This window comes from Meles meles, chromosome 16 (assembly GCF_922984935.1).
Source record: "Meles meles chromosome 16, mMelMel3.1 paternal haplotype, whole genome shotgun sequence".
NCBI classification, from domain to species: Eukaryota; Metazoa; Chordata; class Mammalia; order Carnivora; family Mustelidae; genus Meles; species Meles meles.
In genome coordinates this window covers 14,945,323-15,089,501 of record NC_060081.1, presented here as the reverse complement: position 1 = coordinate 15,089,501, position 144,179 = coordinate 14,945,323, and the positions used below count along the sequence as shown (strand labels likewise).

General features: G+C 46.5%; 2 protein-coding genes across 3 annotated transcripts; one reads left to right on the top strand and one right to left on the bottom strand.

The window, feature by feature from the left end:
• Positions 1-22,281: 22,281 nt before the first annotated feature.
• On the top strand, positions 22,282-32,012 carry ECRG4 (ECRG4 augurin precursor). The gene is made up of 4 exons (XM_045981173.1): positions 22,282-22,770; positions 26,616-26,663; positions 28,645-28,802; positions 31,091-32,012. The coding sequence occupies exons 1-4, from the start codon at positions 22,692-22,694 to the stop codon at positions 31,247-31,249; spliced, it is 444 nt and encodes a 147-aa protein (XP_045837129.1). The 5' UTR covers positions 22,282-22,691; the 3' UTR covers positions 31,250-32,012.
• Positions 32,013-46,476: 14,464 nt separating this feature from the next.
• On the bottom strand, positions 46,477-136,666 carry UXS1 (UDP-glucuronate decarboxylase 1). Of its 2 annotated transcripts, none has more exons than XM_045981367.1 (15): positions 136,443-136,666; positions 110,595-110,622; positions 109,286-109,349; positions 108,136-108,179; positions 101,229-101,289; positions 92,180-92,360; positions 78,600-78,704; positions 75,626-75,685; positions 72,856-72,977; positions 63,529-63,648; positions 56,998-57,041; positions 53,439-53,499; positions 51,081-51,138; positions 49,093-49,196; positions 46,477-46,983 (listed from the first exon to the last, which is right to left on the bottom strand). In XM_045981367.1, exons 1-15 carry the CDS (start codon positions 136,534-136,536, stop codon positions 46,852-46,854), a joined length of 1,278 nt encoding a protein of 425 aa, XP_045837323.1. In that variant the 5' UTR covers positions 136,537-136,666; the 3' UTR covers positions 46,477-46,851. The 2 variants fall into 2 exon arrangements, with proteins under 2 accessions (XP_045837323.1, XP_045837325.1); XM_045981369.1 differs by having other exon boundaries at positions 109,286-109,334; positions 136,443-136,665.
• Between the last annotated feature and the right edge of the window lie 7,513 nt (positions 136,667-144,179).

Genomic DNA, 144,179 nt, shown 5'->3' with positions numbered 1-144,179 from the left:
TGTCTTTCCGATACCTCCAACCATCTCAGGGGGACCATCTCTCCCCAGCCCCCTTTCCAGGGCAAGATGGCCTAAAGCCTCAGCCTTTGCCTTCTGACTTGGCTAGTGGATACTTCATTATCACCTTTTCCTTTATTTGTACCATTCCAGTTTTCCACTGTCCCAAAGTTCTTTCCTTTTATTACTTCCAAGATTAAGGGTATTTCTTCGATGATTGATGTTTTTATAAACCTGACCCTAGAAGATTTGAGAGTTCCTACAGTTATGTTTACTAGACTGAGTAGCAAACTTACTTATTGCTTGCTTTCTCTGGACACATCTACGAGTATCTGTAAGCCCCACTCCCATTTCTTTACCGAAATGATACAACTATGAACTTTAGCTTGGTTTCCATGTGGAGATAATTCTAGTAAAGCAATACCCCTGATCTCTTGTCCATCCTCCCTTCTCTGCAGGGAAGAAGACTTAACCAGAGCCAAGTGACGTAGGCCTGTGACATTCAGTGCTGCCTACGTGGGGCGGGTAGCTCAACTCAGGGGTTCAGTATTGGCAAGCACTTTGGCTGCCACCTCGACCTTCTTTCTCCAACCTAGCCTTTATCTGTAATGGGGGTGATATTTTAATCTCCATATGTCTGATTTCTGTGCCTCTCTCATTTGGTCTTACAACTAGACAGGGGAAGGTTTCCCTCCAATTCCAATAATTTTGGGGGCATTTGGGTGGCTTAGTCCATTAAGTGTCTGACTCTTGATTTAGGCTCAGGTCATGATCTCAGTGTTGTGAAATCGAGACCTGCATGGGGTTCTGGGCTCAGCAGGGAGTCTACTTAAGATTCTCTCTCCCTCTCTCTCTGCTCCTACCCCAGGCCCTCCAATAAATAAATAAATAGATAGATAGATAGATAATAAATCTTTTTGAAAAAAGATTTATTATTTATTATTTATTTGACAGAGACAGAGAAACAGCGAGAGAGGGAACACAAACAGGGGGAGTAGGAGAAGGAGAAGCAGGCTTCCCGTTGAGCCCAATGTGGGAGCCCAATGTGGGGCTCGACCCAGGACCCTGGGATCATGACCCAAGCTGAAGGCAGAGGCTTAAACGACTGAGCCACCCGGGTGACCCAACAAATAAATCTTTTTAAAATTTTTTCAAAAATTCCAATACTTAAAAAAAAAAGTTAAATCAAAAGCTTGAAAAAGCTTTAAAAATTAAGCCAGATCTCTGAATTAGCACACTCTGCATGATACACTTGGGAAACGTATCCTCTGGTATGGACCAGGATTGACCACTGATAAACAACTTTGGACAGCAGCTAGGGAACTAGTTTCATAGGAGTGATGGCAGTTGAAGGACAAGATGGATCTGGTGGGCGTAGACCATAAACATTGCGGTGGGAGTAGAGGAGCAGGGGGCAGGGGACAAGAGCTACCCCTGTCCGTCGAAGCAGGCCATGGGTCACATGTATGCACAGAAGTAGCCGTGAGGAGGCAGCTGACGCACAAGTTCTCTTTCGTATGAGAGCTCTACCTTTTTTACTCTGAAAGGCCATCTTCTTTCTTTTTAAACTACTTGACTCAAAAATTTCCAACCCTGACATAGTGTAAGGAATAACCTTACTCGCTCTTTTTTCCATTTTTAACCCTTGTGATTCTTGAGACTGTGGCTGCTGCAGAATCTTGTAATCTAATCTAAGCTTGATGCAAGATGCTGACCTTGAAATAGCCTGTCCCTTGGACACAGAGATAGAGCGCAGATTCACGCATAGCGTGCACTTTAAGAAGCGGGAGCAGTGAACTCAGGAGGTTATTGCTCGAGGTTAAAAAGGAAAGACAAAACAGAGAGTGATCAGGACAAGCCATGTTGTATAAAAATCAAGTGAGATGATGAGAGGTAATTCTGACACCAGTAATCACAATTAAGTATTAAAGAAGATAATAAACAGGAGTCTGACTCTATCCTGTGAATTCTGTTACTCACCTTTATCATTTGGGAGCCTCTGAGTCAGGGTGGGGGGAAGACTCTGTTAGTTACTTTCTGCAATTTATGCTCTGTCTCGTTTCTCACCGATTGCCCAGAAACCCTCGCTAAGGTTTTCTTCTTTCCTTCCTTCCTTCCTCCCCTCCCTCACCCACCCACCTACCTGCCTTCCTCCCTCCCTTCCTTCCTTCTTCCTTTCTGTAGGCTCCATTTCCAGCACGGAGCCCAAGGCAGGGGTTCAAACTCATGAGCCTGAGATCAAGACCTGAGCTGAGATCAAGAGTCAGAGGCTTAACAGACCCAGTAACCCAGGAAACCCCCTTGATGAGCTTTTCCGTCATTTGCTGTCTGATGTGAAAGAACGGGAATAGCTCTCACCGAGTTTCGTGCAAACGACTGGCGAAAGTTTTGTGGCTGTGGGAAAGGCACAAAGTGGCCCCCAGCCTTCCTGGGTGATCTCCCTACAACAACCTTGGTGAAGATTTACTGTTATGAGAAGGGCGTCTTGACATTTCCCTGACACCAGAAGGGCAGAGAGCCACGACAATCTTGACCTTTCGGAAGACAGCAGTTTGCCCGACGGAGGGGAGCCTGCTGGGTCTTCAGAGATTGGAATACGATTTAATAACCTCATTTATTAATGTCTCTCCATCCACATTCTCTTCCCTTCATACCATTTCTTTCCAGGCCTCAGGAAGGTCTCAGAAAGTCTTACTGTAATTCAGACTAAGTTCAAAAAAATTTTAAAGTTTGCATTGAACTATTTGAAAGCGCAATGATTTATGCAACAGTGGGAAGCCAGGCTGGGTGTTGGAAGATGGGATGGTAATCCACAGGCACGCACTACCTGTGTGGCTCGGTCAGCCTGGAGAATTACCATACTTCTGTGGTTACTGTAGAAACTAAATTACAGCATATATTTTAAATGACTTGTACAGGAACACCTGGGTGTTCAGTTGGTTCAGCATTCGACTCTTGATTTCAGCTCAGGTCCTGACCTCGGTGTCCTGGGATCGAGCCCCGAGTCTGACTGTGTGGAGCCTGCTTAGGATTCTCCATCTCCCTGTGCCCTCCCCTCTTTCTGATTGCACGCACTCTTTCATGAACAAGCGAACAAATAAGTGCCTTGTTTAGGCACATACAAGATTTTCAGTTCTCTCTTTTGTTCTGTCTCCTACCCTCCCTCCTTTCCTGATTCTTCTTTTCTAACCCCTCATCCTTTCTTGCTGGTGATCAAATGAATTCTAGAGCCAGACTAAGATGACCTTTAATGGAGTCTAATGGATGGTTGACTTAAAATACATTACTTCATATTAGAAATTTTGCCAAAATGAAACAAGCTGTATCTTAGTGCCATCATACGTCAAGCCCCATCCTGGGAACTCAGTTACCTAGAAAGAAGCTGTATTAGGAAAACCCTTTCACCTTTCAGAGGATGGAAGCCAAAGAATATTCCCTAACTCATCCAATAAGACCAGCACGACCCTACAATCAGTAATCAGGAAAAGCCAACACGAGAAAGGAGAATGACAGAGCAGTATCGCTCATCAGCATAGATACAAAAATCCTCAACAAAAGATTAGCCTATCGAATCCAACAGTGTGTGAAAAAAATTATGTACCACAACCAAATGGAATTTATCCAAGGCAGGCAAGACTGGTTAGACATTTGGAAATCAATTAATGTAATCTACCACATCTCGAGCTGACAAAAGGGAGTGGACCAGCCTGGCTCTTGGGACGGCAGTACCCCAATCCAACCTTCCTGGCCTCCTCCTGACTCTCACCGTCATCCTGGAGAACCACTAGTGTTCCCACATATTGCATTTTTATTTTCTTGTGTTTCCCTGTCCTAGGCAACTGGAACTGGTTAGTTCTCTCTACTCCAATCCCTTTTGTTCCTAACTTTAGAATTTTTTGAACATCTTAGTATCTTTCGAATAACAGAATTTTTTATTTTAGTGGAGTCGAATTTATCCTTTTTATAGTCAATATTTCTGCTCTCCTCTTTGTGAAATCTTTTCCTTATCCAAAGGTCCTCAAGATTATCTCCCATTTAATTTTTTCCTAAAAATTTCACAATTTTGCTCCTTACTTAGGATTGTTATCCAGTTTGAGGGAACTTTTGTATTGGTTTCTTTCCCTTATATCTGGCTGACTTTGAACAATTTGTCAAAAAAAAAAAAATTCCCCCATTGAATTATCTTGGCACCTCCATTGAAAATCAACACATAACATATACATGTTGATTTACTTTTATTCATGCAACCTATTCCATTGATCTATATGTTTATTCTTAACAACAATACCACATTGTCTTGTTTACACAGATTTGTTTTACCCCCCTGAACTCAGATACAATAGTCATCCAACTTTTTTCTTCTTTTTTCAAAAACGATTTGGTTATTCTGGATAATCTGTGTTACTTTATAAATTTTGGAATCAGCTTTGTCAATTTTTATGTAAAAGTCTTCTGAGATTTTGACCGGAGTGCCATTGACTCCATAGGTCACCACTTCGTAGAGTGTGAAATTTTCCACAAGGCACTTCCATTTTCCCCTCCCTCTGTTCCACTGTGGCTCTCAAACATTTTACCCCAGTATGCGATCAACTCCACAGTATTGTTACTTTCATATTAAACTGTCAATTTTCTTTTGAGGAAAAATTTTAAGAGAGGGAAAAATAATCTCACATTTATTTCCATATCTTACCATTTCTGTTGCCTTCCGTTGTTTTTTAATGATCTGAATTTCCATCTGGAATCATTTTGGTGTAAGTCTCAAGAACCTCTTTTTTTTTTTTTTTTAAAGATTTTATTTGTTTATTTGGCAGAGAGATAGAGAGCACAGTAGGCCGAGTGGCAGGCAGAAGGAGAGGGAGAAGCAGGTTCTCCACTGAGCAGGGACTGGATGTGGGACTTGATCCCAGGACTCTGGGATCATGACCTGAGCCAAAGACAGCCACTTAACCAACGTCTTTTAGTATTTCATTAAGTGTAGGTCTACTGGCAATTATCTTATATTTGTGTATTTTTTGGTTGGTTGCTTGTTTTGTTTTTTTGTCTGAAGAAGTCCAATTAGCCTTCATCTTTGAATGACTCTCTGAATTTTGGTTCTAGATTGACAGTGTTTTTCTTTCTGCATTTAAAAGATATCCTATTACTTTCTGACTTGCACTGTTTCTTACAAGAAGTCACTGATAATTCTTATCATTATTACCCTATAGCTGATATTTTTACCTTTGGCTGGCTGCTTTTAAGATTTCTGGTTTATTACTGTTTTTCAAAAATTTAATTATAATGTGCCTTTGTGTGGATTTCTTTGTGTCTGTCCTGCCCATTTAGGGATTTTGAGTTTATTGGATTTGTGGGTTGATACTATTTTCTTCAGATTTGGAAAATATATATGGCTACTTGGTATTATGCCTTTCTTCACTGATGTTTATTTTTCTTCAGTTTTTTTTTTTCTCTTTGTACACCTTTTGCACAAAGTTTGAGTAGTATTTATTGCTCTGATCTCTGGATCATTGATCTTTTCTTTTCTAGTGTCTATTTTGCTGTTAAGTATATCCAGCAATTTTTAAATTTTAGTTATTGTATTCTTGTCTCTTAAAGTTTCACTTGAATCTTTTTATATATACACTTCATCTCTCTCTTCTTTGTGGCCATGTTTTCCTTTCAATTACAGCTTTTTAAGATTCCTCATTTGCCAATTCCATCATCTTTTCTGACACTCCTGGGTTTATTTCTATTGGATGATTTTATTTACCATGGTTATAGGTCACATTTTCCCTGTATCTTTCCTTTCTCGGTGATTTTTATTTCATGCTATGTCATAGCATGCCTGGGATTTTGTTGTCTTCCTCTAAAGAGTGTTGAGTTCTATTGTGGCAAACAGTTAAGTTACTTGTGAATCATTTTAATAAAAGCACCTTCAAATCCAGGCTTGTTTTAGGGTTGTGACTGTGGGCTAACAGCAACAATTAGTGAGCTTTATACTAGGGTTTAATTTAGTCCTACTGACTGGCATGACCCAGCTGGGTTCACTACTGAGAGCCCCAGTACTCAATGGACTCTCTCCATTTTGGTTGTTCAGAACACAATGCCTTTAAGCTCTGTGCAAAATTTAGGTGGTTTTCAGCTTATCATTCCCTGATAGGTCCCTGTAACACCCCCTGGAGGTTCAGCTTCCATGTGTTTACTCAGTAGTCAGCAAAAGACTCAAGGGGACCCCTATACAGAGTCTTGAGCTCTTTCATTCTGTAGTTCCTTTTTCTCTAGCACTCTGCTCTGGAAATTCTAACCACTTCATTCTCGCTAAACCCCAATCCGTGTCCACATGTCATTGAGATTGCTGTCCTCTGTCTGGGTCCCCCTTTTCCATTCTACAGTCTAAAAAAATGCCTCCATGAAAAAAAACAAAGAGGGGCACCTGGATGGCTCAGTTAAAGCCTCTGCCTTCAGCTCAGGTCATGATCTCAGGGTCCTAGGATCAAGCCCCTCATTCGGCTCTCTGCTCAGCAGGGAGTCTGCTTCCTCCTCTCTCTCTGCCTGCTTCTCTGCCTATTTGTGATCTCTGTCTGTCAAATAAATAAATAAAATCTTAAAGAAAAAACAAACAGGATGATTGTAGAGCTCCCTCATTTCCTTGCTTTCTTTTGAGGAATCTCAGTCCAGTGCTGGTTGTTGCTCAGTGTCTGGAAACAATTGTCTCCCATATTGTGTTCAGTCCTCCAGTTACTCACAGCAAAGGAGTAAATCTGGTACCAGTTACTTTACTATATATACTTGGGGGTGGAGCTCCCTATAGCATTTTCTAATGTGAGGCCCATGGCTTGAGCAGTTTCTTGACAGTCGCATTCCAAAGAAAGAGAAACATTTAAAGTCCTACCCTCTGCAAAGGCCTGTGACAGTCCCATGGGACATTAAGTTCTTGTGGTTTTGTTGTGATGTATAAACACATGAATATGCAAAATAATTTCTTTGAGCATTGTCTTTGCTTTAAGCTCCTAGAACACTAACGGAATAAACATGTTTATGTAAAAAGTAGAGCCCACTTCCCCACACTGTCTATAGTTTTAATTTCCACATCAGAAAAGTTCGTTTATTAAGTTTCTTTTTTGTTTAGGGCATTTTTGTGTGTGTATATGTACATGTCTATTTGTAATGGAATTTTAATTGTGTGTCAGGGCATTGTAGTTTCTACATTAGTAGAATATAATATATATTATATTATAATTAGTAGAATATAATTATAATTAGTAGAATATAATATATATTATGTTATAATTAAATTATATAATATATAACATATTTATATATAAGTATATATTAATATAATAAATTATATTAAAATATAATATATAATATATATATAATAACAAGTATTTGGCCATGGCCTGCCTTTCCACACTCACCACATTTGGGCCCTTGCCCACAGCAGCAAAGCTTAAAACATTTGCAATACCGCTTTGGTTGACTCCATAACTGAGGGTTTGATGACATGCATCCCCGCCACCCAGTGCCTGTTTACTGATTATAATCCTGTAACACATTTCCTTCCTTTTGCGCTTCTGCTTCGGTTGTTGTTTTGCTTTTTTGGTCAGTTTTCTGGTTTTGTGTTTTGGCCCCTGATACTGCCTCCCATTGTGCTTTCTGTGGTTTCAAGCCAACGAGGTTTGGACAGGCTGTATTCATGGGCCTTTACAGGCGTCCAGTGGTTCCAGCATCACGTCACCAGAGAAAGGAGAAGAGCGTGGGGCGCCCTCCCACCCATGTGTTCAAGCCCCCGTCCCACGGCATTCGGATACCGGAATCAGCGCCCCAGTTCAACCAGGTAGCTTCCACCTACCCCTGGGCGTGTCCTTTCCCAGCCTTTCCCATCTCCTCTGCAGCGACACTCATCTATTCTCCGTGCCAGTTACTCCAAGACATGGCCTCCCCGTAGAAAGCCAGACTGATCTTAAACAGTAATGACTGAGAGTAGCTGTTAACGCGCGGCCCTCCTAGCTACTTAGGTCGGGGAAGGTCAGTGCTCCAGAAAACCAAGGCAATGGCCCCCAGTCAGCGTTTCAGGCATGGGGGTTGCGGGGGAGGGGGTCGCGCAAGCAGAGGAGTCATTTTGGAGACAGCTCCTCGCTGGAGGTTCTCTGTGCCCTTCTTCATCCCTGCCCCTTTCGTCCTGTTCCCGAATTAGGAAAACAATCAGAGCCACAGAGTTTACGAAAAGACAAATGACTTCTGCGCATGAGAGTAGTTAATGCCAATACCACGCTTGAAAGCTCCAAGGAGAGTTCTGGAAGCGACTGTCTTACGGTTCTAAAGATTGCGCCATCCTGTTTGATATGGAGTTGATTATATCAATTAATAAGCTTTAAATTCCCCATTTCTAGAGGCAGGAAGAGGGGGAGGGGCTTATCTATAAGCCTGGCCCGGAAAGCTTTAATAACTGCTGTTTAAATAATTCTCCAACTGTTTGAATGTCTAATGCTTTTGGAGACACTGAAAGGCTTTGTCTCCTTGGCAGGAATAATTGGGTGTACGGCAAGAGCGGATGAACGACTGAATCTCCGTTAGTGGGCTCTTCACATCTTTGCCATCATCAGCAATTGCGGTGAAAAAGCAAAAGCTGATCCAGAAAAAAATATTTGCATCTAAGCTTTGGATAAATGACTGGTTTCGTTCAAATCTACAGTCACTGGTACTTAATCAAAGTCCTTTTCATCACAATATTTGACAATTAATCTTGGGCCAACTAAACATTCGACCGATTTAGATACCAGACTTCCATGGCAATGCAGCAGATTCTTCCTTAAATACAGCACATTTTGGCCGATGTGTTTGTCTCTGAAAGTCTGCGAAAGATACATAAGTCTCTCCTAATACCACAGGCAGGAGTGACTAACCGAGCAGCTTGAGGTTATAAAGAAGCATCTATCGTCAGGAATTTTTCTTTTATTTTTTTCTAAATTCTTATAGCGTATATGGATGCTCGTGGCTTTTTTACACTGTGCAAAATATGATCTGCTTCTAATGTAAGAGGCCAAAATGCTTGTATAAGCCATACGAGTTTCTTACATGCGGGATCTTAGAGGCAGAACTGCTAATTGGATTCAAGTCGGATCTTGAGCTCAGCAACGCGGGTCTGCGTGGAAGTGAGGGGTGGAGGGCAGGGGCGGAAAGACACCCCCTGCCCCGAGGTGTAAAGAGTGCATTAATGCTAAAATTACACAGAGGTCCCAGCCATTCAACTAGGAGCATTGTCGCTTCTTATTAAAGGAAATGGATTAGCTTATGTTTCCTTGTCAGAAGGACAAGGCTGCATTGCAGTGCAGGCTGCCTGCTAGTCAAAGCATCTGCACCCTCCCAGAAGCCAGCCTCGGTGGGTGTAAGACAGGAAATGCAAAACGGTTTTGGCCCAAGTACAAAAATGTGAACCGGAACAGAGCACGCTCTGTGGGATGGTCTCTATTATTTTTATACTGTTTCAGACCAGGTGTTGAATCATGAGGAGCCTGTCTCTGTGGGAATTTGGTGTATCAGATCACTGTTGGTCTTAAGTGGCGAAGTCCTAGAGCAAGGTCAGGGACTTACTGGATAGAACGTGGGATATCTTGCAGGATCAAGGAAGGCCATGTCGGCAGAGTCTGCCCAACAAGGTCCCAGGTGTCCATCTCTCATGGGTCCTTCCTCCACAACTTCATCCTGCATCCTCCCTGCCGACTGCTTCCTCCACGTGACAGCTGACTCAGCCCCCGACAGTTCCTGAACTTTCCCAGGCACAGCTTCGGCCACCTTGAGTGATGCTGTCCACCACACAGATCCATGTGTACCAGGGAAGGGACTTGGATCAGCCATCCATTCCCTCTTGTGTTCCAGAACCGAGGAATGCATCTAGAATAGAGACAGGGAATGTTTGGTAGAAGGGCATAGAAGGGGGGAGACTAGTGAGCACATGAGACCACCCTTCAGTACATAGGGCAAGTTGGGCATTTGTCTTAGTCTGGGCTGTTAATCCAATTCTGGTTGGTCGCAGACCCAGTATCAGTCTGAAATGGTCATAATTTGCTGGGTTTAAAACAAAAAACAGCAGGCAATGTTTTAACCCACCTACAACTTTCTCCAGTCATGGAAAGAGAAACAGTATTTTGTGGCCTTGGTTGGGTGGTTTCCCACCATCTCCCAAAGCAAAGACCTAGTAAAACACATAATGAAACTAGACAGTACCTTGACATGCTCCGTTCATGGCGGATTCCCTACCTTGCGTTAGAGCAGTGACTTGCACCCATGGGCACTCTCTAAATGTTTACTAAAGTCGATTTTTGGAAAAGATGTTTTACCAATATCAAGCACGGGAAATCACAGGCAACTGCTACATACCAAGTGTCCACGGCGGAAATGTTAAACAGGAGGCTCCACACGGGACCGAAGACAGACTTAACAAACTATATTTAACTATAAAATAATGGCAGTCTTTAGTGAAGGCTGGGGACCAGCACACTCAGACAGGCAATGGCCTCGGAGCATCTCTTGGGGGACTAACTACTGAAGACTTTCCGGAGGAGTCTGGAAACCTCGAGAGCACCCCATGCCCTGGGCAGCACCAGGAGGCCGGGCCATGCTGGCGGTTCAACTTGCTGTGGGACTCTTGTATTTTCTTGCATTTCTTTGGTCCAGAGGTCTCATGGCTTTGCCCTAGACTATATGTTTTCAAAAAATACAATTTTAAAATATAGTAAGATCGCTACTAAGGTAACATGTGGCTCTTGGGCCAAAACTGATCACGTCCTGAAACCTACACGTGCCCGTGGTGTGTGTTGTGTAGTTCTACACACTTAAGCAGTACCTCTAATGTGTACTGAGACGTGGACTTCTGCCTTTGGCCAGAAGTGGTCACGTGAGGCCTCCCCCGATGCACCCCCTCCCACCCCACTCTGAGCCCCGCCACGGAACCCGTCCTTCCTTTGTGTGGTGGCACGTTGCCTCCTGCAGCTGCCCTGTCCTCCCACCTGAATTACACTCCTTTCTTTTTTTTTAAAGATTTTTTTAATTTATTCATTTGATAGAGATTACAAGTAGGCAGAGAGGCAGGCAGAGAGAGAGGAGGAAGCAGGCCCCCTGCTGAGCAGAGAGCCCGATGCAGGGCTCGATCCCAGGACCCTGGGATCATGACCTGAGCTGAAGGCAGAGGCTTTAACCCACTGAGCCACCCAGGCGCCCAGAATTACACTCCCTTTGTGCACAGGTCTTCTCAAGCCTCCCCTGGCCTCTCCTTCCTTCTGGTTGTCTGTGCATCCTTCCCACAGATGTCACTCAGGGGCCTGGAGCTGAGACATTGCTGAGCTCTGTGGCAGCCCTCGGATTATATTATTACTGCGTAACAAACCCGCCAAACTCAGTGGTAGTACCAATGACGACTGGCGGTCACTTCTCTTGATGGGCCTGAGCTGGGCGATTCTGTTGCTGGTCTTCCCTGGACACAGTGCAGGGCTCCATGCAGCAGGGTGCTTGGCAGGGGCAGAAACACCCACAGTGCCTCTATCCACGTGGGCTTCCTCAGGCAGGGCCCCAGACTCCTTCCATGGCAGCTGGCTTCCCAGAGAGAAGAAAAGGAAGTTGCTCACTCTTGGGAGGCCTGGGCTAGGAGGCCTCCCGGGGTCACTTTGCAGTGGGTCCTCCTGACAGGGGGTGGCAAGCTTTCTCTGTAATGGACCAGTGAGAGAGGATCTTAGCCTTGAGGGCCAGATGGTCTCTCTCCCAACAACTCAACCCTGTCCTTGTGGTGTGAAAGCAGCCAGAGACAACACAGAAATGAAGGAATGCTGCCGTGTTCCAATGAAACTTTATTTACAGAAAAGAGTAGCAGCCTGGATTTGACCCATGGGCTGGTCCCCGCTGTCTGTCACAACAGTGTGGAGGCCGCCCTGATTAAAGGGGAGGAATGGTGCTTGCCTACAGAAAGCAGCAGTTCATCCCAGAGATAGCAAGTACAGGGTGAGGCCCGGGGTCTCACCGGCCACTTGGTGAAAGGCAAGGATGTGGGCGGAGCCCGCCATGACCCTGAAGCATTCAGGCACATGCGCTCATGAAGTCAGTGTTGGAAGGACAGACAGCTAGCTTTCTGGCCTCCTCAGTAGCTTAGCTCCGATGGAAGGAAAGGGCACCACCGCAAAGCCAGCATCTACAGAAGCAGCTCCAACCAGTGGGGCAGGGTCTGTGGCCTTCCCCAGCAGGTCACGCTCAGAAAACCCACAGAAAATGATTTCACCTGCCCACAGCATTCTGCTGGCCACAGCGGTATCCCTTTCTTTCTAAAGCAATCAAAACCCAAACCGAAACTCATGTATTCCTTTTACGAGTTTATGTCAATATTGTTAATATCAGGACTAATCCTGTTGAAGGAGAAGATGGTGGAAAAGGAGCAGAAAATGAAGGAGGAGAAAGTGACCCGCCATGGCCACTCAGGGCAGGAGCAAGGGCGTGTGGGGAAGCTTCTAGTGAAGGGGCATGGAAGATGGGGAGTCCTTGAAATAGAGTATGTTATGCTTATCTTTCTGTCCAAGGCTTACAGTCAAGTAGACATCAGTGAAGGAACAAGGTTTGGCTCTATGAACCGTAGTTACCAACTAGCAAGCAAGCAAGGGTTAGTGGTTTGGAATGGAACTTTCATAGAGGGTGGGGACGGGCACCGCCCTAGAGACACAGGGACTCTGTGAACAGGGCTTTCAGCTCAGTCTGACAACAACTCCAAAGGGAAAGCAGTGACCTCCTGGAGGCAGTCCCCAATAATCTTCAGAGGAAAATCCCAGGAGGTAAGCTGGCAATGTCACAGAGAATGGGACACAAGGAAGTCATCCTGGACGACAGCCTAAAATGGCCTCGTGAGGGTCAGCAAGGCAAGAACACAGCAGAGGAAGTGAGTGTCTGATGTAAAAGACAGAGCTAAGAAGAGTCTGGTGGGTTCGTGGGTTGGGGGGGAGGAGTCCATAAGAGAGAATGGACAGCAGCCCAAGTAAGGATGAACTTCCCGACAATGAAAGTTTCTCTAGAATGGGAATGGCTTCTCCATGGAGTGGGGAGTCCCGACCATCCGAAGCATTCACGAAGAGGAATGTAGGGTGCCCTGCTCTCATGAACAGGCTTTATGACATGGCCTACCAGCGCCCATGAAGCCTAGTCAACTTCCTGCTAGAACTTGACATGCTTTTCTGAGGAACTTCCTCCCTCTAAACTGTAAGCCCCCTAAAGACAGGGACCGACTGGCTTTTCACTATTCCCTATGCCCATGTGATGGACAAACAGGATCACTATGGAGGTTAAAACATGGAGCTAAGCACACACTCCCATATGGCCCAGCCATTGCCAGCCAGGGATTTACCCAAGAGAAACTAAAATGTGTCCACACAAAGAAGTGTACGGGAATGTTCCTAACAGTTTTGTTTTAATGGCCCCAAAATGGGAACAACACAAGTAATTTATCTGCTGGTGAATGGGTAAATAACTAAATAGTGTCACAGCCATACAGTGGACTCTTTGCAAAGCTCATCAGTACAAAGGAACGCACTACACCTATGCACGCAGTAACCCGAATGAATGAAAGAACAGCATGCTAAGCGAGAGAAAGCAGACTTGAGAGTGAGCACCGCATGGTTCCCTTCATACGGAATTCTAGAAGAGGCAAATCCACCGTGGTACAAAGTGGATCAGTGGTTGCCAGAGGCCAGAGAGCGGGAGAATGGAATGCCTGCAAAGGGGCGCGAGAGAGCGTTGTTGGAGTGCTGGAATATTCTGTCATGATTAGATGGTGGTTACGCAACTGCATACATTTGTCAAAACTTTTTGAATCACACACTTTAAATATGTGCAGTTCGGTTTCCTATACCTCAGTGATAGCTCAATAAAGTCGTTTGAGAACGTAGATGTTCTTAGACTCGGTTTTCAGGGTTGGAGGCAGTTGGGAAGAGTTGGAAAGTTCTATTTGAGTAACTCAGCGGATTGCACGAGAGGACTGGGGCTCTGAGAAATTCGTTACTGTTTGGGCCCTGGGGCTGCATTTCTGGGGACTGGTGCCCAAGGCCCATCAGAGCAGAGAGAAAGACAACAGGGCTCACCCAGTGGTCCCAGTGGCCATCAGGGGATGTGGCCTGTGACTGTTGTCACTCCTGCTTGGGTGCAGGAGCTCCCCTACCTCCAGGACCCCCAAAGTAGAGACAGGACTAATGGAAAGGGCGGCTGGGAACCGCCTCCATGACAGCCCCCCCACCCCTCCCCCTGGAGCTGCTCCAGCAGCCTGGGCTCCCCACTCCTCCCTGCAGCACCAGGCGGCTCTCCAAGGATGAAGTTCACTGGTCAGGGAGTAAACAGTGAGTCAGGAGTGTATATCCAAAGCCTGGAGGGGTCTGACAAATGCAGTGTGAAAAATGACTCAAAAATACACAGCAACTCCCCCCACCCTCCCTGAAACACACATACTTAGGGGAGAAAACAGAGCAAAGACTAAAACTCATACCAATATGCTAAGAGGATATAAACATCAAAGGGAAAAGGAAATTTCCTGTGTAAATATCTTGGGTGAGACAAGGATCTTGAGCAGAATCTTAAGATAAAGAGTCATATTTGGGGGCACCTGGGTGGCTCAGTGGGTTAAGTCTCTGCCTTCGGCTCAGGTCATGACCTCAGGGTCCTGGGATTGAGTCCCGCATCGGGCTCTCTGCTCAGCGGGAAGCCTGCTTCCTCCTCTCTCTCTGCCTGCCTCTCTGCCTACTTGTGATCTCTCTGTCTGTCAAATAAATAAATAAAATCTTAAAAAAAAAAAAGAAGCATACTTGGCAGAGAGGAAGAACGTCACCCTTGAACCATGGGTTCGAAGTAATGAACTCCATGTGAAGGTGCTCTAGGGACTATCAATCACTTCTAGAAGGCTTTATCACTCTTGTTTCTAGTAAGATGAATCGCGATTATTTGGGGTCCTTAAAATGCCGGTTCCCGGATAGCTTTCAAACAGCTGGCAAAATCCAAGTGCCAGTTCTGGTGATCTCAGGTGTGCACCTGCTGCTTCCTGGACCAGACCACCAGCCCCTGAGGACCAGGACTGGCCTCACTCCTTCCGGCGCCCAGTATCCAGCACTGCGGGCGAGCCCGGAATGCAAATGGATCCAAGCAATGGAAGAGCATGGACTGAGTCAGCAAACTTTCAACCGCCTGTGGGCAGGTCACAACCACTGGCCCGTGGCTTCCTTACCGGGAAAAGAGAGGTTTGCTCCTGCCCACCCTGCAGGAGCTGGACAGGACCCGCTTGGCACTCATCAAGTGGCCTTTAAACCAGAGACTTTGCATTCCCTGGGCAGCTACTCATCCCCATAGAGGCCGATGGCGTCAAGGATGGGTAACAGGCTTGGAGGGGAGGTTGGCATTGCTGCTTTCTCCCCTCAGTGAATGGAGGAGTCTCTTTCACTCTTACTGCCGTATCACATTTTTTCTTTCGCAGAGCTCCTGGAGATACAGTGCCTTCGCAGAGGATACCAATCTCCGATGCTCACCTGGGACTAATTTGGATGACATCTTCTCTCTGGCTGTGCACGTTCAAGACTGTCTTAAAATTCTGTGCTCAGTCATTAACAACATACACAGGTAACAAAATGAAACACCACCAAAAAGAAAAGGAAATGAACGTTAAGGGCAGCAGTGATGAGGGCATTTCTGCAGATTGGATTGTGTGGGTGTTGCTTGTACTTCTCTGTTGGAGCTCTAACTATTTGGCCCCAAATAGAATTCCGTAGGGTTCTATCAGTGGTGCCCCAAGATCCACAGGATAAGCACCACAACACGATCCCTGTCCCTGATATTTGGGATTCCAGATGTTTGTTAAAAGCCAAGGGGACTGCTTTGAGTCATTTATAAAGCCAGAGATCACTTAGGTCCTGGAGATTCCTGTCGGTTCCTTTGGCATCTGCCTGTCCCACTAGCACCCAGTGGTGACTTGGCCTTGCTGATTCCCAGCTGCCGTGGGTCCCAGCTCGGGCAGCAGACCTGTGGCTTTGGTCCTGGTCCCCAGTGCTGCTGTCCATCACCTCCAGGACCACGACCTCCTCCTATAAAACCCATACTCTGTGTGCAGTGGTTGAGTGTCTGCCTGGGCTTTGTATGAATAACCCACCGGGGGCCTTTGGCCCACAAGTAAAAGGAATTTGGAGAATGCGTGCAGGGAGTTGTCCTAATGGGGGCATCTGTGGCTGCCCTCTCACTTTGCCAGTCTGCTCTGGGGTTCCGTGGTCTCCTCCAGCTTTCAGGATATTTTGGGTCAAGATGCTGCATATTCAAGGCATGAAGAGATTGGAAAACTGGCCTCATTCCACACGTTGATCTATTATGATCAACATCACCTCTCTCATGGAGGTCACTTGGGGATACAAATAACCATTTTTTTCCCCAAGACTCTTTGGCTGTCTCCAGGCTCCCGAGCGGAGGATTTACGCTCACCTACGCTAGGACCACATCTGCCCGTGGGGTGTCCCGGGCACCTCATCAGGAGGCCTGCTTACAAACTAAGGAGCCTTGCTTCTACAGAGCCTTTCAGGGAGCCAGAACTGTACATAATAAGGACTTTGTGTTTCTCAATATTTTTTTAGATTGAGAGTAAACTTTCCCACTTTCCTTGCCTTTGGCTTCAGTTATTTGAAATGGCAGAAGTTATTAAAATTCCATCATGGAAATATGCTTAATAAACAGGAAAGGAGTTTTGAAGACCTACCACTGAGCAGGAAGATTAACCCCCCGGTTGCCACTCTGTAGGTGTAGATAGTGTCTACGGCTGGCATTTGGCAGGGGTATCTATGCAATGGTCCTTCCTTATTACTATCAGCAAGTGGCTGCTATGAGCTTTTGTTATATGGAACGTCTATTTTTCTGATATCACACTTAAAATAAAAAACAGAAACATACAAGGTGATCTTGTTTATACACAACCTGTGTGACCACAGATTCACTTTTAGAAGGCAACATTTTTTCATTCGTCAAATATTTTTGAGTGTTCCATTTTATGGGGCCATAAAAAATGAGGGTAAACAGATTGAGTTGAGGAGCTCAAATCTTAAAATCCATTGGAGAAAAGAAAAAAGTACACAAATAAATCCAAGGTGGAATGGGGAAACATTAAGGGGACCCAAGAGTTACAGACATTTCAAAAGAAAACATACTACTGGCCCAAAAGGAAGAAGTATGAGAGACCTCTTTGCCTTAAAGGATGAGGTTATGGTGGGTTAGAGATGGTCACAAATTCTTTGACATTCTCCCATTGAGAAATGACATCTTTGACCCCCTCAACCCTGAAAACTGATGGGTCCTGTGATTGTTTCGATCCATAGAAGATGGTGGCACAGATTTATGTCACTTTATAGGCCAAGACCTTGAGATACTGACAGTTCTGTCTTTTTGTCATTTGGAACAACTGATCTTGGAATAGTGTGTCTGGAGCTCTGGGTCTCCCTTTAGGAACCATCCTGAGATCCTCACACTGGAGAGACCAGCACAGAAGCCACATGGAAGCCCTTCAGGTGACAATCTCAGCTGAATCTACCCCACTAAGCAGATAACCCCACTAAGGCGCCAGACGCGGGAGCACAGCCCTCCAGGACTGTCCAGGGAAACCCATCTGCCAACTGAGCACTGTTGCGTGAGCTCCATCAACACCATGTGGAACAGAAGAACCGCCCAGCTGATCCTTGCAGGGATAGATGACCAGCACGGTAGGCCTCATGGCATCCCAGAGAATGGGAATGTTGTGGGTGAAGCCATGAAAGTCTGAAGGTGAAAAGAATCTACTCAAGAAGTTGAGTTTTGGGGAACTCAGAAAACTTACAGGATGTATAAGGGATGAAAATTACTATTAGCCATATTTTAAGGCTAAATAGAGAGTCTGAAGGACATGTGTTGTGTTATATATTCTATAGTCAATGGGATGCCTCCAAGATTCTCTGTTTTTTTAAACTTGTGATTATGGAAATGTATAAATACACACAGAAACTAGTATCCTGATCCTCTGTAGACATAACCAGTGGGGTTCAAGCCATGTCTAAGTGGTTTCCTAGCAAAAGTATTATCAACGTTTGCCAGTCTTTTTTCCTGAAATACTTTTAGGCAAATCCCATACATCAGATCGCTTTACCCATAAATATTCCAGTAGGCAGTTCTAACACATAAGTGCTTTCAAAATTGACTGTAAAACCATTTTCATGCCTAAAAAAGCAACAATAGTAATAAGACACCCATTTCATAATCAAGTCTCTCATATCAAATTTCCCTATTGAGTTCTTACTCCTGGCTTGTTGGGACTCAGAGTCAAGTTGGGTCCCACACTGCATTCGGTTGATTTGTCTCTGAGGTCTCTTGTAATAAACAGCAGTGGCCTGTCAGGCGCTGCCCTCTTTCCCATGTTTTGCAGAATTCTATAGAATTCCCCACCCGGTGATATCATTCAACATGCTCTAGTAGAACCTTGTTTCTTGTGAACTAGGAGAAAGAGAGGGAGGAAGTTGGTTAGTGTTGCATTTTGAGGTGGAGGATGCCACAGCAGGGCTCTGATAATGTACGATAATGAGGTGTAGGGGAGATGGGGGCCCATCCCTAACAAAGGCTCCTCAGCCCCTGGCCCAGGCTGCAGGGTGAGCAGAGGACCCACAGAGGTCCTGAGCAGAGAGGTCACAGGGAAGTTCTGGTAAAGATAACCTTTCTAAACATTTCTTGGGTGCCTACTGAATACCAGGCTCTCTACATGTGACTTCTGGCATCAACATGCTAGATGGTATTTCTCAAATTCCGCAGAACCACAGAGAACATGCGATTTATGTGCATGGTTAGTACACAACAGGGAATGAACTGAAACAAGCTTGTGTTCTCCGCTGCTGTGCCAAATGGCAGAAATTAAGCCCCTGGGATTGGTCTGGTAAATGGGGTCAGAAAGTCTAGGGGCAGGGAGGCCAGGCACAGACTGAGGGGAGCAGGCAAGTTTTGTGGAGACTCCCATGAGCTGAGAGTCTCAGATGGTACTTGAGAGCACTGTGTTCATCAACACTCTCGAAGAGCCACTTCTTACCACACATGCAGACTCCTGGGCCCACCCGAGGTGGACCGGATTAGAATTCCCTGGAGTCTGACCCAGGAACGTGCAGTAACGGGCACCCCAGGATTTTTTGACCTAGTTTGAGAAACACTGAAATGAAGAGTGGGACCAGCTCGAGCAGAGGATGAAAGGAGAGGCATGCACTTGAGCGGGAGGTCAAATTTAAGTACACAGGAAGAAAAGGACTTTTCCCAGTGCCTCATACTTAATTAGTATTCATATATACTGCCAAATAAGCAAGTGAAAAGGAACTTTGGTATCAAGAACTGACATAGAGTCTCCAGCTGAAGCACCCGAGTTCATCAGTCCCAGAGGAAAGGAGAGTTGGCCACCAAACACGGTGCATGAAAGGAGCTTTTTACCTCATGGGGAACACAGAGACTTCCATCACACGTGGGAAGCTGCAGCAACCGCCACTGGGGCCCAATCCTTCCCAGCTCCCCCCCACCCATGACAGCTGGATTATCCCATGTTTGTGCAGGAGAGACACAGAAATCCCACCCAGCAAGACCCAAGTCATCCTGGACCAGGCAGGAATGAATGTGAACAAAGGACTCGGTGGGATGCATAGTTACGAGAGCTGTGGGCTGTTTTATCAGTGGTGGTAAGATGTTACTAGCAGCGCGCGGAAGCAGACAAGACTGGCGGAGCCAAAGACACGTCCCTCTGCAATATGGTCAAGGCTAAGGCTGCCCAGTGAGCATTTTGAGAAATACACAGAGACAGAAATACATTTGAGACAGAACTGAACAGAAATGAACTGGGTTCAATTGACACAGTCACAAATCTGATGATTTTAATGGCTCTTTCTAGTAATTAATATCTTCCTGTTGGTAACCGTAAGTCTTTATTTTGAGGGTTTTTTTTTGAAGGAAATGAAAATAAAGCATCAATGATTTTTTTTCTTAAGATTTTATTTATTTGACAGAGAGAGAGAGATCACAAGTAGGCAGAGAGGCAGGCAGAGAGAGGTGGGGGTCGGGGAAGCAGGCTCCCTGCTGAACCTGATGTGGGGCTCGATCCCAGGACCCTGAGATCATGACCTGAGCCGAAGGCAGAGGCTTAACCCACTGAGCCACCCAGGTGCCCAGAATTTTTTTTTTTTTTTTAAGGGAGATCATGAGTTGGAAGGAGTGGAGAGGGAAGAAGAGAATCCTCAAGCAGATTCCCCACTGAGTGTGTAGCCCGATGAGGGGCTGGATCCGGATACCATGACCCCACCGGAAATGGAAAGTCGGGCACCTAGCCAACTGAGCCACCGGACACCCCTAAAGTTTTTTTTAAAGGATGATTGCTTCAGACCATCAAGGTACATTGCCTATGGGGTGGGGTGATGGAGATGGGCCCCTGGAGGGTTGTTAAAGTTGTTTCCTGATTGTGATGTCATGTATCACATCTGCACACTTTCCTGGATTATGTTATATTTCAATAGACATTTTACCCAAAGAGGCTGTCTCCTTGATTGGCAGAGATGGAGAAATCAGTCATAATTTGGGATGTGTAATGTCCCGCCTATCCGGGAATCATAAAATTTTCTGGAAACCCCTTTTGTTTTCCAAGTTTTGCAAGTAAACATGATCTTGTGTATCTGCTTGGTTAGAAAGTGTCAACTGAGCTTCTGTCTACCATTCTGGCAATGTCTTCTCACCACCGCCCTCCCTGTGAAAGATGCTGCTTGTTCCCCAGTGCCCCAGGGTGTCGGCTGGATCGGTCTGGAGGTGGCACCTGAATGAGCTTCCTGGGGAAAGGAATCTGAGCCTTATCTCAGGAAATGTTCTTCCCGCCTACGGCAATCATTCTAAAATATTTTCTGTGGGGGCTTGATTTGTCTTTCCAATGTGACATCAGTGCTTATTTGTTTTAAATCAAAGTTCTTTTAAAAAATACAGACTCATAAAATATTAGGATTCAATATTCACTTTGTCTTCAAAAGCTACAACTGTATAAGCTGATTAAAGCAGACCTTTTTTCCCCCCTGGGAATCTTTGAATTAAGAGAAAAAAAAATCACTGCTCTGCATTTTCAGCTGAAAATAGGAAGGGATGGGTGAGGGGAGGAAATGGTTGTCTGCATCCGAAAGACAGAAAAAGGACACTGTCCAGGGAGGCGGCTACTGTCCTTACTATGGCTTCATGAACTCAGTTCTGACCAGACCCTAGTTATGAGAGAAGTTAAATGTTATATTCGAAGCAAATTCTGCTGGAGATTTGGAGCGTGGAGGGGATGATGCCTACAAGATGACAGATTACAGTTAACATCTTTAATGTATGTCCTACCGATGAAAACAGAGCACTGGCTTTATATTTGCTTTGGTTTTCTTCCTGCTAACAAATGTCTCATCCCTGGGCTAAAGGAAATCCACCACGTTTTGTTACTGTAGTTTTTCTCCCTCTCCCTGACTCCTCAGGTCCCCCAAGTGTTGGTGAGCATTTCCCTACAACCGTTAGGTGTGTGACCCTCCCTTTCAGGCTCTCTCTGGCTCAGGTCTTCGTGATTCTGTGACACACTTCACACTTTCTCTCCCCGGGCTACTGTCTGCCTCCCGCAGCTCAGAATAACGGTGCTCTTTTCTCCCTGCCTGCTCGGGACAGCCAGCTGCATCGCATGGACAGTGAACCCTATGGCAGGATGGTCATCACTGACCATGGGAAGATATAAAAAATGAGAAACCGGCTTCAGAAAAGCAATCTTGCTGAGTCCAAAGCAGATTTTAGGTGGGAAGGGTCCGTAAAGGGAATGTAGCCACATGGCCATTTTTGTAAATGCAGGTGACCAGCTCAAGGTCAGCTGGGACAACTGCCTGTTAGAGTCTCTGTATTTGGTTTGGGGGGGCACTTCTACAGTGTCGCTGGGCCTCCCTTTAATATCTTCTAAGTGTGCACAGATTATGGGGCCCACAGAAGGACCCATTTGTCCTGCGAACACCTAGGAGTTCACCAGATTCCTGGTTTCTGAAAGGCTTTTCTATTAGAGTAGTTTGGGGGTGGGGGGGGGGGGCGACGTCTTCCTGAACTGCAGCTCTGAACCCAGACTGTGGAGTCTTTCAAAGTCTCACAAAACACAGCACCGCCAAAAGCATCTTTAAGCGCCACTCCTGGAATGAAGGAAATTCCAAAGGCGACTTTAGAAGCCAAGGCAGGAGCAGGGCCCGAAGCCGGGAGGGAGCGAGATGGGGAGGAAGGCAAGCACTAACGCAAGGGGAAAGCGGGAGAGCGGGCCATCCAATAGGCAGCCGGCCGAGAGGGGAAGAGGGAGAGAAACCTGAGCTGGGACCTGGTGGTCCATCTCTCCATCCTTTCCCCTGACCCCCGCGGCCCTGGGTGGTCCCGGCATCACGCGCGTCCGTGGCCTTGGAGCCGAGCGGTGGCGCCCCCGTGGAGGGGCAGCCAGCGTGACCCGGGTGCGGGCGGTGCGGGACTCGGTGGGGTTCCGAGAGGCAGCTTGGCCCGCGGCCCGTTGGCTCAGCGCCCGGCCAGCAGGTCCCGCCCCGGCTGGAATGTAGGGAGCGCCCGCTTGCCTGCACCCCTGTCCCACCTAGCGCAGTCCTCTCGCGCAGCGGCTCCAAGTGCGCGCGTCTCCCTCCAGCCCTCCCGCTGCAGCCATGGCCGCCTCATCCGCGCGGCCCACCGTCCTAACTCTGATCGCGCTGGCGCTGCTCCTGCTGCTCTGCCTGGGTCCAGGTAAGTGGGGCGACGACAGGGCGCTGGGGAGGGTGATCGGTGATGGAGTGAGGGCGGAGAGACCCAACCCGAGCCCGGGCAAATACCAAAAGGGTGGCAGGGGTCTTGGGTTTTGCACTCCCGCAAGAGGGAGTGGCGCGCTTGGGCCCGCAGACGGAATACCAGGGTCAAGGGTAGGGTCTCAGACATGGCTTGGACACCTTGGGAAAGAATGAGGGCCAAGGTCCGAGGAGGGGCAGGAAGTGTTTGGGACCTAATGTAGGGGGTTTAACGGGAGCTCTCAGCGGCGGGAGCCTCTAGGATGGAGGGCAGTCCCAAAGGAGCATTAACGGAGCTGCCCATCCAGGCAGTTCCTTACCAGGCACTTCCCAAGGAGTCAGTTTCCAGGTCTGCCAGACTGTGCACAGGCCTCACATCCCAGACGGGGGAAATGCTCTTAAAGGATACATGCTTAACCTTCTGTGCTTCACGGAGCCTTCAGTGAATTGCTTGAAAATTCCAGGTTGGTTCCTTATAAAATGAGCATATTCATGCACATCCCTCAAATGGAGTAGTTTGGTGGGGGTGCAGGCATCTGAACCCTGGGTGTCCTGACCATGCGACCTTCCGCTTGTAGCCTCCTTTATGGTTCACTAGTGGCCTCATGCCTGCAGGAACACCTTTGAGTCTCACAACTCTGGGAGGCATATGGTGACCCCAGGTCTCCTGCTAAGGGTACGGGGGCCAGAAGGCATGAAAGGCTTGCCCAAGCCCAAGAGAGGGCTGCTCTTCCCCTACAGAGTAGCTGGCTAACGACAATGAAAGACACACTCAGTTGCTTTACTTCTGTACTTTGATTATTCAAAACAGGAATGGAAAAGCAAATTCCAGGTGGAAGGGTGGGAGTTAATCTGCCCTAAGGAGCCCTGAAGCCAGAGCTCCAGGTCTCCAGAGCAGTGGGGCACCTACCTGTTCAAGTGGGGAGAATTGCTCTCAGAATTCTAAGTTACAACACAGGGGAGGCTAGTCAATTACATGATTGATCTGCCTCTCCTACTTTGTCCCTCCCATTTTCAGAGGCACATCTGAATAAAAGGAGGGAGCACCTGCTGTAAGCCATTGCCTTTCAGATTTGTATTTTATTTTATTTATACCAAGAACGCAGCGAAGGTATCACTTAAAATATTATCATCGTTGAAGCTGGACTGTGAAAGTTCTTAGGCCATAAAATGAAAATCTTGATGTATCAAGTCCCACAGGTGGCTCCTTACAACACCCAAATATATTTAATGGAGAAAATGATCATCGCTCCTTCTTGAGTGGTTTATTAATAGCTAGCATATTCAGAGGGGGCATCCTGAAATTCTGTATTTGCTGAGAGATCGAATGTCAGGTTTAATAAATCCAGGAGTGTCTATACTCAGACTGGAAGTAGTGACTGATGATGTCAGGGTAAAAAACAAATCCATACTGTAGGAAAAAAGTCACAGCTATTCATTTTTTCACTTTTTTCTTCAAACAAATTTAGTTTGGTATCTGATCACAAGTATTAATATTTATTTATACTTCAGTGTGTAGCGATTGGCACCGTGGCAACATCAATAATTCCTAATTTTTCTGTGCCTTTCTGTTGTACAGCTGAGAGCTGGCGAGGCTTTCATTTCTAGAACAGTGGTGACACGTTTGCTGCTGGAAATTGCAACGAGATTACAAATGCCTACATCCGATGTCTATTTCAACATTAGGCCACATTGCATTCATTTATTGTTCAGTGCTTTTCCGGAAGGCAAGCAGGTGGAGGGACGACACTTAATTAATTCTGTGTGTGCCACGCTGCTGTTAGGGATGGACCAGGGTTAAGATATTAATGAATGCTAATATTTGTGCCAAGGAACGTATCTGTCTGCTTTGACACATGTGTTCATAGATTTCTTTATTGACTCTTAAGATTTGATGGGAAGTACAGTCTTTAATTAAATAATTAATTTAATTTAATTTATTTATTTAATTAAGTAATCCCTTCTATAGGAACCCCATCAAATGTCCATCTCTGCTTATTTACTCTTGATGGGAAACCTCTTGGGGGGACTCACACCATCCTTGGAGTGGCTGCCCAGGTACTGGACACCTTAGTTTATGCCCTAATCTATGGGCCAGGGGTGTTTCTGGAAACCATTTGCTGACTCGTCTTTTCCAGTTGTATCAGTTAACATAGTTTAAAATGTATGTATTATAAATATCTGTAATCAAATCATTTGAAGGCTTGGTAAATTTTTTTAGTATATGTGCTGCCAAAGAGAGCACTTGAAGGCTTGGTAAATTTTTAACAAAGTTTGTACATTTTTAGTGAAAGTTACTAGTAATGCTTTACTGAGAAGTGAGATGTAGTTTTATTTTTAATCTCTGTGCCCAGTTTTGGAGTTGAGAGGGTTGTTGGTGATAAATGTATGCTGTACCCCCCCGCCCAAATTCCTTGTTCCTAGAGACTCTTCCCAACCATGCTTCGTGGCTGGCATACCTACACTAAAGGCGGTTGGGTAGTGCTCAATTTCGATGCCTACAGAGAACCAATAGGTGAAATGGCTCTTTATGGACCATGCGGTGTGCTGAGGGGCTTGGGCCCAGAGCCATTCAAATTCAAACTTTGTAAACACTGGGTTCGCTCATTAAACACAGGTAAAGCTCAGCTGTGGGCAACCAATTTGTGACCTTTGGCCACAAGCGTGGTTCCCCCTCTGCCCCCCCCCCCCATTACATAATAAATTTTTTAAGCAGGGGGCGGTTCTTAATCTTATCTTGGTCCCAGACACTTTTGGTGAAAGTCTGGCCAGAACTATGGCTCCTGTTCCCAGAAAACTGTACCTCTTTGCAGATGCGAGCACAGGCCTTAGGGTCTGTCCAAGGTTGGGGAGGTTAAGGACCTGCCTGAAAAGGTGGACACCACCCCTTCCCTCTTGGGGCCAGACCAGCTCCTTACACTTGAACATGCTTACTTCTGAGACTTTTCTCCCTTCACGGGACAAGCCTTGTACCTTCACATTGAACTTAGGTCAGAGGTGTCTATAGGTCCTTACATCTACTCATCAGCAAGAGAAGAGTATCCTACCAGACCAGGCATGTTATTTCCTAGTCAGATGTGTAGGCTGCTTAGAAATACTGTCATAACCAAGTCAAAATCAGAGCAAATGGTACCAATATTGCCTGGCTGGAAGACGAGCCAGACAAGCTACAAAACTGGGCTGGATTTTTGAAGAGCTATGGTGCGTTCCTGGGTTTGTGGCAGCGTAATTTCTTGGTGTCTGCCCATCTTTGTCTTCCCATGGCGACCTTCTCTGTATCCTCTCTCTCTCCTCCAACAATGCCAGCCATCGGATTCAGAGCCCATCTCACATCCAGCGGGATACCACTCCTTCACAGTTAACCGAGATCTTTGATTACGTCTGCAAATGCCCTCTTGCCAAACAAGTTCACAATCAGAGTTCTGGATGGATATGAATTTGGGGGGAACACTATTCCGTTCACTATACCACGAAAAGGGAAAGTCTGCAGGTTTCTTACACGTGCTGGGTGCCCAGGCTTCATAATAAGACATAAGGGGCTCAAAGAACAATGTCATTTCTCCTGGGAATAGCTCAAATCATCATGGCCCTGGTCAGCCACGGTCATTGTCCTCGATCTGAGCCAGGAGCAGCCTGAATTACTCTTCCTGCATGACAGGGAATGAGTCCAACAGCAAAACTGTGAAACCACCAGGTAACCAGATCAAGACGGGGGCATGCAGGGACTTTTTCCAACTCTGATTCTTGCACTTGAGAAATTAAAGGGTACAGTGCGACTCTGACACGTTTCTATGTCCATTCCATTAGGTGGCATAAGTGGGAATAAACTCAAGCTGCTGCTTCAAAAGCGGGAAGGTAAGGACACCCTGCATGGAGAAAGGCAGCAATCTTAACGGGTCACGTCGAAAGGCAGTGTTGCATGTGCTCGCTGGGGTCTTGTGCTTGGAACACCAAAGTGTTTACTTCTTGAAAGGCTGGCAGATCTGAAGGGCTTACTCTGTGGGTGTGTGTGAGGCCTTTTATTAGGTAAATAATACTGCCGGTAAAAGTTTGCATAGGCTTTTGTGAAAGCTGTCCGTGCGGACCCCAAAGTTAAAGAAACAACGTTACTGTGTTCATTGCATGTTGTGCATTTTGGAAACATGAAACCCTTTGGAGCACATATCTAAATTTAGAGCATACCCTTTAGAGCACATGAGACGTCCTTTGGTGGACTAGACTTGGAAGAGTACTGCCGTGGTACTCTATCCAGTCAGCCCTTGGGGGCAAGGCGGAACAGAAACAACTGTTTTGTGACTAACACCTGTTGTGAGAAAATACTCCTATGATGAATGTGGCAGCCAGCGGCAAGACACTGTAGAAACGGAACAGGCTGGGAGCCACGCACGTTCTGGGCCCGCCATGATCCGGTAGATCAGTTGGACCGAGCGTGTGGTCTTGTGAAGGCCGTCTTCCCTTGAAACTGTCATCTCTGCCGTAAAATGAAGAAGTTTTCTGTCTTTTGGAAATTAGGAGTGTGGCAACATTTCTAATGTGAACCTTTGATCCTTTATGCTTCCCTTCCCCGGACGCCACCCAGTTGGAAGGGGGTTCTGGCAGGTTCAAGTCTGCTCCCTGACCGTGTGGGGCTCCCTAGCGCTATTCACATGCTTCCCAGTCAGCCCCGCAGAACCCCCACGGGCTGAGCACTTGGGGCCCCTCGCAGGGGTGGGGGGCTCCTGAGGAACCTCCCAGAATCTTTCTCAGCATTTCCAGCCGCCCACCAGGCTCTGGCCAATCCCTGATGTCTGTGCTGGGCAGCCTGCTCCTCCCAGGCACCTGGGGTGATGGACGTCCTCGAACAGCCAGTCTGTCAGAGGTGGGAGAGAGCAGACCGCCAAGATAATCACAAGTCCTGGTGTACACCCTCAGCCCTTATTCAAGTCAAGCCTAGAAATAGAGATTGAGCACCTACTATGTACAAAAGAGTAGTAACAGGCCCCGAGAGAGGGACGCAGATGAACAGGAAGTGAAGGAACACACCCATGGCTCCTTATCCATGTGACCCAAGGAACACCCCGGACACTTCACTCCCATCATCCCGTGCGGCCTTCACAACACCAAGACGGGGACTGCCAATGCAGCTGTATAGATGAGGGGGCCGAGAGCAGGGGCAGACGTGGGGACACAGCTGCTTCCCCTGAGCCCAGTCCGCACAATTGGTGCCTTTTAAACAGCTGAGACCACAGTGGGAAGACGTGGGGAGAAGCCAGGTGTTAAAGCAAGGGCCAGTACCTGTCAAGACTCGGTTGAATCCTTGGTGAGCTGTGAGGTCTGCAGAGCGTGTCCCAAGGTGGACGGGTCTCTACAAGGTGAGAGCTTGCTGTGCTGCCGGGCTGGGCCTGGGCTCATTGTTTCGTCTTCCCCATGATCTTCTAAGCAAGCACAGCGCTCTCCGGTTTGTCCATGCAAGGAACATACACTTATATGGTCTTAGGCATCCAGCTGTTTCCTAAATGCTTAAGGGATACGCCATCAGCCCCTGCCTGAGGCCTGGGGTCTAGGCCTGGTGAGTTCCTGCAGAGGACAAAACCTCTTGTCTCGCCCCTGTGCCCTAGAAGTTGGGGGCTAGTCTGTGCCCCTGGATATGGCTGCGCCCAAATGGAGAGCTTACGGCCCAGGGGCGTGGAGACTGATGACGGGCGGCTGTGTTTCATCACATATGGTGTACGAGTGAAAATCAAAGCCATCTTGGGCAGGGTGGGCTGGGGGGACGGGATATATATACTAGTGATTCACCCCCATCAGAACAGAACTCATTGTTTGTACTTTGGGGGTGGGGAATTGATCCCTGCAGCACCTGCTCCGTCTAAGACTGAAGTGGCAGTGGACGAGAGCAAGGCCAAGGAATTCTTGAACGGCCCGAGGCGCCCGAAGCGGCAGCTGTGGGACCGGACCCGGCCAGAGACCCAGCAGTGGTACCAGCAGTTCCTCTACAGGGGCTTTGATGAAGCGGTGGGTGCTTGGGCCCGGCTCCCCCCAGGGCGGCGTGCGGGGGGCAGACCGTGGCTCCGGGAAACAGGGCACAGAAAATTAGGCGTCGGCATTCCCTTCCAAAAGGGTAAGTCCCCATGATAGGCCCGGTGCCGCCCAGGCGTTGGGTAACATTTCCATCGGGATACAGGGACACGAGCTGGAATTTTTCATCATCAGACCACACGCACATGCGAATCTCTCCCACCGTGAGTGGGAAGTGGGATTCCAGAGAAGTCATTGCCCAAAAAGGCTGGGGCTTAACTTCATCCCAGAATCCCATGTAACTTTGCTGCACGATTTTGCCTGGGAGTCTTTAAAATAACTCACAACCAGGGCACCTGGGTGGCTCAGTCAATGAACTGGCTGCCTTTGGCTTAGGGTCATGATCCCGGGGTCCTGGGATCAAGCCCCACATCAGGCTCCCTGCTCAGCAGCAAGTCTGCTTCTCCCTTTGCCTGCCACTCCCCTTGCTTGTGCTCTCTCTGTCAAATAAATAAATAAATCTTTTAAAAAAATATTCACAGAAGAGACTGGAAGGAGATACATCAAAATGTCAGTTACAGTTGTCTTTGGCAGTGGAGTTATGATCCCCCTTTTCCTCTGTCCCACTCCCACGTATCGATCTGTAAAGTATGAGTCTGTGTCATTTCCATACCCGCAAAACATTTCTTTAATTTCTTGAAAACCTTGATGTTTCAAGGTCTGAGGTTTGCCAAAACTTCAAACACGATTATAAAATGCAAGAAACCAAGGGGAAAGATGATCTCACTATGGGAAAAGCTGCGGCATTGTGGGGAAAGCAAACATTCTGGCTTTCATGGCAGAGGTGGGGGTGGGGGTGGGGTGGGGAACTGAGCAGAAGCCAAAGCCCCCGGGGCTCAGCAAACGGAGGAGGGGCAGGGTGGTGCTCACTAGCGTGGCACAGGCTGACCTGTTCCTCACCCAAAGTGGCTGGCCACAGAGAACACCATCACGGGCAAGGCCAGGCCCTCCAGCTTCAGATTCCTGCGACCCAACCACCGGAAAATTCCATCCAGACAGTGTGGAAGGTGCCTGCGAACTCACTTTATAGCATCCTTAGAGTTTGAACACAGGGGTGCACTGGCTACGTTTCGAGAAAAATTGGACCCAAACTTTTAGGTACCCTGCAACCTCCCTAGGTCATCATTCTCTTGTCCCCGCCTTTTGGCCTCACACCAAACCTCTCGCCAAGTCGTCAACATCAAGCCATGCGAGCAGCCATATACGTTCGCCTTGCACTTTCACTACCGACAAAGAATTAGTCTTCCCTTTAGAAGAGGCATTGATAGCAAAGCTTCCTCAGCTGGAAACCTGCCAGTCCTTCTGTGCTTCTCACTTGCTTCAGTTCCTCCCCTTCCCTTCTATTCCTGCTCACTGCAACCATCTCTTTTCGTGTGTCTCTCAGCTGCTGTAGGCTTCGTGAAGGCAAGGGAATCTGTCCTGCTTGCTCTGCGTGGCCCTTCAGTGCCCAGCACAGCTCTGACACGCTGGGTCCACGTAATCAACGATTGTGGAATGAGTAAGTGCAGCCGTGCAGATTCTAACCAACACCACTACAAGGACGCATGGCTCTACCACGCCAGGCTGGTGGCCGATTTAATTATCAAGCTTTTACTCTGTGCAATGGAGTGGGCCAAGCCCAGGACAGGACAGGGAGAGAAGGCAATATCTCTAAGATGCGTGCAGCGCCTGGAGGTCAGGCCAAGCTATCACTATCCTTGGGAGTTGTCCATCTTATGTCCCAAAAAAGAGAAAAATGTTTGTTGAGGATATTTAGAACTCACAGAGTAGAAGTTTTCAAGGGCTTGGGTGTGCACTCCTTTGGAGACAATGGCTTTTAAAAAAAATTTTTAAATTAACATATAATGTATTATTAGCCCCAGGGGTACAGGTCTGTGAATCGCCAGGTTTACACACTTCACAGCACTCACCACAGCACATACCCTCCCCAATGCCCATAGCCCAAACCCCCTCTCCCTACCTCCCTACCCCCAGCAACCGTCAGCTTGTTTTGTGAGATTAAGAGTCTTATGGTTTGTCTCCCTCCTGATCATGGTTTTATACCCATACTCTTTAGCTGGCTTTGTTGGCCTCTGAGCTCAGAACACCATTATGACCAGTGATTCTTGGTAAGAGCTATTAATCACCGAAGAAAAGCCATCACAGAGAAAAGCCAGACATAAGATGTGTTTTAGGGGGAGTAGGTGTCCTAAAATCCATTATCTGTTTTTCCACTTTTTCCCCAGAAATTTGAAGATGATGTCACTTATTGGCTTAACAGAGGTCGGAATGGGCATGACTATTATGATTACTACCAACGGCACTATGACGAGGATGCAGCGATTGGTCCCCAGAGCCTTGACAGCTTCAGGCACGGAGCCAACGTCAACTACGATGACTACTGACTGTCATTCCACGCTCCATGCACCAGCGCCACAGGTGACCCCTTCACTGCCTCGCGCGTGGCTTCTGCTGGGCTTGACTTCAGCAGATCTCTTCTACCCCCTTTCTGCAGCCAGGAAGGAAGAGTTAAAGCAAACACTATCAATGCCTTTTGATAGTTCACACAAGAACCTAACAATGCATTCCATTAAAAAATAGAAATAAAAGCATTTTGTTAAAAAAAAAAAAAAACTCTCAGAATTTACTTGGATGGAAAGTAAGTTGGCCCCAGTTTTCATTCCCTGGATTTTCTCAAAGTTGAAGCCTCCTTTGAGAGGCAGCTCTCTGTCATGTGTACCTTGCCAGGAATCCTCACCACGACCCGGGGAAGACCAAGAGATTGAGCGGGGGTCTTTGGCTTGTGAAAATTCTGCCCACATGAAATGCAAGATAGGAAACCAGCAAGATAATCTGGCCAAAAATTATGTAAGGTTACAGAACACGGTTTGGAGTATTCTAATCACTGCATAGGTATTTAACACTTTCTGGGCCCCAGGCCCTGAGCTGGAGTGGAGCCTGTTCAATATGATCATGGAGGGAAAGAAGGGTAATAGGAAAAAAGAAAGTTTGGGTGAATTCAAGGTCTCACTTCCCTTAAAAAAAGTAAAGCTTCACCAATGAATTCAAGGAATATTTAAGAATATACTTCATGTGGGAATGCAAGTTGGTGCAGGTACTTTGGAAAACAGTATGGATGTTCCTCAAAAAGTTAAAAATAGAGCTGCCCTAAGACCCAGCAATTGCACTACTGGGAATTTACCCCAAAGATACAGATGTAGTGAAAAGAAGGGACATCTGTACCCCCAATGTTCATGGAAGCAATGACCACAATAGCCAGACTGTGGAAGGAGCTGAGATGCCCTTCAACAGATGAATGGATAAAGAAGATGTGGTCCTTATATACAATGGAATATTACTCAGCCATCCGAAAGGATAAATACCCACCATTTGCATCCACACAGTTGGAACTGGAGATTATGCTGAGTGAAATAAGTCAAGCAGAGAAACAAAATTATCATATGGTTTCACTTATTTGTGGAACATAAGGAATAGGTATAGCATGGAGGACATTAGGAGAAGGCAGGGGAAAATGAAGGGGGAGAAATCGGGATTGGGAGATGAACCATGAAAGACTGTGGACTCCAGGGAAACAAATGGAGGGTTTTAGAAGGGAGGGGGTGGGAGAAATGGGTGAGCCTGGTGATGGGTACGAAGGAGGGCATGGATTACATGGAGCACTGGGTGTCATACCCAAACAATGAATCACGGAACATTACATCAAAAACTACTGATGTACTATGTGGTGACTAACATAACATAATAAAAAAGAATATATTTCACCTAATATTTAAACAACCTAGGTGGATGAAATAGAAAAGTGGTGTGGGGGGTGGGGCGAGGGAGGGAGGGAGGGGTTGGGGGAAGGGAGGTGAAGTGGGATCCTAAGACATTACTGATGGAGGGAGTCTGGTCTCAGCCTGTGGGAAGCCCGCAGAGCTTGGGGGAAAGGCGGGGGGCACTCAAAATGATTCTTACACTTTTGTGGGTCACGAACCCCTCTGACAGTCTAATGGAAGCTTTTTCTTCTTTCTCAAAAAGACGATAATTTTGTATATAGTCCCTGAAACACATCTCCATTCACAAATCATGAGTGATTAAAAAAAAAAAATGCCGGCTTAGTAAGAACTACTGACTTCGGAAGACTGGTGTTTATGGACACTCATAACATTTGCATTTGATTGTAATTCTGATTCTTCCTTTGGAATCTTTACAATCTTTGAAAATTCTCATAAAATATTCATACCGTAAAATCTACCATTTTTGCCAGTTTTAGTTGTATAGTTCAGTGGCATTGAGTACTTTCATGTTATTGTGCAATAATCACCATCACCCATCTCCAGAACTTTCTCACCTTTCTTAACTGAAACTCTCTCCCCATGAAACGAGACCTCCCCATCTCCCTCCCCCAGCTCCTGATGGTCCCCTTTCTTCTTTCAGTCTCTTTGGCCAAAAATTATGTAAGGTTACAGAACACGGTTTGGAGTATTCTAATCACTGCATAGGTATTTGACACTTTCTGGGCCCCAGGCCCTGAACTGGAGTGGAGCCTGTTCAATATGATCATGGAGGGAAAGAAGGGTAATAGGAAAAAAGAAAGTTTGGGTGAATTCAAGGTCTCACTTCCCTTAAAAAAAGTAAAGCTTCACCAATGAATTCAAGGAATATTTAAGAATATACTTCATGTGGGAATGCAAGTTGGTGCAGGTACTTTGGAAAACAGTATGGATGTTCCTCAAAAAGTTAAAAATAGAACTACTCTGGTACCTCATTTAAGTCGAATCATACAGTGATTTTTCGTGTCTGGCTTGTTTCACTTAGCATGCTGTCCTCAAGTTTCATCCATGTTGTAGCCTGTGTCTGGATCTCCCTCCTACTTAAGGATGAATGGTTTTCCAATGTACGTTTCTACCCCCATTTTATTCATCCATTCATCTGTCAAGGGACACTTAGGGTGCTTCCCCCTTTTTTCTACTGTGTGTAACACTACAGTCATGGGTGTGCACCCTGCTTTCAATTCTTTTGGGTATATGGCCAGAAGTGGAATTATTGGATCATATGGTGATTGTTGAATTTTTTGAGGAACTGCCATACATGTTTTTCACAGTGGCTGTCCTATTTTACATTCTCACCCTTTAAATGTGTTTCTTTTTCTTGTCTACTATGAGGCTGGCTCAAACCCCAGCATAATTAAACAGGAGGGAGGGAGGGTGACAGAGAGGACATCTTAGCTTCTTTCCCAATCTTGCCATATAGTATGTTTGCTGGATGATTTTTGTGGATGTCTTTTATCAAATTAAGGAAATTTATCAAGTTAAGAAATGAATTTTTCTATTCATCGTGCTGGCTTTAAAAATATGCTAAGATAATTTTTGAATGTCATGTCTGGATGTCAAATTCTATTTTCCTAACCTGTTGAGATGGTACAACTTTTTCTTGTTAATCTGTTAATTAATATGAGTTCTATTAATAAAATTCTAATGTTAATGAATTGAATCCCTGGAGTGAAACCTAACCTGATCATGATTTCTTTTTATTTATTGTTGAATCTGGTTGGATGTGTGTTCTCAATTCTTGTATATATGTTTGTGAGAAAGTTGGCTTTAGTGTTTTTTTTTTTTTTTTCTGGTTATTTTTGTCAGTTTCGATATCAAGGTTATTCTGGCTTCTTAAAATGAGCTGTTTTATTTTTTTATTCTGTGTAGGAATGGAATGATCTGCTTCCTTAATGTTTCCTAGCATTCAGATAAGGCCATTTGAATGTGGTGTTTTCGTTGTGGTAAACTTGTTTCCTATCAGTTGCATTTCTTTTACAGATAAAGGATTGCTCTGACTTTGTGTTTTTCTTTAGAGCTGTTTTGCTAAATTCAGTCTTCCTAGGTAGTCATCCATGATATCAAAGTCTTAAAGCATTAAGAGTTGTTCTTAATATCCTCTTACTGCTTTTCTCTCTAGCATCTGTGATTTTATTTACTTTTTCATTCCATTCCACTTGTCCTTTTTTAAAAAAAATGAAATCATCTTTTTGAACATAAAGATTTTGCTTCGTTGATCTGTTCTCTTGTATGTTTCTCTATTTCGAGTTTCTTTTCTCTTGATTTCCTTCCTTCTATGTCTGTGGGTCTTTGATTTATATTAGCTCTTAGCTCTATTTTGAGCCTTAATATTTTTTTTGTAGGCATTTAGTATTGTTTCCTTCCAAGAACTGTATCCCATGAGTTTGATGTGAAAAGTTAAGGTGAAATGAAATCATCTCAATTATATTTTCTCCTCTGACCCTTAAGTTGATTACAAGTGTTATTAAATTTCCCAGTGAATGGATTTTTCTAATTATCTTATTGGCTTTGTTTTCTAACTTAATTGCATTGTGGTAAAAACATATTTTTTTAAATAAATAATTTTAAAAACCCAAAAAACTACTGTCAGACCCTGGTCCTTCGAACTACACTGAGGTCAGCTCTATGTGCCAGTGCATCAGGTCCACCGAATATTCCAAGTGTGCTCGAAAGGACCGTGTCTTCTCCAGATATCAGATGCTGTCAAGTCCATCAGTTCATTCAAGTTTGACCTTTCTAATTTCTTACTGGTTTTTTTTTGTCTGTTTGATCTACGAATTACTCCCAAATATGTTAAAACCTATGACGGTGATGGATTTGACAAATTTTTCCTTTGATTCTGTCAGTCTGGCTTCACGTGAGGCTATTCACAAGTTTACATGGTATACACAAATTTAGAATCAACGCATCTTCCTGGTGAAGGGAATCATTGATCATTATGCAGCAAATTTCTAATTTCTAATAATGTGTTTTGCCTGAATTCTCCTTTGATATTAATATAACTATATTTGCCCTCTCCCCTTGGTTACTAACTGCTGATATATCTTTTCCTTAGTTTGGCCTTTCTTTCTGTGTGTTTTAGTGTCTTTTGTAAAGAGTACATAGCTGAAACTTATTTTGTTTTTTAAACATGGTGTAACTATTAAGGCCTTAATGGAAGAATTTAGTCCACTTAAACACTTACTGTGATTAGGAATTTCATTTTAGTTCTAGCATCATATTGTGGAACTTTAAAAAAAAAGGTTTGCTTATTTATTTCTAGCACAAGCAGGGGGAGAGGCAGAGTGAAGAGAGAGAGAGAGAGAAAATCTCAAGCAGACTCCATGCTGAGTGCAGAGCCTGATGGGAGGCTCCATCTCATGTCCCTGAGATCCTGACCTAAGCCAAAATCAAGAGATGGAGTCTTAACTGACTGAGCCACCCAGCTGCCCCATATTTTGAACTTTTGGCTCATTCATTCCATTTCACCTGTTCCTGTCCATTTCTTCCTCTTTTCTTGCCTTCCTTTGGACTGCTTTGCTTTCCTTGGTTTATTTTTTCCCCTTTATTTCTTTTGAAGGTATACATTGGACCTATTCTATTAGTGTTTGCTCTTTTTAATGCCTATTTGACAACATGACAGGCACTCGGTAGCCATGGTCTTCTGGACAATACAAAGACCTTGCAAAACTTTATTCTCCAGTCTCCTCACCCAACTTCTTAGTGACTGTAACTTGGCATTTTAAATCTAGCCTGCTTTATTTTCCCCACAGATTATCTTTGTCTCATGTATAGTCGTGCGTTTGTTTAGATTGTCACATAGTTATCTTGGTTCACTGTTTCTCCTTGCAGCTCAGATCATACACCTGCATTCATTTTCCTTCAACTGGAATTATATCCCTCAGAATCCATTTAGTGAGGGTCATTTGGTGGTAAACAAATTTGTTTAGGGAAACAAAGTTTGGCACTTTCCCTTGTTTCACTTGGTACAGAATCTTATTTATTCAGCACTTTGATGATATGATTCTAGCTTATGGTTTCTACTGTTGACGTTAAGAATTTTCTATCACTTTTCTATTACTTCTCTGTGCATGACAATGTCCCTCCCACTGTCTTTTATAACCTACATGCCTGCTGTCTCCTACAGCTAGGTCTATGTGTTATTTGGGGTTTGTTGGGCTTTTTAATCTGAGAATCAGTGTCTTTCAACAAATCTGGAAAATTTTCCTCATTGCTTCTTTGAATGTTTCTTCCTCCCCATTCTATTATCTCTTCCCCAAATGTTATTCAAGTATATAAACTTCAGTTATATTTTCCCTTCTCCAAATAAAAGTTACATCTCCTCATATTTTCGATTTCCTCTTTTATTGCTTTAAATGTATGGCACTTCTTTTTTATTGGTTGTTGTCATTTTTTTTCCCCCTCCAGTATCTGAAGAAGTCTGTGTGGATCTGTTACCACCTGCTTTCCATTCATTGTTTTTCACTCATGATGTCGTCTCCTTGATTCCATGTAATGTCCAATTCCTGTTCATTTTCTTTAGAGCTTTATTTGGTTGAGAAATATTTGATGCCTAATTTAAGCTGAAGTCTTCTGGATGTCACTTGTATCTCCCTTTATCAGTGCCCTTGGGTGCAGGGGCAGGAGGAAGGGGAGTCTTACCAAACTGGGACCACTGTAGATTATATTCTCCACTTTTGGATTTGTAGACCACATAGGGACACCTTGCAGTTAAGATTCTCATGGGTGCTCACTCCAAGACCACCCATCCATCCCACCCAGCTGTTTGAAAGAAAGCATCCTCGTTGCCCTCTTCAGTGTGATGGGTTTATCTACTCCCTCCTCCTGGAAGGTTCTGTTTCCCTCTTTTGCCTAGGTAACTCCCAGACTTCCTCCAGTGTTCAGTGTGGTCATTCCCCCTCCCTGGTTCTTCCAGGTCAGCTTCCTCCCACAGGCTTTGCTACAGTGCTGGCGTGCAGCTCTTCCCTAGAGAGAATTATCACCTGAACCATTATCTGACAAACCTCTTTTCTCTCCTGGACTGTAAAGTCCAGGACAGAGAGCATGACTATCTCTTGTTCACCACTGAATCTAGTACACCTAGTGAACCTAGTTCACCCAGAACATAGTACAGAGCCCATTGGAGTAAATACTCTTCAGTGTGGGTTGAATGGAGCCTGACTGTGTTCAGGAAGGGAAAAGTTGATCCAGTCTCATTTTTGAGGAAAATGGCTGGAAGCATGGGATGACAGACACCTCCTAAGATACAAAGTGAGTTAGGAACAGAACAGGAACTATAACCCAGAACTGGTGGTCCTTCCCTTACCAGATGACCTCTCTCCTTCCCAGGACAAGTACCACCTACCTTAGCTTATTCATGTCCCCAGTCCTATTTCCCCCATGTGTGTCCACCTCCCCCTTACAAAGTGTGCCTCATGGGCCTATAGTTTCCTGAACCTGCACTCAGACTGGAAATATTGAATTTTTCCTCACCTAACTACTGCACTGACAGCCTTCTGAGTAGAAGCTCCTATGAACAAGGTTGAGGACTTAAGGCCAGTCTGGGTGGGAAGCTGTCCCAAGCTTGGTCAGAGGCCCATGGCCAAGTGCTTTTCACATCATCCCACCTAATTCTCTGAGCGTCTCTTTTAAATAAAGAAATACTGTTGGGTTTTTTTGTTTTTGTTTTTTTGTTTGTTTGTTTGTTTTTTTATGGATCAGAATTACTCTCCAGGACTTTATAAACCAACTATTTTCCTATAAAGCTTCAACAAAGTGCAAAAAATGCCATTGTAAAAAGATGAAAAGAATGGAAATGGAAGGAGGGGACATGCCTAGACATTGCCCTGGGCATCTTCCTCTGCCTCATCTTCTTAAAGACTAAGTGGACAGCATCTGGGGGGAGCAGGAATCTATGCTGGGGTGGGATGCCTGGAGGGACCAGACTGCTCATTTTCAAACATCTGAAGGGCTGTTAAGAGAAAAAAGTCTTTGTCTTGTTCTTGGAGAGCCCCAAGGGCACAACCAGAACCCAATTTTAGCTCAAACTTCCAAATATAGAATGGGTTGCTTCATAAAGTGTTTCCAGCAGGGTGAGTGAACATTTTGTGAAGGCTGTTTATTGAAAATTCTGCATTTGAAGATTAAAGTTTCTTAAAGTTTGAGATCATGAGCTACCCAGTGGTGGTTCTTGTACAACAGCGACTCAATTCTCCATTCCTGCTGAGCCCTTGTGAAGAGACGTAGCACCTGATTCCTCGGAAACTCTGACTAAACTTTTTTTCTCTCATAAAACGAATAGTATATATACAAAAGGAGCATAGACAAGACTAGATAATGGTGGAAATGTTAGAGCCAAAAGAAATACACCCTGTTCAGGCTACAGACCACTGAATAAATGTTCAAGCAGTCTTGTTACTACTTTCCTCATAGTTTGGGATCTATCCTGCTTCTACATCATATTGTAGCAATCAGGAGGAAAAAGGTAAATATATCCCAGAAATCTGGATTTATAAGAGCCGTGTCTTTTTCTTGAAAGTTCATTTCTTTGCTTGTAAGTAATTACCTAGTCTACCTGACATAAAACAGCCTGGGAAGAGAGCAGAGAAAAACACCAAGAGGTGCTACAGCTGTGACCATCAGCATTAAACAGATGCCAAGAAGCAGCAGAAAAAGCAGATGTAGTAGTTCTGAGCAAAATGTGTGGACTAGACTCCATTAACAAAGGAGGTGTGTGCGTTGGATGTAATTCACATCTGGTTGTTTGTTGTTTTTAATTGAGCTCTGTCATCCTATTCTTTTCTGATTTCCAGTTCCTTTTCTCTTTTTGCTGAGAAACAAATTTTGTGAAAATAAACCAGGAAATGGGAATGAGAACATGGTAAATAAGCATCTAATATCAAAGAAGCCCAAATGCTGATAGGAACACCGACAGAGGGTCCTTATTGCGCTGACAACACATGAATTTTGCCTCCTGCCATTTGATCTGTGACACTGGGAATGGTGATTTTGATTCATTGTCCACCCATGACCTTTCCAGCTGACCAGTTGACTCAGACACAGTTCTGTTGTTGGATGTTGAAACACAATTATCGTCATTTCTTCCTCACATCTGTGTATTGTATCACTGCAACCTAATTAACACCTTTAAAATAGGAAAAAATCAGGTGTTATCATGGGCACCTGTATCTTTTTTGTGTATCTTTAACAAGTCTTACTTCATTAATACTTGATTAATGAACTTCCATTTTTAGCTCCTGATTCTTATTTGATCCTTTTCAATGCCTACCAAATTTTCCTTTATTTAAAAGTAATCTTTTAAATTCAAGTTTTGTCAGAAAGATAGCATAGGGCATCAAGCACAACCATGATATAGCTGTAATACTTACATGACTGGCATCATGTGATCATGTGTGGTTTTTTTTTTCTCCTTTTATGGTGGAATATATTGATCAGGGTTTTCAAATACTGTATCATACTGGTATCCCTGAATAAGTTCCACTTGGTCATGGTACATAGTTCTTTTTGTATGTTGTTGTTAAATTCAATTTTCTAATATTTTATTTAAAAATTTTGCATCTAACAATTAAATAAAATTAAAAATTTGCACCTATATTCATGAGGTATATTATTCTGTATTTCTTTTTTTGTATGTGTTTGCCTACTTCTGATGTCAGGGTAATACTGCTTCATAAATTAGGAAGTGTTCTTTCCTCTTCTAGTTTCTGGAAGAGATTGTGTAGAATTGATGTGCAATCTTCTTTAAATATTCGGGAGAATTCTCCAGGGAATCCTTCTGGCCTTGGAGGTTTTTCAGGAGGCTACCAGGAATTCTATCTTATAAGACTATTCAAATTATGCATTTCATATTGGGAAAGTTGTGTTGTTTGTGTTTTTCCAGAAATTGGTCTATTTCATCTAAGTTGTCAAATTTATGTACAAAGTTGTACCTCCTATTCCCTTATATTCTCTTGATGTCTCCAAATTGATGTCATTGGCCACTTATATTTAATGTAATTATCATGTTAAGGCTTGAATCTGCCTTTTTACTTTTTGTTTTCTGCTTATTGTATACTTGTTTTCTTTCCCCACCTTCCTATGGGTCACACTTTTCTTTTTTACAATCCTATTGGCTCATTGGGATGTGTCTCTCTGTAAGTCTTTCAGTAATTGTTCTAGATAACCTATTACATTTACCCATGTTTTTGCTCTTTTCATGTCCTTTCTTCCTTCCTGATATCTCCAGGTTCCATCTTTTATCATTTCCTATTTGCTTAATTTTACTTCAGTCATGCTTTTAGGGTGGGTCTGCTGTGAAAACTTCTCATAGTTTTCCTCCGTATGGCGGAGGAAGGTTTTCCCCTCCATTTCTGAAGGATATTTTCACTGGGTATAGAATTCTGGGTTGACAGTTTTCTTCCAGCACTTGGAAAATGTGCCACTTACTTGTGGACTCCAAGCTTTTTGATGAGAAACTCATGGCCATTCTAATTGTTTTGTCCCTGGAGGCAATGTGTCATTTCCCTTTGATTGCCTTTGAGACTGCTTTCCTTTGGCTTTAGTTTTTGGTTTTACTATTATGGATCTTGGCATGGATTTCTTTGGCTTTATCTTATTTGGAGTTCACTTTGCATTTTGAATCTGTTGGTTTATGTCACTTTGGCAACTTGAGGAATTAGTCCATTCTTTTTCTTGGAATATTTTTTTCAGTCCCACTCACTCTCTTCTCCTGGTATTCCAATGACATGACTGATTTTTTCATTATAGTTCCACACATCTCTTTTTCAGTCCACTTGTTCAGCCTGGGGAATTTCTACTGTTCCATCTTTAAGTTCATCGAGTCTTCCCTTTGGCCTCCCCACTCTGCTGTTGAATTCACCCACAGAGCTTCTTATTCTCATTATGTTTCACTTCTAAAAATTCCATTTAATTCTTTATACTTCTTTTCTGAGATTTTCTATTTTTCATGTTTCAAGCACGTTTATAATTGCTCACTGAAGTATTTCTTTAAAATACTTTAATAAAATGCTTTAAAATATTTGTCAGGTGGGAATGAGAAATGTACAGCATCAGTAATATAGTCAATGGTATTGAAGTAGCATCTACTGAATGGTGACAGAGGGTAGTTACGCTTGTGAGCACAGTGTAATATACAGAATTGCCAGATCACTATGCTCTACACCTCAACCAATGTTAACACTCTTGTTTCAACTACAATCCAATACAAAAAATTAAAATAGGGGCGCCTGGGTGGCTCAGTGGGCTAAGCCGCTGCCTTCAGCTCAGGTCATGATCTCGGGGTTCTGGGATCGAGTCCCGCATCGGGCTCTCTGCTCAGCGGAGAGCCTGCTTCCCTTTCTCTCTCTCTGCCTGCCTCTCTTGTGATTTCTCTCTGTCAAATAAATTTAAAAAAAAATTAAAAATAAATAAAGTATTTGTCAGATAATTCTAACATCCCTTATTATCTCTTAATTCCATTTGAAATCTTCTTGGTTCTTGGTGTGATGTGATTTTTCATGTCTTGATGTGACATGAAACCTGGTTGAATGTTCTAAGATAAAAACTCTGGGCCGTGGCAGGCCTTCTCTGACCCCGCTCCTGTGAGAGGCAGCACTGCTCTGTATTGTCCGGTGGGGGTAGGAGTGCAGGCTCCTCACTGGTGACAATCAGGCTGTAAGGGAAAGAGGCACCCCATTACTGCCGCCCAAGTGGCCCTCACTGGCGTTTCTTTGTAACAACTGATCAAAGGGCTGAAAGTTCTGACTCTCCACTAGGGCTCCTTGGACACCACCCCCCATGGGAAGCAAAAGGGAGATGGGGTCATTACCATTCACTGGAGAGGCAAGTCCTGGATCTGGCCATCTAGTTCCTAGTTCCCACTAGGCCTTCCCTGATACTACCGGGAAGAGGGGTGGAGAGGAGATCGAGGCATCTTGTTCCAGCCAGGCAAGAGGAACTTCAGGCCCCACTTGGCCTTTGCTGGAGGAACAGGGGATGGGCTGCAATTTTCTCACATAGTATTTGGCTGGAGTAGACCCATTATGGTTTGAAAGTTAGTTCTGCCTTACCAGGCTTCCCTTTTCCTGGCACGTTTGCTACAGTGAATGGGTTTCAGGAGGTTTGACTGTGTGAACTGGCATTCTAGATTGCTGGCTTCTTAAATCTGGGATATAGGATGCAAAAAGAAAATCTAGGGAACTCACCACTTGTATTAGTTTCCTTGGCCGCCCTAACAAAATACTGGAGACTGGGAGGCTTAAACAACAAGAACTTATTTTCTCAGTCTCAGAGGCTGAAAGTCCAAGTTCAAAGTGTCAGCAGATCTGGTTTCTCATGAGGTCTCTCTCGGCTTTCGGAGGACTGCCTGCTCGCTGCGCCCTCACGCGATCTTTCCTGTGCACATGTGCACGTATATCATCTGGATTTCCTCCTTATAAGGACGCCAGTCAGAAAGGATTGCGGTCCATCCTAAAGACGACCTTTTAACTTAATAACCTCTTTAAAGACCTTATCTCCCAATATAGCCTACATTTTGAAGTCTGGGGGATTAGGAATTCAATATGTGAATTTTAGGTGGGACACAAGCCCACCCATTCTGACACTACTCTATCCCTCCTCAGGTCCTGAGAGACCTAGTTGTCTGCTTTATTCTATGCATTAACAAAATCCTCCTACATGTGTCTTACATATCGTGTCCACAATTTTAAATTGTACCTTAGTGGGAAGAAAAGGCAAAGTCTCCCTATTCCATCTTCTTGGAAACAGAAGTGTCCTCCTTACGTTTTTCTTTACGTTTGCTTCTTTAAGAACTGGCCTTCCACGGTTGGTAAGTGGTAGGGTCAGCTGTTCTCACGCCACATCCTGGGTCTTTATACCACGTCACATCAGTTTCACTTCAAATAAAATGTGTAAAAAAATACAGAAACACAAAATTCAAAACATACCCAAATAGCAAGACTTTTGACAAGCATTAAAGTTCTTGAACAAACCCTTTTACCAACATGGAAGGAGCTTACAAGTCATCTCTCTGTCCTAACTTCTAAAAACCAGTACTGCAAAAAAAAACCCAACATCCCTTTTAGAGACAACAGAGTAGTGAGGTCCCAGGGCAACCTGTTGTCCCCCAAACTGAAGACAGGCAAATGTACAGAATTGCAACTTACTGGAAGGGCAGGCTCTGAGTGAACGAGGGCTGAGGGAGGACCATCTGAATTGTAACTGACAAAATGCTGGAGGCAAGATGTGGACAAGTATGAGTTAAAAAAAATCCAGGTGGAGAGTGTCATAGGGGGATCATGCAATTTGTTGAGTTTTATCTCTAGGAACTCAACCTGGTGTTCAGAAGTAAAGAGCAGAATTTCGTGCTCAGGAGACAAAAAGGAACTGTTTTGAAGGACAGCAGAGGACGCTTTTCTCCCTAACAACACCTGCCCCTGGGAGGCCCTAGTTCCTCAGTCTAACCTGCTGGGGTTATATCAGAGCCTGACCTGAGGAAAGGGGAAATCATGCCAGCTCTGTTAGATGTTGTCCCACTTAAAGGAAGAAAAAAAAATTGAGATTTTTGATCATAAAATCCCTATTTTTCCTTCCCACAGCACAGCTGTAGATCACAATGACCCTTGTTCCCCAACGTACCTAGGGTACAAATAGGACACAGTCAAGAATTTTTAATACAGAGAAAACAGGTGGGTTCATCTTGGTAATTAGGACAAAGCCCTTCCGGAGTCTTTGAAGCAGTGTGTATCCTACCTCCGGATACCGTATGTAGTAAATGGTTCTCAAGGCAATGCAACTCTTCAATTCCCTATCAAATATAACAATCGACCACAGAGAAAGTCTAGGTAATACACACAAATCACTTTTACATGCAAATTGAAACATCAAAACTCCCAGCTCCTCTGCCCCAGGAAATCACAGAAGACTTTCCGGATTTCCCACAGTCTCTTATGAGGCCAAATCGTAACTCATTGTCGCACCCAGACCAGCCTTTCACATAATACAACTTCAAAACTGAGAACAAAGTCAAGCTCCCAGTCCTACTCAGAATTATCAGAGGGACAGCCCACCCAGTGCCAGCGCCAGGACCGAAGACACCACCACGGCTCATGGAGCAGCCGTGGAGCCAGGCTCACTACTGAAGAGCAGGCAGGTGAAATCCAGCAGCTTCTGACTCTGTAATGGGCACCTTGCTTGAGCTCACTCACTGTCATTGAAAGAAGAGGAGATGTACCCCAGCAGTGATGCCCAGGTCAGGAGCCAATCTTGAAATGCAGGGGCACTGTCATCTAACCAGCCACCTGTCCCTCCCCAGGCTCCCTCAGTAGCACTCTCATCTCTCCCTGGGATAGTCATGCACTCAATCCAAAGCTCACGTTATTCCCCTGGATGTATTATCCTTTTCCTTAGGGGGAATTAGACCTTACCCCCCTTCCCCGTCTTCCTTCTTCCCTGAAAACTTTTATGAAAATCATGGGGACAAAAGTCAAAAGGACTCCAGAATTCTAGACATGAGCAAATAACAAGATGAGAGAATTCTGAACCCCAGGGCTTTTGGGTACCCCCAAACTGCTCTGCCCAGCTTAAGATTAGAAAAGTTCCCTCCAGGTCTCTGCTCATTCTGTGATGTCTGGACGCTCCCAAACTTCTCAGCTCTGTTCACCTCTGCCCAGTAAATGGTGTATCACACAGTTGGGGCTACAATAATGACAATTAAAATAAGAAACCTTCTGTGAATCCTCTTTCACACAATGTCTGATTTAGCAACAATCCCAAGCTCCAGAATCTTCTGGGGAATCTGGCGTGACAAGTAAAACAAAACCACAGCTTCCTTGGCCTGGCCTCAGCAACTCTGATAGGAAAAACATGTCCAATTAAAAAAAAAAATCCCCAAGTGATTGCGAGGGGCAGGCGAGTCTGGCTTACCCTGGCTGGGTATGGAAACAGGCATTCTGTTTAACTGCTCAGGCTCTCCTGGTGCCAGGTCAGGCTCTGTTGCTGCCGTGCAGAGCCAGCTGGCTTGGAAAATGCAGTGGCTTGAACTCCCTGCATTGTTCTCCCATTTATTCCAAAATGAGTATGAAAATCCTAACGCTAGAGCTTGAAAGAATTCTTAATGAAAGCAAAAGCTCTCAAAGTTTTCTCTCAATGTGCCTCGTTTACAGATTTTACAACAAATGGCACTTCTTTTTCTCCATCTGCTCTGTGCTGCCAGGGAAGGACACGCAGTGATTCAAACCCTGGGTGGGACTCGAGAAGTCTCTCCACGCAGCAGTTAATGTGATATGCAGATTCGGCCTCAGGAGCAGAGCAGTGCTTTTAATACCCGCTCATCAAGTTACCTATACCAGCCTGGATGTTTTCGGAGTTTTCCTTTAAATTCTACAGTATTTTTTTCAGCAATCTGACAATACACTGTGCGAAGCAGAAAGCCAACCTTTAAAACTGCCAGTGTGTTCCAATATTTTATTAAAATAGCATATTTAACCACCTTTATCCAAGAATCCGTTAACTTTGTCCCCCCACCCCCACCCCAAATACGCAGCACAACACAGTAGTGATTTCAAATATCCTGGATCGTGATAACCAACGGAAGTATTTCCAAGTCAAGTTTGCAACTAAAAACTAGACCTTGGAAAAATTCTGAATTAAAAGAAACATAAAGCTCTCAAACAGAATTCTTTAATCTGCCTGAAGAATAAATGCCGGTGTGTCACCCACCTGACAATCCTGCTCAATTTTTTGTTTGTTTGTTTGTTTTTGTCCTTTATGCATAGTATAATGTCTCATTTATAAGTACCCACTTTTATAAATAAAATTGGCATTTTTCACCCCATTTAATGTTCCTTTTCAGCTTCACAAAGAAACCAGTAAATAAAACTGTCAATGACAGTCACGACATGTGCTCTCGTAGCAAGATAAAAAACGTGAAAATACGCAAAGATGCATCTACCCTATTTTACATAAAAAGACAGATTTTAAAAAGTGCAAGGCAAAATTTGCAGTTTTCTGAGGGGAGTTTTTAGGCACATCCATTTCTTTAAAGCAAGCTTCAGAATGAAATTCCAGTTTGTTCTTCATGACACCTGTTTAAGTCTTTCTTTTAAAAAAAAAAAAAAAAAAGAAAAGAAAAAGAAAAAAAAAAATACATCCCATCAAGTGTGAAACGGAATCTCCCGTCCCGAGAAGTGAGGTTTTCAGTTATGGCGTGTCCGTCCTTTTTTTATCCTTGCGGGCTTTGGTTTGGGGATGTATTGATTATTTGCCTGGTACTCGAGTTCTTTACGGAAGTAGTGGATGGCTTTGTTTAAACCTTCTTCCAGTGGGACCTGTTTAAAGAGAGGGGAGAAGGGGAGACAAGGTCACTGATGCAGGAAACGCCAGACATCCCCGGGGCTTCGCAGGAAGAAGTGCTGACGGGCGAGCGCTCTGCCCTCTGCAGAGGCACTCACAGAACTGCGGGAGGCTCACCAGGAGACGGTCCTGCCAAAGCTGCTTTCAGAATGCACTGCGCGATTTGACAAATTTCACCCCTGACGGACAGAAGACAGGCTCTAATCCCCAGAGACCATGAACCACCTCTTGCTGATTTGGGGTCTATCCGGTTTGAATCAACCACAAAGAACGCCTGAAAATAATGCCTGCGAGTGTGTGCCTTTCTTTTGGAAATATATGATGGAGGCAGGGTGCCTTGGGAAGCACCTGTGTGACCCACACACCTCACTCTCTCACAGGACATTCACTCCCAGTGACCTAACAGGCCGAGTCTGAGAAGAAGCTATGACGACACCATGGAAGCCCACAGGAAACCCAAACAGCTGCCCATGAGAACAAGGGGACAAGTCAGGAGCGGAGCACTGCCAAGGGGCACCCGGAAACTAATGGGGGAGAAGGCTCTGTTACCTTGATGGTGGTGATGGCTTCACGGGTAGAGAAATACATAAAAACTTATCAAGTTGTACATTTTAAATACAGGCAGTTTGCTCTACGGACTGGCCTCAACAGTGCTGTCAGAAAGACGCGTATGGAAGAATCAGGATGGACACACGACTAAGCGCTTCTTTGGACAAGATCCCTCAAAAATTACCACTGAGCTGGAGCTAGCAGGAAGAGAGACTATGGTAGAGGCCTCATCTAAATGTGCTGGAATGTTACACATCGAAACTCCAGAACAATAAAAAACCTACATACCTCACTAAAATAAAAGCAATAGTTACTACACAGCGAGTGCACATTTAGCTTTTCAAAAAATATTTTGTTTAAAACACAGGGGCTCTACTTACAAAACGACCCATGGCAAATGCCTTCTCAAAACGAACACGTGCACTTGCTGCTTTGTGCGGCGGGAGTTCTTGGGTATGGTCTGGGCGTGACCATATTTCTAGTGCACGCGACAAATCCCTGTGGCCTTCAGATCCCTCAGATCTGTGGTTCCCAGGATAAAAAAAGATCGGACTGGGACTCTCGAGTTCCTTTACGACCCAACACTGTAGATTCCATTCACTTAGCTCTCTGGAGGGCAGCAGAAGAGAACACCTCAAAACACGACTGTGGGAGCTTTTTGGTATATGGACCATGTGGGGCTCAGGGTCCTGAACAAGTGCAGGGCGAGGGTCTGTCTGCACTCCTCCGACCAGTCAGTCCAGAGACAGGCCATCCCAACAGCAACTCAGCTGTCCTGAGTCCCCCAGAAGGGTCAACGACCAGGGAGCACTGACTCTCGCAGCGGGGGAGGGCACTAGACACGGACACCAGGCAAACCGTCACTGGCTCTCTCACCTCCCATCTGTTCTTCTAAGGGCCCATTCACCATTCTTAAAAATCGTCTACTGTCCTCTAAGAGGACTACGTGCCTCTTACATGGTATTTAAGCCTAATTCTTACGCCACCTCTTGAGTAACTTATGCTTCCCTGGGTATCTCCCACATCTACCTGCGGGACGCACGCTACTCTCGCTGCATTTCCCCGCAGGCCACAAGGAATCTAACTTAGTCTAGGAGCAACAGAAAGGTATGGAGGGTCACCGCTCCCCGGCCTTTGGTGTCTCACCCTTCCAACCTGGTGTTCCGCCTTCCTGGGAACTGGGGTGACCCCGCTTGCCCCGGTTCACACAGCAACCTCGCCCAGGCCTGCATGTCCAAGGGCATCCTGGGCCGAGTGGAGACCAGCAGGTCAGTCAGGGCGACCCAGGCCCAGAGCGCACATGGCCATTGCCCGGGACACTTCTTTCACGGAGTAAGCTGTGTGTGTGTGCACGTTTACAAAAGCAGACTCCACAGTGGGCTCCCGTGTCCCCGTCACAGAATGAGACACACAAAAGGAGAAGCCACAGAACAGGCTGGAGAAAACCCTACATCCTGTCCGCCCAAGCACGCCAGCGCCTGCAAGGACCTGTCGTGGGCCTTTGTCGATGGGGCAGCACCGGGCCCTGCACTCACCACGGGCTCCCACGCCAGCATCATCTTGGCTTTTCTGATGTCTGGTTTTCTTTTCTGGGGGTCATCCTGGGCTTCCGAGAGAAACTGAATCTCACTTCCACTACCTGCATTAAGAAAAAAGAAAGGTAAGTGAAGCACAAACCACTCCAGGTGGGGACTTTCACTGTAATCCTCAAAGCGAAACCCCTCCACGCAGTGAACAAGGCTGCAGGCGACGGAACGCATTTCCCACGGAGCCACTGAGTCACATGGGGGGCCGGACCTCTGGCCCCAAGAGAACTGGGTGAGAGGCAGTCCCTCCCGAGGAAAAGGGCAGGGCTCCCTAGCTGTCGGCCCCCAGCCAGACCACTCACCATCAGCTAACACAGCAGGCACGCGCACAGAGCCAGACTCCAAAGTCAGCAAAAGTGGCAAATGTCGTGTGCGGTCACCTGTGATGACGATGGCCCCAGGGAGCCACACCTGAGGCCGTCATGCACTGCAGGAGCCCCTGGTCCGGAAGTGGCCTGTCTGTCATCTTGTTTAACCAAGTAGAAAGCAGGAGGAAATGACCGTGGGCCAGTTCCTGGCTTATGCCTTACGGAAGACCCAACCCTTTATGCACCTGCAGGTGGGAGCTCTGAGCCAACACGTAAGATGTCCAGCTACTCTGCTGAGCAGACCACGTGCAGCAGGACAGAGAGCCTGGCTTGTCCAGCATCCTAGTGGGGCCCAGACCCTGCTGTCCAGCAGAAGGAAGCCACGCGAGGGACCACCGGCAAAGTCCTGCAGGAGAAACCCCCAGCAGAGGCCAGCCCTGAGTACAGAACCACAGAAAACACAGCAGTTGCTATTGTAAGCCTCTGCAGTTCAGGGTGGCATGCTACTCAGCCTTTCATAGAAGCACCGTGATTATTAATGCCTGAGGATCTTATCAAGATGCAGGTTCTGATCTGGAAGACACAGATGGGGTGTGTGATTCTGCATTTCTAACAAGCATCTGGGTGACGCCAAAGATGCTGGCCCGGGTCCCCACTGGGGGTAGAGGTTTTGGATGGCCTAGATCCCGGACAAACTGTTATGTGAACACATCCCTTCCTTACCTGGGAAAGCTGGGGAAGCAAATCTTGGGGAGGCTGCTGAGGCAACACAATTCTGCAACTGATGACTGAGGAAGACCAGCCCCCTTCCTGTCCAAGTGTCCAGAGCTGATAAGAACATGCTGGTAGATGACAGCTCCAAATCAGGAAGGACAGCCCCGAAGAATCAACTCAGCTGAGCAGGGGTATGGGCAAGCAGAGCGTCCTCCATCAGGCTTAGCCCCGTCTAGTCTAGGGAGCCACACTCCAGTCTGGTTGTGTCTTGTATCAAATGTCTAGATCAACCATGGAAAACAAAGCACCCTCCCCAAGAGCCAGACTTTCCAGAGCTCTAGTAAGCCTGCTGACGTGACAAAGGGCTCACCCCGCGTGCATGTGCAACACGAGGGCTGTCTGAAACACACAAGCTTCTTACGACTTTCAGAGCCCGCCCCTGGGGTTACTCCCAGTGTCTACACCGCCGCCAATCTGTCACCGCCAGGTTGGCCGGCACTGCCAAGAACATGAAAGTCGTCAACAGATTCCATCAGAAACACACAAGCTGGTACTGGGTACCACTCCCGCTTGGCTCTTAGAAATCTCATTGTCATGGCTGCCCATGTTTGGAAATCAAACACTTGTCGCCTGTGTGGCCCGATCTACACAGTCCCACCTCAAGCACTGGGAACAAATGCACTCCTCCCACTCTGCCACCGGCTGATGTGCTCATGAACACATCCTACCCCCTGCATCGTTATCTTTCCATTACATAATTAAAGAATCAGAAGACAATTAAGTGTTCCTGATAAAGTTCTGCTTTTTATCCAATGCAATTAGCTTGTATTAATTACACATTTTCTAATCAGGTTGTTATTAGCTGATAGGGTGAGTGCTGCCAATTTCATTCAGCGACGTGTCGGTCTTACTTACCAACAAGGCTTTTAATTAACTGAGCAAACTCTAGGATTGTGTGCTCTTCCGGGTTCCCCTAAGGAAGAAACAGCTGCTGGTTATAAGTGTAGTCACAACAGCAGAGACCCCCACGCAAACCACATGCATGTCTTCCAAGCACCCACGGGCTGACTCCCGGCATCTTGGAAAATCATGAGACTTCCGCCCCTTTGTGTTTCCTCGGGTACTTCCTGATCGGGATGATGACTGATCCACCCAGTGAAGGGCTAAACTGTGTCTGGTCCTGCTTTTGTCCTCTAGACTAAGTGTCTGTTGACAAGAATGCCCCTCGGCTAGGTCAGGATCTTCTAATATGGACACATGGTATGTGGCCAAGAGACAGGACAATTTCTGTATCTAATGTTACTGTAACTGCACTGTCACTTTGCATAAAAGTTTGGGTCTGCAAAACGAGCTCTCCTAAGACAATATAATTCCCTCGGGGTACACTGTGTCAACAACTTGAGCAGTAACAGACTTGCAAACTTGCACATGGGAGCAGTAAAGGAACTGAAATGCACTCGGCAGATGAGGGCTCTGGATAGCCAGAGGGAAAGCCTCCATGTGGTTTATAGTGTGAGCATGCCCTTAGGGGACATCAAAAAAAGCCATTTTCTCCTTCCTTGCATCACACAAGACAGCGGCCACTGGCCCTCTTCCCTTCCTAATCCTGCTACTCTTACTTGCCACCCCCACCCCCATCGTAAGAGACCACCGTCAAGTGTGACAAACAGGTGTCCCACATACACTGCACTTCCAACTTCCTGGTCTGGCCTGAAGCTGGCAGGGACCAAGTCCTACATGTGAGCACCAAGAAAGAATTGACTCGCAAAGTGAAGTGATGGGAACTGGAGAGGGAGGGGCCCGTCTTTGCCAGGGCTATTCGCAGACACTCTTCAGACTTTGGAGAACAGGTTTCTACCAGGGATGGGAGCTCTCGAAGGGCCCTGTGTCAAGGCCCCCGTGGAAAGAAAGAAGGAACCCAGTATCTAAAGAAAAGACTGTGGCTCCTTGGGGAGTGGGGGACGTCACTGACAACACCCACATTTTAAAGGGCCTGGAGCAACACCCAGGGTGAAGGTGGCATGGCCTTGACAGTGTCAGGCAGGTAAATGCTCGGAAGCAAGTGAGGCTCCCAAGACATGTCTCATTCTATTTCTCATTTCATGTTTCTTGAGAAGTGCACGAAGAAGCGGTCAACAGCCCGGCAAGGGAGTTACGCCTCCACTTTCCTATTTTGTAAGAACTCCCTCCCAACTCAGAGAAAACAGATGCAACAGAGCCTGTTTCCAATTGCTGGTTACAGAGAGAGGTTTTTGAGTAAAGTGGTTTTGAGGAATCAGCAGGCATGGCCACCCCTGTGGACCTTAAAACGTTGTAGGAAGCCGGAGAGGTGGTTTTTGGGAGAAGCACCTGAAGCTGACTCCCAGGTTTGCCAAGAGGAGGGGAGGGCTCCCGATAAGCTAATGTCAGGGGCCACTGGCAGGAGCAGAACACCTAGAATGATGGGCAGTCTGCACCGGACACTTCACGTTTTCAATCAGATGGAGTGAAGTTCTTCACAGGACAGGGAGTGAGAGGGCAGGAAGACTCCAGACATGAACGTGAACTCTGGCTGAGAGCTGGGGAGGAGGGGACTCAGAGGCTATGACCCTGCCTTCCCAATCCTTGGAAAGTTACCCAACTGTGGCCGCATTGGACTAGCTTGAATGGCCCCCACCCTGAGAAGTAAGGCCAGTGGGTAGCTCACAGAGAACGAGATTTTAGTTCTAAATATAAGGAAACGCTTCCTGCCAGTGAGAACTGGCCAGAGACAGAATAAAGTCCTTTGAAGAGACACACGTTCACCAAGCAATACAAGTGCTTAGAACCACGGAGCAAAAGAACCTTACGATCCCTCCAACAGGGAGACTCTGGGGCCCTAGGAAGCCACAAAGCAGAAGCAACAAAGGAGCCCCGAGCAGGAGGCTGAACTACAGACATGATCAGAACCTGGGAAATGTTCGTAACCTCCTCGATCTAAAGCTCACTTAATTCTCCGGGAGATCAGATGACACCAAACAACGGAGAAAGGAACGCACACAAAAACCGTCTATGGACTGCCATCAAAGGCTTTCACAAATGGCTGGACCCAGGCCCTTCAGGATGACGGTGATAAACACTCACCCACGCCGTGCAGACGTGCTACTCCTTGGCGCACACAGATTTGGGGTTTCTCCCCCTCAGCAAGCAAACACACGCACAAAAATAAACCAAAGGCTGCGGCTCTTCATGGTTTCACAAAAGCATGAAACTCTGGCCTGTTCCGGGGGGCGTGGGAGGAGCGGCCGTACTCACCAGATTGACCGGGCTGCTGACGTTGCTGTTCATGAGAGCCACGAGGCCGTTCACCAGATCGCTGGAAGAGAACGGAAGGCCGGGTCAGGTGCCGCCCGCTGCAGGCCTGCGCCACCTCCCGGAAGAGAACCAAACCCCACATGGAAAGCCGATGCCAAAACAAAATCCTGCAAATAAGCGGCGTTGGGAATGCTCAGGTACTCATGGGTGATGATATGAGGTCTGGGATTCGCTCGCAGCGTGTGGGGTGTAGATGGCTAAACGGGAAACGGGAATGGAAGCGAAATGGGCAAGTTCTTTACTTCCGTCTACTTCTGAAACCCTTTAACGACTGAAGAATAGAAATAAAAGAGACAAACGCCCCCAAAAGATGGTGTTAATACAGCTTCTGATGTTTAAACGTGAGCCCACGTAGCTGGTCCATATGAAAAAGCAATGATTAAAAAAAAAAACAACAGTTCCGACCCACTGAAATGAGTGCGCTCCAGTATGTAATTCTCATACTGGTAAATCACAGATAAAGCCAAACAACACAGTGTTGAAATCAACCGGACCGCTGCTCCCTACGCCCTCACCTTCGATTCCCCCCTGAGCCCCCAGCCGCCCCCCCAGGACTCCTCGCACGGGACGGACGGCGATCTGGGTGTTTCAGATGGATCGTGACCGACGGGGCCATGGAGGTGAAGAGAAGTAAGCAAACGTTCGCTTACCAAGGTTTGGTTCTTATTTTCAGAGGCTTTTAAAGTGTGACTCTGTCAAAAAAAAGTTACTTCGTAAAAATGACACCTCACTGCTGCTCACAAGCTCATTCTCTATGTCTGCTTTTCGTCAGCCGTACTTCTCAGAAGGCTCTGAAAGCTCTGTTCTGCTGATCCAAACGCAGTCTGTGCTGAAACCTTCCCCTCCTCCTCCGACATTACCAGCAAGGAGCAGGTTGCTACGGTCAACTTCAAAACAGAACCCGTTTTTGCTTTCCTTTTCGTCCGAGAAAAAAAAATTGGGGGAGGGGGAGCGAGATATTTGGCAAACAAACTATTTTCTGAATTTTTGTTTCTGATGATTGGGTGTTTTAAGTGAATATCCCTAAAGTCCGATACAGTCTCATAGATCAAGCACAGATTTCAGTAACTGCTGACTTCAGAGGACTTTTCTAGAAACCCGCAAAAAAAAGTCACTTCATCACGATGGCAGTAATTAGTATTATATTCCATCACAACATGTCTCTCATGGCACAGGTCTCTGCATATTCGTCAGAAGACGTTAAAAGCTGCCATTCACCAGCATCCACAATCCATTTTACTACGGAAACGGGGGCGGGAGGCATCCACATGAAGCCAGAAGACAACAGATTCGCACAATCATCCTCACGGGGCGGGGCGGCATATCTTTTATATCATCAAAATGGCAACTCTTAAGGTCAAAATTGCATAGATCACACCCATTTAACCTGAAGCTCTTTAAAAGTGTCATTTTGACAAAGTGACTTTTTAACAACAACAACAAAAGGACAGCATGCCTTTGTTATGGGGATGAGGCTGTAACCTGCCCGGGAAAACATCAGACACAGTCATGCCAAGATGTGAATGCGGATGGTATGGTTACCCGGACCTCAGGAGCCGGGAAATGCCGCTTCAAGGCAACTGTGGATTCTGGACGCAGTTGACTTAGTGAGGGAACTAGAGATTCACACATTGTGCACTTTTAACTACATTAATTGTTTCTTTAAAAAACCCAGCTTCTTAAAACTAGCAAAACTGTACATTATCTCAGTGGAGTCCTGAGTAACAAAACCAGGAAGTGGGAGAGCTGTGCGAGCTTGGTACGTCCTAGAAGCACATGAGGGCAGGATGTGCCCTGCAGGCCCGTTCGCCCCTGAGCTGGGCTGGCGTGCAGCCTGTGCGTCACTGCATTCTTAACATCTTTTTATTACCAGCAGAGAAAGTCTGCTTTTAAATAAATTTTGCATGTGCTGCCTTTGAAGTCAGTGAGCACAGTTAAGGAGAGGGAGCTCTAACCGCTTTGCCGTTTACTGCCATCTCTCATGAGCTGTCCTGGCCAGAGAAGTCTGGGCACCACCAGTGAGGTGGAAATCACAGACGACCGCACAACTCCCTCATGATGTGCACAGACCGGGGGCGGGGGGTGGTTAGGTGGGAGAAAGTGTGTTCTTATGAGAAGATAGTACTCAATACACAAAGTCCGGTTAAGATGGTCCAGATACAGAAACGTGACTTGATGACTTGTCTCGGAGCACATGGTTCCCATGGTAGGTGCCTTGAAATGAAAACAGCCCTAGAGGGATCCTGGTATTTCCTGGTTAAGTCTCTTCTTGGGATATTTGGGCACCAAAGTGTGCCAGTTTTATTTTACCCCCAGGCTTTGCATCCTGCTTGGCAAGACACTCATGGCTAGGGAGGAAAAAACACTGACTGTGATATATGTTCATTCATAGCTTTCTTTCAGACAAAATGTGACAACTGACACTTTGGGGGGACAAAGTCCACAGTGGCTGCTTCAAATTTTAATTAATTAATTATTATTGTTATTATTTTTTGCTAGCAGTTCTTTTTCTCAAAGAGACTTCTCCCCAGGATTCTCGCATAATCCAACAAAAGTCTATGTGGCCACTGTGGCTGAGGCGGCCCAGACGTGCACCCCCACTGCACCACTTCCCGGTTACAGGACCCTGGGATGGCCTCAGGACACACCAGAAGCAGCATTTTCCAACTGACAGGCATTCCTGGGTATTTATGTTACAAGGTGAAAACATAAGTTACTAAAATATAGAACTGGATTTTACAATGAAACCTGTACAGAATTCATAGTAACAGTGTCATGGGGGGAAATATTTTGTTCTATGTGGGTGAATATGGGGTAAACTCTTTTCCCAGAATCAAACTGCATTTTAAAATGCCACCAACTGAACTGACCAACAAGCCCACGAGACTTAGGATTAACGAGAAAAGGATAATAACTACCACCGTGACTGTGAGACGAGGTTCTCAAATGTATTTTTATCCACATAAAATCTGACATAAGTACAGTCTACCTTATCTTTCCCTTAATGAGGACAATCTTCCCCATCTCAGAAAGCCGCGTTTAAAGTGGGTTGGATTTCAGCACCTGTAGATTTGCGGGTTTAGATTAAGGACAGCTGTCCAGCTGGTGTGATCTGAAATCAAGTCACCCTCAGGAACTGGGCAAGTTTCCCTAAGAAACACTAGGGGGCAGTAAAAGATCAGCACATGAGTCATAAATGGCACAGACTTACACGTACACCTTTTTTTTTTTTTTTTTTAAGATTTTAAGTAATCTCTACACCCAGCCTGGGGCTGGGACTCACAACCCAGGGTTGCATGTTCCAGCAGCTGAGCCAGGCAGGAGCCCCTAAAATTTTACCGTTTAAACAGAGAACCCCAAAGGCTTTCCCATCTGAAAATTAAAATGGACTTTTAACCATGCCATGGTAGAGATGTGAAAATAATGCACATATCCAAGAGATGCGGGCCGTCTGGTCTGCGCCACCTGCCGGAAGCAGTGTGGAGGCCAGCTGCCTTACCTGACGTACTGGAACGCCCTCGTCTGCGACCCGGACCCGTACACCTAGGAGGAGAGCAACAGTTAGGCCTCCCGAGAAAGCCACACCGTCATGGGAAAACGGGGTTCCTTTAAACTCCAGGGGCACAGACTGACCTCAGAACGGAGGCCGAAGGGCCAGCGATACCACAACTCACTCCATACTTCCGAGTTATGCCCCAAGAGTGGGACAGTGCGTGCATCCACGTACCGGACTGTCCTTCCACGTCAGCAGTGGAAGGAGTTGGCATCTGTTCCTGTCTTATGACATGGCAGGGACCACGTTAGCCCGGTAGGGTGACAGACGCACATGCAAGCAGGAGGCATACCCAGAACCGAGTCCTATACCCTGACGGCCCATCAGAACAGCCTGGGCGCTCAGTCAGACTAGCCCAGAATCTCCAGGGAGGAGGCGGCGCGGGCGCCTTGGTACTTGGACAGCCCCGGGTGAGTCTAACATGCAGCTGAGTCTCAGAACGACCCAGGAAACTCTGGACAGGAGACAGAGGTGGAGGAAGGAACGGGGAGGCCCACGCGCGCCATTTGTGTCCCCGTGTGCTGCCACGTCTCCACGCCTGTACTCCGGTCCTTTCCTCCACAGACCCTCTTGTCTACATGTTCTTTCCTGGTGGCACTTCTCTGGCTCATTCTGCCAGCCAGAATGAAGGGATCTGTCCTCTGTGCTCAGCCATCCTCCCCTCCTCCAGACTCTGCCACTCATACTTGCTTCCCACGGTGAGCTCCAGGGACAGGCGCGGTGTCTGATGCACCTGCGCCCCAGGCACCCCGCATAGCACCAGAGCTCCACAAACACACACTAAACAGCAACCTGGTGGGGTCTGTGGTGCATGCCACTTGCTTAGAATGGAGAGACTGAGGCAGAGGCTCTTCGAGGCACTCCCTCACCCTTACAGAGAAGGGGGACCCAGGGCATTGTTGTTTGCTTGCTTGCACTGGTGGAAAGGGAGCAGCTGGGAGGAGGGACCGCCTTCTGGAACAGCCTGAAACCCACCTAGAACAGAACGACACTGATGCCTCCTGTCACTGGCCACCTGACGCCAGAGAGGAGCCCGACGCCAACAGCTCTACGGCACGTACCAGCCCCCACTGGCTTTCCAAGAGGGCTCCTTAGGGCTCAGGCCACCAGATTGGAGAAGCAAATGGGAAGGAACAGGAAAGGGAAGAAAAAAATGCCTCATAGGTACCCGCTGTCTTTTTCATTTTTTTAAAAGCAGGTTTAGAAGGCGGCTTTTGTTATCTTTTTTTTTTTTTTTTAAGATTTTATTTATTTGACATAGGGGCAGGGGGTTGAGAGCAAGCACAAGCAGGGGGATGGCAGGCAGAGGGAGAAGCAGGCTCCCCGCTGAGCAGGGAGCCCAATGCGGGACTCGATCCCAGAAGCCTGGGATCATGACCTGAGCCGAAGGGGGACGCCCAACCGACTGAGCCACCCAGGAGTCCAGGCTGCTTTTGTTATCTTCAAAAGCGCTCACATATACACCTTTACCTACTTAGGCAGAGCCCCCCGCAAGAAGAGGCTGGGGAACTGACTTACAGAGGCTTCTGCCCACAAGGCACAGGTACAACAGCCAGACCCTGCCCAGGGACACTGAAGAAAGTGAGCAAGCCTCTCAGAAGCAGACTCACCCTTCCTTGGCGGGTCTGCCGGAACCCCACCGCCTGGTCTTGCTAACCCTTCTGATACCTTTGGGCAAGTCAGAAAGGAAACCATGGGCTGAGGAAGTAGGAAGGAGGATTGGGGTGGGGGAGGTCTGTCCACTACTGCATCATCCTGGAAATCCCCCTGCGCCCGAGGAGCCCTGCAGGTGGGACACTGTGTAATTTTTTGTACAACCTTGTTACGGATGAGGTCATGAGAGCTCTGAGCACTGTAGCACCCAGCGTCCAGGAGAGTAAAACCTACCGTGACTCCAAGTTCAGGAATCTCTTCCTCACCCCCTGCATCAATAATTTCAGAACCGCCTGTGGCTCCAGCTGTCAACTGTGGCCCACGGCAAGCTGGCTCTGAGCCATTCTCCCGTCTCATTATAAAGCATCAGATTTGGGCAACACCCATCAGCAGTCTGATGTACAGCATCCTTGATGCACAGGTGTGTGGGTGTGGAGCTATGCTTCTGGTTCCCTGCATGGACCTGCCGTTCCTGGGTGTGCTTAGGGTCCCTGAGGGTCCTGACACTCCTCTGTCTCCTTTCTTTGCACCTTCCCACCATGCCTGGCCAGGAGGTCTGCTGCTGTGGGCCGCCAACATTCACAGACAGCCCACTGCCTATGCAGAGCAACAATGAAAGCTTGGTGTTGGCTCCCATCAGGCCTCCAAGCTGTGATGCCCGGGAGCTGAGCCCGCAGACAAACACGCAGGGGCAGTGCTCCGACCCATCGGGGGTGTCAGAAGGAACACGACTCAGTGCTGTGTGCTGGCTGAGCCCACAGCCAGGGGGAAGTAAGAGGGCTGCCAGGGTTAGGACTCTGAAGAATCACCTTCTCAATGAAAGGAACAAGAGAGTCATGCTGGCGACATTCAGTGGCTTGAATGTCACAAACTGTCAGAGACCCAGAGGGTTAGAGTCTCATACTGGGAAGCCCCAAAAAGCTCTTGAAGACTGAATTAATCGGCGTCTGCAGAGGGTTTCACACGCCTTGTTCCGAGCGTCCTTCTGGGTGGGGGGTGGGAGGGGGAGTGATGCCCAGAGGGCCAGGCTGTGTTCAGGCACCCCTCACTACCTGACAACATCACCATAAGGCTTGAGGGGCCTAGAGCTGAGATGCAGGCACCCGTCATCAGGGGGAAGCTCAGGCTGCTCCCTTCAGGTCCAGGGTCTAAAGGCCCTTAGGAGCACTCTTTTGCAGATACCCTGAATAGGAGGCAGCAGGAGCACTGCAGGGGAGCACCACAGGGGAGCACAGAGAGCATCATAGGGAGCTTCCCCAGGAGCATAGGGAACGTGGAGGGAGGAGGGGGCGGGGAGGCATGGGGAGTACTATAGGTCAGCATGGGGAGCACTATGCCAACCCCAACCCCACAGCTGGGCCTCAAGTGGCTCCATGAATAAGGGCCCAAAGTTAGGGATCACTTCCAATACCGCAATGCAGATACAAAGGGTAAATAAGATGTAGACTTTGGTCTAAGACTTTGGTCTAAGAAGTATGGTTTCTCCAAAATTTCCCTCTAGAAAATACAGCAAGGCTTTTTTAAAAAGATACAGACCGTGACTCAAACCCCAATTCTGCCACATCTGGAAAAATCCACCTCAATCAAGTTGTTCTCTCTCATCTGCAAACTGGAATAAATCACGATAAGGTGATAAAACAGAATTAAACCATAATGCTCACATGGGTACGCATGCACGAGGGCTTTGACTGAATGGTGAACTCCAGTCTCTTCAAAATACACTTAATGAGCTAGCTCTCCCTGAACCATACCATTTATTTTCTAGACCTTGTAAACGAGAACACAGTATTTTCTGAGCTTCTGTGTGCTCAAGCTAGTACGTAGCTTCTGTGCTTGACTTGCAGAACTCAGCAAAATCCTCCCGGAGTGACCCTGACAGACCTCTGTGACCCAAGATGCGGGGACAGGCCCAAAGAATGAAATCTGCCCTGAGGTAAGATAACAAAGGGCTTCAGGAAAAAGCAGCTGGAAGGCAAGTGATGACAGTAACCCAGCTTGGAAAAGGGAAGGCGGGACACTGAGGGGCCATGACAGAGGTCTTCAGGCTTGGAAAGAACATGCTGGAAACAGAGCAGGAAAGGAAAGGATGAATGGACCTCCCTATTCTCCCTCCTTGCTAAACCAAGTGTACCCGAAGCGGGGCTGGACTAAGAGTCACGACCCATGGCCCACTCCTTCAGAACTTCTCCTCAGAGCCGTCTGACAGAAGCAAGAGATGCCATCTCAGCGGGACAGCAAAGGATGAAGGGTGAGCGGCGTCATCAAAACACTGAGGGGACACAGAATTCTGTGTGACAAGAGGGACCACACATTTCTGAAAGGCTTCCCTGAGGACTCCTGCCACCAGAGGCGCCTAGAGAAGACGAAACGCGGCCTGTTTTGGACTAGCTGCAGCCCTGCACAGTACCAGCCACCCGGCTCCTGGGTCCCCGGCAACGCGGCGACAACACATGAGTTATCACCCGCTGCCCACAATGGGTGCTTTCTTGGGCGGGCCCACCTGACCCGGGCCCTGGCTGCTGCCCAGGAGGCAGTCAGTCAAGAAGCCTCAGAAGGCTTTTAACAGTTTGCTCTGCAAACAAAGCAGCTCTGATCGCGAGTGTGAGGAGAGTTAGTGAGGGCAGGGGCTAAAAAAGCTCCGAGAGTGTCCCTGAGGGTGAGGAATTCTCCACCAAGCAGCTGGGCTGCAGGAACGCTTGGGACCCCAACAGCAGGCAGAAGGGGAGCATGGATGAAGCTTTGCCTTACAATCACACTACAACCACTGCTTCCAGAACAAGCCCCAGAGCACTTGCGTTCCTCAAAAAGGCCAGCGGACACTATAATCCCAATCCTCAGCTTGACCAGCATTTATCACACGCTGCCTGGATGCCAGGGACCCTCCTGGCAGCTGGGGACACAGTCATGAATGAAACCAGTTCCTGATTTCAAAGAGGGGGGTTGGGGGCTGGAAAAATAGTATTTCAGGCGCTGAGAAGTGGAAAACAGAAGGCATGGTTAGGAGGGGTAGAGTGGCGACTGGACGTCATCACATACAGAATGGGCCAGTGCTCCCCTAATGAGAGGATGACTGAACAGGGAGATCCCTGGAAGGAGCATGCTCCTCGGACAGTGGGAGCGGGGTGCTGGGCTTACAGGGTGCCAGGGGCGAGGCTGGGGTGCACAGGGAGGCCCGTGAATATGCTCCCTGCAGATGGGAAAGCCCCCCAGAGCTGGTGCTTTTCTTTAGAGGCTCCCCTGGCTGCTGGGTGGAGAGCCCCTGACAGGGAGAATGAGTGGCTAGGAGGCTGGGGCAATAAACTGGGGGCACATGGCAGTGAGGCCTGGGGGAAATGGGAGAAGAGGTGGACAGGGCCAGATCCTGGAACTTCTTAGGGCAAGACCACCAGGTATATACCACTGCAGCATTATGTGGTGTGAGAAGGAGAGAAGCCAGGGTGACCACGGCATGGCCATCTGCAGGCCCTGAGGCTAGCAGCTGGTGAGGGAGGGGAGAGCAGGAGCACGGCACTGGCACCGTGAGGTGGGGTTTGGATCCACCTCCCCCTGCAACGTGTTTGGCGAAAGTCACCTGGAGCGTGTGTCTTACCCTGGTGGGGGGGGGGGGGCAGAACATTTTGTAACAGGCTAAGCTTTTTGTTCTGAATTGGCCTCAAGGTAGCTAACCCACCCAAGAAGAAACGTGCACCACGGAGAACTGTGATCAAGAGAGGACACCGGCGGCCACTGTCTGGCCACGTGAGCTTGGGCGACTCCTCTAGCCTCTACGCTTCAGTCTCCCCATCAGGACAACAGGCTAATAACAGAAGCTGGGCCCCACACATCTGCTGTGAGCGCTGAGCGAAGTGAATTAATGGACATGAACATCATTGAACAGAAAACAGTAAACTTACTCTACCGGGAGACAGACAGGCGGATGCATATGGACGCAGAGCTGTAACTTTCGCCTTTGGAATCCACCCGGCTGATGAGCAAACCCCCTGTGGTTTTCAGAGTAACAAGATGGGAACAAGTATATGGATGCCAACCCAACACTAAGCCCGAGAGGACGCAGAGGGCAGAGGGCTGCAAGAGGATGCGGAGGCAGACGGGAGGAGGAAGAACGAGAAAAGCAAGAGAACAGAGGAGCTGGAAGAGGAGAGAAAGAGAACACCAAGAATTCAGCAAAACCAAAGAAAACCAACCAAACTGATTCAAACCAAATTTGAATCAGCAAATCCTTCGTAGAGCAGGAGAGAGCCACTCCTCCCCGAGGAGGGGACAGGGGGTGGTGGGGACGTGTGGAATGAGCTGCCCACCCCAATGTAACTGAACCACTGACCCTAGACTATCAAGGTCCAGAACCTGGGCTCCAGAAGGCTCCGAGGTTGACTGTGACCAGCAGAGGGCATGCTTCTGGGCATCACCAAGAAAACCACCAAACCCTGCCCCAGACACCTCACTTCTCAGCAACCTGAGGGGCACCGAGGATACATATGGCCCTGGCTACAGCTCATGGGCCAAGGGAACGTCTGGAAAGGTCTTTGCCAGCAGGCTGGCATGAGAAGACGCACTCTAAGGCCCAGTCTGCGTGTGCCAGGCTGCAGCCCACGCACTAGCAAGGCCACCTGGGCTCCGTGGCTCCTCTTCTGGATTCCAGCCCTGCGCCTTCCCTCCTTGTCACTAAGGGAAGCGGGATGGACCCAAGGCAAATGGGCGACTTCAGGAAAGCAGCTGCCCAAACCAAGAGGCACTGCTCCTTTGTTGCTTGCTGGCAGACTGCCAACTCTTTCTCTACCCCCCGACCCCGAACCCCTCTACCCGTACTCCGAGGCCGGCACCTACCGTAAGCGGCTCTCCCTGCAGCGCCTGCAGGATGAAGTTGCTGACGACCCGGCCGTCGTTCATGTGCATGCGTGGCCCAAAGGTGTTGAAGATCCTGGCCACGCGCACTTCAACGCCTTCCTGGAACAGGAGAGGAGGGTGTGGGGTGCAGTTATTTCACCTCGTCTTTCCGGCGCCTGGACCGTAAATAAGTCTGAAAACGCCCTGCTTTTCGCTCCCAGATGAAAGAGGCTTTCTGCCTGTGTCTACACAACACGTTCACTAACAAATCTGAGCACTGCACAGAGTTATACCAAACTCGAATGTGTCCCCGATTCCACCCCCATCGAGCCACGGGCAGAGAACCTGAGAGGCAGCAAACAGTACAAAGGAAAGAAACGTTTGCCGAACACTTTTTCCTCAGTAAGTAAATATCTATTTCCTAAATAGGACCATGTCGTGCATACTCTTTTATAACCTTCTTCACATGGTATTTTGCCCAAGTTTACTAGTCAACAGTAATTTTAAATGTCAATGAATGTTTAGTAGCTGATGCGAAGAAAAACAAACAAGGTCTTTATCCTGGAAAAGGAGGGACAAACACGCATTCTTAAAGAGGCACACTGCCCTACACCCCCAATCTGTTCCAATGGGAAACAGACTTGTTTTAGTGAAAAACTAAAGACAATGCAGCGCCCCCTACAGGCTACTGGCTACAAGGCCCGGAGAGATGGGTGCCAACATTGAGAGCAGCTGTCTCTACTTGGATTATAGGTGTTTATTTTCTTCTACGTGTTTTTTAAATGTTTTTGTTACAATAAATATGTATTACTTTCTTATCAGGAAAAGTATATTTCAAAATATGTAATAGTGAAAGTAAGCTTTTTAAACCCCCAAAAGACTTCTTGAAACTCTCTCATGCAATTGTTAATTTCACAGGCTGCTTCTTTATGAACCAAAAGTTTATACATGTTTTTATCACACTCCAAACTAGTGGACTTTCACAGCGTCCCTCTGTCTGATCTGTTTCACCCATCAGACTACAGACGTGCATTTTCCAGGTGTCCGAGGGCAGGCAGGATGGCAGGGTGAGGCTCAGGGGCTCGTGTGCCCTCCAGCCCCACTTCCCCTAGCTCAGCGCTACTGCACTTGGGAGAGGAGCGGTACTCCCCTCACAGGGGCTCACAAAAAGCCAGTCCCTGCATAACCCTTGGCACAGGCCTTGTAGTGAAAAGCAGTAGTTGCTACTGTTGTCTCTACTCATCCAGAAAATTTTCTTTTCTAATTTTACCGCTTCAGGTCTGGCACAGGCTGGGATCCGAACGACCCTCAATGAACAGGGCTGACTTAGCACAGACTTCTCCACCGGTGTAATGAGTGAGAAGTGACGAAGTGCAGTGTCTCAAGGACCCATGTGGCCTCCGTGTGGTTGGAGGCACCCGCTGGCCACCTCTGCCCCCAGAAGCCTCATCTCTGCCCAAGTTACTAGACAAACACAAGCAGTTTTTATGGGCACCAATATCTGAAACGGTCGGGAAACATGGATCCAGCACGCAGCTAGCTCACTTCTAGGAACCAGACGGCTGTATTTTTGCTGATTCCTCCCAGCAATGCATTATAATGCTCCTGTGAGCTATTCAGAGTTTTAGGATTAAGTTATGAACTATAATCCTAGGTCCAAGATTAAGTCAATTTGTTTCTCTGCTGGACTACCCAGAGAGTATTTATTTCCAAAATGGGGGGTGGAGGCAAAAGCAGAGATATTGATCCCAACAGAGAAGAACTCAAAAAGTATCCACTTGCGTTTAATTGTTAAGATGAAGAAAGAATTAGAAGTAGATGAATAGGGTGTTATTCCAGAAAAAGACTGGAAAAACCTCAACAGATTTACAAGAGTCAAACCAATATGCCCAGCAGGAGGAAGCCCGGTGAGCCCAGCAAGGTTTGCAACCAATCAAATGCTTTCCTCCCTCTGGACTTCTCTGTCCTCCAGAACCACCTTCCAGAACATGGCCTCATAGAAGCTGCATTCTGCAGACATGAACTGGCCAGTGTACATGGGCTTGTTTGTTCTGGTTTTCCCCTTTGAACTGTGAACTTAGGTGTTACAGGACAGCGTCTCAGGACCAGCACAGCTACTGGGATAGCCACCATGCGTTTCTGACCACTCCGGCTCTCAAACTCAAATGAAATAAACATAAACCCAAGGCTCCCTCAACTGAAGACCTGCTCTCCTCTCACACTCTGGCATCTCCTAGAGTTTGTGTACTACTTCATCAGGACACAAAGGCCACCCCCAATCAGCATGCACAGTTCAGCAGCCCTCATCCCCTGGGATCCTGCTGGGGCCCCAAGTAGGAGGGCAGACCCATCAGCAGGTACCGGCACGACTGGCACGTGGCAGCCCAGTGGGTGTTCACATCCACACTTGGAAGGAAAGTATAATGACTCCCTACCTCAGGCCTGAAGAAAGGGTCAATGTCTGAACCAAAGCCTGCTTCCCTGAATGAAAACCCAGTAGGTGCCCAACAGGCGGTGATGCCTCTTCAGCGAGACCCTCCTCTGCAGGACCAATGAGCAAACACATGCGCCAACTCTTTACCTCACAGTCAACGTTCCATCTGCTGGGGGCAGGGTCCTGCCGACTACCAGGCTGGTGCATATCTGAGTTTCCACCACAGCACAAGGCCGGGTCTCTGCACACTCACACACACAACACTGATTCAGGAAAGGAACTGCTGGTCATTAAGAAGGGTTGGGTTTCACCGTGTCCATGGTTTGGTCCCGGGTGGGGCTCGGGAGTCATTCACTTATGATTCCGAGCACCAAGAAGTTTTTATGAAGCGTCAGGACGACTCCTCCAAGTCTGAGGCACAGCGACATAGAACATACAACCAGAAGCAACTTCAGAGAAGACACCGCTCAGGTGCCACTCGAGTGAGTGTATGTCAGCACACACAGGGAAGGAGCACGTCGCTTGCCTGATAACTGGGCTTCAGAAACAGTGGCCAGGCTACAATGTCATACAACCCCAGCTGGGTGAGCTGCCATCAGACTGTCTCCTTTCCTATTTCTAGTGCCCAGGAAGGGGGAGCAGTTCGGTAGGCAGGCCTGACTGAGCAGCCAGCAGTAACCCAAGAGATACAGTGATGTTTGGAACAAAGACTCCCCCCTCCCCAGACATCTCCAGAGGACAGAAATGGTGCCAGCAGGGATTAAATGGGCTATCCCTCCAAAGCTCTCTTTCAAATGCAATCATTCCTTGGCCAGTACCATCTCACGCCATTGGACCACACAGTATGATCACAGTCCCTGTCTTCACTACGGCAGGTGCCAGAAAATGGAACACAGAGGCCTCGCGTCAGGAGGGAGCAAGTGCTGACTGTCTGTCACACCCTCCGTAGTGCAGGCAGCCTGCCCTGAAGGAGATATCTAAGGCAGGGATGGGGTCAGAGAAATAACAAAAAGGGCTCCCAGGTCCAATAGGCCTAACTTGGTGATGCTTCCATAATCTTCCCCATGCACTGGGAGAGGGGCACACATCACAAAAGCAACAGGACCATGAGGCCGTGAACACTGAACCATGTAATTCCCCCATGGCCTCTCCTAAACGCATCCTAATGGGGGGTCTGGCTCCCTCCCTGGGGGAAGGACGGAGGCCACTACAGAGCACAGAGCCATCTTGCTGAGCATGATTTTCCAAGGTGCTAAAAGCTGTAATCCACTCTTGGTGGTGGCATAGGGACAAGGCCGTACCGGGTCAGGGGACAGCAGTTATGTGTCCATCTGGCAATCTCCCTCAACAGCCCTGGTTTGGTCTTAACAATCAGTCCAGAGTGTTCGCCACGCAGCGGGCTAGGCCAACACTCACACCGGGGCCAGGAGGGGTCAAGTATTACTCTGCCAGTTTCTAGGTGTGGGGGGCAGGTGCTCAGTGAGCAATCAAGGCGACTCTGGGACGTCACCCCAACGGGTGAATACCACCTTCAAACATTTGACTGGGGAGCTGCTTGCTGAATATCTATTTTTTGAACTAAAATAAACATACCAACTATTTAATTTTTTTAAAGTATTCTGATGCCAGGGGCACCTGGGTAGCTCAGTAGGTTAAGCCACTGCCTTCGGCTCAGGTCATGATCTCAGGGTCCTGGGATTGAGCCCCACATCAGGCTCTCTGCTCAGCAAGGAGTCTACCCCCCCCCCCCCACCACCACCGCCTGCCTCTCTGCCCACTTGTGATCTCTCTGTCAAATAAATACATTTTTTAAAAAAAGTATTCTGATGCTGGAAGATAAAACAAAACCCTTGAGACCCCTGGACTACAAGATTTCTGAGTTTTCTGGCTTTCGGCTCTGCTAGTCTATGATTTTATGAAGGGTGGCTTGCTTTGCAGACCCAGCCCCGTGGGTGGGCCACAGACCCCAGACAGTCCTACTCACGCAGGGCCAGGAGCTCACCTGCACACCAGCCACTGACCACAGCATGCAGACAAGTCCCCACATTTATACAAGTGCTGCAGCCAAGGGCACAGAGAAAGTGCACTTTAACTGCTCCCTGGCAAGTTCGAAGGACAGGTTTCTCCTGGTATCCGAAAGTCGCACATTCCCATGGAACCCTTCAGAAGCAGGAATGACATATAAAGGAGCAATCACCATCAGCTTCCATGGAAAAAATTTTGAGCCTTCCCAGACCCCCAGAATAGCCTCTCTTAGGGCTTTTCTGATACTGCAGACACATCGTGGTAACATGAACAGCATCAGTCGAGATTAAGCTCAGATGCTCACAGACACACAGGTCAGAGCTCTGACACCTGGCACGATGCTGAGTGGGGCTCCCGGGGACGGGGCACAGGGTGTTACCACCTTGATAACAGCTCACTGCAAAACAAACTTTGAACACTAGCTTCGCTTTCTGCGTATTTTTGTAAAGGTGACAATCCTCTTTGGTTCCATCTCATTCCATTCCCTGGAAGACTCACGGGACCTTCTCTTTCTGTGAAGGACATGTTTGGAAACGTGTCTGTGGGACAGATTTTTCTGGGAAATCCAGTTCTATTTCAAATACGTTAGGGTATTTCCATACATGAAAATGAACTCAGAATTCCGAGAATCCTTTGGAAAAGGGAAAATCTTCCTTTAGATCTTCAGAAAAGTTCTTTAGAAACAGATCTTTAAAATCTTTAGAAAAAGATCATTCATACCTCTTTTCTTGACTATATTCTCAATCCTTATACACTGGATTTATTCAGAGTAAGATAAAAACCGCATACCATATGCAGTCTTCACAATGAAATGACAACTTATACTTAAGATGTGTCATGTATAAAAAAAAGAGTTAAAGTTATTAAAATAATTAATTAAAAGTATGCCAAAGGATGATGGTTTCCCATTCTCGCTGATCATTCTTTTTTTTTTTTTTCATTTGTTTCCAGACACACAGCCTAAATTGTACACCGAAAGCCTTGAATCTATCCTGCTGTCCTGAAAGGCTGAATATTCTAATTATGAACAGAGCACGTCATGTCACCGCTCCCTGCTGGCTACCCACACGGTTCTAAGGAGCAGCTGGCAATTTCCGAGTAAACCTGTGTGGACTACTGGCTCTGGGTGTCCTCACTGCCCATGGTCCCTCAGAGGAGCGCCAATGTCCTTGGACTTTCAGCTGCATTTTCTCTAGCTGAACCAAGCTTCCTCACCTGCCAGGGTGAGGGCCACTGGCAGCTGCGAGCCAGGTGTGGGTTCAAATTCCACTTACTAGCCGGGGAGCTCAACCTAAGTTTTGCAGCTACTTTCCCATCTGTAAAATGGGCGACCTACCCACTACCTTAAAGGGGTCATGAGAATGAGGGGAGGTTCAACAGATCTGCCCTATAGGCTGAGCCCTAACAGAGGCCAGCACCCCACAGGCACTCCTCGCCCACAGGGTCCGGGTCCTCTGCAGCACCCACTGCAGCCTGGCACCGCACAGCCTCCAGACTGCAGGGCACCCTGCTGAGCGCTCAGAGTCCAGATGGGCTATGTCCACTAAGAACGAGAGCAGCAAAGTTAGAGTTGTGAAAATCAGGCACTTTGGGGTGGGAACCCCAAAGAGGGTCTGATTTGCCCCAGACCAGGCCATTCCCACAGAGGCCAACCCTGACCACCCCCCAACCAGGCCACACCCAAAGGGCCGACACTGACTCCCTAAGACCAAGTCACACCAGAAGGGTCAACCCTGACCCCCCAAGGCCAGGCCACTCCCAGAGGGTCAACCCCATGTGGGCAGGAGGTGCTCAGACCCACTCTTTCTGGTAGCTAAGACAAAATCCTGAGTAAAAGATTTGTTTCGATGATGTGAATGTTTACATTCTCACAGTCTTCACAGGGTGGTGTTTATTTTCCTTTGTTTTGTCCTTATTTTCATCTCCAGATAGGATTGTGGGTAACAATTTCTCTTCCTTCCTACGCACGTGTGTTTTCTTACTGTCTGTTCCTGCCACAGAGCAGGAACACAAACACCTCTCAACCACAGGAAATGCAGCCATGTTTCTTTCCTCTTCCTCACCAAGGGTCCAGACTAAAGACAGAGAGAGAACCCCAGCGGGGCCCGGTCTTGGACCCAGGGCTTTCCCTCAAGGGAGCATAGTGTTTGTAAGTGTTTGTAAGACAAACACTAGGGGAGGGATGGTGGGAAGCCCGTGCTGTGCCTTCCTCACAGGCCTCTTTAGAGCTGTGATTCAGGCAAGGTCCCAGCGACCTCTGTCCCAGCCCACCACCCTTGACCACGCTGTCCCCACATGAAGAGACATAACCTCCACTTGTCCGCTGGGCCACCGCCAGAACTAGAAATGGTCTGGTCCCTCCCTGACGCAACGGCCAGGTCTAAGGAGCAGGAGCAGTGCTACTGCAGCACAGCGCGTCACAAGTACCAACTCACCACGAGGGGCAGGTGGCATTTCCGGACAGCAGTGACCAGAACACTCCTCAGGCAGACGCGAGTCCCTGGGCAGGTGTGCTGAGCAGTGTGATGAAACTGGAGGGATCTACAGATACCAGGTGCTATCCGCCTAGACCCCAAGCTCCTCAAAAAGCACAGAGCCTTGCTTCCCCAAGGCTTTCTCAGACCTAGCACCATCCATGCACTGCTCCCACACGCAGAGCCCTCAGCGTCCCAGAGAGAACCCAGTACTGACTTGACCACCGTGTGACTCTCCCATCCACGCAACAATCGTCTGTTCGGGCCTCCTGTACGTGAAGCACATGCCAGACATTCCACAGCAGAGGCAGTAGTCCGGGGAGTGACTGTCCTTCCCAAGGACGGCCCCTGCTATGCAGGGACACCCTTGTGTCGGCACTCTTATCAGGGACACGTGGGCAGAGACCAACTGTATACACAAGGAACTTTTTTTTTTTAAGATTTTATTTATTTGACAGAGAGAGATCACAGGTAGATAGAGAGGCAGGCAGAGAGAGAGAGAGGGAAGCAGGCTCCCTGCTGAGCAGACAGCCCGATGTGGGACTCGATCCCAGGACCCCGAGATCATGACCTGAGCCAAAGGCAGCGGCTTAACCCACTGAGCCACCCAGGCGCCCCACACAAGGAGCTTCTAACGGGAACGTGACTTTGCAGTTTTCCGGGCAATGCTGCCTCTGCCATTAACCTCCCAAGACCTCTGTGGGCAGAAAGGTAAATGCTGACAGATCCAGACTTTTCGAGCTGCTATATCCCTGAGCTCGTGAGCCGGCTGACGTGGGCAACTGCAGCACTGGTTTGTGTTTGAAGAAAGCACCCTGGCTAGTGCCCGCGTGGGCGGCACAGTTCCTGGCATACAGTCAGTGCTCAATAAATGCTCTACTATTACGAAATACCACGATTACCGTGAGCACCTACCCTGAGGAAGCAGGTGTTCCCCAGAGACTCACCAGACTCTTTAAATAAAAACTAAGCGATCAATTAAAATGTCCTATTTGCCCACCAGCTTTACCCTATGTAAGAACTAAGAAATACAAGACTGAAAGCACCAGTACACAGCTGAGAAGCACAACAGTCTTCAAACTTATTCTGTAGTAAAATGCAACACGTGTCCCCTCAAGCCTTCACGTTCGTTTTCTCAAGCACCAACATATCCAAAGGCTGTTCTCCACATCTCAGAGACCTTCCCAAACTGTGGCATCAAGTATTCTGGGTTCAAGACCGATAAAGAAATGTTCTTTCCAGAGCTCATTTATGCCTCTTAAAATAAATAGATAATCACAAGCCGGTGGCCCAAAGTAGCTTAGAAAGCAATTAGTTTTTCCTCTGGCTGAGAGAGAAGACAGAATAAATAAACACCTCCATTGGCACAGTATCCTGTGTCTCTAATGTTGGTATTTCATTAAAAATATGAGGAAAAAAGCTCCCAATAACTCTGAGAGAAAAAAAAATGCTCGGGGACTCTCAGTGGCAGGCACATCGACATGTCTCTTCTGTCATACAAAACACAGGACTGTCTGAATCTGAGCTGGCCTGCACGCAGGACCCTCGGCCTCAGAATGCTGCTCCCAGGGACAGACATTCAAATCCCCAGGTCCTAGGAGCACAGGCCACACCAGCTGACTCCAGTCTGCAATGATTTGACCTCATGCCCTTCCCTTCCCCAACCAGAGGGCACGTCTGTGAGGGTATCCAAAAGCTGGTCCAAGCTCAGGGATGGTGACCGAAAAAAAGACGGGTTAGTCTGGGCCCTCGCCTGCAGTCACAGTACTGTGACAGAGGGGTCACAGGTCCAAGGCACACGGAGGCGGAGCCAGGGTGCCTGACACTCCACTTCTCAGTCTCGTGGGCTCCTTCTGTTACAGCATGTGGGTGAGCAGATCCACAACATGACGTCATCCATGGGAGAAGCCCCCCAGTGTGGCAATATATAATTAAGAAATCAGGAAACAGTAGCAAATAACTATAAATAATCCCTAGAAAGATTCAAATTAAAGAAATCACAAACTCATTTTTATACCTATTAAATAAGTCCCCAAAAAGTAAAATAATAATAATAATAATAAAGTTCACTGATTTGGAGGCTTCAGGAAAACAGCACTTACTAACTGCTGGTGGGCAATCAGGCAATAGAGAAATGTACCTTCAGAGCCACGCAACAGCACTCCACACTGAAACATTTATCTCCACAGGAGATTGTTTTTAAAAAAAAGGACATACACAGGAAAAGCTGTTGATAACACTACTCATTTACAGAAGTGGGAAACTAAGCTTCCCCAGTCACCACTGTCAGGCGGACTTAATCACGGCATTTCATTGCCATATGGCCGCTCTGCGTTTGATGGAACAGGCGTTCCGCGCGTCTACACCCCAAGCCCCCAGAACCCGGTTCAATACCTGCTTCATGTAGGCATAGCACATGGTCTCGGCAACGCGCTTCCCTTCATCGTAGCAGGCTCGGGGTCCGATTGGATTTACGTGGCCCCAGTAATCCTCACTCTGAGGGTGGACTTCAGGATCTAGGAGTATGGAAAAGTGAGACTGTGTTCATCAGGTTCATATGCATTCTCAACGAAGAATATTTATGATGCTCAAGATTGTTCTAGAAAGACCAAGGTAAACATTTACAGATGGGGAGATACCTATCAGTGTGGGATAGTCCATTCTCCCAAGTTCCAGAGTGACATGCTGCTCTTACCTCTCATATTAACTAAGGATGGTGTTTTACATGGAAAAAAAATAAATTAAAAGACCAAGATCTCTCAAATTCAAGCTTCTCCTCCCTCCTGTAAATTGTTCTTAACATTTAACAAGACTATAATTAAATGTAATCTATGTGAAGGGATATATGGTTCCACTTTATATTTATAAAATACATAATTATAGTAAAGCATGTACTTATTGAAATGATTTTAAGAGCATCTCTGCAGAACACAAGGACTTTCCCATGTGCCAATAACCCAAGAACAAACTTGAGAAGCTCACGGAGAACCTCAGTGAGACGATTAGTACCCGGGTCAATGTAGGTAGAAGGACAGAGTGCCAGTAAGGGCTGCCTGTTCCTTTAGCATACATTTTATATTTCCCAATTCCTGTCTTTCTGGTGTGTAAGTCAATCCCATTTTACAATGTGCCAAGGGAAGAGACTATTTAAAGAAATCTAGTAACAAATTCCTTTGTAACCAAGTATATTTTTGGAATGTGAATTAAAACCTAACGTATATGGTACATACGGCCACAGTTTAAATGTACAATTCTTTGCCAAGAAATCTGGACAATGTACAGGGACTCTACATTATACATTCAGTTCTTGCTAATCTTAAAGCCAAAATCTGACTACAGCTCATGGGGACAACAGGACCCACGCAGGCCAGAGACGTAAACGCAGAGATGCCCGAGCCAGCCAGCCCCCTGCAGTGTGATGGCATCGAGGCACAGATTCAGACCTCTCTAGCCGCTGCTGTGGTTTAAAATTCTCTTAAGAAGGGGGCATAGTTTTCCTGCGGGATCAGAGGGAGGATCCATGGGGAATATTTCCCCAGAGAAGAAAACCAGTGACTTAATTTCACACAGATGTAACAGATGATGGAGAGCAGACCTTTTCTGGGGATTTCTGACAAGAACTGGGCCTCCTAGACTCCAAAGAGACCATCCTAAATTTAGCAAATGGCAAGAAACAGAAGATCAGACACACCCCTGCCTCTGCCCCTCGATGGGCACCCCCGGGCTGAGGTGTCCAGATGCTCAAGGTTAAAGAGATGGTTTTATAAAGTCCCCACATTGTCGTTATAAAAGATCTAGAGTCAAAGCTGATTTCCAATTTCTCAGCATGTTGTGAGGCTAACCCACCAAGCCCCCATTCCACGATGCGTCCATTTACTGCACTGATCAAACCCCAGAGCCGGCCAGTTACACCCTGGGGTCATTTAAGAACCTTAAGGAACACAAGGTGTCATCAAATATGCAGATAATAAATGAGGAAGAAGGCTGGACATGGAAAACATGCCACTGTGTCCTCTTGGGCCAATAAGAGGAGTACCTTCATATTTGAGCCATTTAAAAAGCTTCAGCCCTTGGAACTGTATCCACACCACTCCTCTTGTGACACAGGAGGCAAAGGCGAATCCTCCCATGCTCTATAAAGGGAAACACACCAATCCCTTGGGAAGTCTGGCTCTGGGAAGAACAGAAAGGCGGAATGCAAGTCCACTCAATACCTTTCCAAAATCAATGGGGCGAACAGGTTGGCGGCGGCTGCTTTTAACTGCCCAGATTTCAGAGTGGAGGATGCTGTCCCTTTTCACAGGGATTACAAAGACTAGAACTGCACTTAGCAGAATTTCTGTTTCTATAATTTTTTTTTTACTTGATTCCGTTATTTAAAAAACCAACACACATCTCTTGCTATTTTGTCCCGACTTCCTCACTTCTCCACCCAGAATAACGATGCGCAGCAGAAGAATTACACCATGTCAGAGTCCAGCTTCCACTGCGTCAACTGAGCAGTTCTCCACGATGCTGCAGCAGCTGGTCTGGGGCCGAACAGAAATCAACATGAACCGCACCGCAGCCCTCGCCCCGGTCCGAATGCTGGCCACCTTCACAGGCCTCACGGCTGGGGAGGTGCTACAGGTTGGCAAAACACACTCAGGAGTTTTCTGGCACTACCTACTTAAGAACTGTTCCAGAAATCACTATACAACAGGTCAGGCAATCAGCACCTCTCTCTGTGCCAAGTGAGCGAAGGCCAACCTCGGGGGGTTCTTGGTGGGTCAGGCTCACCACACCCACTGCTCACACCGAAGAAGAACAGGGATCAGCTAAACCAACTGGCAAAAGAAATCCCTGACCTGTGATCTCTGGGGTCCTTTCAGAGCAGACTGGGAAAAATACTTTGGTGGGTTCGTCCATGGTGGGGCCTTAATGGCCGGGGGACAGGATGGGGTCCTCTGAGAGTGTTCTTCCGCAGGAGGAAAAGGGGTTCAGCCCACTGAGAGCAGACATGGATGGCTGAGCTGGGAAGTCTCTCCACTGCCTTGCGCACCAACAGGGAGAGCAGACGGGGCCTTCTTACAGCGGAAGACTGGACTCATTTTTGCTTCCTTCTTCACCTAAGGGCAGCCCTGTGGGCCCAGAGCCAGTGCCCCTGTGGGGCCCCACCACTCACCTCCATACACCTCCGAGGTGGAGGCCAGCAGCAGACGAGCACCGACTCGTTTGGCCAGTCCTACAGAAAGCAAAGATACAATCAGAGAGGCTGTCAGCTTTGGGGAAACGAGGGGATGACATGGGCCTGCTCATTTTTGTAGCCAATTTATGCAATTTTTTAGTAGGAATCGTATCTAATCATTTGTGCACTGTGAACCATCCCCTCATATTGCACCTACATTGGCACCAAAATAAAAAAAAAAAACTAAGAAAAATGCAAATAAACCCTGAGAAGCACAGTATTTAGTCGGATAGTGGTAAATGGAGGCAGGGCCAAAAATGAGTCTATTGGTTTGGGAAGGTGGGGATTCAAGGTTCCCACTGATAGGCAGAAGGCAAGGCCTTTTGCACCCTCACTTCCACTGTCCCCCTGCAAGTTGGTCCACCTGCCACTTCAACAGGTCACCAGGCACCCAAGGATGCCCGAGCCAGTCTCCCCACCCCGCGGCCCCTCTAGCCTGTCCTCCTGCCTCTTTTGAGGCTGAGCGTCAATGGCTCCTTCTCCAAAGCAAGTTTCCACATTCCTGTGTCCAGCTTTGAACTGTGTCCTGCGTGAGACCCCTGTGGGGAGAACAGGCTAGAACATCGTGCTCTATGGTGGTCATGTAAGTATGGAAAGTCCTCCAGACACAAACTCCCAATGTTAAGCAGTTCCTCAGAGGCTCACAGCTGCCCTGAGTCAAAGAAACCCACTGACCTTTGCTTAACCCGGGGCCTCTCGAATGTACTCCCCCAGGGAGCCTGTGTGCACAGACATCACCAGACCGAGGGGCCAGCTGCGCTGCACGCGGAGCTGCTTGTGAAAGGCTGGGCATGCACACGCCACCTGCAAACACTGCGAGAGGTGGCTGGCAACCTAGAAAGGCCCCACCGTGCAGGGCCCAGGGCGGCGGGTGTGGGAGCACTGGGTGAGGGAAGTTAAGGAGCTGTGAGGACAGAAGACGAGCAACAGGAAAAAGAGAATTGGGCTGCCGGGCAGTAAGGATCTGGAGATCATCTGTGCAGATGCCACAGTGCAGTGGAATAAAAAATGTTAGAGGAACGGAGCACGATATGCAATGTATAGGCTTTATAATTTATACCATGATGACAGGAGTTTCAAAAGGAAAGGGTCCGAGCTGGGTGTTTTGTTTTTTGGTGATAAACTTCTGAGATAACTACAGATCCATGTAGTCATACAAAGCAATACAGAGGACCCTCTACCGTGTACCCTGTACTGTGCCCCGCTCCAGCGGTAAAAACCTGCAGTACTAGTGTAAGGTATCACAACCATGACAGCGACGCAGACACTCAGGACACAGACATCGCCATCACCACGAGGACCCCTTGCCGGCGGACCCAGGGGAGCCCATGTGCCCTGCTGGAGTGCGCAGATGTTTATGCAGAGACCAGACAAAGGAGTCTCACCCTGAAGAAGCTGAGTGCAGGCCCAGGGGAAGTAGGGAGCTGCAGAAGGGGAAGGGGCCCACCAGGAAGGGGGCGCGTGGGGTTCACTACATCTTTTCTCAAGTGCGAAATGATTAATGACAGTGTCTCTCTCTCCATTCAGGATATGAAGTTCTGCTTGGGTCTCTGCAGCCTAGCAGGACCGACCTCGGCTTTTGTCCCTGTTGTTCCTGAAAGGAGTTTACCCTTCCTTCCAGACTTCCAAGTCCAATCTCAGCCATGGCTCAAGGGTCTCTTCTGCCTGGAACTCTTCCCTGGAAAGGTCCCTTCCTCCTCCATGCCACTGGTGCCTGGTCCCCATATCACCTCCTCCAGGAAATGCCAAGGCCAAGTTCCCTGGCAGAATAGCCTGAGGATGATCCTTATCGGAGGACAGGACAGTGCCTCAGGCACAGTGATTGCTCCATGAATACCATCTTCTTAAACAGCCAGGGCTTCGAGGCCTCTCCCCTGTGGCATCTAGCTGGGGTAAGAAGGAGGCAGCTGGGGGAGCCAGAGAGTGTGGGCAGGGGCAGGAGCCGGCGGAGGCAAGAATGGGCAGCAAGCAGCTTTCCCAACATCTTAGCTCTGAGCCAAAGTGGGACTCTGTTTCCTCTGGTGGCCAGGGCAGGTCGCAACAAAGAGGAGAACAAATGCCCTTTCTAGACTAGGGAAATGAATCATTTTACTTCACGCAGAGCTTGACCCCCCAGAATGTTTAGTCTGAGAGATCAAAAAACCAATCTCCAGCTGCCCTTTCAATCCCTTGTCTTCAGGCTTCCTCGACTTAAAATTTAGTGCTGTATTTCCCAAAATCCACTTATAGAAGCTCTTTTAAATGTTCCCATAATTAAATCCATCTCCACTTGACATTTTAGAAAAGTGGTTCCTTTTTTCTCCTTTGCAACTCATCAGACCCCTAGCTTTTGAGACCCGTGTCAAACTTCAGATGTCTCTAATTTAAGCATTAATAGGTATGGGTCACCACAGCTATAAATCTGAGGCGTGTTGTTTGTGAACGCGCACAGGCGGCCACCTTTACGGTGTTCATGCTGTCACCTTTCGCCTTCAAAGTGAACCCCGCAGTTTGGTCTAGACGCGGGGACTCAGCTTGGCCAGCCCCACCATGTCGGCTAGTCTTTTATTCCTCCCAGAAGCGCTCCTGACACCCCGGTGTGTGCAGTCCACAGCGGCCCAACCCTGGGTCACAGTTGCCAGTGCCTCTTCCAGCCCCGAGGCCCACACACCGTGTCACAGGGGAAAGGGAAGAAGGATGCGTGGTCACAGTGACCGGTGGTCACTCCCAGGGGATTTAACTGAGGCCATGCAGACTGCTTACTAGGATGACTGTGTCCCCTGGCTCATAAGGCACTCTGAAAGAGCATGGACAGGGGATGAGGAAGGGGTCTACAGACCAAGAGCAAACTGACAGAATGTCAATGACCTATGCGTGGAATTGTCTAGAACATTCCTAGCAAGCGCTGCAAAATAAGGAAAGGACAACTTACCTAGCATGTTTAGTGTCCCGATGGTATTGGTCTTCAGGGTCTTGATGGGATTATACATGTAGTTTGGAGGGGAAGCTGGAGAGGCCAGGTGGTATATCTGGTCAACTAAAGGAAACAAAACCGGAAGTCTGTGATTTCCAAGGAAAACACTAAAAACATTCTGACGCCGAAGAATCGGGCTATACAACAGAGGCGTTTCACTATTTTTCACTTAAGTTGTCATTGTTACTCTTTCATTCTTCATAAAAACGAACCTGCTTTTGTAATTAGAAGAACTTTAAACAAAGACAAAAAGTCTGTCTGGGCCTATTCTCTTCTGATCAGAGGCAATCTGATTACTAAGTTGACTGTTGCTGAGATCTGACCCAGACAGCACAAAAATAGGAAGGAAGACCGATTTTCCAGACACTGAATGAAGCACGACTATCTAAAGCAAATGAGGTTTTTAATTTGTGAAGCCAATCTGACATAAAAGCACTAAAATATGCTTTAGTTGCCTGGTTCTCACATATTTTGTGTGCATAAAACCGGACCCTGAGATGACAGTTGGAGGGTTGTTTTTTTTGTTTTCACTGACATTATTTATTGAGGATCTGCTCAGTGGCTCATGAGCAAAGAGACACCCTGGAGACCAAGGCTGAGAAAAAGACTTCAGGCATCAAACGCCTGCCTATCTCAGGAAGGAAACAGGCGGAGATACAATGACAAACTCCAGCTCTGGAGGATCCTGATCTGATGAAGGTGACTGGGCGAGGGGTCTGGCCTCTAGGTGGACCCAGCTGTGGGGAGAGATGAGCTAGGAGCTCAGTCATGCTCAGGCTACTTGGGAATGAGGGTGCTGTGCACCAGGGACGGGAAAGGACAAGAATTTCTGCAGAGGCTCTGAAAGGTCTAAGTAACAAGTTTGGTATGGCAACAGCGTATGAGACTTTAAATACCAGAGTAGAGTATGGACTTGGCGCCGATAATGAAGACTGCGGAGTTCCGAGCAGGAGACATTTTGAAGACACAGATTTTGACAACCAACACCAAGCAGCAGATAATGCATCATAATTATTATCATGACTTTGAGGGTAAAGTGCCATTATTCCTGTTCTACACAAGAGATTAAGAAGCTTGCAGGTGGAGCAGCTGAATAATGACAATGTCTGGATTTGAACCCAGTTCAACAGGCATCCAAACCCAGAGCTTTTTGAGCATTACACGGTACTGCCATCAGTAGAGCTAGATCGGGAGAGTGGTTTTTAAGGCTGTAGATGGCAAAAGGACTGGGTTCTCCACAATTCCCCTCCTGCACAGGAGTTCGCTGGGAGCCATCCCCAACCCTTGTTCTCCAGGGTCAGACAGCACTGGCCATAGAGGAGAGAGGCTCCTGGGAAGCAACGTCTCCCTGTGAAATAGCAGGGATGAAGAAGCACATCTAGGAAGGCCATCCCTGCAGACAAATGATTCTGTGCCATGCACAACATTCCACTTCAGCTTGGGTGAGTAAAAACATCATCACCATCTCAGAGAGCCAAAGGATGGGGGATCCGAGAGAGACGCTGCTGCCAAAATGAACCCTCCTTGTACACGGCCTCAGCCCCCATGCAAGAGGGCCTGGGGGGACTTCCCTGGCCTCCCACCATCTTCCCAGCCAGGCACCACTGCTTTTAGGTAATGGCATGTTAGGGGTTGGGTTTCAGAAACGACAGGCAAAACAGGCCAATGGGGAAAAACAGTCCCCATGGTGAATTCTCCAACAGAACTTTCTCAGAACATCCCCTCCCTTCCCAAAATGTCCAACCTCCATAACCACATCCGCTCACCACATCACCCCCACTGAAAATCTACCATCATGCCCAGGATGGCATGGAAATCACTGCAGTACCTTCTGGGGGCGGTGGAGTGGCTTCTGACATACTCTCCCACTCAGGGGTAAGGGCCAGATGGCAGGTTCTTATCCTCAGATGAGGGATAGAAGTGGTCACTCAACATAGAAGCACGATATTCTAGGCTGTGAGCTTGGTCTCCACTTAATTCATGCTAATTATTTCAGTCTTTCAAGCCAACACAACTGGGAGGCTCAGTACACATGAGCCACAAAGATGAGGACAAGGGGCAAGACAGATGGTTCTATCTAGCAGATACTGTCTTTGGGAAGGGATTCTAGGTAGCTCATGGAACAGGCTCATGGAACAACCTGGTAATGGTTTTTCCTATGCCGTGACCATTTCTCAAGGGAGGCAAGAACAATCTGTAAAAGACTGTAGGTCTCATCTTCTAGATATTTATGAGGGTTTTTTGGGATAAGACTATTCAGGCCAACTCCTGAAGTGATTGCTTTGAAAAGTCTTCTACCAAAACCTCAAACAGTGATTTCTGTAGAAACATTTAAAAAAAAAAAAAAAGAAAGAAAGAAATCATCCTGAAATCCATATGGAATTCAAGGGACTCTGACTAGTCAAAACAATTTTGAAAAAGAACAAAGTGGGAAGACTTACATTTCCTGATTTCAAAACAATACCAAGCTACAGTAATCAAAGCAGTGTGTTACTGGCATAAAGATAGACACAGAGACTAATGGAAAAGGATATGGAGTCTAGAAACAGATCCTGTGTACATGAGTCAATGATCTACAAGGATACCAAGCCATTCAGTGAAGAAAAATAACACTCTCTTTAACAAATAGTGCTGGGAAAACTGACTATATGCAAAAGAAAAAAGTTACATCCTTATCTTACAATACACACAAAAATTAACTTAAAATAGAAAAAAGACCTAAATGTTACACCTAAAATAATAAAACTCTAAGAAGGAAACAGGGAAAAAGCTGCAGGACATTGGATTTGGTAAAGATTTCTTGGATGTGACACCGAAAGCAAAGACAATAAAAGCAAAAATAGAAAAATGGAACTTCGTCAAGTTTAAAAACTTTTCTGACAGTATCAAAAGACACAATCAACAGTAAGAAGGCAAATTACACAATGGGAGAAAATATTTACAAGTCATATATATGAGAAGGTGTTAATATCCAGAAGATATAAAGAGCTCCTACAAATCAACAACAGAATCGAAGAACTCAAAAAATGGCACAGCACTCGAATGAGTAATTTCTCCAAAGATGAAACACAAATAGCCAACAAGCACATGAAAAGAAGCTCAACATCACCAATCATTAGAGAAAGGCAAATCAAAACTCAGTGAGGTATCACTTCACACCCACTGGGATGGCTAGTGTTAAGAAAAAAAAAAAAAGAAAACACAAAATAGCAGGTGCTATAAAGGATATGGACAAAGTGGAACTTTGGCGCACTTCAGGGGTGACATAAAATTGAGCAATCACTATGGAAAACAGTATGATGATTCCTCAAAGTACTAAAAATAGAATTAACGTAGAGCAGGAATCCCACTTGTGGGTACATAACCTCCAAGAAGTGAAAGCAGGGTCTCCAAGAGATATTTGTGCAGTCATATTCATAGCAGCCCTATCCACAATAGCTACCCAGTGGAAGCAACCCAGGTGTCCATGGACAGACAGATTAACAGATAAACAAAATACAGTGCGTGTGTGTGTACACATACACACACACACAGTGAAATGTTATTCAACCTTAAAATGAAAAAAAAAAAAAACTCTGTCACATACTACAACAGGGATGTACTTTGAGGACGTGACACTAAGTGAAATAAGCCAGTCACAAAAAGACAAATCCTGTAGGATTCCACTTGTATGAGCTACCTAGAGTCATCAAACTCAGAGACGGAAGATAGATCACTGGTCCCAGGGCCTGGGGGAGGAGCATTATTGTTCAATGGGTACAGAGTTTCAGTTTTGTAGGTGAAAAAGTTCCAGATATCAGTTCTAACAAAGTGTGTTTTAACAGGACTGGCTAATACAACTGAAAATGGTTAGGACAGCAAAACAAAGTAAGATACTCATGAGCAGTAAAAGCAGATGAAAAGAGTATTAGTGGAAAAAGGGTGTGACTTTTACTGAGGCTGAAGCCAAAATGAATGGTCTGGGTTTATGTATCTGTTCTCCTCCCTTTCTCTACCCCGGGAATCTAAGAGCTAACATCAGGCTCCTGAGCCAGTCATTCAAGGTCCTCAATCAGTCCTTGTTATATAGCAGTTACCCCGTGAGGCTTCTGAAGGGGGGTTACCTGGACTCCTGGCATCCAGATACAGACACTCCCGGTGGGGAGACTCTGGACATATATATATGTATATATAGATTTGTGTGTATGTATACACACACACACACACACATTTTAAAGCCACATTTGAAAACTACTAATCGAAAAACAGAACCCATACTTTTGAAAGGCTAATCTTTCTTCGAGAAAACTAAGAAAACCCAAAACCTTTTGACATTGTTTATAGTCTTAACATGGAAATTCATTAAGAGTCTCTATCTTAATGAGAGGAAAGTCCTGTGAATGCTTTCTGACCGCCCTCCATCCAAGTCATTCTGAATTGGACCACTGCTAAAAATAAAAAGCAAACAAAAAGTTTATTGTGTGAGGTATAAGTTAACAAGCCAGGTGTCACAGAAAGCCACCCTTCTTAGGCTGTGTTACCCTCTGCGCAGCTTACAGACAGGACCGGTAAGAGCATGGGTCTATCCCTGCTCACCTGCTTCTGAGTTCAAGGACAACAGGTGTACGGAGCAGCCCACCAACTCCACATGCACACGTTGCACCTTCTCTCTGGAAAACCCCTCATTGCACCCCAGTGCTGCTCCCAAGCAGGAGGGGGCCAGATCCACCACGGACTAAACCTGGCCAGGCCTTCAGAGCTGAGCGCCACCCAGGAGAGCACACGGCCAGTGTGCCTGGCCCCTGGAGCTGACTCCCTTCTTCCCAAAGACCATTTAAATCAAGGGTACGGGTTGTGACCTCACAGAACAAATCACTTAGCACTGTTTTTACTCTGGAGGTGACAAGACCTGCAGCGAAGAAAGTCAGTGCCTCAGAGACTAGAGAAAAAGGGGACCAAAGAGCTCGTCCCTCACAAGTCCAACACCAAGCAAAAGGCACGAACACTTCCAACCTCCTCACTGTCTTCTTTGCCTATACAGGAGTCCACACTTTCTCCCTCAAGGCTCAATTCAGAAGTTGGCCTGTGGGGGGAGGCCTCTTGTATGCCCTGATCTGGGATAATCACCCTCCCCATCTGCTGCCCCACCGCCGGCTAATTCCCACATTCTGCCTTGTCCCGCTAGAGCCGCTGGCATGCCCTCCTCACCAGATGATAGTCACTGAGAACAAGCGATCCTTCTTCCTTAGGCTCTCCACATGGCTTTGCTCTCTGCAGGAAGGTGCCCCCACCTCGTCACCCATGCACACACATAAATGCAGACTCCTGGACAGATCTCATGCTTCAGAAGGGCTAGACAGGATTGGGGATCTGTGATGGAAAACCAATCCCCTGCCGCGGCCGGTTTTGGAACTGTGCTCACTAAAAGTGAGCTGGGTGAAGAGCCGACCCAGAGACTGGGGCCTGTTCATCCAAAAGGCTTTGCATCTGGTTTGTTGTTGTTTTCACATCTGTGGTTCAGCCTGACTGCAGCTTCCTGGTCATCCCACCTGGAAAGGCTAAGATGTGCCGTAAAAACTATGTCACACGGTCTAAGTAGCAACGCTGATGCATCGTGTTTAAGAAGAACCTGAAGTCTGGGACGCCTGGGTGGCTCAGTCGGTTAAGTGTCCACCGCTGGCTCAGAACATGATCTCGGGGTCCTGGGATCGAGTGCCACATGGGCAGGGAGCCTGCTTCTTCCTCTGCCTGCTGCTCTCCCTGTTGTGCCCTCTCTCTCTCTCGCTCTGACAAATAAAATCTTAAAAAAAAAAAAAAAAAACAAGAAGAATCTGAAGTCTAATGAAAATTAGTATTTCCAATAGCTCCTCTTTCCCACGAGAATGTGTTCTGCCGGGAGAATTAATGACTCTAACTCCGGTTCCTGTCCTAAAAAGGACCAAGCAACAGAGGCTGTTGAGTAATTATTTGGGTTAGTAATTGTGAAGAGGAGAGTGGGGGGGGGAGGGGGGGAGAGATTTAGGAGGAGTGTAAATAATCAGAATGAGAAGTGCTGCAAAAATACTGAGAGATATTAATAATAATACAGCAGCAAAGCTAACCCTCACAGTGGAGGGGGAATAAAGCCCTCAAAAGATGTCCATTTCATCATAAGAAACATACACCAAAAATGAGCATGACATCCAAAAATCTAAGTTGAAGGGAGGGAGAGGAAGACAACAGGAGAAAGAAAAGCAGAGCCATTCATTCGCTGGAGCTGTGTCCACCGGTGACCCTCCTGTGACCCCGAAACATTCACAAGGCCCATATGCTGTAATCATCACCAGAAAAACAGGACCTAAGCAATAAGCCCTAAAAGAGCTCGAATTAATGATCAAGGAAGGGAAATAGTAAAGCAAACTAGTGTTTTCCTTTTTCACAGAATTTCCTGAAGTAGGTCCAAAACAGCCTTCCTGCCAGAACACAGGACGTTATTTTTATGCTGGGAAGAGGATGGGCAAGGGGTGGGGTACAGCTGAGGCGCGCTCAGTCCCACCGAGAATCCTGAAAACAACGACCCTGCAGCTACACTAACCACGCACCAAATGCCCACAGGTGTTCAGGATGAATTTCACTGTGCCTGGAAAACATGCCAATGATACTTAAATATAGAAGGACAAAGGTGTCAAAATTGAACAACTCGAGATCACTCAAAATCGTTGTTCAGACTCCATCAAAAAAAATCAAGGGTAGGGGCACCTGGAAGGCTCAGAGGGTTAAACGTCTGTCTTTGACTAGGGTCATGGTCTCGGGGTCCTGGGATCCACGGCAGACTGCTTCTCCCTCTGCCTGCCGCTCCCCCTGCTCATGCTCCCCCCTCTCTCTCGCTCATAAAGGACATCTTAAAAAATACATAAATAAAAATTTTTAAGAAATCAAGTGCAATCTCCTATCAAAGGGGAAATCCACATAAAAGCCAACTGAATCTTCTCATCTCCCTGTGATTTTTCTTTCTTTCTTCTTTTTAAATATAAGTTCTTAGTGTAGCCTGTGTCCGACTGCTTCCCTGTGCCGGAGTCACACCTTGCTAAACTGGTAAGATAGCCATCAAGGAGTTGCACCCTGAAGCTTTGAAAATACATAAAAGGTTGGTTCTTACTGTGAATATGGTGATTATTTAGCATACAGTAAAATCCTAGCCTAAAGACACTCCTGTTTATATACGTTCTTTCCCCACAGTCCAGACCAGAGCCCTGGCATAAACACTGGACAAGATGTCCCTCTGTGCCACGTGGAATGTGCGGCCAGGCCCTTGTCTCGAACGCTGGTATTTATGATGGAAAACAGGGTCTAGGAAGATAGAGGACTTTTCAGTGTAAAGACCCAATTTCTCTGAGCATGAAGAACTAAGAGTGGGATTTTTGCCTTGATTGCATATCAAATAATATTGACTTAATGCAAAGGGAAGACTACATGCCAGAGGTCTGGCTCAGCCCCAGGATCAAAAGTTCTGGTCAGCACAGCTGCTGGTCAATTTCCTGCAGCTGGCAGCCACCCTCATCTGCCTCAGAATCCCCCCCAGGTGCTCAGGGGTCACCGTGATAACACCGTGGCGAGAAAGCACCTATGGGCCAGAGCCTCACTGCAGGGATTCCCCACGGCTCCAAGTTCAATGGGGGGGGGGGGGAGGGGGGAACATCAGATCTGCAGCCTCTGCATTTTATGTTTACATTTGCAAAAAATTAAAAAAAAAACAAACTGAACAGGAGGAAAAGAATTCTAAATTATAATCCAACAAAAATCTCTGAATCAGAATAGCGCTCCTCAAATACCTACATCAACATGGACCCAATGCTCCTGGCAAACACAGTTACTAGCCACCATTCACGGTCCACTCCCGGGCATCTGGATGTGATAGTCCAGCCTCCTGCCCCTCCTGGCCTTGCACAGGATCCCTGCACCTGAGAAAAGGTAAGTTACAGGACTCCACGCACGAGTTCCCTCACCTGCGATGCGAGGATTATAACTGCCTACCTCACGGACGCTGAAAGAATTCAAACTCTTAATTATATGCAGTGATTAGAACCGTGCCTGAAACACAGTGAGTATTCACAAAGTGTTTATGATTGTCATTTTCTGCTTTCATTGCCCTGGACACCTCGTACTCACGGGTACTGCATGTTCCAGGAATGGACTCCCCATGATGCGAAGGGTGTCTCTGTCTTTTTCTGTCCTCTATAGAAATGCTGGTTTTAAGATTCCTGCTAAGGCAGATGGTAGACAAGTAAATTGGGACAGCTCTTGGGAGGGGCCCAGGCTGTCTACACCAGGAGTCTGGACATGAGTCAAAGGCAACAGCAAAAATGACTTTGATGTGTATATGGGGCGGTTTTCTCAAGGAGGGGTCATCATGGCCCATACCTGCAAACTCCCCAGTAATAAAACTATACTATATTCATAGGGTCAAGTGCTAATAAAATAACCTCCTGAACATATAGCTTAGCCTAGCCTGTGTTACATGTGCTCAGAACACTTCCATTAGCCTCCAGTTGTGCAAAAATTCTCTAATACAAAGCTCACTTTGTGATAAAGTGCTGAATATCCCATGTACCTCATCGAGTACTATACTGAAACTGAAAGCAGAAGGGTGGACTGGGTATGGAATGGTTGTAAATGTATAGGGTGTTAACCCCTGTGATCGCTGGCTGATTGGGAGCTGCAGCCCCTGCCACTGCCCAGCATCAAAAGAGGACAGGACTGCATATCCCTAGCCCAGAATAAGATCCAGATTAAAAATTTGAAGTATGGGACCCAGGTGGCTCAGTAGGTTGGGTGTCTGCCTTCCGCTCAGGTCATGATCTCCAGGTCCTGGGAGGGAGTCGCACATCAGCTCCCTGCTCAGGGGGGAGTCTGCTTCTCCCTCCTCCTGTGCTCCTTCCCCCTCCCCCACTCATGCATGCACACATGCTCTCTCTCTCACTCCCCACTCAAAAAAATAAAATCTGTAAAAAAAAAAAAAAATTCAAAGTACGGTTTCCAGTGAATGTGTACTATTATCACACCACTATAAAGTCAGAAGATGGTTTAAGTTGACCATTGTAAGTCAAGGATTGGCTAGACCTCCATCCTCCCCTAGCAGAGTCAGCTCTGTTCTGAAAAAGCCTCCAGGGTTAGTACTCAGTGTCCTGCATCCCTAATCCTTGCCTCCAGGAACACAGGACTCCTCCTCTAGACATGCTTCCTTATGGGCAGGGAGCCGGCCTGCCACCGACATCCGACGGCCAGCCCTCCAGGCTGGAACCAGGGGCTGCCCCAACGCTGAGCCTCCTTTCCACCATCTCCGTGGCCTGGCATCTCCCTCACAAAACCCAAACACACCCCACTACCCCCAACCCTGGCTGGTCTGAAACTTCCCCGCACCCTTAATAGATGGGGAGGAAGGATTAACTTGGCTCCTTCCAGAGATTCACCAACTGAATTCAATGTCTCATTTGGTAAAATCCAGAGTTCTTTTAAAGCAATATAAAACCAGATTCTGTTATTTCAGTATTATAATTCCCTCCAAAGCAACGACAGTCCTTCCCCACAGTGCAGCAGGGGGACACAGAGGCCTCTAACAGAACCCCAATGCCACCAGCACCGCTGGTCTTCATCAGTCTTATGATTCGTGACCACGTGGCTATCCCTGCGTTCCCCAGTACCCCACTCTCAGCCCCGACCCCGGGTGTTTGGCAATCACTTTCTCCCTTCCCAATGCCACCACCACGTCCCGAGGGCAGACAACAGTTAATTTCCCACAGCAGTTACATGGCTAATGCCTCTGCTTCTGAAACTTAATGGTTACACTTTGAAAATAACAAGAGGAGGAACTGTGTGTGGACGGAAAATGAATGAAGCCCTGCTACGGACATGCCAAATGAAGGGACACCACTGTTACCCCGTTACAACCCAGACAACTTGCCAGCCCCGGAAAAACAAAGAAACCAAACCAAATCCCATAAAAGACTTCTGAGAGCTGAAGAACATTCGGGCTATGGCGTCAATACCACATCAAGCGGGGGTTCCTTCACTAGGAAGTGAACCCGAACACGGGGTGTCCATACTGTGATTCACTCACAGAGATACACTCACGGAGGAGAGTGATTCTGTCACATCAGCAGGACATCGCGTTCATCGCGGCTGAAAGCCTGGTGTGCACAATACACCAAATGGTAATGCCCCTTAGGATGAGCACAGGCTGACACTTATCAGGGAAAAACTCACAGGGAAGCGAACTATGGCAGGCTCTGTCAGCACAAGGCGAGGACAGCTCAACTCAAGGGTGCCCCAAATCATGTCGTCCTTTGTGTGACAACACCGAGGGGAGGGGGAAACCAAACTGAGTTCATCTGGTTAAATTCATGCTGTGCCTGGCTTCGGTGAGGGGAGGAGGATCACCACCTCTGAGATGCGCAGCTGCACCCACGAGTGGGATCCAGTGATGGGTGCTCTTCTCCCTGTCCGGGGCTGAGTCAGGTGGGCACTGTGTGGGGGGAGTGACGAGACGGGGAGGGGGTGGGGAGCTGTCTCAGGCATGTGTAAGAATCTTACCTAAGGTCGGACAAAGTGAAAAACAGGCTTTAGATTATTTAGACTGCTTTAGACTATGGAGGTGGAGAATGTCTTCTGCTCCCCCACACGGGGCCACCCCCCCCACCAGCAGAGGGCAGAAGTGTGAACCCTTTCTTGTGTGAGTCCATTCGCTACGTTCACGTGTGTCTCCACGCGGAGTCTCCTGCCAGAAGCCAGAGAAACGGTCTCCAGTAGTGTTGGTGCCAAAGCTCGGCGGCAAAGCAGATAACTTATTTACCAACATACCATCTTTCCCCAGTTTTGGTTTCTCAGGAGTACTGAGATTATGTGATCAATAGTTTTGTTTCACAAACGTTTACTGCCATGTGCAAAGAAAGGGGAAAGAGGGATAATAATAGCATCTATCATTTGGGGAGCACTTAGGAGGGCCCAGCCCCGTGTAAAGCCCTGCAGTTTTCTACTGATGCCCTAACAAACTTAGAGGCTAAAATTAAAAAAAAAAAAAGTGCCCATTGATAATCTAGCAGGTCTACAGATCAGAAGCCAAGCGCGGTGCGGCCCAGCTGGTTCGCTCTCTGCCCTCACAGGCTGAAATCAGGTGTCAGCAGGGCTGTGTTCCTGCCGTTGGTGGGTGAGTCAAGCTGTTGGCAAAATTCAGGTCCATGAGGCTGCAGCATGGAGGTCCCCATCTCCCTGCTGCTGGCCGTGGGCTGGGAGTTCCCAGAGGCTGCCCACAGGCTCTGGCTCAATGCCACTTTCAGAGCCAGAGGCCATGGGTCAAGGCCTCCTCACACTTTGAATCCCCTTGACTTCCCTAGCGGCCGCGGCCTTGGAGGCATCCCTGCTACCAGATCCCTCTGATTAGCTCCTCCAGCCGCTATTGCTGCTGCTTTTCAACACTCGTGATTCTGTGGGCCCACCCACAGAATCCCAGGTAAACTCGGTGTCCTACGGCTGCCCGCTGATTCAGGACCTTAATTCTACTAGCGAGGACTTTCACGGCAGCACGTAGACTCCCACACTCCCCACACTGCAATTCTGCCTGTGAGCGCCCTATCACGTGCGGTACCTCAATTTACCCTCACAGCAAACCCACAATCAAGGATCAAGTCTGGGGGAACCTGAGCCAATATATCTACTACTTAGATCATCTGGGTCACTTCACAAACAGACTAACCCTGAAATAAATCCCTGATAGATTAAATAATCACATGTTTAAAAAAAATCACATAAACAAAAACACTGTAGCTCAGTATTTCTCTATTCTTGGGACACTGAGAGCATAAAAGAAACTGAAAAACAAACGGGGAAAATACACAGGTGAGACTGTAATTATAAAATTTCAATAGGATTAGAAGGCTAAAGCCAGAACTGGGGGAGGGGCACAGGTTAAATATATACCAAATGATGAATATCCCTCTTACGAAGACTCCCACGAAAAGCAAATTTTTTTAAAAAGGTAAAAGAACTATTTAGATTTTTTTTGTGAATTTTAACATGTTAGGAAAAAAATCTAACTTTTTTTGTCAAAGAACCGTGTGTTTTCTATCAAATTAGCAAACTATTTTGTTAGTTTTTGAAGATAATGCTCAGTGCTACTCCTGTGTTTGTGAAACAGACAACACTGAACAATGAGAACATGGCATTTGGCAAAATTCACATTCAAAGTCTTTTATTAAGGAAATAAAATTCGGAGGAAGACAAGTTATAATAAAACACTGGAGAACATTTAAGGATAGGAGTAAATAAAGCACAGCATACCCATACGATAAACACTGCTCAGCAACTCTACCGTCCCTCCAAGATACCTTGTACTGACATGGGAAAATGTCCATGACCGGGCCATGTAGAGGAGCAGAACTCCACAGCATCCATGCAGGAGGGGGAGGCCCAGGTGATGATTCTGGAGCCTGAAACCTGAGGCTGAGTTCTGGCCTGACCACTTAAGAGCCCTACGGCTTTGGGAAGACCACAACCCAATGCCAGTTTTCTAAAAATACGCACGGGAGGATGATACCATTTACCTCTTGGGACTCCAGGCAGATTTCAGTGAGAATGAACAAGCAGGCTGGTGACCCCAAGAGGCCTGCTGAGCAAGCACCTGGTAGAGGTCCTCATCAGTACACCTCAGACAACCCCCCACTAGCCTCCTGAGGCTGTTGTAGCTGAGGGCCCACACTAGGTGAACTACAACCCCAGAAACTTCTTTTCTCACAGTTCTAGAAAACAAGGTGTTGGCAAGGCCATGCTTCCCTCAAAGGCTCTAGGGGAGAATCCCTCCTTGCCTTGTAGGCAGTCCTTGACCTGGGGCTGCGTGGCCTCAATCTCAGCCCTGGTGTTCATGAGACCTGCACTTCTCCCCAGGCATCTGTGGCTTCTCCATTCTGTCCCTTATAAAGACACTTGCAACTGGAAATATGGCTCACCTGGGGCATCCAGGCTGATCTCGTCTTAAGAGCCTTAATTTCGTCACATCCACAAAGACCTTTTCCCCCACATAAGCTCACATTCGCAGATTCCGGGGATTAAAACACGGAAACATCTGTTTGGGGACCACCATCCAACCCACTACAGCCCCCAATCCCTGACTCCTTGAAAGTTGCAAAGTTACTGAGGCTTTAAACTCCTGATGTGGAATTTCACTGGTAAGTAGCGGTCCACACCAGCCAGCACCCTGTAGGAAGCTCGAAGTATTTTCACAACAAGTGGGGCAGGCCCCGGATGTGTTATGCAGTGGGGAGGGTCATGCACTGCACAAGCCCTTCTGGAATAGCCCATGATGCCCAGAGCCAGGAGCGCTGGGACAGTGCAGTCAAATACCCACCCTGCCGTCACTGCTCTTTATCACAGAAACTACGATAGTGCCTTGTACCCAGTAAGACCATTTCACAAATGAGCCACAGCTCACACTCACTGTGGTCAGGGCAAAAGGCTCCGGCTGGGGACCGGCGACTCTGGGGAGGCCACGCACCAGGCTCAACGCGCAGTCAGTGGCTGCTTTCTCTCACCTTCGATGTAGAGCGGCTCCACCACGTCGTGGTTAATGAGCTCGAAGTTCTCATGGCCGATCCAATGTTCCACGTTCCTCTTCCTGCCCGTGAAGAAGTTGTCCACCACAGTCACCTCGTGGCCGTCCATCATGAGCTTGTCGGTGAGGTGGGAGCCCACGAAGCCCGCTCCTCCGGTTATCTGCACACGCCCCGCGTCCCCAGAGAAAGCACAAGAGGACAGGGTGACTTTGGAGCAGTCACAGTTTAAAACATGGGAGGACAGCAAGGAAGAAGACACCAAGAGTTTACGGATAGCATCTTCGCTCTTCCTCCAGAACCAGTCCTCATACTACCACTGACTTCTAAGCAGCCCAAACACTGAAGCTACCACCCAGTCAACAGTGCAGAAAAATAGTTTCAAGTTTCCAAATGTCTCCTCTGACAGAGAATTTTACACCAAAAAGTTCTTATTTTATAACGGAGAGACACTGAACATCACTTGTATAATTCTAGCACCACTCCTGCAAAGTTGCAGAATGACTTTCTTTTAAAAAAGTGACTAGCAACATGCAGAGATTCGGTGAAGGGCCAAATCATACTGGTGGTTTTTTAAAACTGGACCAAAAAAATCATAAAAAGACGATTATTCTTCCACCTGCTTGTGGGAACAAATGAATAAGAAATAGATACAGTTTGCAGACCGGAGCTCTAGGTGATTAAGTTCAACCATTGGTCACTGTCTGAGCGGGAGCACGACCACGGCGTGAGATCTGCTGGCGGGCCCCACGGGGACAGGATGCCGCTGCAGGGGGCAGGGGGCTGGCGATCTGTGCTTCCCAAACCTGAGCCACAACCAACATGAAGAGGCAATCACGACTGAAAAACACTGTTTAAACTGATAGAAAGGCTTTATTCAAATCACATGGTGTAAGTGGAGAGGGCCAGAAAAAGCAGACGGCTTTCTAGGGAGGAAGGAGAAGAATGAACCCAGAAAGCAGAGCAGCCATGGGAAACCACCTCTCTGTCTTGTTCTGTTCTCTGCCATCAAAACTTGGGCTCACCTCACCCTCCTGTTCCAAACTGAAAGAATTAATGCCAGGAAAAAAAAGCCAATTCTTCCAATGCTCTTACCGGAAAAAAAAAAAACTCCCCCAAACCAAAAAACAAACAAAACACCTAAAACCCTAGGTGTTTGGTTTTAAAACATTTAGTTTGCCATGAAGTGCAGATACAATCTGAGTAAGTCACATGTTTACTATGGGTGAGAGCAAAGCAGCCCGGGGCGAAGGAGGACCCTCTGGGGGACAGGGAGGGGTCACGCTAGCCACGGAAGAACCCATCCACACCAATCGGACATTTGCATACGCTCTGATGGCAATACAAACACAGCTGGGCCGTGAACACTGTGGGTGTGGACTGCATGGCTCCACTCTTAGGCTGATTTGTGCGCTGAAACACACAGGACAGGACTGTGACTGCAGTTCCTCTTCCTCACGATGTTCTTTGTAACATTTTCCTTCCCCCAGTTTATTCTCGTGTGAGAACAAAATATGTAATGCACGTAGCACACAGAGCACGTGTGAACGGACTGTCCGTGTTAGGGTAAGCGGGCCAGTCAAGAGCGGGAGAAGAGTCAATTACAGGCGGATTCTTGACAACGTGTGGGGAGTGGGGGACGGAGGGTCAGCGCCTCTCACCCCTGTTGTTCAAGGGTCAGCTGTATCACGGCTGATTATGCGATGGCTGGAAGGTCTTGGCGCTGCACAGAGTTCCACAGCTGTATTTATTCTTTACGGAGAGCCCCGTTTCCCGGATCCTCTGCTTCGCAAGTAGGAAACAAGACACCCAGGGGAACAGTTTCTGACCACGATCCCCAGATCACTAGTAAGGACAAAATAAGCTCACAGTCTTCCTAATCTCAGATTCTCTCCACTACCCGTAGATTTGTCTGGGTCATGCTTTACCCTCAGCCTGCCTACATCTCACCTGTATACCTGAACGATGACCTGAAGGCAGAATTTTCAGGAAAAACACATGAATTCCAAATCTAGCTCTATGACTGCTTAACTTGAGGGGTGAACATTCATTTTATTTGGCTTTCATTTCCTTACATTTTCCCAAACCTTCCACAGTTCATAAATCAGAAAAAATTACATCTCTTTTCAAAGAAATTTGACCTTCCTTAATGTAACTCTATCTCTACATGCAAATATTTCTTAAACTGAGATGTTCTGTTGCATGCTAACTTTTGTCTCCACACCTACAATAACCGAGCAACTACTCACAGCCAGCAGAAATGCAGTATACTAAATTATACACGCTTGCCTCCAACATTTCGCTAGTTTTAGTGGTAACATAAACGTGCTGGAAGCACCTCAGCCTTGCTTGAAATGCATCTGAACTGTTTTTCTTGAGCAAGTGCTTTCTATCGAAAACACTTAAAGATTTATGGAACACAGTTGGGTGGTTATACAATGTCTCTCGCTAATCAAGTTCAGCCCAATAGGCAAGCATTTCAAACAGAAACGAAACTGACAGAATCTCATCACTTACAAGCACACCCCGGAAAAACGAATCGCCAAACCCAGGCAATACCCTTTGAATAACAAGGAGCTAACCCCCCAAAAAGATAGTGGGAAGAGAGGACGGGAGACACCTCTTCCAGGGGAACTGAATGGGCTCCAGGCAGCTTCGCATGGCTCTGCAGTTATGAGCTCATCTCAACTGCCCGTACTTCCCGCTCTTGTGGGAGCTCACAGGCCGAGAACCTGGTCCAGTTCAAGGGCGGCAATCAAACTCAGGCTGCTCGGTAAAGTCAGCAAGAAGAATGCCTTTGTAACAAACCCCGCCTTTGTGCCAAGGCCCCCACAACCACTGAAAAGGCTTTGGGTTTTAGCAACAACGTGGCACCAGATGACTCTGACATGTGGCTTAACCTATGAGACGGCCGAGGAGTGAAGGATGCTCAGCCCATTTATTGTGCTGATGTGAAAAGTGAAATAAATTCAATAATACCCGGCATTGACGGCAAGAGGATCCCACAGGGATATAATAATAATCCTTGCAAGGCTGTGCAGGGTTCATATGTTAATGGGGGCATCAAATATTCTGATCATTCTGACATGTGGCAGCAGAAAGATTGGAAAAATTAATTTTTCTCTGCTGCTGAAGACACAGGTGTATTTCTCAATTCACACTAAGTGCCTACACGTTTTTGATATGGTAGAAATAATCCCAAAAGATGGGCGTACAAATATAACAGATGTTAGAGTCTGCTCAGGGTGAGATTTACGTAACTTCCAGAAGAAAACGGAGATTATGGGTATACACGGTTTAATATGGATTCAAGACTAGTACTTCGGGGGTTTGGGATACACAGTCCTACAGCTGAAATAGCAGGCAAAAGAACAAAAAAGCCATCTTGTGTACCGACCATTTACATATCAAAGTCACAGATAAAACACTTCTTTTTTTTTTTTTTAAATTTTTTTTAAGATTTTATTTATTTATTTGACAGAGAGAGATCACAAGTAGACAGAGAGGCAGGCAGAGAGAGAGAGAGGGAAGCAGGCTCCCTGCTGAGCAGAGAGCCCGATGCGGGACTCGATCCCAGGACCCCGAGATCATGACCTGAGCCGAAGGCAGCGGCTTAACCCACTGAGCCACCCAGGCGCCCCCTTCTTATAGAATGGCAACGTGAGCCATTCCACAGACCTGCCCCCCCCAGCAAAGGAAAGGTAACTGGTGAGAATTCAAAAGCCTAACCGTTTAAAGCCTCCGGAAATTGTCCCAAGGGTACACAGCGAATGAAGAAACATTTTCGCAGGAGAAATCTGCTGAAATGCAGTGAGAACAGGATCAGTGACACTGGACCCACCGCCCAGTCCCACCTTCTGCCCTTCACCTCATAGCTCGGAGTGGGTGCCCTTAGCTGGGGCCACAACAATGGTGCTCACCAGATAGGGGCAGGCCACCCACACTTCTCATCACCCCCCCCCACACCCCACTAAGCCACACAGGCTCAATTAGTGAGGCGTGAGCCAAGTGATTAGGAGAGACTTTCCTCCTCCAGCTCCCGCTCCCGCGGCAGAAGCTCTATTCCAGGCATGGCACACTGTGACTCAAGTAATGGGCCTGTGGTCACCCTTGCCCAGGCTCACTGACGGAGTGGATTCCATGCCCAGAGAGGCAAGGCAAGAAGACCAGCGGTACTGCTCCTGCCAGCCCGCTGCTTGTAAGCGGGACAGTCACTCCCTCCTCTCCACAGTCCTGGCTCAGAGGTTTCCCCCTGGGGGATGATGCAGTGAATAAAAACACAGGAATTCCAAAGCTCTCCCCAGAAAAAGAGACTTAATTTGAAAGAGAGAGTGGGGAAGTTCAAGGCTAAAGGTTATCTCAAAAACCCTGGAGATTTAAGTGGTAAGCAACAGAAAGGAGCCTGATAGTTCTAGGAGGACAAGCTTAGCCCCAGGCCAGCCAGTTTAGTAGTGAGAGCCAGGGAAAGACAGGCCCAAGAGTCCTCTTGGGGTCAGAGCAAACCTCAAAGACAGCCTAAAAATCTACCGCTGCAAAGGGGCCAGAATTTAACGGGATCAGACTGAGAAGCAATTTATGCAAAGCACTGGTTACAGCACAGCTTGCTCAAATAGCAATTACTGGGGCCTACTGCTTAGTGGGACACCACACAGACAGACAGCTTAACAGAGCAATGAGGCTATGAGATGGTCAACAAGAGCCTGCTAGAACCGCTGGATCCCAGGGTGACAGTCTCCATCACCAAGGCTGTGGCCTCTGGGCAGCGACCATCAGAGTCCCGTACTCCAGGGGAGCAAACATCACTGAAGGAGAACAGCCAAGTCACTAAACAAGTATATAAACAAGAAGAGATAAAACAAGGCTTGGTGAAAGGGGAGAATAGTACCCAGGGACCTGGACCCAGGAAAACCACCAAGTGACAAAAAGTGCCTATGTCAGGGCCCAGCTGTCACCTTCAACAGTCCTCAAGTCAGCCAGCATAAAGAAGTTCGGGAGAATGGGAGGAAACCAGAAGTAAACAAAGACTAAAACGAGAAAAAATACAAAATAGAAACAAATGGAGATTTGGGGGTTGGTAAGTATTGAAAAACTCATGATAGAGAGTCAACAACTGATTGGATGTGGCAGAAGGAGGAAAGCAAAGCTGAGGATAAATCACGCGTGTGTGTAATCTGAAGAGCAGAGGGAAAAAAGAAAGGGAAGTGGATCCCTTCAGACCAGCACGAGACACCAACAAACACACCAAGATGCATGTAATGGGAGCACCAGAAAGGAAGAAAGGGAGGAACAGAAAAAACAGTTGAAGAAATAATGGCTGAAGAGTTCCCCAGACTCACGGGACACATGAATGTACACACTCGAGAAGCTGCACAAACTCCATGCAAGCAGGATAAATGCAAACACAGATGCATGGAGTGAGGTCATCCTAAAAATGCCGAAACTCAGAGACAAAGAGGAAATTCTGGAAGCAGTTGGACTGGGTTAAATACTGCCCTACAAAAGTTGTATCCTTCTTAGAATCTCAGAACATGACCTTATCTGGAAATAGAGTGGCTGCAGATGTAATCAGTTGAGATCCGGTCATGCTGGAGTAGGGTAAACGGTGGATCCAGTATGAGATACATGAGAGAACACCGTGTAATGATGGACACAAAGACTGGAGGGATGTGTCTCTACAAGACAAGGAATCCAGGAACCAGTGGCAACAACCAGAAGCTAGGAGAAAGGCGTGAAACAGACTTCCTTCTAGAAACTTCAGGGAGAGCATGGCCCTGCCAACACCCTGACATCAGAATTTCAGCTTCCAGTAGTGGCAGAATTTCAGTTTCTGTTGTTTTAAGCTATGAGCTCATGACTGCGGCAGTGGCCCGCAGAAAGCAGACAGGAGAAAAAGAAAGGACTCCTCACTCACATGGGACCCTCAACATGACCAAAAGCCTACTGTCTATCTCAACGAGCAGAGGAAGCAGTGGGGTAACACACTGAAAGAAAAGAAAGAAAACTGTCAGCCAAGAATTTTAGATTGAACTCAAACTTCTAAAACTGAAAAACAAAAAGAGATACACAAACAATGAGAGTACTTATTGCCAATAGCCGGCATATAAGAAAAACTAAACAATGTTCTTTAGGCTGAAGCCAGATGATCCCAGGCAGCATTTTGTTTCCCACAGAGGAAACAAAAGGGGAAGAACAAAAAAAGGAATTAGGTAATTATAAAAGACAATATATAATGGCACGCTCTCCTTTCCACTCTTGATTGATTTAAAGACCAAGCTGTATAGCACAACAACGTGAACATACTTAAAGCCCACAGATCCATATACTTAAATGACACAATGATAAACTGTGTTATGTATATTCCACCACTGCCACAACAACAAAAACAACTGTACAAAATAATATGCATATTACTATATTATTTGCCCTGTAAAATAAAAAAAAAAAATACATTTGCCAACAACAGCATGAAGAGGGTAAGTAGGAGCAAAGTTGTATTGCCGTAAGGCAATGACATGAAAAGTTTACTCAAACCCACAGGAACAATGAAGGAAACTAGACAGGGAGATGAAAAGGATGATGTAACAAGTTCTGTAAATATATCTTTCCCTCCTGTATTCCCTCAGCTTATTTATAAGATATAAAATTTAAAAATAATAAAATACAAAATAATTATAACAATGCACTGTGGCGTTTGTAACTTGGACTAAAGTGATACACAGAATGCAGAGAAATGATATCACAAGAAGGGTTGGGTAACAGAACTATGTGGGAGTGGCATTTCTGTAGCTCACTGGAACTCAGTACAAAGCTGAAGTACAGTATCCAGAGATAAAATATAGATGGTAAGCACTAGAATAAATAGCAACAAAATGAATTTTTAAAATACATAAAAAACAATTAGAGGAATTCAAATGTCACATAAGAAGAGATTTACTTAATGCATAAGAAAAGAAAAATGGAAGGCTGGAGGAACAAAGAAGATATGAGGCATATGGGAAACACAAAATAAAATGGCAGTTATAAATCCAACTATGTTGATAATAACATTAAATGTGAATGGATTAAGCCAACTTCCCAAAAGGCTCCCAAATTGGAAAATAACAAAACAAAACAAGGTCCAGCTATACTAAATCTTAAGGGAACACACAAGACTGGAAGATACAATGTGCTGAATGTGAAAAAGTAGAACATACACTTTTTTAGAAACAGTGAGAATGCTGGAGTGGCTATGATGATATCAGACAAAATAAATTTTAAAACAAAAAAAAATGTTAGAGATAAAGAGGAGCATTTTGTAATGATAAGAATCAAACCATCAAGCAGATATAAGGGTTTTAAACATTCAGGCACCTAGTAAGAGACCCAAGATATACACAAAGTACAAGCTGAGAGAATTGAAGGAAGAACTCGAGATTCTGACAATAGTTGGAGGCATCAACACCTCACTCCTCATAACGGACAGAACTATTAGGATTAGCAAGAAAAAGAAGGACTTGAAAAACATGCAATCCAGCTAGACCTAACAGATGTCTACAGAACACTCAACAACAGCACAATACACAGTCCTTTTAAGAGTACATGAGGGGAGCCTGCCTGGCTCAGTTGATGGAGCATCAGCCTCTGGATCCTAAGATGAGGAACAGGACAAGGATGTCTGCTCTTCCCACTTTTATCCAACACTGTACTAGGGTTCTAGCCAGGACAACTAGGCAAGGAAGTGAACTAGAAAGCATCCTTCCTAATAAGCCAAAAGTTAAATTTCCCATAACCTCAGATGACATAATCTTGAACAGTACATAAAAAATCCACAGGAATCTATTCAAAACTATTAGAACCCAATGATTTCAGCAAAGTTGCAGGGTATAAGAAAATACAAAAATCTATTGTATTTCTATTTACTTGCAATACAAAACATAAGATTGAAACTAAAAAACAATTCCAGTTATGCTAACATGAGAAAGGATAAACACTTTAGAATAAATCTAACAAAAGTGTAAAACTTATACTCTGAAAACTACACAAGGAATGTTAAAAAAATTAATGAAAACCTAATAAATAGAAAGACACCCTGTATTGAAGGATCGGAAGACAATATTAAGATGAAAACACTGCCCAAATTCATCCACAGATTCAATGTGGTCTGTATTGCAATCTCAAGTGGCTTCTTTGAACAAACAGATGGGCTAACCCTAAAATTTACCAGGAACTCTACGGGATCCAGAATAGTCAAAACTATCTTGAAAAGGAAGACAAAGTGGGAGGATTCACACTTCCCAATTTCAAAACTTACTATAAAGTTACAGTAACCAAGACAGTGGTACTGGTATGAGGACAGAGAGGGTCAATGGAACAGAACTACAAGTCTAGAAAAAAAAATACTTTCATGTATGATCAGCTGATTTTTGATGTGTGTGCCAAGACAATTCAATGGGTCATGATTCGTCTCGACAGCCGGTGGCACTAGGTATAGACCCAAGAGAACTGAAAAACTATGTCTGCAAAACACTTGTAGACCTATGTTTCATAGCCCCATTATGCACGACGGCCTCCCAAGTAGAAACAACCCCAAATGTCCATCAATTGATGAAATGGATAAACAAAATGTGGTACCTCCATAATATGGAATATTATCCAGCCACAGACAGGAATGAAGTACTGATTTGTGCTACAGAATGGATAAACTTTAGAAACATTACTATAAATTTAAGAAATCAGATCCTAAAGACCACATACTGTATCATTTCATTCATTGGAAATGTCCAAAATGGGCAAATCCATTGAGACAGAAAGTAGTTTCAGTGATTGCCAGGACCTGGGGAGGAGGATGGCTGACAACAGGGGTGGGGTTTCTCCCTGGAGTGTTGAAAATATTCTGGAATTAGAATAGAGTGCTGTCGGAGGACTTTGTGAACACACCATAAACCAGTAAACTGTATATTCTGTATGGGTGACTTATGGTATGTGAATTATACCTCTATTTAAAAAACCAGATTTTTGATATTATAAATATTAATCAGATGTACAAACTTACCAAAATTCTTTTACGGTCCCTTTCTGATAAAAATTTTACTGGCGGATATTTCTGGGTGAAGCTGTAGAAAAAGAAGAGATGAGAAAAAGAATAAATACAAATAAATATTTGTATATTATAGAAATTATATTATATTATATAATATATATTATATATTATATTATATATAATTATTAATATAATATTATATTATATTATTATATTATTATATATTTTTTTTTCAAAAACCAAATCTATTTTCATTTTTAAGAAACATAACCTTTTTTTCTCACAAAAAAATTAGTTTACTGCTTTGAAAGTTCAAGTTCTATCATTTTTATACATAAACACAACTGGATATGATATTTAAAAAAAACACATACACATAGATATATAGAGCTGTAATAAACAAATTCCTTTTATAAACAAAATTTTAACTGAAAAGCCACAGTAGACGGGAAAAAAGAAGAAAGGATATTACTTGGTAAAATCCAGTGACATCTACAATAGTTTTACAGCACATTTAAGCATTCTAGGGTTTTATATCTTCACCTGCCTTCCATTTCTTACTTGCTCCTTAAAAAATTGCCAATTATGAATCCAGGTTCGACCTCAAACTAAGTCCTGATTGTGAGTGCCAGAAAAAGGAAAACACTCCAAATTTCCATTTTAATAGAGCTTCAATTCAAAAATGGTTTTATTTAAAACACAATGCCCACCCAAATGGAGGAAAAAAAAAAAAAGAAAAACAAGCAGCAATACTTAATTACACAAAACATTCATTATATGGGAAATGTTTTTTAGGATGGTATCTAGAATGCACTTGCTCTGTCTCTTTAATAATTAATGGACTTAGAATGACACTACCAAAAGTAAGGTATATATATATATATATATATTTATATAATATATATATATAATATATTATATATTATATTATTATATTATTATTATATTATTATAAAATAATAATATAATAATATATTATATATTATATATTATAATATATAGAAATATATTATATATATAGAAAAGTCAAACCTCTCCTGTGAGGATTTTCTCTACGACCATCAAAACAAAGATAGATTGTGGCATTATTATTGTCCACTACTTCCATCCACTCCAAGTGAGGGCTGTAGAAACCAAGCAGTTATCGGCTCATTTGAATTCAAGAAATATGCAACCGGCTTCTTGTGTGGAATCAAGCTGAGGGTAGATTCCATCTCGGAGAAGGGGAAATTTACCAAGGTACAGACTATGAACAGCCAGAGCTAACATAAAATAAGGGAGGTGGTGCCTCCTTACAATGCTGTATGGAGAGGTCTGGGAGGAAGAAAGCAGCTGTGTGAAGTTACAGACCCAAAGCAGGACACCGTACCTTGCAAGGGGAAGAAAAGAAAAAACTAACTAAGCCTGTTTCCTCATTCTGCACCGGTGCCCCCGGACAAAATGGCGGGGCAGCGGCACTTTCCGCCTCCCATGGTCTGCTCTGAACCCACCTTAAGTCTCACCTTATAATGCCTCTTCCCCCCAGGAAAGGTCCCATGGGTCCCCAACCCCTACTGATGTTTCGGGAGCAGGGCAGTACAAGCAGCAGATTAAAGATCAAATGGGAGTTGATAAATGCAGATTTTAAATATCCATTCTTAAAGTGGTTAAGCGGTTCAGTTAGGAACAAAAGTGCTTTTAGTAAATTCAGAGAAACCAACTTTATAGTCATTATTTTAATTGGAGAGGTGCCGAGGGCACTGTCTCATCCCCTCTACATCCCAGCTGGGATACAGAAGGCATTTGCTTAATGGTCGCTGAACTGAACAGACTCTGACAGGTGATTAGACAGAAGACCTTGAAGCAGGTGTCTCTCATCTCTTGCACGAGTGGAAACATGGTTAAATTGGAGCTTGGGGCAGGAGGGCTTTCTTTTACCATGCAGATGAATTCCCTTATTAAGAGCTTCCAGATTCTCCAAAGGTCAAGTTCCCCTTGCAGACTACAAAACCAGGCAGGCAGGTGGACAAATCTGAAGGAGTGAGTGAGAACCTTGGCCGCCCCCCTTACTAGTTCTGTGACTCAAACCCCCAAGAGCTCTGTGCACCTCAGGGCTTCCTGCTGTCAAAAGGTAATCACAGCACCTTCCCCAGAGGGCTGCCCTCCAGGAGCTGTCCTCACCACAGGCAGCAGGGTAATGGCCAAGTGAATGTTCTCACAGCGGCTGTGGGGCAGGGCACATTCTTCCTGCTCGAACAGTGGAAGCCTTCTGGGAGCCTGACAGATGCCTTGTTTGTGAAGTGACACTTCTTGTCACTCCAAATACTTTCTCCATCAGTCAGCTGGAGGGTGGCCAAGCAAACCACAGCACTGGCTGTGTGCCCCCCTCACATGGCCCGGACATCCATTCTCTTCTCTGAGCGCCTCATATCCACCATCCGGCCTCAATCCCAAATTCCACAGCCAGCCATGTGGCGCACCTACGGTGTCTTTCTCCTTTCAGGCTGACCCTCTCCCCACCTGCCCACTGTCACCCATTTATTCCAGAGAGAAAATACCAAACAGTTTTCTTATAGGAAATACAGGTCAACAAAACTGAAGGAAATATGTAAGTGCCTGACACACGGTCACATGTGGAGTACAGACTGATAAACCTACTTCAAACACTGTGTGCTAAAAATCTTAAAAAAAAAAAACAAAACACTGGCTGGGCTTCTTGCTTTGTTCTTCTTCAACATGTAGCAACCAAGTTTCAGATTTCATACATATGATCAAGTTATTAAACTGTTGGAAGAACTCTCTTACAACCCTCATTTCTTCCTTAGAGAAGCCAGAAATAAGAGCAGGGGTAAGCTCCATCAGGGTCCTCCTCAGTCTGCACTTACACTGTTTGCCTTCCTGCAGTCACGGATGACAGAGCTGGGAGGGTGTGTGAGGGGACTGTGTGAGGTGACTCTGAGGTGACTGCGTTAAGGGGACTGTGTGAGGTGACTGCGTAAGGGATGGTGTGAGGTGACTCTAAGGTGACTGCAAGAGGGGACTGTGTGAGGTGCGTTAAGGGGACTGTGTGAGGTGACTCTGAGGGGACAGTTAAGGGGACTGTGAGAGGTGACTCTCACGTGAGGGGACTGGGTGAGGTGACTCTGAGGTGACTGCATGAGGGGACTGTGTGAGGTGACTCACGTGAGGGTACTGGATGAGGTGACTCTGAGGGGACTGTGTGAAGTGACTCTCAGGTGACTGCATGAGGGGACTGCGTAAGGGGACTGTGTGAAGTGACTGCATGAGAAGATTGCATGAGGGGAATTCGTGAGGGGACTGCATGAGGGGACTGAGTGGTAACTCTGCATGAGGTAACTCCGAGGTGACAGCGTGAAGGGACTGTATGAGATGACCCTGAGGAGACTGTGTGAGGGGACTGTATGATGACTGTATGACGTGACTCTGCTGTGATGCTAGCTGGGCCACGCCTTTAGCACACCACTGAGACTTCCCCTCCTGCGCTTTACCAGCACTGGGCAAAGTGGCCAAGGGAAAGGCACATGCTTCTTTAAAGACCTGAAGTGGGTTAAAACCCTATGCAACGGTGTACTGGCTTATCCATCCATTCATTTATTCAGGAATTTTTTGGGGGGGCTCCTCTTCTGTGCCACACACTGAGGATACAGAAGTAAACAACACAGAGAGGCAAGGCCTTGCCCATGTGAAGCCTGCATTCTGCATTTCTGAGTGTGAGAAAGATAAGCAAGGGAGGTAAATGAAGAAGGAATTGAATAATGGATCTCTTCCTTCCACTCAAAATTAATCCTTTAGTAATCATTTTATGCCATTCCAGACTCTAACCTTCCTGTTCATGAAGGTAGCGAGCAAGAAGCATTTTTACTTAGAAGTTAAATTCTCATCATTACTTGCTATTTATTCACAGAACATTTAAAGATATTGAGATGGAAAAAAAAAAAAAAGATATTGAGATGAAATTAAGTGGCAGGCAATCAAACTCTTAAGAAATGGGGGATACAGGGGCGCCTGGGTGGCTCAGTGGGTTAAAGCCTCTGCCTTTGGCTCAGGTCAAGATCCCAGGGTCCTGGGATCGAGCCCCACATGGGGCTCTCTGCCCAGCAGGGAGCCTGCTTCCTCCTCTCTCTCATTGCCTGCCTGCCTTGTGATCTCTGTCTGTCAAATAAATAAATAAAAAATAAAATAAAATAAATAAAATAAATAAAAATCTTTTAAAAATAAAATCTTTAAAAAAAAAAAGAAATGGGGGATACAGTATAGAACAGAAAAAACTCACATAACCCACTTATTCAGGCTTCTAGAATGGCATTGTTCCCATTTCTCTTCCTGTATACATATAATCCCTACCTTTTAAAAAAAATCCTTATTCCCTGGGGGTCACTTTGCCCGCAAATGACACGCACATCAAGACAACATAGTCCAGTACACGTTCTTATCTCGCTCGTGTCAAGGTGGGTGTTTGATCATTCTTATCATTCATACAAATCACTCAGGAAAAATAAAACCAGACAGAGCTCCATTGATTTCTACCACAAAGGCATGCCCATACTTGACCTTCTAGCTAATACAACAACCTCGGCTCATCTGTCACCTACCTGCTCACCAACCTAGAGACGAGAACCATTTTAGGATGAGTAACTAGTAAAGCAGACATAAGTAGAAAACACTTAACCTCCGCACCTATCTTAAAGGGAACTCTCAGTCTGGTAAGAGCAACTTACTGGTATATTCTTCAAGATTACATTTATACTTGTGCTTCACTTTCCCGAATTTGAAAAAAACAAAGAACATCACAAAAGTATCAAAAGGAATCATAAACTTCTCCAATTTCAAGAGATCATGTGTGTAAACCATTGCCTTAGGGAAGTTATCCAATTAATTCACTTTTCACAAATATTACTCTCTAAAAAAGATATAAGTGGTGAGCAATTTTTTTTGGGGGGGGGTGGGCAACATAAAACCTGGTGGGTTATTCTTACCATACACAATTTTTAGTTTCTAATTAAAATCTCTCAAATTATTCCATTCTTACTGAAGGCAGGATTTCTGGCTCCCATCCAATGTAATGTTATAAAACAGTTTAATTTTAGCCCAATGATGGCAAGAAAATTTAAAGGACAAATAACAAATTTGTATTACTTAACATGATCTGTTATAAAATAACTTTTTGTCTTGTAAGAGCTGAAATTAAGTTTGCCTGACAGGATATATGAACTACCAGTTGAAGACAAGAAGAAAACGAATGAACATGTTTTGTTTGATGACTCTTCTCCACCTTAGTTCTCTTTGATCATTTACTGAAAATACCGAACCCAAAGAAAAACTGGCTTTCCACCTCCTCCTTTTTAATCTGGGCTTGACAAAAGGTTCCTACAATCCCAATGCAGATCATCTCAACTCATCCCAAGAAAAGAAACAAAACAAAACAAACAAAACATTACATAAATGCTGGGGGAATGTTTTTACTTTTCTCTTTTAAACTTCTGAAGACCAACTCTGGACACACAGTTTCCCCAATAAACTCAAGGGAAAAAGTTCTAGCACCTGGAGCTCAACTGTTTTAGAGACGGAATATGGGTGCAGCAGAGACACACATGGCAGGCAGAGGGTTGGGAGTTGGGGGGTGTGGAAGACCACGACAAAAAGGGAGGCATAACTTGCTTTGGCATCTGATTCAAATATGTTCCCACTGTATTGTATGATTCCTCCTTTCCATCTACTTTATCTGGACTCAGTTCTGGAACCTTCCTGATGTATGGTGACAAGCAAATAACTGACCCTAATTTCTTATAGTACTTACACACAGTACTAGGTTTTAGGTCCTCCAGCTTTATTTTCTTATTCTGGAATTCTCCCAGACTAATCAATATATGCAAGAAACCACACAAATGCCCTGCATAACTTAAAAGAAAGTAATAAGGCTTAGCTTCAATTTGTATGCCATGAATTTGCAGGAACTGAGAAAGTCACAGAATTTGGAAAAGGAAGATTACAACACCTTAGAGCCTCTCTGCTTCTAATGTTTGGACTATTTGAGTATCATTCAAATCAGGGTTAAAAAATCCAACAAGGGGGGCACCTGAGTGGCTCAGTGGGTTAAAGCCTCTGCCTTCGGCTCGGGTCATGATCCCAGGGTTCTGGGATCGAGCCCCGCATGGGGCTCTCTGCTCAGCAGGGAGCCTGCTTCCCCCTCTCTCTCTGCCTGCCTCTCTGCCTACTTGTGATCTCTGTCTGTCAAATAAATTAAAAAAACAAACAAACAAAAAACCAACAAAAAATTTATGTGGCCATTAGTTTACATCATTGTAGTTTGTAGAAATCAAACTGAGAGAGGGTAATAGAGGAAGGACTTTTAATGCAGGATCTGTGTTGTTGGGCTTCAGGAAGACTCCTGAAAAAAATAACTTTATTAAAATAAATAATTTTTTTCTAGAGACAAAAAAACCTTCCATAGCTTTCATAAGAAAGTTCAGAATGACAAAAGCAATAAAAAAAAAAAGTTTGGGGTGCCTGGGTGGCTCAGTGGATTAAGCCGCTGCCTTCGGCTCAGGTCATGATCTCAGGGTCCTGAGATCGAGCCCCGCGTCGGGCTCTCTGCTCCACAGGGAGCCTGCTTCCTCCTCTCTCTCTGCCTGCCTCTCTGCCTACTTGTGATCTCTCTCTGTCAAATAAATAAAATAAAATCTTTAAAAAAAAAAAAAAGTTTAAAAACATTGCATCCAAGTTTTACAGTAAACATCTACCTTCTCACAGAAAAGTTTCTGTGTTGAAAGTATGAAAGTGCTTGGTATCTTTCATATTAAGGAATAACATAGATTAAAAAAAGAATTAATTATACAGTTGATATGAATTTGTATCAGATACTGACTTAAAGTCAATAAGATAGAAGTATTTTCAAAAAAACCTCCCAAAGTGCACATACCTTTTTTCCAAATCTCTGATTTTCTCTCTCAGTGGTTCAACGATCTAAAACAAAAATAACCAACATCAGTTTTGAAGCAAAGACAGTTCTCCACCACTTCCCCCCTCTCTGATGTTCCACATGGGCACGACATCAGGCAAAACAGATTTTAACTTCTTCTAACCACTTCCACTTTGAAATTACGTTGTATCACTTGAATCACAAGTCAAGAAGCAAGGTGATACACTGCATGCTGGAACTCTTAACTCCACCGACACTTAAGTCTCTGGGAAAATAAACCTTTCCATTTCCTTACAACAAGCAAGGTGGTTGAGACTCATTTCAGGCAGTTCAACACCGCCGCCTTCTTTTCAGAAGAAAGAATCCCCTCAGTGCTGCCCTCAAAGCTTAATCTCTTGTTTCTGTACATTATCTCCAGATCATCTGCTTAGCACACGAATGGAGGGCAGGCTATGAGCAGACCCACATCCCTGTGTGTTAACACTGTGAGCTGGGGCAGAAGGACAAGAAAAATCTAAGCGCGTCCCCGCCACTGTGACATTTGGCTTCAGATCAAAATAAGGGACTCCCCTTCTCCTCTTGCAGCCCATGTTACAGCTGTGTACCTATGTCTACAATTAACGGACTAAAAACACAAGCAATTATTATTTTTTTTTACAAGCAATTATTTTTAAGTAGAAGGTAGATAATCAGCCAGAGGAGCTAGCTTTCCGTGAGCAGGTGTGGGCTTCCCCATCTGTGCACATGGACACTCCCCATGTTCCCTGAGTCCCAGCATCTGAGTTGGGCCGGTTCTCCTTACAGCACCTGCTGGGGTGAGCGGATGCTCGCACTGGCCTCCATTCCTGATGAAGGTACCCACTTCTCGTTCTCTAAGAAATTCTGGGAAGGTCATTTGAAAAGTCAGACAAACTCGTAAATCCATTTTGCCTCTGAGGTAGAAATTACAGCACGTCACACCTTGATCAAATGGACAAATGCTGACCCAGAGGAAAGGCTCCTCTAAATAAGGGAGTAATTTTTGAGGCGATGTTTCCAAAATCACGGGTTAGCATCAGGCTTCCACAAGAAAGGTACAAGCACAAGAGAAGGCACTGAAATTGACAAACATAACAAAAAACAGGAGCAAAATACAGGAAAGGGAACCAACCTCTTCAATCTTGCTCTCGATTTTGAGTTCACCATTTTCCTGGATAGACCTGTTGAGTAGAAAGCTGCGAAACTGAGATCCACTGAGAGGCTTGATGACCTCAAGACTTAATTCTGAACAAATGACAACACACACCAAAGGCTGCAGACCATCTTGCCACTCCCCTTCCCAAAAGCATCAGTCCCAGGTTCCAGATTCCTTCCAGAAGGGGGTGCACCCGAGGAATGGAAGACAATGGAGGAAAGGAAATCTCAAATACATCTCACCTGCTCACCTCTACTTTGTAAGGGTTATTTCTAGCCCACTAAAATAATCTCACTTTCAAGTTATGCTCAACACGGGATTTTAAACTGGAGGCAGGAAGGGTGTCTATAGGAGTCCAAGTCTCTCTGCTGGGCTTTCCTGGGGATTTGAAGCAAAATGGAACTTTGCCAAGTAAAAAAACAAGAGTTCCTTTAAATGGGATCTGAGCACCCCTCCTAGCCACACACAGAAAGTCTTTGTCAGGAGATACTCACGCCCGGGTGGCAGGAATCAGATCCACACCACCTCACTGACCTTGCAAAATCTACTCCATACGAAAGGCCTGGCGGGGGCACAGCAACACTTCACCCTAGTAGCCCAGTGCAGGGGCATTTGACAGCCAAGCCCACCGCCAGCACCGCAATTGTGATCGCTGCTCTTATTTTTACTACCAAGGAATACAAAGTGGAACAAATTTTTCTTTAAATGTAAATCTGTACTAACAGCAGCAGACTTGTTTTTACAATGAATGCTTATTAATTTTTTTTTTTTTAAGAATCTCAACACAGGATTTTACTCTTCCGAGTGTCCCTCCTACGTTTATCACAAAGCACAGGGCTGAGTCCTGAGATAAACAGGTGGCCTCAGAATCTACTGATCTGCTCCCAGAGCCTGGGGCCAGCCGTGGTTTCCTAAGATGCCCCCTTCTCAAAAGGCCCCCACCCCCACCATATGCTTATTCAAGCCTCCCAGGAACACAATCACATTTTAGCAGGGCAGAAGCTAGGGTCAACCCTTTCTGGTGTACAAAAGGACCCTGAGGTGGGCAATGCAGAGGAGCCAGCCAGTAAAAATGGGCTTTCCCTGAGTAAATAGTAAAATCTGATGTATTCCTGGAGAATCTCCATAAGAATAAAAGACAAAGCTCAGGTGTGAATAGCAAAAAAGAAAAAAGTTTCATTTTTGAACTCTTCAATTAGCCCATGCCACCTACAGTCTATCTGTAATGACTGAAATGTTTCTATAAAACCAAACCACAACATCCAAGTTATTAAAAAAAAGTTACCTCATATTAACGAAGTTGCCCCACACAGCTGGAAGGGAAAGAAGAAGAAAATAGGTCAATATTTAACTTCGTGATATTCAAGGATTCCAACTAGTACAATTTTAATATTTAACCAATATTTTCAAGTGCACTAAGGAATCTAAATTACAGCTCAGGAAGAAAACAAAACGAACACTTCTGAAGTATTAAGTCCTACTAAATAAGTGAAAAGAGGATCTACTACATCTCTTTAATTCTGGAATATCTCTTTTGGGGTCTGGAGTTCAACGATATTTGTGTTTTGATAAACAGCATGTTCCCAACCTTTGTCTGAGGAAGAGCCAGTCACAGGCATCAAAGAACTGCATGTCTGAAAACAAGATCCTAGGGCTCAGTCTAGCCTCTTCCTTTAAATGTCCATGAAACCAAAACCCAGACAGGTTAGATAACGGCCTGGCCTGATGCTGTGGCTTAATTTCACCTGGAAAGCCCATCCTTTCTCTCCCACTTCCCACCTCTCTCTTGGAGTCTAGTTTCTCATCTGCTGGCCTGCTTCTTTGATTACAGATACCTGGAGGGCGGGTTTCATGTGTACACAGCTGGTGCTCAATAAACGTAAATAAACCAGCCCAGCTGCCCCAGTGAAGTTTTGCCATGGATGACTTTAAAAACGTAGACTATGAGCCACCACGTGAAATTACTGAACAGAGAATTATTTAATAAAGAAACCTTTCCCACGAGCGAGTGTCTCTAATATTTGTACTCATTCCTCTTTAGCCCTCCTGTAGTCATTCCCCAAATACTGAATAACTCTTAAAGGCAAGATACTCTTAGGTGTTAGAGAAAGACAGAGAGCAAATGCAAACAACCCCCACCCCAACCCCCCAGCCCTGAAGACCATGATTCTGTGAGCTCAGGAATGTCTTCAGGTTAGGATCTACTCCCAGCCATCTTCTTATTGTCATTGCCTGGTACACGGTAGCAGTTTAATAAATGTTTACGGACTAGGATTCAGTTTGCAAAATCACATGTTGCTGATTCTATACAATCACATTCCTCTCCAAACAGAGTAGTAAGCAACAGATACAAAAGAGAGCAATAAATAACTAAATAAAAGTGGCAAATAAGCAAGAAATGGGAAACCCATACTACATTCCTTATTCATTAAAACAAATAATGTTTATAACTTTGGACCATGTGAGCTTACTTTTGAGTATTAACCTCAGGATATACATATACACAGGAAAGCCACCTTCACAAATCATGGATTTACTTACCTAAAAAAAAAAAAAAAAAAAAGAGAGAGAGAGAGGGAGGGAGGGAGTAAACCTAAAATCCTACAATTGGGGAACTGCTACATAAATTATGATACAGCCATTCAATGAAATTGGAAAGCCATTAAATTCCATATGACTATTATCAAACAGGCAAGAAATAACAAGTGTTGGCAAGGATGCAGAGAGGAGGAAAAAGTCATGCACCATTGGTGGGAATGTACACTGGGGCAGCCACTATGTAAAACAGTAGGAAGCTCCTCAAAAATTAAAAAGAGAAATACCATATGATCCAGCAATTCCATTTTTGGGTATTTATCTAAAGGAAACAAAAACACTAACTTGAAAAGATATCTGCACCCCCATGTTCACTGCAACCTTATTGACAACAGCCAAGACACAGAAACAACCCAAGTTTCCATCCATGGATGAATGGATTACTCAGCCATAAAAAGAAGGAAATCCTGCCACTTGAGGTAACATGGATGGACCTCAAGGACATTAAACTACATGAGATAAGTCAGAGAGAGAAAAGACAAATACTAGATGATCTCACTTATATGTGGAATGTCAAAAACAGAAGGAAACTATAACCCAAGTTCATAGATACAGAGAACAGATTAGTGGTTGCCAGAAGTGAGCAGGGGGTGTGTAGGGGAAACAGGTGAAAGTGATCAAAACAAGTAAGTCCTGGGATGTAATGTACAGCACGGTGACTAGTTATTAATACTGTATTGCTTATTGGAAAGTTGCTAAGAGTAAATCTTAAAAGGTCTCATCACACACACACACACACACACACACACACACACAAATGTGTAATTATGTGTGGTGATGATGGTAACTACTTACAATATACACTGTGTATATAAATATATATAATAATATATAAGTAGATAATAACTACTATATAATATAAACTAATACGTAATATTACATATGTTACTAATATAATACTATATAAATGTTCCATGTCCATTATATCTTGGTTAAAAAATTACGGTTATGAAAATACACTGTAAATGGTAATGCAGTTATGACAATTTCAGATGAGAAAATATATATGCGGTATGATTTCCATTACTAAAAATCACCTAGAATAAGACTGTTTGAAGATGTCAAAATACCATTTAAATGGTGATGCAACTGTTTATCTTTCCTTGTATCTATACATGTTCTTACCTTGCCTTTTAAAAAGGAGGGAAAAGATTTCCAAACCCTTGCTGAATGCCATGCCCCTCCCCACAGAAGACCTGGAAACCCGTGGGTCAGCGGTCAGCTCAGACAGCTGCTGTTGTGGACGAACCCACAGCTGCCAAACCTCACAGGCACTGTTCTTCACTGTGTTCCTCAAACATACATCGCCTCATTTTGGCTTTAGGATTCTGTCGCTTGTCAAAATACACCAGGAAGGGATCCCTCTCGGGCTGTGGACTGAATTAACCACTCCTTAAGATGCCTTACGGTGGATTATGCCTTTTGACAACCTTTTCCAATCATTCCATGGTTACTAGTTTCTTGTTTTCTTTTTAGCCTTTTCTTGAGTCAGTTTAAAAGGTCTGTCTCACAAAGATGTTTCTCGATCCTTCTGTCATCCCTTACACCACCTAAGACCAAGTAAGGCTGTCCCTGTTCCTGGGTGTCTTCTCCCTCCTTGAAGTAGAGACCCCAGGGCTCTGAGCGCTCTTCCCTTTCCTCATGGTTTTGCGCAAGCGTCCCTCCCCTGGGAAGCAGGTGGGGGCCTTGGCATCCACCCCAGGGAATGCTGCCCATGGCCACATCTTTGCCGCCCTTTATGAAGAGGTAATAATGGCCATACGTGGCTAACGACCAATCCTATTCTTGTTGCTCAGACTTTTGGATTCGCTCCCTGCACTTGGAAACTCACCCTGTTCTTTCCAGTTCACCTCCCCCTGCCACCAAGAGCTTCATGAACCTCATTCTCCCCTCCTCACTAACCAGACCTCCATGTAAGGCTTCTCCCACAGACCCCTGTCCACTAGCAGCCTCCACCCTCCCTAAAGCAGCTTCATCTTCAGGGCTCTCCTTGGCCAGAAGTGCACACACCTCACCTGAACGTGATGTTCTTGGGAAAACCTCCCTGACCTCCCTGCCTGCTCCAGGGGACATCAGGAGCCCTCTGAGGTATCACAGCACCCACAACACACTTCTTAACTGGCAGTTTACAGATGGTTCTCCCTGCAAGGTGAGGCGTTTCTGATTCACATTTGCAAGAGCAAACACAAGCAGGCCAACCACCAAAATTAGTTGAAAGGAGGAGGTCAAAAAATGTCTTCACTTTATTACATTAATCCCCTGCTTAGTACTTTTTCTCTTCAGAACTGTTATTACCAATTAATCTTTACGATGTTTTTATGTCAAGTGTTGCTGGCCTCCTTCTAAACTCTCAAAAGCTCTGCCTGCTTTGTTTTAGAGAACAAAAAGAACTCAGCACCCAGCACAGACCAAAGACAAACAGCAGGCAGGAAAAGTTCCAGAATGGCCCAATGGCCAAATTGCTGCAGACTCATTCCAAGGAGGAAAACACAAGCAATTCCCAACAATTACGGAGCCTTGCTCCCTGTGTTCCGCGGAGACGGGCCTGGAACCTTTCAGGGCACAGAGTTTAAAAGTTACACAGTATTAAAAATTAATGTTGCTTTTAGAATTCTGCAATCTGCTTAAGTGAATCTGACCCCTTACAGTGTCGCAGTGGGATCGCTGGGAATTACTAAGAGCTATACCCTAAAGATACCTGTACTAAATGGAACTAAATTAAGTCAATTACATACCATACAAGGACTCAGGATTAAGAAAAGTATTTGAAAAAAGATAGTCATTCACTATCATTGACAAAAGGCTTAAAACCAAATTCCCTTACACAGCTTTCAAGCTATTTTAATTTATTCTGATTTTTATTTTAAAAATACTTTGCCCACAATCTGAGGCACACTGGTTTCCCAATTCTCTGTCGGTATCCAGACTTCATGCTACGCAGGGAAACCCCGCTCACGAAAATCCTTCACATAGATATTTTCATTTAGATCCCCCCCCCAAAAACAAAACAAACAAACAGGAAATTTTTTTTAAAGAGTATGATGATTAAAAAGGAGTATCTTTTTCCAACAAAGAAAAAATTAAAATGCTCATTCAACGCTTTCATAGTCCCTATTTGCCTAACATGGTTTCTTAAATATTAATCAGATAGCACTCAAGACAAATCCTTTTAGAACATAATTTCTCAATCTGAAACCTGTGGGTCTCCACCACATTCCTGAACGAATTTCAGTAAGTCTAGGAGGAAAATCCTTGGAAGTCCAGGCAAAACCACGCATACAGAGCTCTCAAAAATCCCCCATAAAACCTTGAAATTTTAAAGGCACATTGGATTTAGAATGTTTTCGAATGGGGACAGATTCTGAGTCCTTGAACGCCAGGCCGCACAGAAGGTGAGGGTTCTTCGCCAGGAATCCTGTGACCCTATTTTAAGTACTGCCACGATACTGGATCAAACAGAACCATTTCCATTTCACACCTGTACCTTTTAAGTGGCGGCCACATGCTTTAGCGTGTTTTCATTGGGCATTCTGATGACCATTCTCACCTAGAAAGCACATGGACTTTTATCCGAAGTCAGAGGAAGGAGTGTGAGTTAGGGAAACTACTCTCCAGCCCGGCTAACGGGCAGACACCTCTATTAGACACATATGCCCACCGTGCCCACAGGCGATCCCAAACAACCAGACATCTTACAAACCAGCACGCCGGGGCTCACTGACTCGGCTTGGTGACATTAGACAGTGTGACCGCATTTGGAGAACCATGCAGGATTTGCTTTGTCTTCAGTATTCACAAAAAATCCTTTTTTTCCGCTCAGCCACCAGCAAGCCATCCAATAAGACTGGGGCCTGAGGATGAGGAGAGAGCTAAGACCCTGTGCATGACTTCACCTGTTTGGTGGGCGACATACACAAGATGGTCAGGGAGGACCCCAAGCAAGGGGGGCCAGGGGAGCAGATGAGGCTCAGCTGACAAGACACGGTAGGGGAAACAGCTTGATCCTGCTCATGCAGGAAAAGGTGGGGCGCGCCAGCCACCCACAAGACAATGGGGAACTGAGCCAGCTCATAAACAGTCCTTCAAAGACAGGGCAGTGGAAGAAGTGGCGTGCCTGCAAACTCCAATAGGAGAGGACGGTCACCAGCATGAACGTAAGCCTCTTTTTAAAAGCGCAGACGTTTAGATATTGAGCCCCTGCTAGGAGCCAAGCACTTCATGAGGTCTTGCAGCAAAAAGCTCCTAACCCATGGTGCCCTTTAGCCTGAAAAGTTTCTCCAGGATCTAACAATGACTAGGAACTGGCAGGGGGCTGGGGGAGACTAGAGTGAGGGTCTACCTTCTCCAGCCTCAAGAGATAAACATTGGGCTTCCCAGAGCCTGGGAGCCCCAGACCTCCTGAATCAGGATCTCTGCAGAGGAGCTTGGGCGTTGCATTTTTTTCAAATGCCCCAGGTGGGCAGAGTCACCTGGAGAGAGAGGCAGTGGAGACAGGAGGTGCACGCTAAGGGATCTGGTGGCCTGGCACAGCCACACCTCGCCTGTTGCCCACCTATCTGCTCAGACAGTCCAGGCTCAAGCCACTCTGGACCCTGATAAGTTCTCCAACTTGCCTCAGGGTCTTTGTGCCGAATCTCCTTCCAAATGCCTCTTTATCTGCCTCCCTCCGTTCATCTAGGTATCAGCTCAGTGAGGTCTTCCTGACCAGTCCATCCCTAACAGTGCTCGCCCACACCGCTCTTTCCTCCCTACCCACTCTCCACTGCTTCCTTTTTCTTCACAGTACTTACTACCAGATAATATACCCATGTACCTATCTATAAAGTTCTGTGTTTCTATGTTTCCAACAAGAAAATGGAAGCCTCAAGACCGCAAAGACTATTTCATTCACTGTTGTTCTCTATGACACCGAGACACTTCCATGTAACACTCGGTGCTCACTCAGTATTTGTTGAAAGAATGAATGCATGAGTGAAAAGCTCTCCCAAATGACTGGGAATCATTGGGAATCACTGGGAATCACTGCTCTAAGGCAGGAGTCAGCAAACTTTTTCTGTAAAGGGGCAGAGAGTAAATATTTTAAGTTCTGTGGGCTCTATGATCTCTGAGGCCACGACTCAATACCGCCACTGAAGTGTGACACAGTCCAAGACAATTCACAAAAGCACGATCCTGCTCCCGCACAACTTTATTCAAGGACACAGAAATTTGAATTTCGTGTGTTATGAATTAGCACTCCTTTTTGGACTTTGTTTCAACCAGGTAAAAACTGCTAAGACCTTCGTAGCTCAGCCGTGGGCTGGTTGTGGCTCATGGGCCATAGCCGCTTACCAATCCCCACTCTAAGGGATCCCAGAATGACTAGTGCTTCCCTAGTGCAGGAGGTCTTCTCCTGACAGGGAGAACACCTCTACATGATACACGTCAGGGAAGTACAGGCTGCCACTGGCCGACTCCTGGGGAGCAGAGAGGAGGCAACAGGTCACTGACCTGTGGAGGAGGGGGTGCGGGCAGTGCATGGTGGGGACATCTACTGCCCTGCGAAGACGATGTCCTCGGGGGTGAAGGGTGAGGAGGGCAACACTAGCAGAAGTACCCTGGGAGGGAAAGATAAAGGTGAAGGCTCAGATGGCCCAAGCCCCCCATGGGCCTTCTGTTGATGAAACAAATATGCGCACCTCTTGATCCCCTTCCCAGCATTCCAAGACAGCAGACCTCTGGTGAGAGGGCGAACAGCAATCACTCAGAGTGTGCGGCCATGCTCTGACCAAACAGGAAGCAGGGGTGTGAGGGACAGATGGGCCGAGAATGCCGAGGACAGAAGAGGGTGGTGGATGGCTGTAATCAGGAGGCAGGAACACCAGCGGTGGAGGATGGAGGCTGGGGGAGAGGATACCAGCCTGGGATTAGCATACGCTTCTAATGGAAGCATCCTGTAGTGATCTGGCCTAAAGATGTCTACCAGGCAAGGAGACACAGCGCCTGGAGCCAGGAAGGTCAGCACCCACTAGAGGTACAGGTAAGGCACCTGCTTGATGACAATGTGTCAAAGGCTCAACAGAACGTGGCCCTGAGTGTGCATCCATCCAGGCGATGACCACAGCCCTGGGAAGTCTCACGTCAAGGCCAAAGCATGCGAGCAGCAAGCACAATGAGGCCAATGTCACTGCTGCCAGTTACCCCACTCTGGCTTTTCCCACTCCCTGTTTCTAGTCACGAGGTCACGCTGTGACCTCCACTTCACAGCCACAGACCGGAACCAAGAGGAGCCTCATGCGACTTGTTCAAGGTCACACGGCTGGTCACCACCCACACTCTGCCAGCACTTTCAAGTGGGAGGCCTCATTCAAGGCCCCAGAGTCACCATTTCCAGTGATAAAAGTCATCTTGGGTTTTTTTTCTAAACTTGCCCTCTGAGCTAATCCCCTCCCTTCTGAGCCCTGCAAGCGGCAGGTGCTCCGGCTAAAACTGAGAACCTGAGGTCATGAAATCCTTCCAGGGACAGCAAAGCCTCTGTGCATGCTGACAAGGCCCGTATCTCAAGAGAGAACAAACGGCAATTCGATCCCTGTTTGCTCAGGTCAAAAACACTTTAATTTGGAGAAGCATGCAAATCAGCAAACCTGTACAAACACTGGGCACCCTGAGCTCATCTGAAATGAGTATTACTGGCGGAGGAAGTTGCAGCATTGCTCAAACACATGCACCCGGCCGCATGCGTTCTGCTGTGACTCTGTTTACTGTTCCTCTCCAGGTTTTCTGAGCGTGTTAACTACAACAGAACGCCTCTCTCAGCTATGACTCACTTTGTGCCAAGCGCTCACTGCCGAGCTGTGTGGTGTCATTGTATTTTACACACAGGGCCTTCCAGGTGGCACTATAAACCGTCCAAAAATCTCTGACAGCCTCCCCGGAGGTGGGGTGGGTGTATCCACCCCCTGAATCTGGTGAACTTGGGACCATTTCCCCTATAGGGGAGGCTGGAAGGGACGCAGTAGGGGAGGCCGGAAGGGACGCAATAGGGGAGGCCGGAAGGGACGCAATAGGGGAGGCCGGAAGTGACGTTTTGCAGCTTTGGGAGCTGGTGGTAAACCGCATGCTCTTCCCTCGAGTCGCTTGGGTCCCTGGGCCACTGTGGACAAGGTCCGACCACCCCGCGGCTAGCCGGGTCACAGCCAAGTGCAGTACAGGTGCCAACAGCCAGTCCTCGCTGATCCCGGCCTCAGGGGCCAGATGTGCCCGCGAAGAAGCCCCCAGGAAGTACGTTCTCCAGCCCCTGCTGTCTGAGCCATCCCAACTCAAGTCCCCGACATCATGAAACAAAAGAGGTATCCCCATTTCAAATTCCTGACCCGATGAACCCGTAAGCACAATAAAATGGTTGCTATTTTATACCCTTAAGTTTTGAAGTAGTTGGGAAAACAGCAAAAACATAAGCAGAATCGAAACAGTCCTTTAATCTAGCGATGAGGTGGACCTGAAGTCAACCCAGGATAGGAGGCTTAATTCCTCCCCACCTGATGCATTCCCTACCAAGCGCATGTGCACCCTTCCCCACGCCCAAGGCACAGCGTGGCACAAACTTGTCGCCTAGGTAAAAAGCTTGGATTGCTGCTGCCGTCCTGGGGAAACCCTTCCTCCCCAGCCACCCAGACTGCCTGCCTCCACCTGAACAGAACCCGCACAGGCCAAGGAAAGCTGAACCCTCGTTCACCACTAATGAACCTCAACAATCCTACCAGAACACAACAAATATTGGACTCCCCTCGGGTAAACGCTGAAGCAGCACAACTGAAATGTTTTAAAAAGAAGGTAAGAATATACATTATTATTATTTTTAATTTGACAGATCACAAGTAGGCAGAGAGGCAGGCAGAGAGAATGGGGTAAGCAGGCTCTCCACTGAGAAGAGAGCCCTATGTGGAGCTCAATACCAGGACCCTGAGATCATGACCTGAGCCGAAGGCAGAGGCTTAACCCACTGAGCCACCCAGGCGCCCCTATCTTTTTTTTTTTTTTTTAAGACTTATTTATTTATTTGAGAGAGACAGAGAGAGACAGAACACAAGAGCATGAGCGGGAGAGGCAGAAGGAGAGGGAGAGAGAATCCCAAGACTAATGTGGGGCTCGATCCCTTGACCCCCAAGATCACAACCTGAGCCGAAACCATGAGTCAGTTGTACAGAAGGGGGGAGATTCACCATCTTCAGTTCCCACTAAAAGAATTAGAGGTTCAGGGTCAGGCAGTATCATACCTCAAAAAGTGGCAGTCACTGAATGGCGGTCTTTACCTCCTGCCTACTCTGAGGGAGCCAAGCCCCAAACCCAGAACCCCGTGCAATCAGCAAGGCCTGACTGTCCTGAGCAGTTAAGACAGGAGGAGAACTATCCCAAAGAAAAAGGCCACATGAGGTGGCTGAGCAGCCTCCAGAAACTGGTGAGCTTCACAAGCCTCAGGGAAGGCACTTGCTTCTGTGCCCTCCCTGTGACACCAACCCCGCCCTGGAGCCTCCCTCAGGCTTCTCCACCTGGGCCCAGGCTGTGGGAGTAGGCAAGTGCTAGAAGCAGACAGAACAGCAGCACCTTCTAGGCCCTGCCCTGCACTCCTGATGTCCCAACTGGCAAGTCCTGACCTTAGGCTATAAAACATTTTAAGTGACTCATACTGTCTCATAGGCTTATCTAATAAAATTGTACAGACATTCCCATGGGAAAGCATTTTACCCCAAGATGTTCCTTTTTTCCCCCCCCAAAAGTGGTTAAAAAGGCAAGAAACCATAGGCTTTGCAGAGGGCATATAGTCCTCTTAAAAGTCTTTATTACATGTAAAAATGTCAATATTAAGTGATGTTTAAACCTACATTCAGGTGTCTTCACAGAAGTCTGAGAGACACGGGGTAAGACCTTTTTATATACTTCTGTATTGCTTTAATTTCTACAACTTGCAGGAAGAAAGTGTGAAATAACATTTTTTAGGTCTGGAGAGGACACTATGTTGCTTCTGTCCATTCCAAGCAGGGTAGCATCATGGTTTACAAAGCACAGGTAACCATTTAGACAAATGAGATTTATGAACTGAAAGATTTTCTCCATATGTTAAGTACAAAAGCAAATCACAGAAAAATCCATGGTATAAAACCATTTACATTTTTAAAGTACCTAAATATATTTTAGGAACACATAATGCAGAGGAAACTATCTAGATGATTCATACATACATACTAAATGTCACCCAGGAACTGACAGGAAGGGAAACAAAGTTAGCTGGAAGGGGGAAGAAGGGGGAAGGGGATCTTCCAAATGTTTCCACATTGTTAGAATGTTAAAACTGTGAATTAAAACCGAGCCCCAAAGATACATAGATATCAATGCCCTTTGCACCTTACTATCCAAACTGTAACTTACTCTTAAGCACCATAAAATATCTTGGTTTCCTCCAGGTTCTTCAAGTCATTACTCAGGCAACAGTCTATCAACAGAAAGCTACCATGTTTACCCTATGTTATCACAACTATGTGTCTATTTCTTGCAGCTGGAATTAAGATGCATTCTGTCCCCAAATCTTCACCTGAGAAGATCACTTCTACCTTTTCACAACAGGACACCAATAATTTTGTAAACACATTCCACTCGTATTCTCAAGGTTCTACACAGTACTACTATTTCTTTTAAGATTTTACTTATTTGACAGAGAGAGAGAGAGAGCACAAGGAGGGGGAGCTGCAGAGGAAGAGACAGAAGCAGACTCCCCACTGAGCAGAGAGCCTGGCATGGGGCTTGATCCCAGGACCCTGGAATCATGACTTGAGCCAAAGGCAGATGCTTAACTGACGGAGTTACCCAGGTGCCCCATAGTACTATTTAATTAAACACTCAAAAGCTGCTTAATCTGAACTAGTAAACAGTAATATCAAGTTTAGAGAAATGGGTACAAAAAAGATAGAAAAATGCCAGACCACCTCAGAAAGCAAACAAGCACTTTGATTCTTCAAATCATAGGGACAGATATAAAATGATAAGAAGTGGACTCTCCCTTCTCCTCTCCTATAGCTTCACAGATACCAACAGATCTCTAGCATGATACAAAGTTGCCACATCATTTCTTTTGCTTTATTCCACTTAAACAGATGGTAGGCTTAGCCTAAGGAAGTGTGGCAATACCTTCTCTCCAACAACAGAAAATGAAATAGACGTCCCCTGAGGCTAGCAAATAAAGGCATCCCATTAGTTCTCTGACAAAAAGAAGAAACAGATTCACTGAAGTAAAAGGAGAGCAACAAAGGGCGAATCCTCCCCAGCCCAGCCTCGGGGCTGCGGGCCAGAGAGATGAAGGCATGGCCCCTAGCATCCCTGGTACAGCCCGCAAAGCTTAAATCACAATCACAGACCTCCCTTCCCAAGGATTCACTCTGAAGCTGACCCAGTGCTCTTCCCTCTGGACCAATCACTTCCCCCTTCCTGGTGGAAACAGAAGTTCAAGAGAAGGCGTGCACTTCCAGATCCCAGCAGAGAGCCCGCCACTCAGTCAACATTTGCTGCCAAGTGGATGGTGAATCTGCTGACGAGTGACAAAGCTAGAGCTCCCCGCACAAGCACTTCCTTTTCAACTAGCCTCCAACGAACACCACAGAGGAAGTCTAATCGCAAATCCTGATGAGTCTATTTTTAGAATACTGAAGGCAAAGAACATCAGAAAAAAAGAATTTTTTTTACAGTAGGTAGGAAGAAAAGGAAAATTCACACCCCCACCTCAATTTCTAAACAGTGAAAGGAGCCATCGTGTGACAAAACCCAGAATGTGAAGGTATGATGTAACATGTCAAGGTATAGTGACCTTTTTTTACAAAGAACAACACTATGATTAAGAACAAGACACAGAGAGAATATGTGTATATGCGGATTAGTGCAAAGCACAAAAGAGAAATATTTTAAAAATAGAATACAACTTGGGGGGGTTAATTTTGCAGTCTGATGTTAAAAGTTGCTTTGTATTAATAATATATTTGTTATCGGATCTTTACTGACAACGCTAAAGAGAAACTTGATAAACTTCACAGAAAAATGTATAAAACCTACGTGAAAGAAATTATAAAACTTTACTGAGGGTGAAAAAGAAAGACCATTAAAAACAAAGAGATCACCATTTCTGTATGGAAAGACATTTTAATATGCTAAAATTGTGAGAACTGAGAATTTATCTTTGTACTTCACTCTCTAGTTTTCTACATAGAGTACACTATTTTCTGTTGACATATTATTTAGTTTTAAATGGGAACTTTAAAAATCTTGATGAGGCTTTTAAGTCAGCCTTTTCATTTTGTATTTGAAGAGGTGGAGAGGGAAAGAAGGTGCGGGAGGGACTGAGGAGGGACATCCCAAACCACAATGCCCACTGGTGTCATCTAGACCAAGGCCAAGGACATCACGCCTCTGGGACCAGTGTGCCTCTGGGACCAGTGCACAGATTTCCCACTAGGGGCATGGCCATCCACAGTGTCAGAATTACATGGAATGGCTGTGTCTGTAGGTCATCCTGAAAGATCTGGAAAATTCCAGCCTTCTGCCTACAGCCCCTGTCAGGGATGGCATGGTTCAGCAGACTATGAGGAAAGGGGCATATGGGAGAAGCCAGATGAGGAGGGGAGTTTGGGGGGGGGGTGAGAGCAGGGAGTGGGGAGGGAGGGAAAGAGATGCAAGTATAGACTCAGTGAGGGTGTGGGGAGGAGAGTAGGAGAGGGGATGAGGGGACAGGTAGAGAGTAAGGTGTTCCTCAGAGGAAGGAGTGAGATTGAGGGGGAGAGGGAGAGAGGAAGGGGGAAGTGAGGGGGCAGTGGGGGGAGTACCAGAGACTAGGTGAGGTGGGTGTGTGAGAAGGTGGAGGTAGGAATGTGGAAGGGGGAAAGGTAAGAGTGGGTGGCAGGTGCCTTGGAGACCTCTGGAAGGTCCCTGGTGCTCAGTGGTGGGGGACCAGGTGGGTGAGCCACGCAGATGCAAGTACAAGGCTGGCTACTCTGGCTCAGCAGGGCTGCAGGCCTTGCAAACTCAGCACCCCAGCCTAGGCAGGACACTGCTCCTGGAACAGAGGGACAGGCCATCCAGCCACCCAAGCTGGGGCATGGGGGCCATAGGTGCTTCACTGTAGACAAGCTACCCAGCAGCCACCTGGGCCCACCATGCTCATCAGCCAGAGTCAGAAAGAAGAGGGGGACTCCTATGGCAGGGCCAAACAAGAGAACCAGAAGCCAGTCAACCACCTACCAACAAGACAAAGGTAATGCTCAGGGATCCTCTAAAATGCCTCCTGCCCCCTCTACCTTGTAGGCACCCCAACAAGGCTGCTTCAAAGTGAAACATTCTTTCAGGAGAAGTGTCACGAGAAATCTGCACTGAAGCTAAGAAACGGGGTAGGTGCAGCCTTGGGGTTCCTCCAGGTCCCTCTACATTAGCATGGAGTACCAGACTAAGAGCTGGAGCAGGTTATGTAACTGCCCTCTGCCTCAGTTTCCCCATCTATAAAATAGGGGGAGATTATCCTCCCCCATGCCTCAAGATAGTAGCATTATCAAAGTCAGTCACTCCTCATGCTGGAGTTCCACACCCTGCATCAGTGGCAGAAGCCAGAGGTTGGGGGAGCCTTCATTGCTTTGAGAGCTAAAGATAGAAATTTTGCCTTTTAAGTAAGACACACTGGGAGTAAGGAGATCAAGGAATCAGAATGAAATTCTGTAAAAATTTAAAAAAAAAATTAAAAAAAAATAAACTAAGAGGAAGACCAGAACTAAGATCCTGATTGGCTACATGCAAGTTTCAAGGAAAACCACCATTTATGGCCCCTTACCATTCCCTAGTGACGGATTTGCACAAGGACTGTCATTGGCCACTGAAGGCGTCAGATTAATGTGATTCTTTCCTTGATTCCAACACAGCCATCCTACCCCTTCAGTCTTCTGTTGCTGATATAACAGCTGTCTGCTCACACCTTTAAAAATAAATAAATAGCAGTGCCTGGGTGGCTCAGTTGGTTAAGCATCTGACTCTTGGTTTTGGCTCAGGTCATGATCTTACGGACTGAGCCCCGTATCAGGCTCCCCACTCAGTAGGGAATCTACTCGGAATTCTCTCTCTCCCTCTCCCTCGGCCCCTCTGTGGGGCAGACTCCCTCCCTCTAAACGAAATAAATAAACTCTTTAAAAATAGATAAATAAACAAAACTCAGATCACTTGCATTACATATGTCAACTGAATTCTAACTTAGAAACAGCTTGTTTGTTTTCAGAAAGAGGATAAAAATGTTCAAAGATACTAAGAATAAAATTCCAAGGTCTCACCTCCCTAACAAAATTGTTTTCATTTTCCAAGATGTTCAGATTCTTTTGAAAAAGACAATGAGAAGGGGAATTCAAGTGTTTGTTGCTGCTGCTTTATGGCACTTAGTTATTTTGGTTAGAAAAATGGAAAGTTTAACCAAAAATTCAAAGAAGCTCATGGATGAACTTGAAATTCACTTCTTGCCCTTCTGAATAAAAGGGAGAGGAAGACCACCTTGGCCCACCCTTTGGGGAGCACCTACTTGCCCACTGTTACTGTCCTTCCTACGTGAGGACAGGCCCTCCCCCACATGTCACTTTCTCACACCTGCACCTGGAAACCTCTTTTCTCCCAAGTGTCTCATCAAGCGAAGCTATCATCTCTGTAAAGAAATTCTGTCAATTCCTCATGGTGTTTTCTAAAAAGGACTATTACCTGCAAGGTATAAGAGAACACAGTACCTCCATGTTGTTAAGTGCATCAAAATGAAACAGCACGGTTAGATGACTATCCCTAAGCCACAGAAGGAGCTGAATGGGGGCAAGTGAAACTGCCCTTCTCCAAAAAGGGTCAACCTGGAATCATTCCTCCCACATGTATCTTGCAGGAGCTTCTAGGACCCAAACATTCCTGAATATAAAGCAAGAAAAAAAGGGGGGGGCGGGGAGTAGGCATTAATGTGAATTCAGCGAACATGGAGAATCTGGCAGCCAGGCCTGCCTGTTGAAGAAACATCTACTCACGACAGCGCTTCGACATCACAGCAACCAGGCTCTCGATCTCCGGCCTACACAGCAAGACCACACACTGGGCCTAAACCCTGCTGGTGCATCTCCATGAGGTGGGGGGATGCCCGCAGCACACGCAGTGTCCCAGCTAGACAGGCTGATTTGAAGTGGCCCTGCCCTAATGCTGGCATATTGCATATTCTGAAATATGTTAAGATATGTTGATCAAATGTTGACTCAGCTGAGAATGAACTGTATGTGGAGGGCGACTTGAAATGCTGCCTTAAAGGACCAGAAGGACCTGCTCCTTGCACAGTCACCTCCAAGCTCATGGTCATGCTGTCACCGCTGCCTTCAGCCCTACTGTCCAAATCCTATCCATCCCCTGAAGTACCAACCCCTGGGCCTTAAGGGCATTCTCATTCTTCCCCAGTCCGCAATCTCATTTCTCATGTCAAACACCCTGGCCAGTGTCTGAAGAACTACACAGAGAAATAGAAAACTGTTGAAAATAAAACTCCCATGTCCTAAAATCTGTTTCTACCCTCAGAACACCTTGGACACCAAATGCACAGGTTTTTTCCACACTAATAACCAATTCTCCAACTCTCTACACACTCATTATGTGGGTGTCCAACAATTCAATTCAATTCTCACATTAACAACCTAGAGTTAAGACAGACCCAAGTGAAGGGCTCAGTCCCACAAGGCTGCCCTTGCTTCAAACACCAATCACAAGGGGCGCCTGGGTGGCTCAGTGGGTTAAGCCTCTGCCTTTCACTCAGGTCGTGGTCTCAGGGTCCTGGGATGGAGCCCCACATCAGGCTCTCTGCTCAGCAGGGAGCCTGCTTCCCCCTCTCTCTCTGCCTGCCTCTCTGCCTCCTTGTGATCTCTGTCAAATAAATAAATAAATAAATCTTAAAAGAAAGAAAAAAAAAAAAACAATCACAAGTCCCTATACTTCTGATGAAGTGGCTATAAACTGGGGATTCTCATGACCCCCCCTCAACCCTTAGGTTTGATAATTTGCTAAAATGGCTCCCAGAACTCAGGCAAACAGATTACTTACATGTACTGGTTCATTATAAAGGATACAACTCAGAAACAGCCAAGTGGCAGAGATGCACTAGGCATGGTGTGGGGAGGGGACTAGAGCACTATGCCCTCTCTGGCCCTCTCTCCCTCCCACTCCTCCCTTTGAGTTCCACTGGGGGGCTCAACAACCCCCACTGTTGAAGTTTCTGTAAAGCTCAATTTCCAGCACCCTGTTCTCTCCTCCTGGAGGCTGGTGGGTGGGATCTTTCTCGTGACCAGCTCCATCCTGGCTGCCCAGGAGCCCAACCTAAATCACTTCACTGTCATCAACTCAGGTGTGACCAAAGAGGGGTTCTCAGGAGCAACAAAAGACACTCCTATCACTCAGGAAATCCCAAGAGTTTTAGGACCTTTATGCCAACAGGGCACAAAGACCAAATATATTTTTCTCCACACCACATCAGGCATGAGAAAATAATCGCCAACCACTTCAAAGACAACAGTTAACACATATATAAAGAATTCTTAAAAGTCAGTGGAAAAGAGGGGCGCATAGCTGGCTCAGTGGGAGGAAGATGGGACTCTTGATCTCGGGGTTGTGAGTTCAAGCCCCAAGCTGGGTGTGGAGCCTCCTTAAAAAAGAAATGAGTGGAAAAAAGAACCAACATCTCAACAGAGAAATGAGCAAACCTGAAAATAAGTTCTCAGAGGCAGATATACTAATAGCCCTTAAACATCTCAAAAGAGATGCTTCATGACACTCACAATAAGAGAAATGCAAATTAAAACAAGATGCCATTTTTCAGGGGCACCTGGGTGGCTCAGTGGGTTAAAGCCTCTGCCTTCAGCTCAGGTCATGATCTCAGGGTCCTGGGATTGAGCCCCGCATCGGGCTCTCTGCTCAGCAGGGAGCCTGCTTCCTCCCTTCTCTCTCTCGGCCTCTCTCTCTACCTGTCTCTTTGCCTGCTTGTGATCTCTGTCTGTCAAATAAATAAATAAAAAAAAAAAATCTTAAAAAAAAAAAAAAAAAAGATGCCATTTTTCAGACCAGTGAAAATGCAAACGTCTGCCGACAGCCTCTGCTGGGGAGACTGAGAGAAGCAGCTGCTCGCAGCCGTGGTGGGAGCGTGTGCGCAGGTTCCTTCGCGGCAGCAGTCTTTGTGACACCAAGGCATCTGACATCACGGAAATGCCTTCCGCAGGAGACAGGTGCACACGCATGCCAGAGTATTACACAGCTGTACAACAGTATGGGGGGGGGGGGGGTGCAAAGCACGGGCATCCACATGGAGCGCTCGCTCTCCAGGAAAGGGAGGCAGAGTCTGCACAGAGTGCTACCTGCTGGGTAGATGCCCAGAGCAAGGGCATGCATCCACACAGACTAATGCCGGCATGTGCCGTCAGATGGATTAAAACAGAGATGGTGCTGAAGGTCTGAGATTTCCCCAAGAGGCAGCCAATTGTTTTGGATACTTTGACTTCTGGACCATGTATGTGGCTTGAATACTTTATCAGAAAGAAGAAAACTGAACACAAACCAAGAAATGAAACTGACTTGCATCAGGTATCAAAAAACTTACCGCAAGTGGCTTTGGAACACAAAACTCTAACTGCCCATCCTCAGTGGGACACATTGTGAGGACCAAACGAACTTCGCAGAAATCCTGCATTTGGTTAAGTTTGTTGTGGGTACGGATCAACGTAGTAATTCTCAAACCATTCTCTCTGTATGGTAGCAGAGAGGCAATGACTTTTTATTGACATCAGAAATGAGATTTTCACAGTGGGGGAAAAAAGGACACAGCAATATGGAATGGGGGGAGGTAAGGAAGAAACCTAGTAAGATTTAAATTGGGCATATGGGCATAAATTCAGGATTGGAAAAAGTGTGTATGTTTCCTGGCTCTGTCCCCTGAAAGAGAAGGGAGCAAGGACACCTCGATGGCAATGCATACAACTAGGGTCCAAGCTCTGAATCCTGAATGTTCCCCCAGTGAAAGGAAGCAGGACTCCTTCAAGAAATAGCTAATTCCAGGACTGGGGCAGGGAAAGAACAAGATGAGCCTGAAACATCTGGAGATCAAGGAAGCGCTCAAAGACTCAAAGAATCTAGGAGTCCACAAAGAGTTTTTTAAAAGGTGGGGAGGGGTGAATTGATTGGTGACCTCCCCCCAAACATGTCCACATCCTAAACTCCAGAACCTCGAATGTGATCTTACTTGGAAAAGGGAGTCCTTGCAGGTATCACGAAGGATCCTGAGACCAAAAGATCACTCTAGATTACCCAGTTGGGCCCTAAATCCAGTGCCAGTGTCCTCAAAGGGGACACAGAGGAGATGTGACAGACAGGAGGCGATGTGACCACCCACAGAGGCAGATGGCAGGATGCAGCCAGAGCCCAAAGCATCTGGAGCCTTGAAGGAGCCTTTGGAAGAAGAGCACCCTTAAGCACCTTGATTTCAGACTTCCGGCCCCCAAACTGTGAAATGATAAGCCTCTCCCATGCGAAAGCCACCTAGTTTGTGGCCATTTCTTACAGCAGGCACAGGAAACTACCACAGAAAGTGAGAGAGGAATGAGGGAGGCAAGTTCTTTCCAGAAGAACACAAGTTTATAAACACAGAAGGGCTTACAGAATCAGAAAATCACCACTTGGGATTTTCCAGTGTAAAACTGATCCAGGAAAGGACCGCCAACGGATGCTGAATGCAGTGGCTGGACAAGAAGATACTCAGAGTCTCCAAGAATCACCCCCAGGACTGTGCACAGAGAAAAAGCATCTTTAAAATGAAGTGTGGTGACGGCCAGCCCTTCCAGGTGTCCAACGTATGAGGAATGGTGCAATGAGCCTGATGGAATGCAAATTAACAAGCACTATTATAAAAAATGTCCAGCCGAATTTAACTGTAAGGAAAAATCTGATAAATCCAGAATGCGAGACGGTTTACAGGACAACTGGCTGGGGCTTTTTTTCTTAAAAAGGTAAGTGATATGAAAAATCAAAAAAAAAAAAAGTTAAAGACCTAACAGCCGAATCAGCATATAAACCTTGACTGATCCTAGAATTAAAAAACAAAAAACAAAACAAAACAAAAGAAACAGATGTGGATGGTGGGGAAATTCAAACATGGACGATATGTTAGACAACATTATTTATGTTAATTTTTAGGGTATGAGATTACACAGGGGATGCTTTTAGTCTTAGGAGGTCTACATTAAAGTATTTGAAGGTGAAGCAACATTATGTCTGCAACTTCCAACTATTTCAACAACAACAACAAAAATGTATACATTAAAACAGAGAGAAAGAACAAATGTGGACAAAAAAGAACAGCTGGTAAATCTGGGCAGAGTAGTACTTGGGTATTTGCTGAACAGAACATGTGTGGAAATTTTAAAATAAAATGTTGAGGACTCAAAACAATTTCAAGGCGCCCCTCTCCAACTCCTAAGGAGGGACAGGAGGAAGAGTCCCAGGCCTCTGCTTGGTGGGTCTCAGAGGATCCTGAGAACCTGCACTTCTGGATTAAAAAAAAAAAAAAAAGAAACTAAAAAAATATGTCTTCATTTCATGGTTGTATTCTCTTCTTGGAAGTTTTGTTTGGGCTTTGTCACCCTGAAGAGTCTCTTCTCTCCGGGTCCCTTCCCATTTTTCTTGTTCGAGGCTTTCGTTGGCTTTCTGCTGGCCGTAGGTTGACTGCTCCCATTTGGGAGGAGTACCGTAGGTCTGTCCTCCGGGCTCTGAGCTCTGGTGAGAGCAGCAAAAGCTGATCTTCATGCTCAGGTGCGTCTGGAACCAGCTCCTGGACTGTTTGCTGGCGTCTCCCCTACCTTCACTCCCTAGAGTCTGCTGGCACCACGATGCCAGCTCCCTGTGTCTCCCTGGCAGCAGGCCAGTGGATGCTTACTGAGGGAATTCACCAGAACAGTCCCTTAGCCACATGGGGCTGATTAGCTTAAGGGCAAAAGTATTCTAAGGGAAGCCCAACTCAGACAAGGTGGAAGTCTGTTCCCATAAATGCAAATGCCATGCTTTTATATGGTTTTCAGCTTTCATCTGGTGGCTTTCCTCTGCAGTGGGATAAGAGCAACAGGATAGAAAGGTGCCAGGAATGCAGTGTCCTTACCACAAGGTCCTTACCACAAGGTCCACAATACACCAAAAATTAAACGAATGTTACAGGACATCACAACTCTAGTTTCCAAGAGCTGAAGGTGAAAACAATGGCTCCTAAACTCATTCCATCACCAGGTAGACTTCTTTTCCATTCTTACTAAAGGTCTGAGCCTAGGTGGACAGGTAAAGGGGAACAGAACAAGGTGAGAAGCTGAAAGGAAGATGAGGCAGGCAGTAGGAAGGCCAGGCCACACCCCGGGGCGGTCAGGAATGGTCATGCCTGGTGCATCTGGAAGTGGAGTGACAAGGCCACTGAGACAGAAGGTCTGATTGCAAATCCGTCTGAACAATAGGACGAGGGGCAGCCCCACCTCCGGGGAGGGGTTCTCCAACTGGGGAGCCCCAGGTCCACCTAGGACAATGCTCACACCTGAAGCCCGGTCCCCACCTGGCCCCCAGGAGCAGGCAGCCAGGCCTCCCCGTCCAGCAGAAGCCTGGCAGAGCCTTGTCACCAGAGCTCAGAGCCCGGAAGACAGACCTACGGTACTCCTCCCAAATGGGAGCAGTCAACCTAGGGCCACCAGAAAGCCAAGGAAAGCCTCGAACAAGAAAAATGGGAAGGGACCCGGAGAGAAGAGACTCTTCAGTGTGACAAAGCCCAGACAAAACTTCCAAGAAGAGAATACAACCATGAAATGAAGACATACTTTTTAGTTTCTTTTTTTTTTTAATCCAGAGGGAAAAAGAGCTCTTATAAATGGAAAATGATAGCAAAAATGAATTTTTAAAAAATCACCAGAAGCCTTAAAATACAAAGCAAAGTTTCAAAAAAAATAGAGCAAAACTTTTAAATAATAAAGGAAATAAAAGGACTAGAGCAGGCAATACTACATCAATGTAATAATATTCCAGAGAGAAAACACAGAATGGAGGAGAGGAAACAACCAAGGAATAATCTAAGAAAATCCCGGGAACAAAACCACAAGAGTTTCTGGGTTGCCAGGGCAGGCTCTGCTGAGCTGCAGCAAGAAGCCAGAGGCCCAGACCCTAAGAGGTTTAAAAACAAAGATGCATTGAAGTTTAAGTCACTCGGCCGGGGGGGGGGGGGGGTGCTGTGCACCGAGTACCATCACCTTGAATGATGCCGGCTATCAAACCAGAGGGGAGGAAACATGTTCTCGACGACCCACTGGGCCCAGAAGTGCAGCAGGGTTCTGCAGCTCTGCTCCTGGGCACGGGGACTGCAGTGCCCCTGGGAGTGAGGAAAAGGCCAGGGGCAGAAAGGTGGAAATGGGCGGTCAATGATGACTATCAAGGGCCAATAGAAGATCCCGCAATCTTCCTGAAGGAAAACACAAGTCCCATGGAAAGGGATGTACCTGAAACAACTAGAAACCAGAAAGCAATGAAACAATTCCTGAAAACTTCTGAAGGGAATCTTTTTCTAGAATTCGACATCAACAAACTACTGGGTAAAGGTGAGGAAGGTACTTATGATGGTCTCAAGATTCACCTCCACAATGCATGTCCAAGTGAAAGAAGTGTGAAATAAGTAAGGGTAAGTCGGGAGACAGGACGTCTGTGAAGGGCAGGGCAGGTCCAAAGGCTCTGGGGGCCCTTCTTCAGGAAGGCACCCCATCAAGAGGTCCGCCTGCTCCTGAACATCTTAGGGGAAGACACAGCAAACAACTGACAAAGCCTTTGGTGTGGAATCAGAAATAGTACATAGAGAACAAAAGAAGAAAAGAAAAGAAAACTCAATGATTAGCTCCAGGGAAAACAAAAAGTCACTGACAGCATGGCTCACTAACAATCAGAACAGCATTTAGTCATACACATATATACCAAGTGTTGATCTCAAAATTTCACCACATTGGGGCGGCTCAGTGGGTTAAAGCCTCTGCCTTCGGCTCAGGTCATGATCCCAGGGTCCTGGGATTGAGCCCTGTATCGGGCTCTCTGCTCCGCGGGGAGCCTGCTTCCTCCTCTCTCTCTGCCTGCCTCTCTGCCTACTTGTGATCTCTGCCTGTCAAATAAAGAAATAAAATCTTTAAAAAAAAAAATCACACCACATCTACACAGGTGATGGCGAACGCGGGAGAGGAGGGCAGGTTAAGAGAATAAACAGTCATCTTCCAAAGAAGAACGTCACTAGGTAATACCTACAAATGACAAATCAGGAAGTGTATCATTCTATGGCACAAAGATAATAGCAATATCAGCGGAAGGAAGTTAAGTGCTTGCCTCTGGTAGGGCGCAAAGAGAGGCAGGGACTCTGTTTTGTCTAACAAACCCTGCAGAGGCTACTGACTTTTCAAACTATTTGCATGTTAAAAAAACGGGAAAAGAAAAAAAAAATGGGGAAAGATAAGTCCTCCTGGGGAGCCTCAGCCTAGAAGACTGGCATGATTTTCAGTCAGATTCTGAGCTCTTCCAAAGAGCTAATAGCACTACCTGAGTACTACACAGGCTGAAACACTTAAGAGACAATCTCTGTCCTCAAGGATTGGGAATTTTATTAAGAAAACACAGGCATGTGCAGTGCAAGGTGGCACGAACTCACTCCCCTAGGCATGGTCCAGAATGTTCACTGAGAGCAGGAAGGGAGACTCTGGCCCAAGTAGCAAAACAAACAACAACAAACAAAACAAAAAAAAACCCCACACCTTTCAGAAAGATCCTAGGAGAAGGAGAAAGACTAGCAGAACTTGAGAGAGGAACAGACAATGCACTTCCAGAACAGGGACTGGCTAGCCGTGAGGGGTTGTGTGTGTGTTAAGTGAGAGTATGGACAGTTTTTTCAAAGAGATTTCTCCTCTTGCCATTCCTAATAGGGAGGGCGAGATTGTCAATGGGCGCCTTGTTGACTTACATTTTCAGTGTCCTTGGACACTACCAATCAGGAGCCCGGTAACTTCCCCCCCACCTCCCCCACACTGTCTCAGATATGCTTTCCCTGCTCATTAGTAACACTGATCCACCCTATTCTTAAGCCCCTCAAAATTAAAATCACAGATTTTATAAGCTGGCCCAAGGCCTCTCCCAAGCTGGCCCACTCTGATCTCTGTCCGCTGACCAGCTTCATTAGAATACCTTGTTTTCGTGCCCTAAGATCACTATCCTGCTTTGCATTCCTATAGCACTCCCTGTACTTGGCTGCCACAGGACCTCTGCACATGCTGTTCCTTCTGGAACACATTCCTTCCTAGGCCTCCTGATGCTATACATCCTCCAATTCTCAGCTCCTCATGAAAACAAATGCCCCTAGTCACTCTAATTCAGGAATCCCTGTCATAAGCTCTCATAACGCTCCCCTTCATACCAATTTGTAAATTAACCCTCATTGGGGTGATTATCTAATTCTTGGCCACTTTACCTTCTAAGCCAGTTGTCCCCAGACCACAGCAACAGCTCCCCAGCTGAAGCTATGAGAAATGCACATCCCAGATTACTCAATCAAAAACTTGAGGTGGGAGGCAAAAATCTGTGTTCTGAAAACCCTCGGGGCAATTCTGATGCACACTCCAGTTTGAGAACCACTCCTCTAGGTGCCAAGATGGCACTTCTCAGTTTCCCCTGGCATCAAGCACAGTCACAGACAACAGTAAGGACTTGGCAGGATTTCCCGGTGGAATGGATGCTGAAAAACGTCCCATGGCTCTCTAGATCCCCTTTTATTAATTCTAAACACCTCTGTCCAACTTTAGAAGTCCTATAATTAACACTAAGCCTGCTGCAGATCTGCGTTCTACACCAAGCTCCTTGGCCTTTTGGGGTTCAAAACTTGGTTCTCTATTGTTTGTCATCTGTGTAATCATCCATAAATGTTCCTAATTTCTCTTGGTCTTAATTTCCTCACCTCTAAAGTGGGAATAACCAAAGTATTTCCCAAGATTGTTGAGATTATTAAATAAGCCAATGAGACTCACGCCTGCACATACACGCAAACACTCAAACAAATTTAGGTATTATTATTTCATAACAATAATTATGCAATTTCAAGGGATCTTTCTCGTGGGTCTCACCTTACTCAAGATTGACCACAAACACTTAAAGCTAGCTTTCTCCTTTTCAAACTACTCACTCACATCTAACACCCATCCCCTGCTTGAAACTGTCTAGGATCTGAGAGCCCTGCTTGAGCCTTCTCTACTCCACCTCCTGGAAGAGCTGGGTTATGCTGGACAGTCTAGGACTGAATAACACGTCTTCCTAGAGCTCAACTTAAGTCACTTTCTCAAGTCCCCTGTCACCTCTGGAATCAGATCTTGGTAACCAAACCAGTCAGCAGGTTGTTTCATTTAAGAACTGTCTGGTGGCTAGGATCCAAACGGAGCTCACACTGGCAGCTATTTCTAGTCCAACCGTGGTAGTTGGTAAAGTATTAATAGCCACAATTAAAATATACTCCCATCGAATAGATCTTTCTTAAAGAAAGCAAGCAAGCACACAAGCAAAGAAGAGTTTCCGCCTCTAAGAAGACAAGGGTCTAGCACCTGCCTGCGGAGTGTCCCTCCCTCCTGCCCTGTCTCTGGCAGAGGCTGGAAGTCATGACTGACACAGGAACCGCACACACGGTACACAGCAAAGCACCGCCCTGGGTCTCCCTGAGCTGCGCCTCCCCTCTGGGCCGACCCGCTGCGCCCCGGGGACCCCGCGCCCCGGGACATCTGGCCCCACTGACATGAAAACAAGGTACCGTGATGAGGTTGGTCAGCCTCACGGGCCGGCGGGGGCCAGCAACACTTGGCTCCCCAATAGTTAAATGCTGAGTAATTTTCCTGCGGAGCCAACAGTCGAAGCGGGGGCTCTGCCAACGGCAACAGTATTTTTATCCTACTTAACCAACACGGCGGCACGGTCACGGCTGTCCCCAGGGTGTCCTCGCGCGGCACGCTCGGGAATCGCCGGCTGGACCCTCGCCGGCTGCCGGGGCGACGTGGACAGGAGTCCCACGCGTCGGGGCGGGGAGGACTGAGGCGGCATGCTGGGGCCGAGCGCGCGAGGCCGGCCGAGGCCGGAGGCGTCTCGCCGCGCGAGGCCCAGCTGCCCCAGAGCCCCGGGGCAAGGACCCCTCCTCCGGGCCGCCCGGTCTCCGCGCCGGGGCCTAAGCGCTGGAGGGTCTGCGCCCAAGTTGTCCAGCTGCTTTGCCACAAGAGCGGAAAGGGGGAGACTGGTCCGCAGCCTCCGAAAAGGAGTGAGAGCAGGGAGAGCAGGTCCCGCCGGGTGCGGGACGGGAGATCGGGCAGCGGGGCCGCCGAGGGGCCGCACGCAGCCCGCCGACCCCCGCTTGCGGCCGCGGCGCCCGGGAATGAATGGGGCTCCCCGCCGGCCCCGGGAGCGAACTCACAGGCTACGTAGGCGAGCAGCGCGATGCCCAGCAGCAGCTTCATCCTCCTGCGGTTGACGGCAGACACGAGGCGCAGGAGCGCCTTGCTCACCATCCCCAGGAGCCGCGCGGGTCCAGGGCCCTGCCGCGCGGGGGCCGCCTGCTGCACAATGCGCGGCGGCGGGTACGGAGGCGGCAGCGGCGGCGGCGGCAGCAGCGGCGGCCCGGGAGAGCCCCGCCCCCTGCCTCCCGCCCGCGCTGTCCCGCCCCCGCGCGCCGGGTTTCCTGCTGGCAGCGACACCGCGCACGCGCGACTCCGCCCTCGCCCCGCCTCCTCCTTCGCGCTCCCAACGCCCCGCCCCTCCGCTCCCTCTCCCCGCAGGCGCAATTGCCGCGGCTAGCGCCTCAGTTTTCGAAGAATGTGGCTGCGAGCCGGGGGCGGGGCGGGGGTGGCGCATGCGCGATCCGGCCTGTTTTCCCCGGAGGTGCGGCTGGGGTTCGGTACCTAAGAGGCGCGTCCCTTACCCGAGGGCGGGACCGCGGTCGCCAGGTTTCCGAATCTGGCCCAGAGGGTGGCAGGCGGTGGGCACTCGTATGTGGCGATGAAAAATATTTATGCCACATTTAGCCAGGTCTTTGAAGTTCTTTGAACGCCTCTTTCAGAAAGTTGTTTAGTTCCGTGGGCTGTTGTTGGCTTCAGTTACACTAGCGGCAGCGAAAATTATTAATCCCTGCTAAAGTCAAAACCCGATGCGTTGTTTTTCCCTCTCTATGATTGGGCTGGGATGTCTTTCTTCTTAAAAATAGTTTGTTATTGCTATGAAAACGTAATGCTGGTGGTATAGAATTAGGACAAACCAGGAAAAGGAGGGATGAAACCGCGCTTTGTCTCCGCCTCGAGAAAAACACTGAACATGTCAGCACATGTTTCATTCCAAGCTTTTTGTTGAGTGTATATGTACTCAAGCAGTTAGGTGAACTGCGTTGGTGTACCGATTGCATGTGTGGTGGCTGAATATATTTATTCCATAAGCATTTATTGAATGCCAGCTGCAAACAAGTGTGTGTCAGAGGGCCCACAGATACCAGACGCACATCATCCGAGCCACAGAAAGCTGGTCCCGACAGAGAAGAAAAGATGGTACGCACAGACCTGTGATGCCAAGTCAAGTGAGACCCAGAAAATGTTGGGGAGTTACTGGCTAGAAGTGCTGGTCTCAGCCCCAGGGAGAAATCAGAGGAGCCAGCAGCGTCCCTGGAAGGCCAGGCCAGTTTGCCAAAATCAAACACTTTGTGTTAGCTTAATTAGAAACCTCCAAGAATAGTAAACAATTAGCAATAAATCAAAGCAGTCATATGTTAACAGCCTTGAAACTACACAGAGCAAATGCTGGAATTGTGTGATTTAAATGCAACCTTCCCCCCATCCCTGGTGTCCCCCAGGAACTGGTTGAGAATCACTGAATGGTAGGGAACATCCTGCTGTCAGGCTGCCCACACATGGAGTGGCCTACTTTCAAGGAGCCCAGATCCCAATCTGAAGTATCAAAAGAAGCTCCTAGTGACACTTCCTTTACTTTCTTTGGAGGCAGAGAGAGCCCTACCATGGGAGCCAGAAGCCTAGGTTCCCACAGAGGCAGGGTTTCCAGAGCCCACTTGTGAGCCTGGAATAACTTGCTTTTTGCCTGTGAATCTTAGTTTACCTATCATTAACATTTTGGATTTGATCTGTAATTGTTGCTCTGAAACGTCTAGAGCAAGCAGGACTCTGGGCTGTCCTCTGATTCTATGATCCTGTGAGTTTTAGATTAAAGCTGAGGAGCAGAGATGGGAGAAAAGATTTTGTTGACACTTGACCTACTGGGAAAATCAGATTGAAGCTGTAAGCAGATTTCAAGCCTTTGGTTAGTAGGTAGGATTTAGTTGATAGGTATCTACCAATTCAAACAGGGCCACATTGTGAAATATATGCTATTTCTGTACCTAACTGTACTGCATTCCTAGTTGAGCATTTTTTTTCTGCCTCCATGTGCTATTGCCACATTCTCCTGCCCCACTGGATTAAGTACTTGGAAATGTCATCCGTGGCTGCAGGTAAAATGCTGCTGCTGCCGTCATCACCAAGAATGCTGTTGGTGGCCCGGAGTCCTGATTACCCACTCGACCAAAGCCAGAATTCTGGAGAAGGCAATAGTATGCATTGTGCCCAGTAGAGGTACGAAGGCACCAGGGAAAGGAGGTGCCAAAGAGGCCTTCCAAACTCATCAGGGAAACTGTGGGCTTGGTTCTGTCTTTCCTTCTGCCCCTCTTCTCTGTTTTCTCTTGTCTTTTCCCAGTTGGCCCACCTCCACTCCCCAGAACAGGTCTGGGCTCCTATGCCCACCCCCCACCTTGCCCTTGCAATCAACAACGTCATTCTTTCTATGGATATGTTAACAAGAATATTTTTTGAAAGTTACTAGTTACAAGGGGTAATTAAAAACAATCATAATGTGGCTCCTGTCCTAGAGTGCTAAAAAACACCCCTATCCCTCGTCTCCCCCGGTAATTCATGGAGAATTCCTGGATGGGAGGCAACACGCTGAGCTGTTTTGCCATGGGAATCGCCATCCTGCAGTCAGGCTGCCCACAAAACACTGCTTACCCCTCTATCACAGGCCAGAGACTTGTTAATGCCAGATGCTTTGATGCATAGGCTCTTGTAATTCTTGTAACAGCCCCGTGTGATAGGGGCGCTGTTGGGCTGCGGTGTTTAATAGAGGAGCAACAGAAGCCCTGAGCGTTTAGGCAGTAGCTGGGAGCCTGGGAAAGGGGTTGTAGCCCATGACTTTCCCCCACGCCAGGATGCTCTTCAGCAGTAGAGTGAAGACATGTGCAGAAACAACCGCAATTCCTGGTAGCTAGTGGTGGGCGCTATGGGACAGGCTCCGTGGATGGCTAAGGAATTTCACCAGAGACACTGCTCCTAGAAAGTATGGGGCACCGGGTCCACTGGTACATGCTTACCAAAGCTGAGTGTCCTCAGCTTCAGCTAGAGTGTTTATTTAAACCATGGAAATGAGCAGTTGCTCTAAATCAGGGCAACTTCCCCCCGCCCTTTTTTTTTCCCCTTTTAGCCAGCACACCTCTGCATCCAGGTGAGAACAGTGAGAGGAAGGTTTGGCAGAATAGGAGCAGTGTGAGCAGGATTTGAAAGTACAGGTAAGACTTTTACTCCTGCACGTTGAGCATGGGTCTCCCTGGGTGGCCCAGTTTGGGGCGGGGAGGAGGGGAAGCAAGGGCAGGGGCGCTGGGGAGGGAAGGGATCCCAGAGGGCACAGTGGAGATGTTTGGTTGTCGGCAGGGATTGAGAAGAGAAGGTACAGATGTTGGAGAGGAAAGGTTCTAGAAGGCCTTGAGAGTTAGTACAAACCAAGAAGCTGCCAGGCCCTGGTCAGGGGCCACTTACTGGTCGCCTCAGCCTCCCTCTGTACTTGGGGTCTTGGCTCTGTTCTACAGGGGTTGGGAGTGTGTGCACTGCATTGTCCAACCTCGGGCAGGATCTACCCCTCTGAGGTCCTGGCAGAAGACTGGCAGGAAGAGATATCTTCTGCTTCTGGCTCCCGAGGGTGGCCATTGCTGGCAGTTGCTGGAAGTTGCTAGCATTAGCCATTTGCTAGCAAAGGTGGGTGATGCCAGACCCCGGCAGTCTAGAGGATTTCGTCAGAGAATCAAGGCTTCTCTTTAGGGCGATTCCAGAGCGGGGCACATGGCCATCAGTGCTTCTCCTCTCTGGGTATCGCTCCATTCTCTCTTATGCCTCCAAAATCCCTCTTCCTTGTTCGTTTAACTCTTGCCACAGCTTTGTCACCCGTCTCGTGTATTTCGTTCCTTCTGTTTGAAATACTTAGACTAGTTTTCCGGACTAGACGTGGCCAACACACCTTCCGCTAAGGTATTCGAGAAAGAAGAGCGGGTCCCAGCTTTACTCTGGAGCTGCCTGTCGTGATTCTCTCCTTCGTGCCACGCCAGCTGTGCCACGGGTCACTGCTTGTTTCTTTCTGGCTGCTGACCCCAATGCCTGCCCTGGAGTCCCTCTTAGAGGACACTACTGCCACGGGTCTCAGGAAGGGACAGATGAGAGGTGGGTCTTTGTCTTCCACCCACTGTCGCACCAGCGTGAGCGAGTATACACTAGACCTTCCGTCAGGCTTGGGGATGCAGGAGATTTAATATGCCAGACGCAGGAACAATTCGAAGTTGCATATCTAACATTCCCATTCCTACAAGTCTTTTTTTAAAAAATACACTTTATTTTTTTTTTTGAACAGCTTTACACTTCAAAAAAATAACAGCTTTAGACTTCCAGAAGAAAATGAGAAGATGGCACAGATCATCCCCAGGCCCCCATTTCCCCCTGTCATTGACATCTTGCATTCACCTAAGATTTATGTCCCTTCACGTCAGGGCTTCAGATGTCATCGTGATTTGTAACTGCCTGATGTTGGACTCGATCGCCTGGCTGACGTGTGTTTGTCAGGTTCTTCCACTGAGCAGCTACTCTTTGTCCCCTTCCCTTTCTGTCCTCTTTGCAGGAAGGCCACTCTGCACAGCCTACACGTGCAAAGCGGGCAGTTACGCGCCAACTCCCTGAGGGATCATATCTGTATAAATTATTAGGAATTCTTCATTAAGGCTCCAAACTATATGCTTAAAACTGGCTAAAAGGGTAAATTTCATGTTATGTATATTTTACCACAACAACAAAAAAAGAGGATCACTCCTGCTTTATTTTTTTTAACTTATTTGACAGAGAGAGAGATCACAAGTAGGCAGAGCAGTAGGCAGAGAGAGAAAGGGAAGCAGGCTCCCCACTGAGCAGAGAGCCCCATGTGGGGACTCGATCCCAGGACCCTGAGATTGTGACCCGAGCCAAAGGCAGAGGCTTAACCCACCGAGCCACTCAGGCACCCTGAGGAACACTCCTACTTTCTATCCTCACTGGTGATAAGAATCTGGATGTCATGACCTTGTAATTATGTAACAAAAATGTGGCTTTTCTGGTTTGGTTATTTTTTCCTGGTACAATAAATGTATTCTTACTATTAAAAAAAAATAACACTAAAATACCCACCAGAGCCCTCTCAAAAATGTCTGTAAAAATCTCCCTAAGGAAATCCTTCTAAATTATTTTATCAAATAGAGGTGGTTATTTACTTTGTGATTTGCTGAAATTAAAGCTATGTCATAACCACAGAGAAGCATAGGCCTTGTAGAGTAGCCGATAGCATTCCATACACAATTTGTGTGAGCTTTTTCTTAGAAGTTCCATTTCGTTGGCTTGAGAAGCTTCCTGAAGCTTTACAGAACTTAAAGTATGTGTGTCTGATTACATTGTGGGTGCTGTTGTGAGCCAGTTAGCATCTGACCCTTCTTTATCCTCGTGGCAGCATCCTTTCTTGGGGGAGAAAAGGAGGGAAGAGAGGGATAGGATGTAATATTGTGACTTGTGCATGTTGTCCCAAAATAAAATGAGTCATAGGCATTGGTGACAGCTTGGAGCCCTGAAGGATTTTTCCAATGCCCATACTCTTATGTCCCCTTCTGCTGAGAAGAGAGAACGCATGAGAATGCACGGTAAGTCTTCTTTAACAATTTAGACTGACATTTCCTGTAACCCTCCCAAAGGATGGCTAGCAGCCACACCATAGGTGAGGACAAGAGCGTATGGTATTTCATATTTAAAGTCAAATGGATTTGACTTTAAATATGAAAGATTCCAGTTCTGACCCCACAGCTGATGTGGCTCTGGACACAATACTTCACTTCCATCTATAAAATGTGTTGACCGGTACGTATATTTCAGGGTTGCTGGGAGGGTTGGAGATCGTATGGGTAAGACCACACAGTGCCTGCCACGGAGAAGACACTCCACTAACAACGGTCAGTCTCGCTTCTCTCGGTGCTGTGTTAGAGTGTTAGCTCGGAAGAGCTGTCCCTTACAACACTAAATACGCGTTGGCAAGAAGTGTGCTTCCCTAAACTTTCATACTACTGCCGGATGGAGAGCATCACTAATTAACAGTAGAATTATTGGTTGATTTCAATAAAATCCTTCACATCTGGACTTGTTAATGCTTTCAGCTTTTCTGATCATTTCCTCCTGTTTCACATTCTCAGGAACAGAAATGTCATGCAGAAAATGTGGCCTGCGGGCATGCTGACAATTGCCTTTACTAAGGGAGGAAAAAGGAAGTATCTATTTTTACGTGTGTTATATCACCTTATAAAAATGATCGCACACAGCAGATGTTGCAAAAATGCAGGTCGTGACTTAGCAGTAGGTGCCACAAGGGAGTCGGTCACCAAGAGAAGGGTCCCACTAACCCTCCTCATCCCAGAAGCAGGTTTTCATCAGATTAGGGTAGTGGAGCCTGCAGGCATGGTGTTATTACTCTTACAGCGGTGTCTCTCTTAGTATTTGAAAAGCAACTGTCATCACCAAGTCCAAGGTTGCTGGCAATTGATAAACTGAGTAGTACTGTTAGAATAGTTACAGTTGCAAATGACAAAATTAAACCTTGTATGTCCTCAAAAGAGGAAGCCTTGAATAATTACAAAATAAAGGGGAGGACAAGGAAAACTAGGGCCTTTGGGCCTCGAATTAGGAGCTCAATAGTTATCGAGCTATGTGGTAGATAGTTATCGACCACACTCACACGGACCCCACACATAGGCAAACACCCTCAGATTCTCTTATGCGGGATAGCATTTCCCCTAAAGAAAGGAAACATGGTCCCAGGGAGTCCTAGGATTACTATATGGGGTCAATGAGCTACGGCCTGCTGACCTGCTTCTGTATAGCCTACAGGTCGAGAATGGTTTTATAAGTCAAATGGTTAAAAGTGATCAGAAGGAGAATACTATTTTCTGAAAAATGATAGGAAATGTACATCTCCCTGTCTATCAAGTTCTATGGGAGCATAAACACACTCACTGATTGCACTGGCACCACCAGGACAGAGTAGAATAGTCAGGACAGAGACCTTCTGTGACACCCGTCACTTAGAACATTGCCCAGCACACCACACACGACTGTGGCTTGGTTGCGAATGGGCAGCATTCAATTGCTGTAGATCCCAGTAGATCCCAGCATTTTGTTTTATTACCAGTGCATACTCATGATGCCAAAATACAAAAAAGAAGAGAAAAACAGGCTTTAAATGTCTCCTTTTGAGGCACTAGAGAATGCAGATGACTTTACTAGATTAAATGGCAAAGCGTTTTTTTTTTATCACGTGATAACACTGCAGCGTGCTAAGTGAATATGACATAGGTTGGCATTATAAGGCTTAGCACCCAATTCACAGGAAAGTGGCAGTCAGAAAAATTAGAACATTTGAAAAAGAAAGTCTCATCAAGCAGAATTCCTGCACAAAAATGGAATGTGAAAATAAGGCTGCAAAGTAAATTTCCTAATGGACTTACTAAGTCCTTACTTACTAAGTAAGACCTTACTTACTAAGGACGGACAACTATTTACCAATGGTGAATTAATTTTTTTAAGGTTTTATTTATTTATTTGAGAGAGAAAGAATACAGAGAGGGAGAAGCAGACTCACTGTTGAGTAGACAGTCTGATGCAGGGCCAGATCCCAGGACCCTGAGATCATGACCTGAGCCCAAGGCAGATGCTTAATGACTAAGCCACCCAGGAACCCCCAGTGGTGAGTTCATTAAACCACATTTTACAGCACTAGCCAGGAAATTAGTTCAGAG

What these genes read in the sequence shown, in the direction of transcription:
- ECRG4 (XM_045981173.1), top strand. Translation starts at nt 22,692, where the DNA reads ATGGCCGCCTCATCCGCGCGGCCCACCGTCCTAACTCTGATCGCGCTG. An exon ending in GCTGCTTCAAAAGCGGGAAG is followed by an intron (nt 26,664 to 28,644) that starts GTAAGGACACCC and finishes TGATCCCTGCAG; the next exon opens with CACCTGCTCCGTCTAAGACT. An exon ending in ACAGGGGCTTTGATGAAGCG is followed by an intron (nt 28,803 to 31,090) that starts GTGGGTGCTTGG and finishes CTTTTTCCCCAG; the next exon opens with AAATTTGAAGATGATGTCAC.
- UXS1 (XM_045981367.1), bottom strand. Translation starts at nt 136,536, where the DNA reads ATGGTGAGCAAGGCGCTCCTGCGCCTCGTGTCTGCCGTCAACCGCAGG. An exon ending in TCGAGAGCAAGATTGAAGAG is followed by an intron (nt 108,180 to 109,285) that starts GTTGGTTCCCTT and finishes TTTTTGTTTTAG; the next exon opens with ATCGTTGAACCACTGAGAGA. An exon ending in ATCAGAGATTTGGAAAAAAG is followed by an intron (nt 101,290 to 108,135) that starts GTATGTGCACTT and finishes CTTTTTCTACAG; the next exon opens with CTTCACCCAGAAATATCCGC.